The 113091-nt window shown below is 36.5% G+C and overlaps 3 protein-coding genes and 1 pseudogene across 3 annotated transcripts; 2 read left to right on the forward strand and 2 right to left on the reverse strand.

Moving 5' to 3' along the window:
* Positions 1 to 9549: 9549 nt before the first annotated feature.
* LOC113053211 (dnaJ homolog subfamily C member 3-like) lies at positions 9550 to 14997 on the forward strand. The gene is made up of 12 exons (XM_026218049.1): positions 9550 to 9763; positions 10323 to 10433; positions 10657 to 10781; positions 10895 to 10969; positions 11626 to 11778; positions 12239 to 12420; positions 12736 to 12855; positions 13372 to 13477; positions 13580 to 13700; positions 14014 to 14146; positions 14253 to 14401; positions 14508 to 14997. Exons 1-12 carry the CDS (start codon positions 9682 to 9684, stop codon positions 14663 to 14665), a joined length of 1515 nt encoding a protein of 504 aa, XP_026073834.1. The 5' UTR covers positions 9550 to 9681; the 3' UTR covers positions 14666 to 14997.
* An 82-nt stretch (positions 14998 to 15079) lies between these two features.
* On the reverse strand, positions 15080 to 40781 carry LOC113053816 (UDP-glucose:glycoprotein glucosyltransferase 2-like; annotated as a pseudogene).
* Positions 40782 to 43604: 2823 nt separating this feature from the next.
* Positions 43605 to 88669, forward strand: LOC113053752 (heparan-sulfate 6-O-sulfotransferase 3-B-like). Its single transcript, XM_026219024.1, has 2 exons — positions 43605 to 44515; positions 87793 to 88669. Exons 1-2 carry the CDS (start codon positions 43971 to 43973, stop codon positions 88505 to 88507), a joined length of 1260 nt encoding a protein of 419 aa, XP_026074809.1. The 5' UTR covers positions 43605 to 43970; the 3' UTR covers positions 88508 to 88669.
* Positions 88670 to 93938: 5269 nt separating this feature from the next.
* Positions 93939 to 95722, reverse strand: LOC113053753 (2-oxoglutarate receptor 1). Its single transcript, XM_026219025.1, has 2 exons — positions 95552 to 95722; positions 93939 to 95206 (listed from the first exon to the last, which is right to left on the reverse strand). Exons 1-2 carry the CDS (start codon positions 95567 to 95569, stop codon positions 94202 to 94204), a joined length of 1023 nt encoding a protein of 340 aa, XP_026074810.1. The 5' UTR covers positions 95570 to 95722; the 3' UTR covers positions 93939 to 94201.
* Between the last annotated feature and the right edge of the window lie 17369 nt (positions 95723 to 113091).

The raw sequence follows: 113091 nt of genomic DNA on the forward strand, positions 1-113091 counted from the left end.
CACACAGGATTCATAGATGCACACACATGATTCATAAATACACACACAGGATACACAAATGCGCACAAAATTTACAAATGCACACACAAAATTTAAAAAGCACAGAAATTTCACAAATGCATACAAAATTCAGAAATGCACACAAAATTCAGAAATACACACACAATTCAGAAATGCAAACAACATTTACAAATGCATTCAAGATTCACAAATGCACAGGACAAGATTCAGAAATGTATTTCTGATGCACACACACATATATCTTGATTTACAACCTGCTTGCGGTCTGTGAACTTCACTGCATTTGTGTGTGAATTTTGAGACTCCCCTGACTTGGCTCTACACACAAATGCATTTTTTTTTTAAACAGGGAATGATCAGCAACCAATCAGATATCTCCCTTCTTTTAGCGAATCACAAGAACGCACTCCATGTGGGGGATTGTTTACTTATAAGCCAATCACATGAATGCATTCACACAGCGCAATATGCCTGTAGTGTGACATATTATAGCCTACTTATTTATGAAATTGTATGAAAATACAGATGTTTAGATTACAATTCAGGTTTTTATTTTTTATTTTTTACAAAATATAAATTTTAAAATGTCTCAATACATATAGCCCAGTGACTGCAGAAAAAAAGTTAACCATGGATTCATAAATTTTCAAAAGGCAATTATTTCATTTTATTGAAATATTTTAATGAAAGTAAAAAAAGTTTTTTGAATATTTAAATATATCTAAATATTATTTTGGATGCAATATAGAAATCACTTTAATTATAATACTCTGTCCCTACATGAAAAGAGAGTCAGTGGTCCGCTGCAAGAGGAATGTGACTCCGGCTGCAAAAAGTGGGTCTCCAGTGTGCGGCTGCGTGAGGAAAGTGAGTCGTTCGCTGAGGAAAGTGAATTGATCACTGCGTGAGGAAAGTGAATCGTTCGCTGAGGAAAGTGAGTCGCTCGCTGCGTGAGGAAAGTGAGTCGTTCGCTGCGTGACTCGTGAGGAAAGTGAATCGTTCGATGAGGAAAGTGAGTCGTTCCCTGCGAGAGGAAAGTGATTCTCCGGCTGCAGAAAATGAGTCTCCTGCTGCGCAAAGTGGGTGTCCGGCTGCGCAAAGTGGGTCGCCGGCTGCGTGAGGTAAGTGAGTCGTTCGGTGAGGAAAGTGAGTCGTTCGCTGCGTGAGGAAAGTGAGTTGTTCGCTGACGAAAGTGAGTCGTTCGCTGATTGGCATATAAGTAAACAATCCCCCACGTTGGGTGCATTCTTGTGATTGGCTAAAACAAGGGAGATATCTGATTGGTTGCAGATTATTCCCGGTTTAAAAAAATGCATTTGTGTGTAGAGCCAAGTCAGGCCAGGGGAGTCTCAAAATTCACACACAAATGCAGTGAAGTTCACAGACCGCAAGCAGTTTGTAAATCAAGATATGTGTGTGTGTGTGTGCATCAGAAATCTTTTCTGAATCTTTTCCTGTGCATTTGTGAATCTTGAGTGCATTTGTAAATGTTGTTTGCATTTCTGAATTGTGTGTGTATTTCTGAATTGTGTGTGCATCTCTGAATTTTGTATGCATTTGTGAATCTTCTGTGCTTTTTAAATTGTGTGTGTTCATTTGTGAATTTTGTGTGCATTTGTGTATCATGTGTGTGTATTTATGAATTATGTGTGTGCATGTATGAATCCTGTGTGTGCATATGTGAATGTAGTGTGTGCATTTATCTTTATTGAGACTCTTTTGGCTCCATAGGATTATGCATTGAAACAGGTAATTTCATTTTAAGTTTTATTAATTTTATTAATATTTTATTTATTAATATTTTGAATCAGTTTTTATTTTTATATTTTTATTTTAATTTAGTCATCTTTTAGAAGTTGGAATAACATATTTTTGTAAGTTTGAAACAAGTTCTTCTCACTTGAAACAAGTTACAAAGGTTATTTGCACACAGAAAGTTTTCTCGTAGTTTCAAAACATTACATATGAACCACTGAAGTCAAATGGACGATGTTCTCACCTTTTTGGGTCATAAAACATTTAAGCCTTGCTGTCTATGCAAGGCCAGAAAGGGTCAAAAATATCTTAATTCATGTTCTGGAGATGAATGAAGGACTTATGGATTTGGAACGACATGAGGGTGAGTAATTAATGACAGAATTGTAATTTTTGGAGTCTATCTCAAGTCTGAGTCCGAGATCAAATATTTAGTAGCATTTGGACTTGGCCTGGATTCTGAGTGGAATGAGTTGATCTCGACAAGTCATAGATAATATATGACTTGACTTACTGGAGCTGAGGTAAATTTGCTGGTATCTCAACTCATTTCTATACAGGCTTCAGGCCTTTGAGGCTGATAAAGGTGGTATCATCAGTAATTACTCATATCATCAGAGCCCTACTTAAACATACTTTATTGCTTACATTTTGTAAACACAAAAACAAAACCAACAGTACTTGAAAAGTGGAAAATGAAATAATTAAAACATAATCAACAAGTTAGAAGAAATCATTTTTTTTATGTAGCCAGCAAATTTTGGCACACAGGCTTGCATCATGGCATAATGGCAAATGAAGACTGCAAATGAAGAATCTCATTTTAATGCAAACAAAGACAAGATTCAAACTTGCAACCAATCAGAGAGTTAGAACAAATCAGATGGTATGATATCCCTAATCACATGACACAACAAGAAATATTGTATAGTGTAACAGTGCCCACCCCCATATAGTGGCACTGGTTCTGGAAGTATTTTTTCCATTAAATTTTTCCTATAGGGTTTTTATTTTTTAAGTAGCCTATTTGTTAAATAGCTATAAGCCATTAACCATGCCAACCAGCTTACAGTACATGGTGAATCAGAAAGCAGGTTATGCGACTGGGAATGTTTTATTAAGTAAATAGATAAATTCAGCTTTTGGTTCCAAAAACGGAGGTAACTCTCAGGGTATGTAAGTAGCCATAAAAAACTTACTGCCTGAACATAACCTTTCTCTGTAATAGGAATATAGTTGTACTGTATATGTTATTTATAGGTAATATTATATTATTCTAAAATGAAAAAAAATATTGCACAACCATCAATTAGGTTGGCGATATGCAGTAATTATGTAAATTATTATTATTATGTAAACTAAAGATGAAGAAAAAAACAGCATGGAGTGCTTTTTCATAGCATCGGTTCCCAAGGTGTAAGGGAAACAGGTCAAATTAGCTCAAAGGGAATCATTTAAGATTTTAAATGGAATTTGAACAGAATCAATGTTTCACGGCTGATCACTGAGACGCCCTGCGATTCACTGAACGAGCCGTTTAACATCAAATCTGCGCTGGATATTAATATCCAAAGTATAGTGAAAACATATTAATTAGCACAGGAACAACATCGGCAGTTTAAGACATTAACTTGTAAGCACAAAACACAAGATACTTCTCTTTTCAATATGAATAAAGCTTTATTACCTAATCTAACACATAAGCACACAAACTCACATAATCACAAGTTGTAGGAAGAGAGAAAGTTAGGGAAGAATGAGTTTAAGAGAATGAAAATGTGAAATCCCAAGTTTAGAGCAATACGTGAAATAGTATAGACATGAACATCCATCAGTCACTTAATTAACCCTCGCATTGAGTTCCTCAATGAGGTTAAAATTATATTAGATACACCAGTTCAGCTCAGTCTGGAGGTAATTACTTGCATTGCCCATGTAAAGGGGGTTCCCTTTATTTTCATGGAAAAGGCAGTTTCCTGAGGTTGCTGATTGGGTAGAAGTTCAGTAGTCGTTGAAGTGACGTCTTGAGAAGCCTGTGATTGGGAGTTGTCAGAAAATGCGGAGTTGTTGGCTGGTTGTAGTTTTAGGCAGACATTGGAGGTAAGACTCTGAGACATGGCATTACAAAACTTAACTCAGAACACGAAACTCTTAACGGAAAAGAAAAGAAACTAAAGAAAAGAACAGAAGTAAAGTTTGACGAGACAAGGTGGTGTTTCTTCTCATCATGGCTAAGTAGCAGCAGGTGTGCAGGCCAAAGCACACTGGAACAGCGCTCAAAGAACGCAAAATGTAATGACAAAAAGCATGGCTAAGAGCAAAAGCTAAAAGCAAAAGCTAAGATTGTAATTTTGTCGGTGTCCTGAGTATTTAAACTGGCCTTTCGGCCACACCTCAAATGTTGTATTGACCAATTAGATATTATCTTTGCTCGTGGTGTTGCAATGTTTCTCCACCCCGTTTATAAATCATGGACATGATTCCTATAACAAGAATATGATACATTTGACAAATACTTGATTGTCAGAAAAGTTTCAAGCAAGAAGATTCAAACACACATACTAAACATGAATATGAATCCTTAAGCTATTCAAAAGTTATTAAAAAGACATACACAATAAGTGATTAGAAACATGATAGTCAAATGTGTGTTACATATATGTCATGGAGTTTAGCAATGGACTGATATTCGTTTATAAGTCTTTTTGAGTTCATTTTGGTGCACCTACATCTTTAAAAGTGCCATTCTTTGACATAAGGACGTTCTGTGGAGACCAGAGGTTAAAAGGTCCACTTAAAGGAATTTCAGTCTGGCTCTTTTCTTCTAGGTCGGGGGAAGTCAATCCAAAGATCTTGTGATCGTGATTGCCATCATTAACATGTGATGGTCATGCTGTGCATCTCTTTGACCATCAGTCTTGATTACTTGCCCAAATTTGACAATCTCTTTTACGAATTGGAATTGTCAATAATTGTTCTTTTGTTTCTTTTAGAAAGCTGTTCAAGCTGCTAGTTAGTGGAGTTTCTTCCGACTTGTGGCGCTAGGATTTGATTTACAACATCTTGTTGTTTTGAGCCTTTCTGTGGAATTCAGGTCCTCAAGTTTCAACCATGCTCCCGATCAAATCTTTAATTGTCTGATTCAGGTCTGATACCCTACAATGGTGACTCGTCAATTCATTGCTTTGTTGAGAATGTCTTGTGTGTTAACTCTAATGTCTAACTGAGTTGACTGAAGTAAGCCAGGTTTGGGTTAATCAACCGAGAGAGCTCAGGGTATATGTGATGGTAGGTTAACCTTGCTTTCTGGAATACACCCCAGTTTTTTTTTTTTGTAATGTTTCTCTTCCTTTTGATTCAGAACTCATTTCCTGTATTCAGTTCCTCTTTCCCTGCTTGCCAGAGTTCTTTCTTCTTCTCTTGAATTTTTGGGCAGATTGGCAAACCAACGTTAAAGGTGCAGGCTCCCCACCTAATGTTCTGGAGTGTGAAACATACACATTTCAGCTATAAACTGTTCAATTATGGTTGCCATTGTTCCCTTGGTTTGTCTCCATTTAACCTAAGTTAATCACCATAGCTACTAAGCACCCACACCTGTCCCTCGTCGACCACTGACAGGTGAAGTGAATAACACTGATCATTTCTTCATCATGGTACCTGTTAGTGGGTGGGATATATTAGGCACCTCCTAACATTTTGTCCTCAAAGTTGATGAGTTAGCAGCAGGAAAGTTGGGCAAGCATATGGATTTGAGTGAGTTTGAGAAGGGCCAAATAGTGATGGCTAGAAGACTTGGTCAGAGCATCTCCAAAACTGCAGTTCTTGTGGAGTGTTCCTGGTCTGCAGTGGTCAGTATCTATCAAAAGTGCTCCAAGGAAGGAACAGTGGTGAACTGGTGAAAGGGTCATGGGTGGCCAAGGCTCATTGATGCACGTGGGGAGCGAACACTGGCCTGTGTGGTCCAATCCAACAAACAAGCTATTGTAGATTAGATCGCTCAAGAAGTTAATGCTGGTTCTAATGGAAAGGTATCTGAATACAGAGTGCATTGCAGTTTGTTGTGTATGGGGCTGCATAGCCACAGACCAGTCAGAGAGCCAATTTTGACCCCTGTACACCGCTGTTTGATATTTTTATTAGCCAATATGAGTGTTTGTATTAGATGTTCTGGATTGTGGTGAACTGCAACAGTATAAAAGAGACCTCATTATGTTGTCAGCATCTCTCCTCATGAACAAGTATAATAAACAGTCAGCAAGTGGGCTGAGATACAAAAGACCATGACAAACTATATGAGCTTTAAAAGCAATAGGAGGTGGGGGATCCAAAAATACTAAACAAAAGCCTGTAATAGAGAAGGGTAGGAAAAGTAATGTATAGTTAAACAGCACAAGAGACAGACTGCCCATAATTAATTTCCGCTTATTAGAAGTAAACGATGTTGTGCGAGAGAGACTCCTCCAAGTACCAACAAAACACAGAATGATTACTGAGTAAGGGATAAAGCATGCTAGACATTGGGAAAACATGGTGAAAATGGCTTGATCTCTAATCTTCACAAAGGTCAAAGGCAGTAACCAGATGATAAAAGAAATAAAACATGACATTTTTACTGAATGGTGAGATCTGTACCAGTGAGGATGAGAAACTAAAATGTATCTTTCAATAGCAATAAATGCCATGAAAAACATGCCCACAATCAAACAATACTTATATGCACTCCAGAATGCAGCATTTTCTAATTTGGTTGTTAATACATTTATAAAACCAGTCTGTAACAGATCTGAAAGAATCAAATGAATCACATAAACTGAAGCAGCACGATGAGACTTGATGAGAAAACACAATGCAAACAGGGTTAAGCAGACAACTGGGATCTCAAAGAGGCTCAAAATCCAGATAAACACGGCTTCTGCATACTCTATTTTATTAGGAAAGCTCGACTTGTTGAACCCATCAGAGCCATTAATGTTGAATTGTGTCATTGTCTCACAAAGTCTTGGAGGTTAGGTCTGAAATAACAACAAACCTGAGGTTAGTTTACTGTTTAAAGATTTCTGTAACAAAAATCTCACATCAATCATTTCTGACTGTAACTGTGTAAATATATGTAATGTATTGGACTGTCCATGTAATGGGCTGTAATTAACGTATGATTTATGTGGGAATGTCCGTATTATGCAGAATTATTAGCATTAACAGTTGGCTAAACTCACTAGCTATAGCAGTATCCCACACACAGCAGCAGAAAGTGTCATAAAGTTAAGATAACAAACCTCAAAAAGTTACTCAGTATTAACTTGTATTAACTGAATTTTATAATAGCAATTTCCCACTCGCAATCTTTTTGTTGGTCTGAATATCAGCAAGGCTGTGTGAAATTTTTAAAATGTCATGCATTCGATCGAAGAACTGAATTTTTTTTTTTTAATTCTAGAAGAATTGTATTCTGGTTAATCATCAGTTTACCTATTCACAAATCAAGCAAATTTAGATAACCATGATTAAAAACTAAAAACCCTCAATCCATTTGTGTAAAGATCTATTTTAATACAGATTAGTTATCATAAAAAACAATAATAATGCAGAGCCAGTAATACAAAGCTAATAAAATGAACAGGACACTTCATGATCTTACCTGGAATGAGTTTGTTACTTGTTAGCTGATAATGGTACTTATATGCTGTTTGTGGTTATCGTATTTCTAAATGAACAAAGAACCAGTGTTTTTAAATGCACAATAATTGGGCCATATAATAACCAAAAGTCATAATTTCAAATGGAATGCATGCCATAAAATACATAACAATTTTGCACTAATAACCACTATTAACCATAACCATTTGTACTGATATGCACTAATCAATATAATTTTCTGTCTATGGATAGTTGAAAATATAACCGTACTCTACCAGATCAGTAAGAAACAAATGTATTGCATTAGCTATAGCGTCACGATGGGACTTAATGAGAAAACACATTGGAAACAGAGATTTTTTTTCTTTTCCAAATTCACAAAAAAGGCATTGTTCGTAGAAACTGTAACACATCAATATAGACACATAAGAAGACTTTCTCTTACCTACAATCTGACTGTAGATTCACACAGCAGATGTTGCTCATCAGCTGATAATGAGGTTCTGAAAAATTTGATATAGTAGTATAGTAGTTTGATATATTTGATTTAAATGACCTTCCGAGAAGCTCTTAATATTTTCCCTAAGGTGTTGAGCAAAAACCACATAGTGTTTTTGCTCAACCCCTCTGCAGTTATAATTCATTTTCCCCATTAACACCCTAAAAGCCTGCTAAAATGTCTTAAAAGCATGCAATTAATTTATTACATTGTGGTTGAACATTTCCAATCTCATTAGTCCATGTTTATTAGACACATTATGAATAAATAATGTTTAAAAATATATTTATAAGTATTTGTATGTTGTTATTGTGTGGTTAACTTACAGTGGACGTAATCTTTTAAATTGCAGTCTCTTTCTCACATTAAGATACTGTATGTGGAAAATTAGATAATTTTTAAGTCTCCTTTAAGGCCTCCTTGGAAGTTAAAACGGAGGTCTGATTGTGCTGCAAATACTCACAACACAACCAAATTCAGAAATGCCCTGTATACACACACAATGGAATGTTTAAAGGAACACTTTTTTTTGAAAATAGACAAATTTTTTTAATCTACCCTAGAGTTTAACAATTGAGTTTTAACATTTTCAAATCCATTCAGCCGATCTCTGGGTCTGGTGGTGGAACTTTTAGATGTAGCTTAGCATAGATCATTGAACTAAATAATTATATTGTAAATGTTTTTTGGTAAGCTCCATAAAGTTGGTTAAAATATTTCAACAATATGCTTTGATAAGCTCTTTAAAATGACCACAAACAATGCTAGTAATTAGTAATTAGTACAGCAAATAGTGGAATGTATAATGTATTATATATTATATTATAAAATGACAATCTTACCTGGAATTAGATCTTCTCACAGGACTGATGATGTTACTGATCACTAGATGAAGGTGTCTGTGAAATGTTCATGGTTATCATCCTTTTATAGCATGAATCACGTCACTTAAAAGGGAAAGTGGTTATTCAGTCAAGATAATGGAAAGCTACACTAAGCATGATGAGACTGATAAAACACTGTCATTAAATTTAATGGAAAATGTTTCAGCTTCAAACAAAAAAATCAATTTGACCAGTTATCACTGCAGCAATTCCATGCTTGCCTTTTGTGTGTTTAATTTGTATACGAGAAAAACAACAACACAAAATCTTTCTGATTTTCTTTACATTTTATTTGTTATTGTTTATTTATTTTTTTATAATTACTTCAAATGTTATTATTTTGAGTCTGGACAAAAAGCATATTTACATAACATCAACATAATCATTATGAAGAGTAGAAAAAAATATATAGGCTACTGGTATATATATATATATATATATATATATATATATATATATATATATATATATATATATATATATATATATATATATATATATATATATATATATATATATACATAATTAAGATTCATGCTGAGAATACATGCCTAAATGTATCATGTTACAGAACAACATCCTCTGAAAAAGTTGAAAAATACAGTTCTGTATTTAAAACTGTATCTACATAAAACGGTGCCCCCTCTAAATGCGTGCGCTCACTGTCGCGCAAGCGCAAATGGAACCAAAATAATGACGTCGTGGCTAGCCTCCGTTTAGGGCGCGTTGGGCGGGGTTTAGTGAAATATCAGCCAATCAGAGGGACCCACGACCAGTGGGCAAGATGTCCGATGGCCTGACAGCTACAGTATGCGAATGTCCATCGTGTCTACTGAAACTTCATACATTGAATCCGTGATTTGACGGAGGAAAGAAGTAAACATGGTTACCATAAGCCCAGTGGCACACAGAGTACTGAGCTACGTTCCCTTTTTACTAGTTTTGATCGATCTTCGATACGAAGGTAAGTGGTCAGGCAACGTTAACCAGGTTTGTAGTAAACTAACGTTATGTGTTCACTTTCATGAAAGCAAAGCAAAGGCAGTGAGAGATGAAATATCCTCGCTGTTTAGATGTTTAGTATGGAGAACTGTTATATTATTCCAGAAACACGCTGCTGAGGACCTAGCTATGTCAAGCATTTAAATCTTAATGATGATGATGATTATTATTATTATTATATTTTATTTGTGTTGTTGTTTTGTCTATAGTATGTTTTTTTTTCTATTGTAAGTTACTGCTCTAAAGGAATACTGTGATTCCACCGCGACATGTATGTTGTCACAAGTTGTCACTGTTTCACTTCACTAAAATGCTTACACCGTTAGTCTCCCTGACTCTGTTGTACTCTACTCGACTTTAGTGAACACGTTTGTAGCTACTAATAAACGTTTGAGGTTTAATGTCATTGCCATACTAACTGTACTCTACTGTCTACTACTGAAAACATGATGCAGGTACTGCATGTATATTTTATTGTACTGAGTGACTTCACACTTATTTGAATTTCACATGTATTGCAGGAGTTAATGGTGAGAAGCCTGGTGGTGTTGAGAATCATCTGGAGATGGGGAAGAAGCTTCTGGCCGCAGGACAGCTGGCAGATGCTCTCTCTCACTTCCACGCTGCTGTTGGTGAGTCCTCGATCTTTTTACATGAGAACTTTAATGAAATCTTGTGTGATATGTGTTCTTTTCCACAGAAAGCAGTTTTTATGCAAGTAGTATGTCTTGATTTAATTTTAATAAATAAATAATATATGTATACAAATATTAATATTATACATGATATCTTTGAAATATTTTATAAATATGTATACACACACACCACACACTTTTTTTTATTTTTTATTATCAGATGGTGACCCCAAAAATTACATGGCATACTATAGAAGAGCAACTGTGTACCTTGCTATGGGAAAGTCCAAATCTGCATTACCAGACCTCAGCAAAGTCATTGAACTTAAACCGGACTTCACATCGGTGGGTTCTCACAATCAGAATCATCTCACACTTTAAAATATTTACAATGTTTTACAATGATTTACCAAAACCTGTTAAGCAGAAGTGAACCAGTGTTTCTACTTAATCCATAGGCGAGGCTTCAGAGAGGAAACCTGCTGCTGAAACATGGCAAACTTGATGAAGCAGAAAGCGATTTCAAAAAAGTGGTGCGTAACATTTAATTAGCAATAGAGGTGCACCAATTGGACACAGGTTGTCAGATCAATATCTGACACCTTTAACTTGTATAATAACAACCTTTGAATTAAAACTTTTATATGTGTATATATACACTTTTATATACATGTATAATATGATCTTTTCTGTAATTTTTACAGTGTAGTCCATTTTGCTGTAGTTTATGGTTTAATATTTGTAAAACTACAGTAAAAGTGATTCTTTGAAAAAAAATCAAATGCAAACAAGGTCAGTATCTGTTGAACACAATGCTTAAATACAGTTTATTTGTATTGGCCTCAAGTTTTCTGATTAGTGCACACCTAAAAAAAAAAGCATGCCCACATATGTGCTGAGATGACATTCTTTGTTCATCTTTGAAAACTCTGAGCAAACGACAGTGCTTTTTATATCACATATTAATATTTAAATGGTATCACTTACATGAAACAATATTTAATGAATTCTCCTTGAAGGCTCCTCATACTTCTGCAGAGTATTCTTAGTTTGGTCAGTCAGTGGGGTATATTTTAAGTCTCAGTATCTCAAAGGCTTCATTTAACCTGCACACTTCAACTTTTCTGCTGTATTTACATTTGCTATCTCTTCGTTGTCTTAAGGATGACACAGATGTTTTGTCTTTCAGCTCAAGTCAAACCCAAGCAGCAGGGAAGAGCAGGAGGCACAGAGCCAGCTGAAGAAATCTGATGAGATTCAGAGACTTGTGGCTCAGGCACAGAGCGATTTCAAGCGCAGAGACCACGGCTCAGCCGCTTCGCACCTCGACATCATCATTGATGTGAGTTAACCAGAATCTGGGTTATTATTGTTAACTAAACCTAAAACTAAAACCAACAATTCTTATTTATAAGTCCATCTATCTATCTATTGGTCTGTCTGTGTCATCTTTAAGAGATAAAAATAACAGCTAATTTAAAAATAGAATCTTTTTCACAATATGAACAAAACTATAATAGTAGCACTAAAATAACTAAATACTAAAATAACACAATGCATCTCCCTTTATTAAATCAAAAGTTTGAACAGAGCTTAGAGGTTCCTGTTTACTGCAGGTGATCCGCCCTGGTTTTGTCCTGGTGCAGAAAAGGATTGTTAGCGCTCAGTAAAGAGCACTCTTTGTTCGGTAATGTCATGTCTGCGTTGTAGGACCAGAACAAATATCATGTGAACTGCATATAGTAAGGTATTATTTAAATCCAGTTTGTCAAGTCCTTTTGATTTGCTTGTCATCTTCTCAGACGTGTGTTTGGGATGCAGACTCCAGAGAGATGCGGGCAGAGTGTTTCATTCAGCTGGGTGAAATGGGCAAAGCCATCAGTGACCTCAAGGCCGCTTCAAAACTGAAAAGTGACAACACTCAGGCTTTCTACAAGCTCAGCACCATCTATTACAACTTGGGAGACCATGAGATGTCCCTCAGGTAAGACAATTATTAATGCAGTAAGTCTGGGAGTTTGGTGTTTATGTATGCTACAAAAGCATTCTAAGCCTACCGGTGTATTGCACAATATAGGCCTCAACTCTATACTGCCTATAGGTTTTAATAATAGTACGTAAAATTAAATGCAATATGCAAAGATACATTTACAAATAAGGTCCACACTATGCTGCATGTCCAAAGTGAGTGGCATCATGTTTTTTTTCTAGTCATTTTGAATTTCTGATAAACTTTTAGCAGCTGGATCCATGTGTGTGTGTGTTTTTTTTTTGTGTGTGTGTGTGTGTGTGTGTGCAGTGAGGTGAGGGAGTGTCTGAAGCTGGATCCGGATCATAAGCAGTGCTTTAGCCACTACAAACAAGTTAAGAAGCTCAACAAACAGATACACGCTGCCGAGGAACTGATCCAACAAGAGAAGTATGCTGTATTGTTGCTGTATTTTGTAAATGATAATAATAATAATTATTATAATGTATAACATGGTAAACAAAACATTTATAAAAATATAACATCTATTATAATTATAATAATACTATTGTGATATATACTATTACATACTGTTTAAACTACCATTCAGTTTGGGATCTGTAATAAAAAAAAAGAAAAAAAAAAGAACATCATTAGACTTTTATGTTCTGCATTTATGAAATATTATTACAATTTAAAATGACTAATTTCTATTTTCCTATATTTTAAAATGTAATTAATTCCTGTGATGGCAAAGATGAATTTTCAGCAATCATTTCAGTCACATGATCCTTCAGAAATCATTCTGATATGCAGATTTTTTTTTCAGGAATCTTTGATGAATAGACAGGGCAGATTAAAAGAACAGCATTTATTTGAAATAGGATATTCTTTACTGAATACAAGTATTTATTTAATTAAAAATGACTTATTTCAGACTAAATGACTGTTTTACTAAATCCACAGGTACAGCGATGCAGTTAGTAAATATGAGTCTGTTATGAAGACTGAACCAAATGTTCCTCAGTTCACACTAAATGCCAAAGAACGCATGTGCCACTGTTTGTCAAAGGTGAGACTGAGCTGCTTGACCACAAGGTGTCAACATCCACCAAAGCATACACTGCACCTGTGTTTAACTGATGTGAGTGAATGTTTTGGTCTTGTTCCTCAGGACCAACAACCTGCCAAAGCCATCTCAGTGTGCAGTGAAGTTCTGAAAGCAGACCCTCAGAATGTGAATGCTTTAAAAGACAGAGCAGAGGCCTACCTCCAGGATGACCAATATGAAGAAGGTAGAGATGGATACATGGAAACTTTTTTCGAAGTTGGACAATTGTAACGTTTTTTCTGTACATATATTTTAGTAAAAACTGAAAAAAAAAAAGTCTATAAAATATCCCCTTAATAATAAGACGCAGGCTAAGACACAGAATTGTAATTTCCTATGAAAGACCTTTGGGAAAAAGGTTTTGTTTTTCACGTTCAGCAGTACTTTTGTTCTATGCTGTTTTAAAGATGGAGCAAAATGGCTATTTTTAATGCTCTTTCCTCCTGATTGCTCTTGAAATGATGAAGTGGAGTGACAGAAATGTGTTCTTTTTGCAGCCATTAGGGACTTTGAGAGTGCTAAAGAACATAGCGAGAATGACCAGCAGATCAAGGAGGGCCTAGAAAGAGCACAGCGGCTCCTCAAACAGTCCCAGAAGAGAGATTACTACAAGATCCTGGGTGTAAAGAGGTTAGAAAACACAGACATCAACTCTCTATCATCTGTTCATCGATGCAGAGGCCCAATACTCATTTTAAAGTAAGCAAACACTCTTCTTTAACTGCTGTGGTTGCAGAACCGCCCAAAAGAAAGAGATCCTGAAAGCATACCGAAAGCTGGCGCAGCAGTGGCATCCAGACAATTTCCAGGATGCAGAAGAGAAGAAAAAGGCAGAGAAGAAGTTCATCGACATCGCTCAAGCCAAAGAAGTTCTGACCGACCCAGGTATATTTTAGTGCCGCATCTGGTTTAAGCCAGCAGTTTCACCCTGTTTGTTTGGTGAAGGTTCTGTGATAACTTAATTTGGTCCCGTTCTTCTGTTTGACTCCAGAGATGAGGAGTAAGTTTGACCAGGGCGAGGACCCCATGGATCCAGAGAGTCAGCAGGGTGGGGGACATCACCACCACTTCCACAGTGGCTGGGACAACTTCCAGGGATTCAATCCTTTTGGTTCTGGACCTTTTAATTTCAAATTCAATTTCAACTGAGGCCCGGCTGAGTAGACCTAGGGCCTGGAATCGGATGTGTGCTGGAGTCAGAACCTGGCACCTTCTGAACCCGCCCACAGGCACGGTTCTGACATGACAAGCGCCTTGAAACACACATCTCACGCTGTCGAGTGACCCCACCTGCTAACCATCTTCCTTTGAAGCAGCTGCTATACTTTCAGGGATCTTGCAGTCTGGAGCGCAAGACTGTTAGCAAAGTAACATCTGTTAACTCCTGAGAATAATATGTACATAGAAAACAATACTATTTTTCTATGAATCAAACAATGCTGTAAATAATGAAATAAAGAGATATGAATGCTTATTTAAACTAACAAGGACTTGTTGGTCTGTTTTTACTGAAACTCTATGACTGAAGAGCATAGAGTCATTTACATTAATCAAACTCTTAAAAAAAAAACAAGTTAACAAAGAAAGAATGAATTTAAAACACCCAGTATATCATGAACGACTTGAATCCCCTTTCAGAATAGAAAAATGACTATTCCTGATAAAATCCAAATATTTGAATATCAAGGCATAGAAAAAAAAATGTGTACATATTCATTGATGTTATAGAAATAAAACAGAGAATGTAAAAGATCTGTCTCAATAACTGGGATACAGATTTTTTTGAATGGATCTGCAGAGCTGACAACCTGACAGCAATGAACATTGGGATTTGATTTTCCCCTCATAATAGTCTACAATTGTATACTGTATGTTTTAGAGCTCTACTTGGTAGTGTTCAGTCTTTCAACATATCAACGCGATTTAAAAGTGAATTTATTAGTATCTGCAAACTCTGACAGTTAAAATATGACAACAGAATATTTACTGAAACTGTTACAAAAAAGGCCAGTATGAACATTTATAGTCTCCTCTGGAGGAATGTACACAATATTGACATGTGTGACTTTTATAAATATACACCAGAACCATTGCAAGTTCATAAACTGGCTAAAAATATCAGATAAGTAGCAGTAAAGTAGCAGCAACTGTGTTAGTCCCCATTGACAATCTTCATTGCTAAATGTACAAGTCAGGGAAGAACGCTAAGGACAAATAGTGGCTTTGACTTGAGAGACTGAATCCCAACAATAAACATTATGGCATTCAAGCTTCTATAAATTATTTTCTGGTCAATGGGCTGAACTTTTTTTCAGACTGTAACACTAGACAATTGATCCCCTATATAATGTTTGAGTAAAACAATTAAAAAACCCACACAACAGAGTAAGACTTTCACAGCTACATTTAGTATACATGAATGAGGCGAGAGTGCTGGATGGAATGCAGAGGTCAGCACTCTTCTGAGTCCAGCCTGTGCAGTGAGCTGCAGCCCTCACAGCCATCTCTAATGAGACGTTTCCATCTCCACCTCCCAGGAGCAGACGGCAGGGAGGACAAGGGTGTAAATGAGACTGCTATTTTTGTCATTCTATGTATGTGCATTAGTCATATGAAGAAATCTGGTTATGATCAGACTGCAGGCATTTCAAGCGGATTTCACCTCACATTTCATCTACTCAAGGTGCTCTTTTGTGAAATGAAACATATCGGTGCAGTTATAATCATTGCCAAATACATTATATGGGTTAATGCTGGAGGATATAAAATATCTCAAATCCAACATTTATCAGTAACACTGTGCAATAAGCTTTTGTTAATTAACTAAACGAACTGCATCTGTTAACATAAACTACTAGTGAATAATACTTATCATTTCTTAGTTCATGTTAATTTGTTTAATATGTTTGCTAATGCATTAACTCATTTTGACAAATGAGAAATTATTGTAAAACTTTTTAATCTGTCATAACTTCATTCATGGCAAGGTCACATTTACTGCTGTTTGACACAATTTCACTGGTGACTCCTGGTCATTTCAGTAGTAATCTATGTGGTCTGGAACATGACACAAATTCTTCATGAAGATTTCTCTTGTGTTTAGGTTGGTAACAAATTTACAAAATGACCAACAGAAAGCGGTTTAGGTTGAAAGTGAATTTTTTGCTCACAAAATTTCCCTGAAATGCATTTAATGTGACCGGAAACCATCACTCTTCTGTAATCGATTTGTGTACCATGCAAAAGTTTCTTGTTTTACCGTTAACAGCGTGGTGTGAATGCATAATGACCAGATCTATGGTCTTGGCTGTAGCTTTGGAACGGTCATCACACCAGGTCTCAAACCACAGCCACTCCTGAGGTAGGGACTTGATGGCTACTTGAAGGATCATATTGTTGGGAAGGTCCTGTTAGCAACAAACCCCATAGAGAACATCCTCCTCTAATGGTGAACGTGTGATGTCAAGCACATACTTGGTCCAGGTTGTACAGACTGTTGGGGTCTTGGCTTAAAGCTTGGTACTGGCCTCTGAGGTGGTTTCCAGCTGCGATCTTTCTGAATTTTTTTAGGTCCACTACATATAATGCACTGGAGAAAGAGGGACGCATTTATTCAATGTAACACATATCATCACAATGTGATATAACAACAGAATCCTCTCAAAACATTTTAAAACGTCACAGCAATCTATAATCCAGTGGTTCTCATTTCCAGTCCTGGAGACACACCTGATTCCGATAACCAGATTGTTGGAAGAGAGCTCCATGCATGAACTGTGTTCAGATTTACATGGTCCCTACACAGTGTTCATTGCTCCCTACTCCCTGAGCATGGAAACTCCGTTGAAGTTTACTTCATTTTGGAGCATTCATTCACAGATTTGCGCAACGCCAGAGCCTGCAATGTCTTCACACACAGATGCAACTTACTAGAGAAGTGTGAAGTGTGACATAACCTAAATAAATACAATTTAAATTCCTGTCTCACACACTTTATTGCCCTTAGAATGGAACATATACGCTCTCTTCGAAATGGATTATCCTGTGAAGTCCACTTCGCAGGGCACTTACGGTAATAAAACAAACCTCTAAAGTGATAAGAAATACATACATAATGTGTGGTGGGTTGCGAGGACTGGAATTTTAACCACTGCTATAATCTATCATGTGGTTAAATAGCAAACTGTTAAGTGATATTCTTAATTAATCAAATTTTTTTGTGATCTAACCTGATGAGGTATTTCCTTCGTCTAAGATGAGAAGCCCTGTAGCCAGTCTTCCAAAAATGGTAGCCTTCCATCTCTTTTCGGCTGTCATAGAAGGGGGCACCCTCTAGATCCAGATCTCTCAGCTTCTTGATATCTGCCCTGACAATCTAAATATGAAGTATTCACAGTTATATTTTGCAATTAGAAGATATCACTATTTGTTAATGTGCTAACATGATGAATTGCTAAAGAGAAGTGCCTGTGAAATCTCTTGGCTGCTATTAATAAAAAAAATGGCAAACTGTAAGACGTGTATTGTTAAATCAGATTCACAGGTTGGGAATGGATGCATATCAACATGCAAAAACATAAGCACACAATTTTTAGTTTGACTATTTCTTTTTATTCTGAGAAGCCACTCACTGAATTTAACATGAACTGAGCTCATGTTATTGCTAAATGCATACTCTTTTGCATACTATTTTTTACACATATATGCTCGTATTCTATTCAGAACCACAGTTTTCTCATGTGTAAGGTCACCTGATCAGCATCTACAAAGATGATCTTGTCCACAGCCAGGGGGAAAAGCACATCCAGGAAGAGGATCTTAAATCCCAAGATGATACGCTGCTTTTTGTCTGCTGGTGAAGCCAGCGAGGCCACTTATACTCGACCAGCTCATACTGGTAACCATAAGCCTTCGCCACGTGAGAGAGGGTGTCCTGTAGACACACACACACACACACACACACACACACACACATATATAAAGGGATAAACTACAGTAGACAGTATATCTATTAACACATTCATGGATCATTTCCCCCTCATTTTCATTGCTACGATTATGGAAAAACATTCATTTAATCCTTAATGCTGGAGCATGCATTGCAAAGACTTCTGTCCTGCTCAGGGTTTAATGTTTGTAAATGAAATTAAGGCAGATATAAATGTACAAGTATAGCAATTTTACAGCTGTACTGTATATATTTATATATATATACATATATATATATATTAGAGTTGTTCCGATTCCGATACTAGTATCGGAAATATCTCCGATACCACAACAAATTCTGGCATCGGCATCGGCGAGTACATGAACCCATATACCGATCCGATACCATTTTCTTAAAAAAGACCTAGTTATGACCGCAAGCTTTGCCTAACCGCTGCACGGTTCTTCTTCGCTGCTCAAAATGCATTGAAAACACAGGAAGTTGTGCTGTGTTGCCACAAGCAACCCCTGTTTAGAGCAGCGAAGAAGAAATGAAAACGCGTTAGCAGCCCTTATCTATATATGACTGGATCACTCATCACATTCTAAACTGCCAAAAGACAGTGAAGCCGCTACTATATTATAGATCAGTGGTTAGCAGTATGTCTCTGTAGTACCGGTAGTTACAGACTCTCGAGTATATTCAGTACCGGCAACTGCGTTCAGTCGCTTCCGTGTAAGTCAAAACGCAGGGCTCCAGACAGTAGCCGAATATATACTAGTGTCTGTGAATATTAAACTGCAAAATACTATTTAAATATTACTCCCGCAAAATCTACATCTCTGTGGGTGACTGGCACAGATGCGCGAGAGCTCGCTGTTTTGTAGTCTCTGCTGTGTGTCATGAGGACACGAACGCATAAACCGTCACTTCATGAGAATTTACCGTTTCATTTGAGAATACTGTCATATCATAAACACAGACACTCAAAGATCTTCATGGCAGCCCATTAAAATAAATGTTTGGTTTACATGAGTAAATTGACAATATATAAAGCTACTGTTGTAGCCTACAGTAATAATAATACGTCTCTATAATAATAATAATTATGCCTAGATGGTTGCTTGTTTTTTACTTGTTTTGTTGTAAAGAGATTATCTGATTAATAGATCTTTTTTTTATATTCCTAGACTTATTTGTTGCAGTTTTTTTATACAGTTATATTGTAAAACTTAAATACCTTTTTTAGTTTGCGGTGTTAGATTTTTGGCTGCATTTGAAGTTCTTTTTTGCATAAGAAAATAAATAATACTGTCAAATTCATGTTAGATAATAAAAATACTGTAATAAATACAGTAGTTCACCATGTATTTGTTCATGTTTTATTGAGGGATCTGTCTGAAGCACACCATAAAAAAATTCTAGCAATTTACACAGGGCTAGTAGTATATACAGCTGTATATACAGATATACACCCAGGTATCGGATCAGTACTCGGTATCGGCCGATACCCTGAGCCCAGGTATCGGAATCGGTATCGGGATGAGAAAAAGGGTATCGGAACATCTCTAATATATATATATATATATATATATATATATATATATATATATATATATATAATATTTCTTAATTTATTTTTGTAAATTTATAACTGTTATTTTATAATCATATTAATACAGAATTATAATATTTTTAGGCCAAATTGTGCAGCCTTGCAAACTAGTGTAAAGACAGCAAAAAAAAAAAAAAAAAAAAAAAAGCATTTTATTTTGCAATTGCAAGTTTTTTCAGAAAACTAGCAATTCGATATTTTACACAAATCGTGCAGGGTGTATAATTAAATTAAATATATATATATAAATCTGATGGCAAAAAATAAATAATCTTCTAATAATTGGTAGTAACAGGATAATTTGGAATATTTGTTGATTATGAAAGCTGAATTTTCAGCAGCCATTACTCCAGTCTTCGTGTCACATAAAGTTGAAAACAGTTGTGCTGCTTAATATTTTTTTGTGTGGAAACTGCAATACGCTATTTAAAGGATTCTTTTAAATAGTTCAAAATAACATTAATTTAAAATGAATTTAATTAAATGTATGCATTTAGCAGATGCTTTTATCCAAAGGGACTTACAGTGCATTTCAGGCTAACATTTCTTATCTTACATGTGTTCCCTGGGAATCAAACCCACAACCTTGCACTGCTAACACAATGCTCTACCACTTGAGCCACAGGAACATTTGAAATATATATATATATATATATATATATATATATATATATATATATATATATATATATATATATATATATATATATATATATATATATATATATATTGTGACGAGTCAGCTGCCTCCTCCCTGATTGTCACCGGCACTCCGTCCTAAATCGCCGCCCTTCACCAGGCTCCCGACTAGAGTGGGTGTGTGAGAGGAGGGGCGCTGGACGAGTCAGGGCTGGCGGCGTGTGATGGAGCACACCTGAAGGAAGTGGAGCCTCATTACCGCCGCTAGTTAAAAGCCCAACGCGCCTCTCCTCAGGAGACCGGTCTCTTCCCCGTGCATGCACGCTGGTGTCCTCGTGGGTCCAGGAAGGGTGCGTTGAGGGACTCCCGCGCCACAAGAGACGTGAGCAGCCGGACCCGCGATCCGGAGGAGAACCGCACCCGTTTACACGGCCGACGGGCCAGGATGCCGGGCCGTCCATCCCCTACCAGCGCCGCGGCCGACGAGAGAGATACGGCCACTAGAGGAAGCGGCCGCCCCTCGCGCCCCGGACCAAGGAGGGGAGCGCGTGCGGCCGCCGGACTCCGCCCCTTACCTGGACCCTTCCTCGATGAACACTGCCCGACCTACACAAACCCCGCAGCACGACGAGGACACCAGATTCCCTGTTATTTTGGACACCCCCCCCCCCCCCCCGGCCACTTTTATTCCCTGTGTTTTATGATTTCTGTTAACAAAAGCCTCTCCGAGGCCTGACGCCACGCCCACTGTGTCTGTCTTGTGCTCCTCCCGTGACTATATATATGTTTTTTTTACATTATGCACGTCTTTTCTGTCACTATCTACAATTCAATGCATACTCGTTAAATAAAATGTTTTTTTTTTAATGACCTCAAACTTTTCACTAAAGTTCAGCCCATTAGGTTGAGACAGCAAATTTATTCTATTTATTGTTGACTAAGCTTTCTCAGAGTTTGTGGATCTATTAAATGACTGACAGTATGTTATGCACTGAGAAGGTTCAGAGATTCCTGAAGATCTCAACCTCCATCATTACCACACATCAAAACCAAGTGCCATCTGCAGCTTTCCACAACCACCCTAGCCAAGATCTCACCTGCTGCCTCTGCAACGATATTCACATCAGAGCATTTTCTGAATAGTAAGCATCACATCTTTGGAACGTTTCCATACCCTGTTTCCAAGCAACATACCCCCCCCCCCCCCAAAAAAAAGGCAAGATGAGTTTTTTGTAATAATGTGGACGAAGGTGATGTAACACCGCTGAGAGAAGGTAGAATTTGGCAAACTATTTCTAAATGAGGAGAACAATATGTGTTAAAATCAAGCTGAGAGGAAACTCAATGAAAAAGATACAGTAAATCAGTCTACTAACTGAAATTCTGCTGTGTTAACTGATGCAAGAAAAAGTAAGAGAGAAAAATTGAGATCATGTTCCCTACCTTTTCTCCAAAGAGCTCCACACAGTTCTCAAAGACAGCAAAGAAAAAAGGAGACAGATCATAAAACGTAATATACAGAGCTGTTAAATAAGATGCAAACCAACTGCATTTTATATGCAAAATTAAAATTACACTACTGTTCAAAAGTCTGGGGTCAGTAAATAAAAAAAAAAAAAAAAATTAATACTTTTATCCATAAAGGACACATTAAATTGTTCAAAAGTGACATTTATATACTGTAAGAAAAGATTTATACTGTATTCTTTTGAAATTTCTATTCATCAAAGAATCCTGAAATGTATCACAGTTTTCACAAAGATCATGTGACAATGAATCCAGGAGTAAGAGTTGCTGAAATATTTCTTTGCCACGACAGGAATAAATAAAATTTTACATATTGTTATTATTATTATTTTACATTGTAATACTATTTCACAATATTACAGTTTTGACTTTGCTTTGAACAAATAAATGCAGGTTAGATGATTATAAGAGGTTTCTTACAAAAACGTGTAATAATTTTACAACCTTCTAGCTTTTGAACGGTAGTGTGTGTATTTACATCAAGACAAACACAGTCATAGACAGGCTTGACCAGGATCTGCAGATCTTTTTTTATCACACTGGTAATAGAGAGTCCATTATCAAACTATCCAAAAACTTATTTAAAAAATACTAAATAGAACAGGTATTTGTAGAACTCTGTAAATTATGGACTTTCACATTCTGTAGAAATCTGTAGCCAAAGATTCACTGCAGACCCAGCCACACGCAAAGATCTTGCAGTCAGTTATTCTGTGCCTGTGATGTTTTTAGAAATTTAGAAATTTTGTGTTGTGCCCCTCTAGCTTTTTAAGAAGTGATCTAAGATGTGATTAATGCTTCAATAATAAGACTCACCTGGTCATGGAATCCCACAGGCCTTTTGTTTCTGTTCCTTCACTTAGAAGATTCTCATTGAGTTTGTCAGGCTTTTTAATAATAACAAAAACAATGCAGAACAAGAATAGGAAGAGCAGCAACAAAAACAAAAGAAAAACAAACAAAAAAAGGACAAAAACAAGCTAAACAGATGTACATAACATTAACAATAACAAAATAAACAGAAAAAGAACAATAGGGACAAGGTAAACAGAAGAAAAACAAAAACAAGATGAAGATTCCATGCACAGTCGGTCCCCTTCCTAGGGTATATCGTGTCGTCTGAGGGAATGCGAATGGACCCTGACAAAGTAAAGGCTGTGATAGATTGTGATAGATTGGCCATCTCCAGATTCCCATAAGGCCCTACAGCGGAGTAAGGCCCTACAGTTGGGTCGTAATTACAGCCAACTAGCCTCACCTCTGACAGCCTTGACCTCTCCCAGTACTCCGTTCAGGTGGTCTGACGCAGCTGAGGCTGCGTTCACTAACCTCAAGAACCGCTTCGTTTCGGCTCCCATCCTTGTGGCCCCTGATCCCACATGGCAGTTCGTGGTGGAGGTCGACACATCAGAGGTGGGGGTAGGAGCAGTGTTGTCCCAACGTGCTGCTTCAGACGATAAGGTACACCCTTGCGCGTTCTTCTCACATCGATTATCTCCTGTCGAACGTAATTATGACATTGGCAATAGAGAGTTGTTGACGGTCAAATTAGCGTTGGAGGAGTGGTGCCACTGGTTAGAGGGTTCAGGGGTTCCCTTTATTGTTTGGACCGATCACAAGAATTTAGAATACATCAGAACTGCCAAAAGACTCAATTCCAGGCAGGCTCGGTGGGCACTTTTTTTCGGTCGTTTTGAATTTACCCTATTGTACCCGCCCGGGTTCCAAAAATGTCAAACCCGATTCTTTGTCACGTCTTTTTGATCCCTCCACCCGTCCCGTTACTCCCAAGTGTATTTTGCCTGAGAGATTAGTAGTCTCAGCACTCGTATGGGAGGTCGAGTCGAAGTTCAAGACGGCCTTAGAAGGGGTAATGCCTCCGTCCGGTTGCCCACCGAACCGCTTATTTGTGCCGGGGGAGTTAAGGTCCGAAGTTTTCCAGTGGGGTCATTGTTCCAACATGGCTTGTCACCCAGGGATAAGTAGAACTAATGGGTTGTTTAGACAACGATTCTGGTGGCCACGTATGGCTCGCGATGTCCGCGATTTTGTTTTGGCTTGTTCAGTTTGCGCCAGTGGTAAGTCATCTAACTGACCTCTTGATGGGCTTCTTCAACCGCTGTCTGTCCCTTCGAGACCCTGGTCCCATATCGCTCTAGATTGTGTTACCGCCCTCTCGCCCTCTAATGGCATGACAGTCGTTTTGACCGTTGTGGACCGGTTCTCGAAGGCGGCACATTTCATTCCCTTGCCCAAATTACAGACAGCCAAGGAGCGGTTACTGTTTTAGATCACATATTTCGGGCTTCATGGCCTCCCGGTAGACGTGGTTTCAGACAGGGAATCTCAGTAAAACTTAAAACTTTAAACTCGCTATTGTTTCCAGACTGTCATTTCACCAGCCGTCACAAATGCATGCACAGATAAAATCCATAGCTTGAAAGGATTTTAAATCACAGTGGCAACAAAATTTGCCAAATATACACTACTGTATTAATTACATACTAACTTATACTAATTTGGGGTCAGCAAGAATTTGTATTTATTTTTTTTAAATACATTTTTAGATGCATTAAAGTGACAGTATAATGTTAGTATAATGTTAATGTTATAATGTTACAAAATCTTTCCATTTCAAATAAATTCAGTTTTTATTTTTTTTATTTTTTATATTCATCAAAGAATCCTAAAAATAATAAAGATCATCCAGACTGCAAATCGATGAAAAAGTCTGGGCAAAAGTAAATTTATTCCAGTTTTTAGAATGATTTCTGAAAATAAAAAATGATCAAGAGGATCATATTACACTGAAGTATGGAGAATTGGCTGCTAAAAATTCAGCTTTGCCATGACAGGAATTAATTACAAATGTAATGTACAAATGTAAGACATGATATATATATATATATATATATATATATATATATATATGTGTGTATATATATATATATATATATATATATATATATATATATATATATATATATATATATATATATATATATATATATATATATATATATATATATATATATATATATGTAAGACATTTATTACAACTTAAAATAGCTTGTGTTTATTGTATTTTTGTTCAAATAAATGCAGTATCTGTATGCATAAAAGACATGTTCCTAAATAAAAAAATCATACTGATTATCAAACCTCTGAACAGTAGTATAGAAATGTAAACCTGTGATGAGAAACCACTGACGTTTGTCTCTGAAAGAGGTCCTCTGAGCGGCCCTCACGCAGCCTCAGGATCCAGGCGCCGGGGTTGGCCTTCAACTGGAAATAGTTCGCTTTTGTGTTCCACACAAGAAAATCATAGAGGTTTGGAACAACATGAAAGTGAGTAAATGATAAGAGAATTCTCATTTTGGGTCCATATGACTCTTATCAAACTAGTAAAATTCATATTACAATGTATTTTACATGCATTTGGAAAACGCCAAAAAAAAAATGGAGAAAAAAGTTAGACATGACAATGGTGTCATGCATGCAGAGGTTCCGGTCTCATCCCCACTCCCCAGTGTAAACTAAAGTCCTCTGGGAGGCTGACCTGTGGACAGGTCAAAACAGTGGCCCTCCAACAGCAGGTACTCAAGCTCATACTCTGCATTGACTACACCTCTGACCTGACAATAAAGTAGAAGACGACACATTTATCCATTCAAGTCCAATCCTTCAGATTCTGGCTGACCAGGACAAATCGACTAGTTACAAATAAAGTTGGTCACACTTAAGTTTAAGGACCAGTTCTGACTATTGCTTATTAGCATGCATATTACTAGCATATTGTCTATTTATTAGTACCTGTAAAGCACATTTTAATGCCTTATTCAGCATAACCATTTTTAAGTTAACAACTACCTTAACTTACTATTAATAAGCAGCAAATTAGGAGTTTATTGAGGCAAAAGTTGTAGTAAATAGTTAATTGTGAGAATTGGTCCCCAAAATTAAGAGTGACCGTAAAGTTTATTAGTGAAACGTGAACAAGACCATATGTATCATAAAGATTTATACATTTCAAAGCACTATTACAGCCAACGTGCAGTCTAGACAAAAAGAGTTCATGTGTGGAACTCTTTGCTTTGGTAAATATAGAAATACAGCATTTAGAGTTAGAATTCATACCTCTTGTAGGTGGATGTTATCTAGATCATACGGGCTCCTGACCGCCTCAACCATCCGGGTCTCTGGGGTGAGCATATTAAGAGTGAGCAGAGGGGATTCTGGGATTTCAGTGAAGCAGGCCATAGGGCCAGGGGAAAGGGAGTTGTTGTGAAAGAATGAAATATCCGGCTCCAAAACATTCTGTAATGCTGCCAGAAAGACAAAGGAACAGTATATGACATCAGTCTTATAAACTAAACTGCTGGTCTGCTGTAATTAGTGAATAGCTAGAAATCCCATGACAAAATATATTTTTTTTTACATTTACTTCTAATCCTGACTTTAACTGACTTTTTTTGGGGAAAACAAGTATGGTTAACTATTTTTTACTTTTTTTTTTAATTACTTTAAAATTTTATATTCATTACTGATTTTTCTGGAAAATGTTTAACAAATTCATAGCCATTAATTTCTGTTTATCTAACAGTACTCAAACAATTTCTTCAAATATTAACTTTTTAATATAGTTTATTTCCTGCAGGAACAACTTTTCTCATTGTTTCACATCAGTTTCTATAAAACGCAGGGTGTCTTACAGGGGCGATTCTAAGATTTTCATTTTAGGGGGGCTCAGCCCCCAATAAGGGTATGATTAAAAAAATTATATTTGACTATTAGGGTAGGGTTGTATACTACTAACCTTATTGCAATCCACTATTCCATTGTATTCCCTGTATTTCATATATGGGAGTAGGAGTACTGACTGAGCCATATACAACACTGTAAAAAAAACGAATACAGTTTTTTAGATGTGACCAGTCACTGGAAAATTTTGAATTGGGAATGTAGATTTTTACAATAAAGACTTCCTGATTCAGTATTAGGACATTCATGTTTATCCTTTGATGATACCACAGCTTGTTCTTATGAAATGTACGTGGAAATTGGCAGAAGATTAAAAAAACATAAGGGTTCAATGACTGCAATGAATCTTGGGAATACAGTGGTATTGTGTGTGTGAGGCTGTCTGTTCTATTCTCACCTGACTGTTGCTCATTTGCAGAACTACTCCCGCACGACAAAAAAATGTTGTATATCCATCTACAATGAAAAATAAATTATTATATTTTATTATTATTATTATTATTAATTTTTAGCTTTTTAGCCTTTATAATCAACAATACGGTTGGTTATACATCAAGTCAGCCCCTGGAAATTTATTTCATTTCAAATCATTTAACTAACCAGCTAATATTCATTAAGAATATAGACAAAACATGTATTAATGTAATTGTCTATTGGCAATATGTTTAATCTGTTCTATATTTATTTCTATTTATTAAAAATAACACCATTATCAATTTGCCACTTCTATAAATCAATTACTTTAAAAAAAAAAAAAAAAAAAAATCATAGATCCCTTTACTCTTACTCTAATATATGTATCATGATACACTAATGATTCATTATTACTTAATACAAAATCATATTTAATAATACAAAACAAAATAACTCCACATGATGTTTCTCTCTCTGTGACATTTAGTGCTTTCAGACAATGTGTGTCTTTAATCATTTCTGTGAATGGCTGCATAATGTAATGCCGAAATACACAATAATATGTTTTCAATTTTGAAAAGTAAATTAAAATAAATCATGATCGTTTTCTAAAGTATGTTTTCATGGTTAATCGCTTCATTTTTGTTGGAAGAAAAAACAACTGTCACACCGTGATAAAGGCTGAAGGTGAACGCAGCGAAGACGTATTGGTATTGGATGCGAGAACACACACACACACACACACGCACACACACACACACACACACACACACACACACACACACACACACACACACACACACACACACACACACACACACCTTGTACTCTCTGATGTTCGCTCTGCTCGGCGCCCCTGTGGATTGAAAAACGCGCTGAATCCGTGCAGACTCAGATAAGGGGAGGAGCCGGAACTTGATGCAGCTTGCCACCGTCTCAAATGAGTTTTTAAAGGGGACTGAAGCGATCACTAATTAATTAATCAAATAATTTTTTAGGGGGGCTGGGCATAAGTTTAGGGGGGCTGAAGCCCCCCTAAAAAGGGCCTAGCGACGCCCCTGGTGTCTTAAATCAGTGCAGATGTTTCTCACCACATATTTTTTTATATCTCAGCTATCAGAAGGGATAGTTCCCAGAAAATATCAAATTCGGAGATTGATGTCTATCAAGCTTCAAAAAGGAGCTTTTAACCTGGTGCATCAGACCTTAGTTTTAACAAAAAAGTTATTTTTCCATCATTCTGAATTCTGACTTCACGTGAATCTTTTTAATCTCTGAACATTGTTAAAAAAACAAAAAACACAACAAGGTGATATCTGCAGAACAGCACCAGCTGCTGTAAGAGAGTGTGTGTGTGTGTGTGTGTGTGTGTGTGTGTGTGTGTGTATGCATGCGTGTCCTGCGACACTCTCAGAGCTTCAGTTTAATTAAGCTTTTGTTCTCACCTCTTCAGGGGCATCTGGGACAGCTTGGCTTGACAGTTCATGAACACCTGCACTTTCATATTGATCAAGCACCTGAGCACACACAGAGGAGACAGCCTGGTTATTACCCACTCACACACTCAAAGACTACAGCATACAGTAGCGCTAACAACATCATGAGTTTGATTTAGGGAATGCATAAACTGATGAAATATATACTTTCAATGCAATGCAAGTCATTTTGCATAAAAAGCATTTGCCAAATTTATAAATACAAATGTAAAATCTAAAGAGATTAATCAATCTGAAAATGGGCGGGGCTTCGTAACTTAATTGGCTTAGGTCAATTAATCATGAATGTTTTTTCTTGTTACAGCAACTGCAGGGGCAGATTTACATTTGCAAGTCAGGTACTAATCAATGGAATGAACAGCTTTCAACCACCAATAATCAAAAAAACACATTGTGATTTGACAGCATCTTAATGGAAGTTTTAGCTTTCTGATCCATGAAGTGTCACTATTTTTCTTCATATAGGACACGGTTATTAGCTAGAAACACTCACTGTGCAACTGATATTAGTGTAGACAGATGGAGCCCACGCAATGTCTAATTGATTATATTAAAAGAGTATACACATACTCTCTCAGCTGAAAAACAGCACAAACAAGGCCTGAGAAACAATAAGCTCTTAGACATGACCAAAGTTGTACGTACAACTATGGTAATAAAGGAGCCAACTTCTGTGCATCTCTGGTGAGAGGATCCATGATGGCAACCACATCATAGAACACCTCATCTTTCCGCTGTGCCAACTGAAGAACTCTGTTAAAGACACATCTGGTCAGCTTAATACACCGGCACTGAAAGTGTTGAAAAACTGAAGTAGAGGCTTTTAAGTAACTGAAAACGCAAATGGACAATTAGCACAAGTAGCTGTGAATATGCGTAAATAAGGATAGGAGCTGATCATAGCCATGGAAACCCGGTTGGGTGTCAGGGGCTTATGTTTGGATATCCAGCTGACTTACACTTTCATTGAGTTAGCCGTCTTACCAATTTGGACAGAACTAGTGATTTAGTTTCTCAAAGGAACGATACATTCACAAAGCAGACATAATCATCACTTTCTATGATTTGTGTGGTTATAAAAGCAGAGAGAGGGTCTGGTGAAATATATTGAGGTGAAAGAAATGATTATCTTTTTAAAATACAGATACTCAGTTGAAATATTGCAAGGAAAATCAAACCTGTGTTTGTTCTTCAGAAATTGGACATCTTTTCTGACCTCTCCTTTAGGCGATGAAGTGAAGAGAGCGTTTACTTTCATGATTAAATCACTGGCCCTGTGAACAGTAATAACAGGTTTCAGTTTTCCTCTCATAAACAAACCATTTTACATCTACGCTCATATCGGCTTGGGGTGACAAGCAAAAAACACGTCATACTTTTGGGCATTCATGTTCATCAGCTTGATCTTGGATTTAATCTTTTGTGCTGAAGTGTGAAGTGTGATCTTCTCTAGCAGATGGAAATCTTCACACTGAACTCTTCTTCTTCAAACAAAAGGCTCAGGATCTAGTGAAGACATCAAACTCACTGTTAGTCAGAAGTGAAGTTTGGGGCATGTTGTCAACCATCAGAACCATGGGTCTAAAGTGTCATTGCATGTGTACCACTGTATTTGCACCCAGAACCCTTCAAACCCCCTTTATACACAAGATATAGAAAATCATTTATATGCATGTCCATGGCATTCCATTTTTAATGCTAATCAAAGACAGGATGTGTTTTTATTTTTTTTTTACCCTGAATCTAATCTTGATTTTTTTTTTTTAAATACTGAATATGAACCAGTTGTGCATTTCTTTCTAATTTTGTTTTGCATCGTTCGGCCAGTGGACCATGTCAATGTCAACACTGTTACTTTATATATATAAAGTAACATATATATATATATATATATATATATATATATATATGAAACCAGATGTATGTATATATTTATGTGTGTGTGTGTGTGTGTGTGTGTATATGAATCTTTAGTGCCACTGAAAAAAAAAGAAGGAATAATATTTTTTCTGAATACATTTCTTAATTCACACTATAGATATAGGGGGTGAAATCTTGTGTGACCTCAGGGGTGGACTCATTTGAACTAAGTCTAGTAAAAATGTGTACGGCTCATTAATGTGTTTCTCGATTACACTGCAATGAGGAAATAGTTGATCAATGAGTTATTGACAACTAAAGGGGTGTATTTGTGCAAGTGCAGTCATTGGAGTATTTTGAGGGGATTATTAAATTGGCTAGACCTCTGAAAAATGTGTCGCCATTGGTGACCGTGTAGCGCTAATCAATCATTAAACAGTTTCATTTATCAGACTTGTAATGAAAAAATGGCTTCAGTCCCGAAAACAAATCACGGGTGTATGAGCTGCACAGAGTCAGATTATTAGTGTTTCCTTTATTTGGCCAAAAGGAACAAAATGCTTATGTCAGCCCAACAGCTCTTCCCTGCCATTCAATAATCGAGCCATTACAGGTCCCAGACACAAGCTATCAGGGAACCAAGAGTCTCTCTCTCCAAACATTTTCAACTAATAAAACCCAGGAATGCTGGGTTAGATGGAACACTTTCTCTTATCTTACAAGTTATGATGGATATAAATAGAAGGAGCAGGACAATGAAATAACAAGAGGAGAGAAATAACCAAAAGAAAGCTCTCCATGTGTCTTACAGACTGATCAGTCTTTCTGAAAGTTGCAATACTCTGTCAGTAAACCCTAGATTCCAATTGCGTTTGTACCAGGTACAGAGCAGCCATTCCCAGAGATGTGTTTGTCTGTAAGTCTGAGTAAATAACATGTGGTTGAGTGGTTTTCAATGGATGTGGCGATGGGCTAAAGGCACACCATGGAAAAGAAGAGAGGCCCTGCTTGTGTCATTTTATGCTGATGACAGGAGGAAACTATAAAAGTTTTATTTGCTGTTGTGCTTTGGAAGACACAAGCCTTCTAGATGTAAGTGGGCAGACTGCAAGTGGGAGAACACAAGCTACTATATTTTAAGAAAACACATTAAATGCAAACAAAACGCCATAAAAAACAGTGCATTAAAATGATTTGAACATAATTAAATCCGGTTGAAACTACGTAAAATACCAAATTATAATTACAGCTAATGATGTACCATATATCTGTATCCTATTGGTTACTGCACAGTATTTAAGATGAAACATTTTACTTTAATCATTATATAACAGAATGGATATTGGATATGGATACTGGATATATATAATACGTTTATTAGCTTTTTCATATGGTCCAGAAGTTTAAGATCACTGGATCCCTAATCATAGTTGTATAAAACATTTTTGCTCCAAAACCTTGTCAGATCTTGAGGTCAATAATCTGCATCAATTTAATTCTATAATAATCTTGCAACCATAAACAGCCAACAAGGAATTAACAATCTGTATTTCTGTAATATACATTCTGGTCTTTCAAATCAGTACACAGACTGACAGGAGAGGAAGAAGACACATTTACAGCAACTTAAATCAAGTGACATAAATTAAAAGTAAAAAAAAAAAAAGCAGACAGACAGACAAGAACAGGTATGTTAAGATTAATCCAAGTCAAAATGCTGTACATACAATTCCACATTTCCCAGAAACAGTATTTCATACTCCACTGACCTGTTTAAGTAAGTGCTTAATCTTGGTGCCTTGTTTGAGGAGCTCAACATTTTCTTCTTTGAGGAGTTTTGGGGTGAAGACGAGTGTGTTCTTGCTGCTTTGGGTAAGTAGAGAAGCCCAGATGGCTCGGTACAGACCGCTGTTGTCCTCCGTGGGCTTTCCACTGGGATTATTGATCACCCGACACGACAGCTGGAGCTGCTGGATTTCTGCAAACAAACAATGTGGATCAGAGACTCTCTCAAACATGAGACCACAGCAAAGCGGTAACGTTAACCACAGTATGTGATTATGAATGCCTTCAATTATTTGGGTCAGTTTACATAATAAAATGAAACCCTGATCATCATATAGAGATTATGGGAGAAAGAATTGTGATATTAGTAATGTTACTTGTATGTTAAACAGCTATTCTGTACTTTGTTTATATATTAATTGGATCATTAACTTTGGATTTTGTTCATTAACCTAAAGTAGAAGAATGCTTTCAAAGATTAATTACTCTCAGATTAATTACTAAAATGCATGTGTGCCTCTGCTCTCTGAAGATGAGATTCCTGTGGATACAACTAATTGGAAATAAAAACTGCAGTAGTTTACCATATGTTTCATGGCATATCTGAGCAACTGCCTTCCAGGGGGCTGTTCAATATCTGTGATATACAACACTTCCTCTTCAACAGGAGAAGTAAAACATTATTCTTAAACATTACTTAAGAATAATGGTTTTTACAAAAACACAGTTTGGATAGGTTTAAAGCTAAGATGTCAACATGTAATACGTATTAAATTATTGAAAGTAACACATTAAACCGAAAATGTAATGTTAATTATGATTTAATACTAGCAGTGCATTGTCAAACACTTCATTGATAGCAGCTACTAAAAAACATAAAATATAAAACCCCCACAAAATATATATGAAAAAGACATGCCTCAACATCTCTAATGAAATACTTGTTCTCTTAGAGAAAACTGCCGTTTTGTCTCTGGAGTCCAAGTATGAGAACACAGTCGAGTCATCCCAGTCTTCAGCAACTCTTTATTCAATTATAACAGAAATTATTAAGGCAGTTAGTAAAGAACATTGTAAAGAACATTGATGAAATCATTTTGATGGAGATTGCAGAGATCACGTGATTGTTACAGTGACAATGATATGGTGAGATGACAGATTCATATTGGCACTGGTTTGGATCAGTTGGGGCCATTGTACCAGATGAATGTGTGATAAAAACCAATGAACCAATGAATGAAAAACAGTAAGAGATATGAAGCAAAATGTAAGGGTAGCATACCATAAAGGCAGCTCTCTGGAAGAAGTTAGTAGTTTCCATGATTTTCTGCGGACGAAGTCCGTATAGCCTTTTTTCTCTGTTATGTATCCACAGAGATAGTCTCCTTAACTTAACTTCTACCCTGTTAAATACCTTCATGTCACAAAAAAAGAAAAGAAAATCTCACTAAAATTAAATGAGTACATTAGTCTCTGTAGTCTCTGAAATATTGATTTGAGTTGAAATTATAGAGAAGTAAGAAAACATTAAGTGTTATAAAACTTGAAAAGCTATGTAATGAATTTAGTGTGACAATATCTGTAATACAGTTGAGTTTAGAAGTGAATATTTTTTAAGGCTCAAGTAAAATGTATTAAATTCTATTGAGGAGTGCACATCTCCTCCTGTACTGGGTCAAGAAACAGACCCTGCAAACAACAAAGAAAATAATTTTTCATTCTTTCCCAGATTAGAATAAGAATGAACAAATTCACACAAAATAGGCACAGCAGTTCTAAAAAAGGAGGACATCAGGGGATAAACATCCCTGCATAAACCTGCGCACACAGCTAGATTTCAGCTTAGACTATAATCAACTCACAGGCAAGTTGACTCACCAGGTTACAGAAGTTATGGCATATTTGTCGAATAACTCCAGGAAATGTTGCTCTGAGGAGCTCCTGGAGACTTGAGGGCCAATGACGATACATGGAGTCCTGCTCAATACCATTAACCATCTAGTAACCAGACAGCAACAGACATGTGTTAAATTGTGAAAGCCTTTATGTGAACAGTGAATATCCACTTTTTTTCTGCAGCTTGGGTTCCAGAAGAACATTTTAAATTTAAGTTCAACATTAGCCAAAATGAGATAAAATGAAATAAAATAAAATATGGGACCCGATGGGTTCGGTCGGGTTTGGGCTTAATTTATATCATCTTACGCGGGCTCGGGCCGGGCTCGGGCTTGCGCTCTGGTTTGCGAGGCGTTTCGATTAGTGCGAGAAACATGCAAAAATAGATGCTGAGTAGGTGTAACAGAGGCTTGCCTCTGGCGATTACGTTTTGGTTGCACAAAAAACTAAAGCAAAGTCTGAGGTGTGAAAAAGTTTTGACCATGTTTATAATGAGAATAATGAGTGAATAATGACGCACCATCAGTGAGCGCAGGAACACGCTGAAGACATCTACAGTGGATTCAATCATTTTCCTCCACAAAAACATGTAGGCTTAACCTAATCTCTGTGAGTAAAGGTTTTTCAAATTACAACTAAATATTCATTGAGTCTTAAAATGCATAATGTGGACAGAGTATTTACGCTAATGGTGGTATTATTTTTTTATTAAATGTCAGCTGCTAGTGGCGAAGCAAATCTGGCGGAGCCTTTATCTTAATTTCATTATTGCCAAATACCCATCTTAATTTAAAATGTATCTTAATTTAATTTGTTAAAAAATACTTGTTTTTATTAGTGCGTTGGTCTATTTATAGGCTAAATGAGCCTATGTCTATTTAGAGTGCTGAGATGTTAAGATGTCACAGAGGACTTATTTTTTTCTTTATTCCCATGTCCAACAGGTCTAGTCTATGTTAGTTATGAATAAATTATGTTAAAACATGTATAAATGACTCATTCTTGACAGAAGGCACATTTGAATAATGTCGGGCTGTAATTGGGTTCGAGCTTTTACAAAGCTGTCAGTCAAAATGTACTTGTCAGGCTCGGGTCCTGTCGGGCCTAACTTTTATGGCCCGATTACAGCTCTAGGATGGACCCCCATCAACTCACTCAACCTATGAAACGTAAAAACTCCGTCAGCTACACCATCACTTTATGAACTTCGCATCATTCAGTATGGACATGTTTTGCTGAAACATGATTTTTTTATTGGATTCATCATCTGAGACTCTCAAGACACTCCATACCCGTCAAACTGAGTACAGGCACATTTAATTTTCTACAAATAAATCTGAGAAATCTGGGCCCACATGGCTGTACTTGAAACTTTTTTAACAGCGATCATCAGAAAAGTTGTTGATAAAACCATACATTTTGAATGTCTTCTATTTCTTTCTTCATGTCTTGGTTTATGGCCACCCTTGTCAGTGATCTATGGGGACATTAAATCATCACAGTCAGTACTAGCTCTCGTCAACATCCCAGAACAGTCATAAAAACTCATTTTAATCTCAGAAAACCTGTTCCCTCTTAGACGCCATATCAGCTATGCTAACAAACTGTAAAGCACAGTAATTCTGACTCAGCATAATCTGAACACTCCACATAAAGCGGTCTTAAAGAGCAGTGGAGGAAAGTCACAGTCACACATTAAAAATGACCTAGACAGAACGCATATGCATGCATTCTTTGCTGTTATACATGCAAAAATGCATAGTGGAATATTTTACAACAATAACTGGTACAGATATTCCTGTTCACAATTTTCTTTGACATGTTTAACTTATTTTCCTTTAAATATTGGACTTAATAAGGATATCTTTCCTTTATTCTTTTGTAGTTCTGATGGAGAGTTGTAAGAAAGGCAATGATTTCTGTCTAGGATTCTCTCAGAGAAACCAAGACTGAATTTCAGAGTTTTTACCTGGCTCTGCTAGGGAAATTTTGGCTAAGGTCTTGCATCAGTTTGAGAGAATCAAACTTTGGCATAGTCATGATCCGAGATGCCACCTGGAAACTGAGGTCTATTGGGAAGACAGAGAAGGCATTTCAAAATCTTTTTTAAAAGAGCTAATAATCTATGAAGCATGCTTGCAATTAAATATTTAGTTAAAACAATTCATAATTCAAATAGAAATCAAAAATTGTGTAAATGGACTGCATTTAATAACTTCAACATTGCCACGCATTACTTAAACTCACAAAGATAATTTTGTAGAATCTATGGTTATTTTCTTCTATGTGATTACACTGAATGGGGAACAGGAGCTTTCAGGTTTCATGATGCAAAGGCATCATAGAAATATCAGACGTATTCAATAAGACTATTTTAAATCATACAACAGTTTTTTTATAAACATATCGAATTTTAAGTAATATATACAGAAAATGTGGACATCTGCCCTAGCTCTCCTTAATGCATTCATGTTAAAAGCAGCGATTACTGACTTGTGAATGAATCTGGATGACTGAGCTTCATTATTATAATTGCAATAATTAGGATACATTGTTATGGTATGAAAAACAGTGACTCCAAAAACAAAATTGTGTTCCAAGAAAGAAAGAAGAACATCACAGAGGTCTGGAACAACATCAGGAAAGTACAATATGTTTTCATTTTAAGGTGAGGCAATTAAGAAATTGATTTTTGATGAGAGAAAATATTACGACTGTGGTTGCCATATAGCTTGATTTATAAACTAGTCTACAGAGTCTGGATGGAAGATAAAAAATTCCACATCAAAGTTATTACCACATACAATTCCACAAAGTTATTACAAAATCAAATGACTGTTTCAATAACCATCATGATAACCACCATGAGAGCCCTTCACGTCAAGTAAAATAAATTGCTTCATTTATCTATGAGCACAAAACTAAAGCGGCTCTTATTTATCCAGGTCTCACATTGCAAAATTGAACTTGGCTGTGAACATGAGCATCTGTTCAGAAGTCTGAACAGGAATAGGACAGATCGCTGTAGCACACAAAGGGTACAAACTGCAACCTTTCCACTGCTTCCCAATTCATCAAGTGGACAGTTCTCTCCAGGAACCATGAGGATCGGTTTAATCTCACTCTGTGATGCAGCACAGAGTCCAGAACACTGTAAGAGTGGACCATCAATAACAGCAGCCTGCCCACCTTGGAGCTCCCACACTTTGAGAGGAGTCATGTCATTGGTGCTCTCCAAGTTCCTCCTGAAGCTCTGGCTAAGACTTTCTGGAGGTGGAAAAGGACACAGTGAGAAACATACAGTTATGTGCAAAAGACATCATTCATTTTGATCTACAGTATGGATTGATAAAGAAATTTTAAGAAAGAAAAACATTCAGAGTGCTTACTTTAATTTCCTAAACAAAAAAAAAAAAAAAAAAAAAAAAAACATTGGACTTCATTTTCATCCACTTATCAGTGGTGACTGATTTGGATTCTGTAAACATATTCAGACCAAGTCAGTTTAAATCCATTTGTTTCATTACCATTAGCTACTTCAGTTCACAGTCAATTCTTTTCTTCCAATAATTAGTTTCTGTACTACTAATTCTGTAGTTTAACTACTTTAAAAGTACTATACCATTCAAAAGTCTGGGATTTTTGGTAGCACTTTATTTTACAGTCCTGTTCCCCATGTACATACTATGTACTTAATATAGTAATTACAATAAATATGTAATAACTAGGTACTAACCCTGAACATACCCCTAAACCTAATCCTACCCCATGTAGTTACCTTGTATTACCAGAACTTTCTTAGATAAATACACTGAAAGTACACTATAAGTACATGTAAGTACACGTACTGTAAAATAAAGTGCAACCCAATTTTTTTTCAAAGCTGTATTTCAAAGCTGTCTTTATACTTACCAATGAATTCTCAGTGTTAACAGTTGTGCTGCTTAAAATTGTGAAAACTGTGATCTATCGAGTTATATATATATTTTTTGATTCTTTGATGAATTTCAAAAGAACAGCATTTACTGTATACGAAATACAAATATTTTCTAACAATGCAAAAGTCTTTATAGTCACTTATAAAAGCTGAATAAAAGAACATTGATTTCTTCCGAAAAATCGAATTGATCTTAAACATTTGAGGGGTAGTCTAGTTTAGCAATTAAATATAATTTAAAGCATATTTCCTAACACTGAATATTACAATAAAACTGTTTTTGGGTACAGTCATTTATTTCTTTAACACTTCTATTACACAAAAGGCAATCGGACATTGTATGATACCTTTAACTTGTGTGTCATCAACAGCTTTGCGCTCAGTGCTTTTAACTGCCAGTTCAACACCATATCCAGACAGCAGCACCTTTAAATTTTTCAGTTCCTGCGGTAAGAAATCAACGTGAATGACAACAAATATTTACTACATGGAACAGACTTTAATAAATTATTGAACTATAAAAAACATTAAATCTTAATGAAATTACACTGCTAATACTCTTAAACACAATGTTTCGTAACACATAGACGAGTTTGCCCTCCTGTGCCCGCTCTGACAGAACCTTATGAAAAGTGCTGAACTCCTTGGTGCCAATTTCAGCATAAAGAACAGCTACAGGCAGGTCTGTTTCATTGACTCCGGGGGTACTGGTGGTCAGACTTGTATAGGTAAGGTATTGACCTGCATAGGTCACAAAAAAATAAAATGCGAAACCAGTTGATTTTGACACAAAACCACGTATGGACAAAAATAGTCTTCAATAGCTTCTTCATATCCTTGGTGCTGCAGGCATTCTGACCATGAACAACCACAAAGGCAGCGCAGCCATGAGGGGAGGTTCATCTCTTGCTATCTATAGAAAAGGATAAAACCGTTGATAATACTGTCGATGAGGTAAACCAAAGATTTAAAAAGCTTCAGATTAAAAAAAAAATGAAAAAAAGATTGATGGTATACTCTAGGAAAACCAGAAGTGTCAAGCATTTGTTTTTGTAAACTGTAATTTATTTGATCAAAATTAGAGGGATAATACAAAATGCATGTTATTTTATTTGTAGTACTGACCTGAATAAGAAATTTCACACAAAATATAAGATATTTCACACAAAATATGTTTACATATAATCCACAAGAGAAAATAATAGTTGAAGTTATAAAAATGACCCCAATGCTGTGTTGTTACCTGGATGATCCACGGCTGTTTTTTTCTTCATGATAGTTATTTGTGAATCCCTTCCAGTATCTTATGCATATTTGAACCCTTTCCAGGAATGACTGAAAGATTTTGTGATCCATCTTTTCACACTGAGGACAACTGTGGGACTCATGCAACTATTACAACAGGTTCAAATGCTCACTGATGCTTCAGAAGGGAAAATTATGCGTTTGAACCCTATGTTATAGTTGTGTATGAGTCCCACAGTTGTCCTCGCTGTGAAAAGATGGATTTCAAAAACATAAGGCATTGCTGGAAAGGGTTCAAATACTGTTCAAATGCTGAAAAACCAAAGAATATGCAGGATTTTTCTTAAGAACAGCGGGCAGTTTAATAATCAAGCGCATGTAAACTTTTGATTTGGGTTATTTTGATAAATTCAACTATTATTTTCTCTTGAGAACGATATGACAACTTCAAATGCAAAAGCCTCTAAGTGCCGTCTGAAATTTTCTTCTAAAATTAGCATTTTTATCAGGCTCCTGTGGTTGGCTTCAGTAGTTTCACTTTATTGGCAATGAATAGGTAATTTATGTTGCCATTAAAGTGAAATAACTGAACATAAACACAGGAGCCTGATAGAAATGCTCGTTTTAGATTAAAGTTTCAGACGGCACTTAAGAGCCTTTTGGATTTGAAGTCTTCATATTGAAATGTCTTTTATGTGAGGTCAATACTAAATAAAAAAATAACATGCATTTTGTATCATTCCTAATTCACATTTTGCAGATCCTGCAACAGTGTATGTAAAATTTTGGCCACAACAGTGTTTGTGTGTCTGTGTGTTTCTCTATCTCTCTCTATACATATAACTAGATGGATAGATCAAAGTAAACAGAACAACTTGTTAACTAAGAAATGTTAACTAGCTGAAGCAGCTGTCCATTATATAAATTTTAACCTAAAGTTTTGACAAACTAATAATATATATATAGACGGTTATTTAGATACGAAGGGTAGCCAGTGAAATACTGAACAACAGGAGAATAATAACAACTCCAGCGCACCTTGTTTCCAGCGGGAGAGGGGTCATGGACCATTTGGCCTGAAGACTGGCGACGACTCCTTTAGATGCTGAGTGCACATGAAAGACACTCAGCAAGATCAGCACAAGAAAGATCACCCTCATGATCAGACACTACTAAAAGAATATAAAGATAGCACTATCATTATCACTTCTACAAATATTAAGAAATATCTAGGAATAACTGAATATTGTTGATCATTTGCATATTTTTATAAAATGGCTAGAAATGGCAAAAAAAAAATGTTACATCATAAAACCTCCTATTAATTGCTTTTTGCTTCAGAATTGTAATAATGTGTAAACTATGTAATGTTTAATTGTAATAATCACATTAATAAATAAAAATAAATAAATGCAATAATAAACACATTTTACCTGCAGATAGAATTTTGAAGTTGGTCTTTTTTTACTGGGATAGTATTTTATGTTTCACACAAAAATATTATTTTTAAATCACTGTCAGTTAACAGCAGGTTTCCATGGTAACATCATATCCCATATGTTGAGACAATACACCCCCTATTATAGGTTCAATGTTTGTTAAATTAAATATATCTTATTCCAGGACAATAACGTGGCAAAATAGGCAATAAAATGTCTTCCATAGGAAAGTAGATGACTTCCATATTCACTTGAGCAAAAGCCGGGAAATGTTCATTCTTTTTTTCATTTAAGTTATTGAGAAGTATTGGTTAAAGAAGGCAAGGCAACATTAAACTGTCCAGTAAAAAGCTGTTACAATGTAACGTTACGTGTCGATTATCTATTACATCATTGATAGTTCTTTGAGCATCACTGTCAGTTGCATACACTTTATGCAAATCAAATGAAACAGACTATGATTGTGATTGGTCATTCTAACGAATGAGGAAATATTAAGATAGGGAAAAGGGATCAAAGACGTGTAGCACAAATTGTTCAACCCCTATTAGCCCTTCTTTTAGGAGCAATAACAACATATTATTCAGCAGAAATAAACCCCTACCTGACTCTGTGATATAGACTATGAATATGTTTTTAAAACAAACCTAAATCATCGGACGCTGAGCCGCTGTATCACCCGGTGTCACAGGATGCCGCCATTGAGGGGTCCTGCAACTTTATTCCCTCCACAAACGTGAAAGCGATACATTGTTTCCGCTTTGGTAAAAAGCTTCAACATTTTAGTGACTTGTAGGCCGAGTATTTGAAATAAAGTTTAGCTTATTAATGGCAGAGAAATATCTTACAGAATTAACATATTTTAGAAGTTAGGAGTACGGTGTTCAGCATTCGATAACGAGTCAGTCTGTTCATCTTCAGTTCTCTCTTCACAGCAGTTCAGTCAGTGTACTGTTTGAGTGAATGAATTACTCCGGGATATTGGTTTGTTTGAACTCAGAGGGAGTGTCAGCAATGTTAAAAAAGTTAACAGCTTAAGTCATTTGTGGATTAATGCGTATTGGAGACGCGAACCGTTTAAAATGATTCAGTTCGATTTGGTGAACTGCAAAAGATCCGGTTACATCGGATGATTCGATCGCGAACCGGATATCACAAACTGCTTTGTTTTGAACTCTCACAACAGACACAGAAGAGAAGACAATGCTGAATAAAGTTGTAGTTTTTGCTATTTTTGGACCAAAATTTATTTTTGATGCTTCAAAAAATTCTTACTGACCCTTTGGAGTCACATGGACTACTTTGATGATGATCTTCTTACCTTTCTAACCATGGACAGTATACCGTACACACAGTTTCAATAGAGGGACTGAGAGCTCTCGGACTAAATCTAAAATATCTTAAACTGTGTTCAGAAGACAAACAGAGATCTCACGGATTTGGAACAACATGAGGGTGAGTTATTAATGACATAATTTTGCTATTTGGGTGAACTAACCCTTTAAGTAGGAATAAAATCTTAATAATATTTTTGAGAGGTTTATTATGTTTATATTATACATTTTTTATTTTTTTTTATACAATATGCAATTTGGAGTTGCTGATAATAGTGAAATAGACATTTAGGCTACATATAGGCTATGTGTACATTATTGAATTAATGAGTTTATTTAATATTGTTAACATATTGAAGAGATTGTGACTGATATTTTAGATATTTCAGATTTGTATGTTAAATTACTCCATAGGGTATTTAACATTTTATTGCATTAGAATTAATTACTAGGCTAATTGAATTAAAGCTTTTATATTCCTGTAAAATAATTCGTTCAGAGAAAGAGCTATCTAGGGTAAAATATACAGAGCACTTACCATGCAGCTCGCACTCTGGTCGCACTCAAAGGGGGCGCTGCATGGAGAAGAGTGAATATGGACCGAATGATAGAGACATAGCTGGCAAAAGCTGAAGTAGGCTAAATGGATAAACTCACATGTAATATAGAAACCGCCTATTGCATCACTCGTGAGTCGTTTCCAAGAAAAGAAGAAAAAAAAATGTCTACAAATTAAACAAATAAAGTATGAAATATTACATTAGTCTGCAAAGATCTAAAATCTAATTTGACAGTTACAGACTTACATGAGAAGTGTATTGCCTGGTAGCCTACTAATAAACTTCACAAATTAAATGCGACAATATATGGCTAGTCTGAGGTCGAACATAAAACGAGCAGCATGAAATCGTTTGTGGAAAAAAAAATCTAAACGAAATTCCTATTATAGGTTTGGCTCCAAAAACATGTTATTATTAGTATTTTCCACAAAGTCATATTGAACAAAGATTGCACAGTGCAAAGAACTGTGAAGAAAATAATAGCACACACAGCGAATTCTCTCAGTAGTGGCAACTCTTTATTGCAAATTCTAGCAGAGCACTGGACTGGGACCAGGTGCAGATCAAATTGTTTGCGTGCTACGAAAGAGCTCGTGCTATACCGGTGTCTCACTGACATCATTCGCATCATCCCGCTGATGCGTGTCGCGCGGTGGATGGAGAACAGTCTCCGCAAAATAAAACAGACCAACGAGGCACTTCAAACCCTTTCATCTGCACACAGGCAGCAGACGTCAGTGTTTTGTAGACTTATTCTTTGTATTACCACGATGTTTGGTTACTGAACAGAATTTGGTTATGCAGAACTGTATTTTGTTTGGTATCTTGCACTTTTTTTTTACAACTTTGTGAAAGAGCACGTTTGATGCGAATCCTTGGATGTCACACTTTTTTACCATATCAACATGTGGCATGGGTTTTTTGGGCTGGATCCCACACGAACGTCCTGGAAGAAGATTTGGAGAGGAGATCATGATGATTCACACTAACTGCATGAAGAATTTCCTTGTGTTAAAATGAATGATAAACCCAATAAATGGATTTTCATCCCGATTTTAGCCATTCTTTTTGTTATGATTGGGTACCAGTATATTTGTCCGGCAGGCGGTCAGGTTTGCCATTTCAGGACAGGAGACAAACTCGTTAGGATCGGTCCCCCACCCATTCCAGACCCGACCACCGATGACCTGTACCTGGAGCAGGACCCGGAGGAAGACAGCCCACCTAAATGTGCGTCCAAATTCAATTTCACAGAGCGCGATCTGACACGCGATGTCGATTTCAACATCAAGGGAGATGACGTGATTGTGTTTCTGCATATTCAGAAGACAGGCGGGACCACATTTGGCAGGCACTTGGTCAGGAATATTCGCTTGGAGCAGCCGTGCGACTGCAAAGCGGGACAGAAGAAATGCACGTGCCACCGGCCGGGAAAGCAGGAGTCCTGGCTCTTCTCGAGGTTCTCCACGGGTTGGAGTTGCGGTTTGCACGCAGACTGGACTGAACTGACCAACTGCGTGCCTGTGATTATGGACAAAATGAAGTCTCCAAAGCGCAAGAGGTAACGCGCCTCCCTCTCTCTCGTAAACTAATTCGGAGAATTCATTTGCCGCTCTGTTGATTCTAATGAAGGTAATGATGAAGTGTAAAATGCAGTCTGAGGGTGTTTTCACAAGAGTCCATTCAGACCCCTTTAAGCACAGCAAAATTGCTTTCACACTCTTAGAAAAGATGGCTCTGATCTCATTAATAATAACACAAATGATGCATCACAATCATCAGACTATACTGTTTAAAAAAAGGGAATATAAAAAAATCATACACTATTTTTTACTTAGAAATTGCTAGTAAATTTCAAAAAGAAACGGCATTAGTTCATTAAATTAAACTTGTCATTTTGACTTGAAGGGACGAATCGTTTTTCATATTTTTGTAAAAGGTACTACAATAATCTTCATTAACAACTTAGAAAAAAATATAAAGTGTAGGCTACTGTAGTACTATATTAAATCATAATTCTTCACTTTAACCGCCACTAAGCAATGTAGTGAGGATAGAGTGCACTAGAACCTCTTTAGTCCTAATAAGTGAAACCAGTTTTGTTTACACTCACAGTGTCCCTGTACTTGAAAAGTAGAATCAGGCATCCATTTTGTCCATTTTGTACATAGTCCTTTTTTACTTCTACGATTATAGTTATTATCAGTGTGAAAATATATATTTTAAGTTTTATGTTCATGATTCACTCAGACATCCTTCAGGTATCTCAGTCCAGGTCGATTGGATGGGGTCTGAGTTCATTTGGAGCATTCAGATACAAGCTAATCGATGCTAATTCGTGCCAACCACTTTTGCACCCCTGAAACAAAGCACTTAAAGTTTAACTTAAAAGTAATATATTTCATCTGCCACATTGATATGTTGCTATTTCTGGACCAGTTGACACTCCATCCTGTGATGTGGAATGTAGTGTCTCCAAAAGAGATCTGTACTTTATGAATTCTGTGCCTTTACTAAATCAAAGTTCCTTTTATTCCAGTCTCCGAGTCATCTACTATGCCATTACTCCTATCTGTAAGTTTTTTTTTTTTTTTTTACTGTTTATAAGGTATTTTAGTTCATCATTAGTCTTTTCTACCTGTAAAGATAAATCTATTTCACATACTATTTTAAATAGTTATATTTACCCTGTCAGAAAACACAGTTATAATTGGGGTTTTCGTTGCCTGTGGCCTCTGTGTCACTCTGTGATATTATTAATGTGACAGTGATATTATTAACTTATCACCCTATGGTTTATGGCAAACACATTAAAATGCACAACAAAGAGATAACCTGTCAAAATGCCCGAATGTCAAGCCCTAAATGATATTTTCTACAGTATCTGTGACCACAGCTTTCTTTCTCAGATTCTATGTTCCCAAAAATGACTGAGAGCCTGTGTTGTAATGGACTTTAAATGAGGTATCATAAAGCCTAGCTGAGCCGTCAAGCATTCCCATCTATAAATCTGATAGTGCCAGTCTGGACAAGCGAGCCATTAAAAAGTTGTTTTAGTTGTTTACTAAATGATGGCTTAGTATGGCAGAAATATGCAGATTTTTTATAAGTGCCAGCAAATAAAAGACATGTGTTTTTAGTGCCTGCAAATGCTGTTCTCATAAATACTGTAGCATATAAATTAGCTTTGTCTTCATCCTCGGCTACTTGCTGATCTAATGTTAGTCCATGAATTATGTTTGACACATCTGGAAAACTCACTGACCACTCATTTTAATGTTCAGTTAATAAGTTGCTCAGCCTGCATATTTATTTTTATATTTATAATTTGATGTAATGAAAGAAGATATTAATACTGAATAATACTGAATGTGAGGAACAGCTGTAAAAAAGGCATGTTGCCTTTAAGGAAGTTTCAGAGAGGAAACATTTATCGGGTGAAGAGAAATTCACACATGTACCCCAAAACTGCAAGACCACAGTTATATGATTCATCGCTGCAGAATCTGCCGGCTCATTCTGGAAGTTCGCAGCCTGTATGCGACAGAGAACCGAAGCCTAAATGAAACATAAATCCATCTTTCGCTCTCTCTGTGCTTTCAAAATGCTGCTTCGCATTGCTTCTCTAAAGATACACCAGGAGACGCAAATAAATCTCTTTTGCTCTCTGAACTGCATGTGGTGACTGTATGAAAATCTCATCTTTATACCCAGCTCTGTTTATTTCTGTTAAGATGGATCACTCTGTGCATGGAGGAGGCTTTTCACAGACATATGATTCTCATTTATTTCCTGTGTTTAAAGGTCACTTGAAATTTACAGCACTCACAGTATTTCATAATCTAATAATGCAGATTAGTGGAGTAGCACAAAAGGACTGTGTGATCTTTTTTCCATTGTGAGCAATGAGCATGAGAGAGGATTCTCAGGTATGGTTTGGCCTTTTTATCCTGGCACAGAATAGTGCGGGCACATCGCAGGACCTGAAAAGGTCAGCCATGTCACAGCAGATCAACAGACACAGATTCGAATGGAAGGGAGAGAGGCTTCTCTTCTTGTGTCTCTCATTCTGGGTTGTTTGTCTTCTTCTATAGTCATGCATTTCTCTTGCAGGTCAAAACTGTCAAAACAAATCAATAGTTAGAGAATCTTGCTAAGCAAGTTTAAAACAAAATTGACCACTTTTTAATGCATATTTCTGGTCTTATTGTAAACGATGCATTGTTGCAAGTTTTCCAAATAATATGTAATGTCTACTTTTAAAGTGTAAATCAAATCACATGAATAAAATCAAGTCACACACATCCAAAGTGCACACACAGACTGTGAACACACACACACACTGTGAACACACACCCGGAGCAGTGGGCAGCCATTTTTGCTGCGGCGCCCAGGGAGCAGTTGGGGGGCACCCCAACTCAAGGGCACCTAAATCGTGGTATTGCCGGCCCGAGACTCGAACCCACAACCCTAGCTAGGGTCAGGAGTCAAACTCTCTAACCACTAGGCCACAACTTTCCCTCCATTGTATACCCATAGGCATCACATCAAGGTAAATTATGTTGTTCAGATGATAAAACCCCCTGATTTGGAAAAAACCCTGACTCATTCTTTTCACCTTCCTTTCTCATTCCTTTATAGCTCTGCCTCTCTTCAGGACCTCTCTCTGCCTCTTTTTATTTTAGCACTAATTAAATTTGCCAAGTCCCCTGGCATTATAACCAAAATGGAGTTTCTGGGCAGTCACAAATGTGCAATCTGCTGAAATGAGATGCAATTAACTAAGCCAACTGCACACGGGTTCTGAGATTAAAGCACCTTTGCACGTTTACAGAAACAGTCTCTTAGTTTGCAGTTAAAAACAAAAAACACCAAGACAGCTAGTCCATAATTAGGAACACAAAAGCATTAAAACAGTGTTCTGTTTTTCATAGTGTTGTTGCTTACTTGAATAAAGGCTAAAAGGCATTTTACAAAGTTTCAGTGCACATTATGGAGAGAGAAGCTGCATTTTGGCATTTTGCGATTCCTTATGTAAGATCCTTAGATATGATGACCCAGTGTATTGCAATTTTTGTCCATTTTATTGGTCACCAGGCAAAACCATAATTTAAGTTTATTTGAAAAGTAAAAGAATATAATTCATGTCTGTAGAAGAATTTTGCACTATTTAGAATTAGCTTCCTTTCAATTCATGAATGCGAATTTAAATTGAATTGGAAGTCACATACATTGAATTAATTAAATATGATGAAACTTTTTTTTTTTTTTAACTAAATTTGTCCACTGCATGTGGTGAAACACAGTCACATTATCTATTAACACATCAACTCATCAATATTAAAACCTGAATGTGTGTTAAGTTTTAAGTGAGTGAAGTGACATACAGCCAAGTATAGTGACCTATACTCAGAATTTGTGCTCTACTTTTAACCCATCCAAGTGAACACACCCACACACAGAGCAGTGAACACACACACACACACCGTGAACACACACCCGGAGCAGTGGGCAGCCATTTCTGCTGCGGCGCCCGGGGAGTAGTTGGGGGTTTGCTGCCTTGCTCAAGGGCACCTAAGTCGAGGTATTGCCAGCCCAAGACTCGAACCCACAACCCTAGGGTTTGGAGTCAAACTCTCGAACTCTCTCAAACTTTCTAATCACTAGGCCACGACTTCCCACTTCCCACAAATTTTCATGGTTTCTAGGGTTAGGGTTTTCACATGAATGTAATGAGACCTAGAAAAATCTCCTGTTGTTCTTACGGAAGGCCAAACATTCAGTCCTCCAAACAGCCAAGGTCCTCTGTTCCCCCTCAACAATTAGAGTTCAAATAGATTCACAAGCTCCTCATTTCCCAGACAATCACAGTAATGAGTAACCTGCAGCTGCACTAATGGGCCATTATTACTCACACGCAGAAAGGGATGACATCCTCTTGGCACAATAACACTCCTTGCACGATATTTTATTAATTATAGTCAACACAGAGACACACAATTACTGTCAGTTTCTGCATGGGCACAGATCAACACCACCACCCATTTTTCCCAAAGAGGTAAAGCGCTTTTTCTTGTCACCTTTTAAATTCTTCTTCCTGTTCATCCTTGTATGTTCCACACATCACTGCGCTTGTTAGATGGCTGCTGTTGTCATGTTCAGATCCTTTCAGCTAGGTCTGTCAGCCCTACAGGTTCTTTGTGAGCATGCATGAGGCTGCGGGAAGTAGATTTTTTTGGATTTACAGCCTGGAGGGGACTTGCTCGAGCATTGTGCATCCTCATTGGTATGGGACGTTTATTAGGTGCAGGGCTGAGCATGCCCTTGTGGGTTAGACGCAGCAGGGTCCGGAGATTGCTTTCACGTGTCATTAATCCAGGTCACCATATTCTCTGGAGCAAAAGCTGTAATCCATTTGCTGTGATAATTATGTGCTAACAAGAAAGAGAATGTTGGTGCTTCTTTTGAGTCAACTGCTTCTGTTTGAGTCGGGGTGAGGCCAGGCATGTTTAAGTGGTTTTGCTTATAAAAACAGGGTGGGCAAAAGTGTTGTGTATGAAGACTTCATGTCAATTTGCCAACAGAAAATACCTACAAAGGTTTTATACACAATACTTCTAAAGCATTGATTAACATGATTTTTAATTTAAACCTTTATCATTATTAAAATGCAAAGTTTATATCTTTTATTCTTTTTTGGTACATGAGCTAACACAATTAACAAATAACAGTTACATTTTTATTATATATAATGCATTTACTAATGTTAACTAAAGGAAGTTTATTGTAAAGCATTGACTCAGTCTGAGACAACGTGGCTTCACAAATGATCCCATAAAGTGTCTCTGTCAGTTTACGTTCAAAGGACAGTAATCATCGAGGACTAAAGAAATGTGCACAGCTACAAATATGTAAAAAAACAGTATCTTCTAGCCCAATGTTTAGGTGTTTCTTTCAACACAGGCTGCATATGTTTAGTGGATCAAACACTGTATATTGTACCTATGCCAATATGATGTTTCAAACATACTTGGCTCAGAAGTTTCCAATCTACAGAATAAATCCATCACCCGCAGGTGGTCTGGTTTTCAGTTGGGATATCCAATATATCATTTTATAAAGAAATGACTGAAGGATATTAATTTCTTTATTTTTACATTTTCAAATGGACAATATTATATCCTTATGTGGTAAAAATAACATTTTGGAAGGGACTAATAGAAGCTGATGAATCAGCGTATGCCACTTTAATATTTTCATATATATACTTTTTAATTAAATGATTTAATATAAAGTTATAGTGAAATAAGACATTATTATTATCATTATTATTATTATCTTTAATAAATAACATCCATTTGGAAAATTATCAGCTTTTCATTAGGTGGACCACAGTTAAAACAATGTGACATTCGAAACAGCATTTAGTCACAATGCTTTTCCTATATTTGTGAAAAAACAATGCAGACTTTTCCATATTTAAGTACAGTCAAATGCATGCTAAAATTCAGACCAACTGCACCACTCTGATTGTGATATAGCTTTCAAGTTCAATAACAAAGAACTTGATATATAGAGGACACAAGTTTGTTCTACCAGCAAAAAATAACTAAACCATATTGCAAACCAAATCTCCAAGCAACACTGGTGCTTATATTTGTGCATAAATGAGGTGCAGGTGTGGCAAGAAAATTGGCTGCTGAATGAGGTGCAGGTGTGGCAAGGTGATTGTGATGCAGAGACTCATGGGAGATGTAGTTTGGGTGTGGTGCAACAGTATGAGAGGTGCTAGTGTCCAAGTGATGATATGGTGACATCCGGTGGTTAATGGGTGGAATGGTCCTGAGTGGAGTGCCCTCTATTGAAGTTCGTGGGCACTCCAGCTAATGATCGTGACAACACGTCTGTCTTAATGGGCAGCGTAAATTTATTCTCGGTTATATTTACTGGATCTCCATCTACAGACCAAGATGGATCAAGGAAAGAGCCAGGTTTTGAGCACATGTTTTTATACTGGCTCAACAGTTCATCTCAAACGAAAACTTAAATGAGAAATCAATGTAAATGTGGTGGCGCATTGGCAACCTTCATAATCATTTCTTTTGACAACTTTTTTGACCCAGTTTGGGTCATATTTGTTTGATTTAGATTGGCTTTATGAAAGTGAATTTATAAATGTTTTGTTCTCATAATTACCATAGCAGTAGTTGGAGTTTCATTACAGGCTTTTCTCAGAATCAGGCTATGCACAGTGGTGTTAAACATAGAGACATTCATTTGATAACAGATGAGTCACACATAGAGATGACACCTGCTGGGAATCACATCTATTTACTTCTGAACCCTTTGGGATATAGACTATATGTATATTTTTACTGTGGAGAACAGACAGTCTTCAGTTACTGTTGTCTGTGTTAGAAGACCATGAAGCCTACAATACTCCACAAGTAATTACTGAGCTGCACTTCTCAGGTTGGTCATAGTTATACGGATCCATAAAAAATCTTTCAGATTTTAAAAAAACGTTTATGTTTCTGCTACAGATTACCACTGACAATTATTTTTGATGTTCCTTGTGTGTGTATGTTTTAAAGAACATGAATTGCTTACAGTAATGCACTTACAGTACAACGGAAGTCTTTGGGGCAAGGATTTCAACGATCCAAAAGCAGAAATGAATATCTTGCATTTTTCTTTTTATTAAAATTGCTTATATTAAATCCTCAACAAAACTTGATAACAAAGTTATGAAGATGATTTCTTTTATTTATTTTTTAGTGGTGGAACTGCTGTTCTAGGCAGATAAACTTCTGGTTTTGTGTTACCAGCATAATTTATGTGGGTGGATTTTTTTTTGCACTGTGTAAACAGTCCGTTTCTGTTGTCTTTGCGAGTTAAAATGATTTCCTGTTTTAAAAAGTGGCTTTTTTGAAGCCAGAAGATTTCACAGAGCTGTCTAGTTATTAGATTCCGAGTCTATTTCTGGGATCTACCAGAATTGCTTACAAGTATTTGAAATAAGATCTCTGTGAGATATTTCTAGTAATAGAGCAGACATGGAAAATAACTAGTACTTGGTCAGTGATGATTTTTAATGTTAGAGGAAACATTTTTCATTCAAACCTGTCACACAATAATACCTCATTTTGAATGGTAATCATGTCTATGTCTTATTTTTATCGTCTTTTGTTTTGGAAGTAAGCCAGCGCAGTGAAAATTTAGTGTTGCAGATGTCAGTGTTGCTGCAAACAGGGATTTACTCCCCTTTCACAACTTTCCTGAAGCACTATTTATTTGACAGATTGACAGATCAAACCTTGACAGGGAATATGCCAGCTCAGAGGCTTTCTGTGTGTTATTTTTCAACTGTGATCAGTCAGCCCTGACCAAAGGTATCTGTAAAGTAAGTCACAACAAGCATGATTCATCACTACCACGTGGTAAAATGTCATATTTCCTCATTTGGCATGGTCCTGCTGACAGGTAAATGATGTGAAGAGTGGGCAGGCAACGACAGGGATGGGGTAAAAATAGAGTCACATTCATAACACCTAATCTGAAGACCTAAATCTGACCCACCTGTACTGTTCAGAACCTCTGACAATTCTGCTGTGCCTTACAGGCTAAGGGTGAAAAAACTGCAGCCCCAAAAGATATGAACTAGTGAAATGCTGTTTAGTTGAACACTATTATAGCCTATATGTTGAAGCTACTTTGAAACAAAATAAGAATATTTTGCAAAAGTTCCCTGAGGAAATTATATTGCTCACAGAAAACCTAATTTTCCCTGAATTTTCTTTCTCCTAGTGTTTTTGATTTCACACAAAGTGGAATGGACACGGACAAATACAAATAATTAAATTTTTTAATTTTCAGTACAATTGTTTAAATGTATTATTATTTTTCTTTTTAATATGTACTACAATATGTGAAATAGCTTATATAGACATATTTTCCAATATAACAGATTAATTGAAATATTGTTTGGTGTTAGGTGTTTTGAGTATATTTACTACTAGTAGTAGCAATAGTGGTGGTAATAATACTAAATTGAATTGCAAGAAGCAGTTGGTCATGTGATCTCTGCATGCCATCATGCTCAATATGATCTCATCTTCCTGCTGGCTAAGAAAAAAGAAAAAGGCAAACACCCAAAATGAAAAACTATCTTAAAGTTTTCTGATTGGCTAAACATCAGTCCCTGTCACAGACACAGGTGCGATTTCTCAAGCTTATTTCTGTGATTTTGTATGGTAGGGCCATTTTATCACAATATTTAGTGATAGATTTCTAGAAGAATATGAGAATCAAAAGCTTTGGCGAAACTCTCCATCTGCTTTCTGAAATATGAGAAATTAAAGATGTGGTCCTTTTCTTCCTGTGCATCACATCTTGCAGCTTTGTTACTTGAATATGGGACCATCAGTGTTGTTGTAAAAGGTCTTTTTTTGTGTGTTTGGATATTTCCATGATGATCCTTGAGTGGTTTTGAATGCTGAGTGCTTGAGAACAGGGTATGATCTCAGTGAGCAGACTGCCATTCAGATTGTGTCTTTAATTTGCATGTTTATAAATAGGCAATTCTATGTGACACAGCTTATATTTGCATGACCATTTGATATGTTTGCCTGAACTAAGCACAGCACTTCTTAAAATGCATCTGATTTGTATCTTTGATTTTTTGTCAGTTCATTGATAGTGTGATCAAAGAAGTCCACAAACTTTCATGTGCAACCTGTAGTTTCCTTACTTGAAAAATTTATAATTTTAGGAAAGGTATTTTTTTATGTATTGTTGCAACTGTTTGACACATCAGCACTCATGTGATAGTATTACTCTTAAAAAAGTTGTTTTGTTGTACATTGCGTGGGTAGTACTAACAATAATGAGTTATTTAATGTTTACTTTATATAGCGCTTCAGTATGGAAGCATATGGGTAGCATTATTCAATTTGGGATGTAATATGCAAAATGACAATGCAATATGTAAAATGGCAATGCATTTCTGTATTTACATTTACATTTTCCAATACATTTGTGCAACGTTTGGTGCAAAATGAAAATGAAAATTAAATTACATAATTTTCATTTGCCATTTACTACACCAGTTTTAAAATGTAAAATGAATATTAATTTTAACGCTTTATAAGTTGCAAAATGAAAATGAAAATGTATTACAGAAATGATTAGATCTAACATGTTAAAGCAAAAACTGTGGCAAAATGATCATTTAAATGCTATTTTTCTTAATTGCATTAACACTCACAGTCAAGACACTTACGATTGCATTTTCATTCGGTGTCCCGCAATGAATGTAGCAAAACTCAATGTGCACATTGAAAATGCATTCCGAGCCGATCACGTGTCCCCGCCCTCGCGCCACGTCAATCATTGTGTGAAGGCGGGGCTTGTAGAAGGTCAGAGACTCAAATCTCAAGAAGAGGATTCAATCAAGTGAGACAACATGGACAAGACAGTTGGTCCGTGTATGTTTTGATCATTTCGGTTTATGGCTTCAATATTTCATTCGGACTTGTGGGCGGAGCGGAAATGCTGCTTTCATCTGATTGGTCGAATCGGATCGGTTTTCATCTGACAGCCTTCAGCTCGGTCTTGTCATTCTTTCAGGCAAAATAAAGAGTCAGTGCGAGTGAAGCACTGTAATGTCTGAAACCACGCTCACTGTTAATTAGCATAATATTTGAATCAGATGTAGCTGGGCACATAATTCGTGCTGCTGAGACCTGCAAATTAGTTCTAGGTTGTAGTATTGTATGAATATTGTCCCACTGATAAATACAGTGCAAATAGTTCTGTCCCTTTGGATAACAGTGAAGTGGAAATTAAAATCAATAATAGACTGAACAGTTCCATGTCTGTAACATTTACCACTCTCAATCTTTTAAGTCATAAGGCACTAGGTATGTGTGTGTGTGTGACATTAATAAATAATTGTAAAAATGAATATAGTTACATTTCTAAATAAAAATAGTAAAATTAGCTCTATGCTGCTCAGTGCTCCTGTAGCCTACCCCAGAGCGCCCTCTCGCGGCTGTAGACGGTAATGTTTTCTCTTGGTCTTGAATAAATGTGACATATAGTCCAGTGCGACTTATATATGTTTTTTTTCCTCGTCATGACGTATTTTTGGACTGATGCAACTTATACCGAAAAATACAGTTAACATTATTATTATTATTTATTATGAGAGTAATTGACACAGACTAGAACTTTAATGTTTCACCCAATTCAGCTCATATCTTTAGACTCGTCCGACTCGTGTTGCTTGTATAACTGGCCAGACTTACCTTCCCAAAAAATCCTATTTAATTTTATTTCATAAATTTAACTATATTTATTTCCACTTTACTGTTATCCAAAGGGACAGAACTATTTGCACTGTTTTTATCAGTGGGACAATATTCATACAATACTACAACCTAGAAATAATTTGCAGGTCTCAGCAGCACGAATTATGTGCCCAGCTATATCTGATTCAAATATTATGCTAATTAACAGTGAGTGTAGTTTCAGACATTTCAGCTGAAGGCTGTCAGATGAAAACCGATCCGATTCGACCAATCAGATGAAAGCAGCGTTTCAGCTCCGCCCACAAGTCCGAATGAAATATTGAAGCCATAAACCGAAATGATCAAAACATACACGGACCAACTGTCTTGTCCATGTTGTCTCACTTGATTGAATCTTCTTCTTGAGACTTGAGTCTCTGACCGTCTGTAAGCCCCGCCTTGTTCACACAATGATTGACGTGGCGCGAGGGCGGGGACACGTGATCGGCTCGGAATGCATTTTCAATGTGCACATTGAGTTTTGCTACATTCATTGCGGGACACCGAATGAAAATGCAATCGTAAGTGTCTTGACTGTGAGTGTTAATGCAATTAAGAAAAATAGCATTTAAATGATCATTTTGCCACAGTTTTTGCTTTAACATGTTAGACATATCTAATCATTTCTGTAATACATTTTCATTTTAATTTTGCAACTTATAAAGCGTTAAAATTAATATTCATTTTACATATTAAAACTGGTGTAGTAAATGGCAAATGAAAATTATGTAATTTAATTTTCATTTTCATTTTGCACCAAACGTTGCACAAATGTATTGGAAAATGTAAATGTAAATACAGAAATGCATTGCCATTTTACATATTGCATTGTCATTTTGCATATTACATCCCAAATTGAATAATGCTACCCATATGCTTCCATACTTCAGACAGTGCTCAAGTCTTTTTATCAAAACATAAACAAATGTACATCTAAAAAACATGAACCCATGAATTCCAGATTGATAGAATAGATCATTTATGCAATCCGGTGGTCCAGACAGAATGAGTTTGAGCAGAAAAATATAAGTCCAGTCAAACAAACAAACAAACAGAAAAAAAGTAACTCCCCGGTCCAGGTGTGTGTGGAAGGCTTCCTTGTTTGTTTGCCATGCTGCTCTTCTTATAGTGCTCCAGCTTCCTGTCAGGTGACTGATAACCTGACAGGCCAACTATACTGTTCTTAAACACACACACACACACACACACACACTAAAATCATTAAGAGGCATAAAATGGACCTAAGAACATGTAAAATAATTAAAAATCTATAATACATAAAATCACTTTTATAAATAGAGTGGCTAAAACCTGTCCCTTGTGTGACAGTGTCATAAGCTCACAATGTTTGGACAGTGGTTGAAATAAAATGTTCATATAAAGATAATAAGATTGAGAAGTTTTCAGTGTTGAGAAGAGATGATGATGAACCATAATGCTAATTGCTCCCGAATAGAGGGAAAAAGTAAGAGACTTACATTATCAATAGCAATACTTCTGCTCATGGTATCATGGGATCTATTTACTTTTATCTCTGTAAAATAATAATTAGTGGGAATGTTTTCTTTAAAAAATAAACATAGCTTTTTCATCATTTTTATTTTTGGAGTTGTTTTGATCCCCCCTCCCTTATATCAAGGCTACATTCTGTATGCCCTCAATTGGGAGCTTCAAATGTTTGCTTAAAATGATGAGTTTGATTACAATATAAGACTATTTAATAATGATATAATGACAATATTGGAGATTTGGCTGACTATACCACTAATAGACTGAGACCTGCCACCCACATGTGGTATCAGTTTTTTTTTTGAAGAAAATGTGAGTGGTTTGTGGGTGGTTGTTACGGCGCTTGGTTGATGATGCCTTTTTGGTTGTCACAAATTTGTTGGGGGTAAAGACTGAAACCTGACTGGGATATTGACTTCTGACTCTTAAGGCCCGTTCACATCAAGAATGATTACTAATAAATATAACAATAAAGATATAGTTCTAAATATCTTTCTCAGTATTAAAGAACAGCAAAATCCATACCACATCTATAACTATAAAGGCACAGAGAAACAATATCATTGAAATTGCTTTCAGAACATTTTTTCCCAGCTGATGATCGATAAAAATATTGATAGCCAATCAGAATCCATACTGCTATCACGAGATGGAGAATGTAAAGCTAATATAGTTATCTTTATAGGTATTTGTATGGTTATCGTTCTTGGTGTGAACGGGCTAAAGGAAAATAGAAGGAAACTAAAATATTATCATAATATTTTTGTCATCTTTTTGGTGTCTGTGACAAAATGAAAACTGTTTTGAAACAATCTGTGTTCTATAAATTAGTTTAGAAATAAATGTGATGACTAATGCAGTAAACAGACATTGAGATGTGTGTCAGTCAACTGTTAAATTATGTTATGTTGACACAGACGTATGAATGGTGCACTTTTATTGTAGTACCTTAATAGTGATCACTTTAGTATATGAGATAAATTAAACCAATCAGAGCAGCAAACAGTATACCGTATGTACCATACCTTATTGAACATTTCAGAGGAGGAATTCAGCTTCCTGCATTTTTATGGACGATACAGTACTGTGGACCTTTATGTAATTATCACAATAAAAAGGGTAGTCTAATGTACAGACTTTCAACCTGAAAAAATTATGTTTTTTTTTGTTTTGTTTGTCTGTACTTCTCAGCGGGGCAGTGTCAATGCCTAGGGAACAGAGGTTAAAGGTCACTTCCCTGCTGTGTGGTCAGTCATGTGAAATGTGTTTAGTTTTTAATTGTGTGATGAATTCATTCTTTAGCACAGCAGGCATGCATGGATTTGTTGTTGGGCTCAAATATAGGTAGTTAATCTTTGCATGTACTGTATTCATTAAAGACTGCACTAGATGGCCACCCACATTGATGACTATAGGAGGTTCAAAATCCAGCTGCTTTATAGCATGAAAATAGAGAAGCCCTGCAAACTGTGTTCTTTTATCATAATCATAATAATGTAGACATCAGACAGAAAAAAATATCGACTTACTGACAAACTTGTAAATGATAGTAGGTCTTTAATTTAATGTGAAATGTTTGAGTTCATATTGGTATCTTTGACTTTTATTTAGCATTTTGGCACATTTTAACACAACGTGTCATTATTGCAAAAAAAAAAAAAAAAAAAAAATCTCCCTTTAATCTCGTCTAAAATAAATGCTTGACATCTTATTAAATATGTTTTTTTTAATATGCCTATGTGCCTATGTTAAGTCATACATTTTTTGATGGATATTAAAATATAAGATATGTTGGCAGACAGTTTCTCTGGGCTTTGAATTTAATAATAAAAAAAACATTCTTCACATTTAAAATAAAGTAAAGGAGTTAGTTTTCTCCTCTGTTGTCTGTTCTTCTACCCACATTGACATTTTTTTTCATCCACATTGGCATTGCAATATGGTTCCTGTGGGTTTTGAAACTCAAAATGAAAATAGACAGATGCTTGTTTATACATGACTTTGATAAATGGTTTCTCGCTCCACATAAAGAAGCATGCAGAGGAGGGAGACAGTGTGTTTAATTACTGTGCGGCACTTGCAATCACAGCAATAAACCTGTCCAGCGCTCCTGTTTAATGGAGGCAGATCAAAGTTAAAGCTGTCCAGTGTCCAGCAAGGCTTTCATCCCCTCTTCTAATGCAATTCATCTGGGAAATGTCAGAAATAGCAGCTTTACAGAAAGTCATGATGTTAATTTTTAGTCTATAATAATTTAATATCTTAATGCGTAATAGTCACATTTAGCAGATTAGAGATGGGTGATAAATGACAATATAGTTTACATGTTGCGAGTGCAACGATACAAGTTTGCCTATATATCAACCTACACGAGTATACTGTAAATATGCAGATAAAGTTGAACATTATATATAAAGAATTGGGCAATTATATAGTTACATTTTGTGACAAAAAAGCAAGCATTTGTGATTTGTTATATTTGCATTCATAAGTGTTGAGATGGAATCTGAGAAATGTGTTCTATCACGAGTGATGCTTTTATTTAGGGTGATGGTCAATTTTATTCATGAAATGATGATAGATCTCAAGATCATTTTTAGTGGTTATATGATGTTAGATCATCTCATATTCACACTTTTTGCATATCAAGCTAAAATTATATTAAATCTGGAATGTTAGTCCATGGCTGGGCCATAATGCTGTACAAAACATGTACTGTGATGTAGCACTGATATGTAAAAAAAAAAAAAAGTTGCACTGGTGTAGCAGCAAACATTTGGATTTGTTGTGCACTGGGTTGTTGAATGAAGGGCAATGCTGAGTTCAAGTCTCGGCGAGAACGACTTGATGAGACAGAGGAAAAAATCAATACTCTCCGTGTGGATGGTTTGTAACAGGGCCTCCCTGAGTGGTGTCTGTCACACTGTGCACTCAGAGGAAGTGCTGACCAAGAGGTGTCAGACCACAGCAGGCAGAGAAGATACAATGACAGCACTAGATTCTTCAGGGCCACAGACAGGGATCAACTTGATTTAGATGCATTTTCTTTGCAAATCCAGCTCTTGCTGTCCTGGTAGAGAGATTTAAAGTAATTATTTTCAGATTATACACAAGCAGCTAGAAAATTAGGTTACTTCTTATTGGATGCATATTCAGATATACACCAAAATTTCATCTCCCTCTTGTTTGGCCTAAAGCTAAGCAGGATTCATTTGTACTCCGTTTTCTCACAGCCTTGGTATTACTGCTGCAGCCAAGAGCTGTCAACGATAATGAAGCTACCAATATAGATGTTTCTGTCACTCTTGATTAAGTTTCATATCATGCTCAGAGTAATTGCCTTAATTAGCTATTGAGCAGTTTTCAGGGTTAATGGGACAACAGGTTGGTATCGAATGTAATGTAGTTCTGGAAGCTAATGATTTTTCATCTTCTTGAAATGATTTGATTAACAGTAGAGAGAAACAGATCTCCCTAGTTTGTTATTACAGAATCAATTTCATGGCTGGATGAGCGTTCTCTTAACACTGTTGTTTGTATCTTCAATGGTCTTCTTTCTTAATTGGTAATAGTTTTCACCGTTCTGTAGTTTGTTTCTAGAAGACAGACAGCTTAGCCCATTAAAAAAAAAAAAAAAACAACTTTTGTAGAATTTTCGGTAACACTTTAGAATAATGGTCCATTAATGTTAGTTAGCTACTTTAGTTTACATGATCTAAGCAAGAACAATCCTTCTACAGCATTTATTAATATGAGTAGATGTTAATTTCAACATTTACTAATGCATTATTTAAATCAAAAGTTGTGCTTGTTAACATTAGTTAATGCACTGTGTTTAAGCATGAACTAACAATGAATAACTGTATTTTCATTAACTAACATTAACAAAGATGAATAAATACAGTAATAAATGAATTGTTAATTTTTTGTTCATGTTAATTAATGAATTAACTCACATTAACTAATGGACCATTATTCTAAAGTTTTGCAGAATATTCTTTTAGATACAGTGGCTCTCTGGAGATATACTGTATTTGAGGAGCAGGACACAGAGGATAATTATGCAGAGATTATTCTGCAAAGTAAAGGCAAATTAATGGTTATGAAATTGTACTAGTCTAAAAAACTGATGGGAAATTGTAAAATTTCTTTAGTGAAATATATATCTGGCTGATCAACATTATCAAATGCATATGTTTTATGCTATTGGAACATTAAACGTGAGATTTCATCTTTCCTTAGTCTTGCCTGTCAAGATCATTAGTACCTCATTAGAGAGACTTTTTTGATTTTTCAGAAGTCATCTCAACAAACTCCACTGTCACTCTTGTGCATCACAAGAAGTCTTTCCTTTCCACTCGAGTGTTTGATGAAGTTTTAATGGCTTCTTTGACCACAGCCTCGCCATAAACACCTTATTTTCAAGCTCATATGTCTGTCTATTCTCTCCTACATTAATATTAAGAATCGGCCTTCACAGGCACTGAAAATGCAATTTACTCTTTAATCTTGTGTGCAGAGGGGGAAAATGATTATAAAACAATATGAGAATATATAATAATGAGAATATATGACTAACAAATAAAAGCATAAATAAATAGATTCAACATAATTAAAGCATTTCAAAACGAAGATGTGAGTGTGAATACCTCTCTATACAGTGTTAGAGATGAAAATGGATTATGATAATTGTTGGAAGATTACAATTTTATAAACAAAGATATATATATATATACATACAGTATACTGTATATAAGCAAAATTTTGCATTACTCATTACTATGGTGGCAGGACCGAAAAACTTGGCATGGAACAGAAAGCTTTGTTTGTCACGTCTTACCTATATTTAAAGTGGCTTGATAAGTGGAAGAGAAGAGAAGCAATGATTCATTCTCTCCCCTTATGAACTCCAGAGTGTATGATATAATTTACTGATTTTTTAAACACTACAGCAAAGGATATTACCAGCACTAGGTCATCAACTTCTGCAGGAGTGATCTTCACTCTCTTTTCACATCTGATAGGTGTAACACAGCTAGACAAGCAGGGACTCGTAGGTAAGTTCACTTTAACATTTTGTCATGAGAGAGATGCTGTTGCTCTCGTCTGCGTTTCCGACAGCTTGTGAAAACGAACATGGAGCCCATTGTTAAGTCCTAGCTGTGTTGAGGAACAGGCTTGTGGAGGGTTGTCCAGTTTCTCCAATTGTATGGCCTGTCATCTGCCAATGTACATCAGATCTGTCATCTCGGGCCAAACAAGCGGTCTAAATCTGGGTTCTGGATACATGAGTGATGAGTGTAAGTAATGAACGACCTCACTCGTTCGTCGACGTTTCGTCTGGAGCTCAATTGAGCAGATGCACCAAACGCTGCAGGATCCGTCCGTGTCCATCTGGTGTGATGGATCACTTACACTTGGCATGTTAATACGGCTCAGAAAGAAACCTTTAAAATTTAAAGATTAAAAACACAAAGCTAAAATTCAACTTTTGGAGACAAAGTCTCCAGTTTCCAAAATTAGCTTTTATTGAATCTATATTAGGTTTATTGTGCACTTGTTTGAATTTTTACAGGAATCAGATTATGTTCCTAATGACAAGCTCGCCATCTGTTGATCTCGATGGTTGAAAGTGTTGCTAAAACGGTTTTATAAAATTAAAGTGGATCAAGTTTGAAATTCACTGAATAAAATTCACCAATTTTGTGTGCAACTATTATGGAGTGTGTCGCATTTGTAAAACTCTTCCTAATACATTTGTGGGTATGTTTGCGCTGTTAACTGGTTGAGTAGTAATAGTAATGGGTCACTCATGAACATATGCTTATTTAGATCAATTATTTAAAGGACTCACATTGGAGTAAAGGGTTGTCTCAGAGAATGATTCATTCATTGTTTTTGTGATCACACATGCACAACGTCCTTTCTTTCATGATCGAAATGGAGGCGAACTAATTAATTGATTAGTTTGTTGATTGGATTTTGTACATGAAACAGATGGTAAGGGTAGGTAAGGGTAAGGGTAGCTGTGATATTTTGCTTTGGCTGATCGTCTGGAAGTTATGTTTCCAGATCAGGGAGGTCAACCGCAGACTTCAGAACTATGTTGATTAAATAAATAATAAATCAGCCCAGGTGCCAGTTAGTAATAATGACTTTGCAGAGAATTTCTTCAGTTTCTATGGTTACAGTTTCCTATTGGATTCATCCAGTCATGTTTGTCCTGAGGAGAACGTTTTTCATAATCATGATCAAGACTGCTGGTGAATCGATTGTCTGATGCTGTGGTTATTGTGATTACATTTCATGCACCTTGATTGTCTAATAGCTTTATGGATTGATTGATCAACAAATTGGCTGACTGAAGCCGTTGATTGTTCTGGTCCATGTTCACCTAGGTTCATTTTAGCGGTTCTGCGGTATAACCTCTAATGTGACTGGAGGACTATCGATTGTGGTCCTGCTCAAGATGTTTTATAGATTGTTGGATTAAATTCCTCACTGGTATTGATTATGGTTTTTGAGGGCAGCAATGACACAAAATTTCTGGAGGGCATCATCAGAGGGACTGAGCATGGATCAATTCGATACAAGATATTACGTTTCAAATCAATTACCAGAACATTTGAGGGAAGTAATCAAATTAAACGATTAACATCAGAGACAGGTCACCCGTTTTACATTTACATCTACATCTACATTTAATCATTTAGCAGACACTTTTATCCAAAGTAACTTACAAATGAGAAGAATAGAAGCAATCAGACCAACAAGAGAACAACAACAGTATTCAAGTGCCATGACAAGTCTCAGTTATTCTAGTACAGAAAACGTAGCCAGGTTTTTTTGTAGGTTAGGTTTTAGATTGCATTTGTGGAAAAGTCAAATTTCGGGCCACATGTTTTCTGCAATTACACACTGATCAAAATCATACCAGGCAGGAGCTGGAGAATAAATGTCACAGAGACTATAAAATGAAAATAAATAAATATATGAAGGAACCAGAGATGCAGGGTACAGCTGAAAATAGGAAAATATGTCAGTGGTGGTATTGTTGTCCTGTTGACTGTTAGCTGAGATGGTTTTTGTGTAATGAGGTAAGGAGGGACCATCACTGTAGGCTCTCGGCTTCCCACACACAAATCTCTCATGAGAATCAAGCTGTGGCACTTCATGTGGCGGAAATGGAAGCGCATGGCAGATGCACAGACAGCGGTGTTATTCCCATTTCAGATGACAGGTATTTTACCCTGACATTGTGATCTGTGAAGTATTGTGTGCATGTGGCAACATTTTTGTTTTTTTGTTTTATATGGGATCTACTTGTGTGAGCATGCATGTGAAACATGGTGTCTAGTATACAGAGTTTATCAGTGTATTTCTTACATTCTTGATGGTGTGTTAGTGTGTGAGTTTGTGTTCGGGCTGCGGTCCAGCTCTGCAGGGCTGTGGAATCATCCAGGTCTCCAGCAAGCATCAGGATTATCTCCTGCACACAGGAGAGGGGATCGGCGTCACAGCGCTCTTCACTGCCCAAGGCCATCAAACCTTACTAGCACGCAGCACACCGTCCTCTGTCATCATATTACACTAATACAGAGATGAGCTGCAAATTATGTATATTTATACATACTGCGTTCACACTTATGCATTTGATCTTACGCAGAATATGCTTTTTAATTTATAACTATTATAATGAAATGATTATATTAAGTAATTACATTTACATTATTACATTTAATATTTATTTAAAGGAATAGATCACCCAACAAAACAGTAATTTACAAGTAATCCGCGCAACTGCAGTCCATCGATTAATGTATTGTGAAGAAACAAATCCATCTTTAAGGCATTAGAACTTCAAAGCTTTGCTTCTGGCTAAGATACAAGTCCACGATTCATAATAATACTAAAGTTCTTCCTGTGAAAAAGTCCATCCTCTTTTGTCCACTCACATCAAAATCCACTGACATGTTTGTTTAGAAGGGTTTTGGACTGTTTTAGCTTTTGAATGGTGTTTGATCTGGGCATATTTCTCTCCCGATTCAGACGAGACATCTTTATGCTTGTGGATTATTGTGATGTGTTTGTGATGTCATCAATAGTCTAATTGGAACAGAGTAATTAAAATGTGAGGTGGCTAGAGTTAAGCATAAAAAAATACAGCATTAATTACAGCATTACTGCTAGAGTTAAGGACTCAAACTTTGACAACTATTAAAACTGATCTTTGAAATATGAAGAGGACTGAAAATGATAACTAAATTTCTAGAAGCATTTATTGAAATTTACTATAAATCTCTACAGTAGTAGTCAGCCATCAGAGAACCGATTTCATCTGAAATAAATCTGGCAGTTGAAATAGATCGTATGAAATTGGACATGTCAGTACCATTTCCAGAGCACAAAATATTTCATGACACCCTCGTAAAATCCACAGCTCCTAAATCAATGACACCAGATGAGGAAGGTGTTTCATTATTCACAAGAAAACGGTGTCACTTATTATTTACACATCTGTGACATGCAACAGACACTGAATATTCTGACACAATCTTAATTGGGATGTGGAAATATTTGGGGAGGGTTATTTGTTATTTGTGAAATCCTAGTCTCTCACACATATAGGAAAGTGAGTTCTAGATTTTGCGAGGGAAGTAGGGAGAATTGTAGAGCACTAATCCAGTTTTTGTGACAGAGAATGAAAACGAATGTTCAGCTTCAGTCCTGGTAATCCCTTGAAATAACAAGCTTATGTACCAGAGCTTCCATAATTTTATCTGGAATCTTTCATACCGTGGCATTAGAATGACATCACAGCTGGACCAGTAATTCACGCACAAGCAAATCAATAGACAGATGAGTCGTATTAATATGTAAAAGAGGGCTGTTACAGTGTTACAAAATATTTTGATTTCAAATGAATGCTGTTCTTTGAACTTTATAGTCATCGAATAATCCTGTGATTTTGTAGAAGATCAAAGTTTCTACAAAAATATAAAACAGTTTTTGATATTCATAATAAGAAATGTTTCTTAAGCACCAAATCAGCATATTAGACAGATTTTTGAAAGATCATGTGACACGGAAGACTGGCAGCTTTGCCATCACAGGAATAAATTACAAAAATAAATGACATTTTAAAATGTATTTAAATAGAAACAGTTATTTTAAATTGTAATATTTCCCAATATTAATACTTTACTGTATTTTTGGTAAATGCAGCGTGAAAAGGTGAACACTTTTTTTTTTTATTAAGTGCTACTAATTTGTATAAAGTTAAACTCTGTTTAGTTTACATTGAAGACATTTTACAGTCTGTTTTTGCATCAGGGATTTAATGACTGGCTCGCTGAATAAAATTGACGGTGCACTGAAATTGTGCCAGGGAAAATAAACTCATTTGAGGTTACAAGAATTGTTATTAGGTCTGCTGAAGCTCTGCAGTAATCCCTCTATTAATAAAGTTTTAATTATACTTGACAGCTGAATTGAGTATATACATTGTTCCTTGTAGGAGGTTTTGTTTACTGAATCACAAGATTCATCCCCAGAGCCTTCATTTAACAAAATACTTTGCTAAATAAAGGTGCACTCAGTAATGTTTTACTAATTAAAAAAGTTTTCTAGATAAAAAAGTTATTGTGAAAAATCTCAAAATAATGTGCTTAGTTTAATTCTGTGAGTGCCCCCTGGTTATCTTAAAAATGTCTTGTCCTGGTTAATATCCCGGTTAAATAAAAAAAATGGTTATTGTAGATTTGGCAGTTTTATCACTATATATATCATTTTATGTATATATAAGCAAATAAAAAGAAAACTTGACAAGTTGCTCCCACAAAACATTCATTTGTGCAGCTCATTTGGTAGAGTTACTGGATTGGTGCAGTGGTGATAAACAACAAGCTCTCCTATAGGAACAGATTACAATAGCTTAGTCAAGAGACTAAGGACAGGAAAATAATACAAAAGCCAATAAGGCAAACAGCAGTCAGAGTGCTACAGTTCAGTAGAAAGACAGGAGGTTAAAGAAGCGCTCTGCAGCATGGATGCTCTGTGGTAATTAGGCTCGGAGGAGTCAGATCCAGTCTGGCTCAAGGACACAGCCGAGCAGCACAGACATCATTTCCTCCTGCATGCTGCCACTAAAAGTTCTGCTCACTGATGAGAGGACAGTGAGAGAGACACGTGTTCATTTTAGGAGCTGTTTGATGACATGTTTCTGGCTTCGCGACGGGGTCAGAAATGAAGGGAGGCTTTAAAAAAGCAACAACAACAAAAAAAGCACTGACAATGAAAAAAGTTGTAATTGCAGAAATGACTATGTGGTGAACACACACAATTTTTTTAAAATATAAATATACATAAATATACATATATGTAAACATATGTAATTTTCTCTGGAATCAGTTGCAGAATTCATTATGTCTGAACTTTGTCCTTATAGATTTATTTTTATATTTTGATGAAAAAAACAAACAAACAAACAAACAAAAAGAGAATATGTGAAATAGTTTACTATTTATAATAACTGTTTTGTTGTTGTCGTTTTTTTCATTTTAAAGTGTAATTTATTCCTGTGATGGTAAAGCTGAATTTTCAGCAGCCGTTACTCCAGGGTCACATGATCCTTCAGAAATTATCTTTACAAAAATGTATTATCATTAGTAATATAAATTGCTGTGGATTCTGATATTCAAATAGTTGTATCTCAGCCCAAACATTGTCCTATCCTAACAAACCATATATTAATGGAAAGATTATTTATTCCGTTTACAGATGACCCTTATGGCTTGTTTTGTGGTTCAGGGTCACATTTTTGCATGGTAATGTATGTACATAATCCATCCACTTTGTTGTAAACGCAAGAAATATCCATTAGTAAAACGGAGAAAGAAAGGTTTAAAAATTATTCATTTCATTTTGCATCATACGTACCTGAGACTGTCTTTGAATATACCTCCTGCTCATCCTTCCTCAGTTAAAAGAAAGACAACTTACTATTTTTTTTATTGTATTTATGAGACAAGGCTTTCTCATCCAATCTCTTGGAAAAAAAAATTCTGTGTTCATCCTGTCAACCAGGATGAAACTGCTGTCCACGGGAAGCTTATGCTCAAGATTCTTTGGTGAAAACCTTTTATTAAAACCTGATATTCTATAAATAATTCAAAATTGCTTCAGGGGTTTCTGCTTTTCCCTAAAACCCTCTGTTGATCTTTTAAAGCTGAAGATAATTATCTGAGAATTATATATATATATATATATATATATATATATATATATATATATATATATATATATATATATATATATATATATATATATATATATATATATGAAATATCTGACTTTGATTGCAGACTTTGGCATCTTTACAATTGATCATATCTCAACCATGTTAATCCATAATGTTAGGTGTAATGTACTACAATACAGTGTGTAAATTGGAACAACACTTCAGCAGGGTGGCCATAGAAGTGTTCAGCCATTTAAAGAGTAGTTTTCTTATTTTAATTCAGCCATACAGATGCAGATCTTCATTCAGAGAGCAAACAGCAAGGGTCAGCCCGGGCACATCAGAGTGCACCAAAGAGAATGTCATCGAACACCTTGAAGCCGCCTTCATTAGTCACAATCAGATTCTTGGCCCTTCTCATGGTTTTTGTATTCTGTGCAGTTAGGGCAACAAGCTCGCAGGGACAAATCACTTATCCCTGATTCCCAACAGCTCCACACAACATCAATAACGGCAGTGTTTAACATAGCCTTGCTCTCATTATCAGTGACTTACATTGTGGGCCACAATCTAGACTCTGTCTGTGAGAGAACATTTCACATGTTCGAGGTGTTTTGTAATTTACTCATGCAGGGACGTGAGTTTTGTTGTCAAAAACTTATATTTTTTAGTGTTTCCAAAAAATGTGTTTAGTTGTTTGTAGTTTAAACACCGAAACATCCTCTTAAGAATTCCCAAATCCATTTGTCCTGTTGTCAGAAGTATCCTCACATGAATATACAGTAATGAAACCGTGATTATGAGTTTAACTGAAAAAAGCTTAAACCAATCTAAGGTGGTTTTATAAATGGTTTAAGATGATCATCCTGATCGTCCGACAGTTGTTCAGTTTTGCCTGGCTGGGAGACCAGCTAACTAAGGCTGGTTTAAGCTGTGATTTTCAGCAGAAGGATTTTTTTTTTTTTTTTTTTTACAATACCTAAAATAGTAATAGTAATAATTAACCAAAAATAGACCTTTGTCAATAGAATAATTCAATTAATGTAAAATGAGCAAAAAGCTTATATAATATTAGATATACAGTAAATTTAGATAGTAGTTATGACAGAGCTAACTATAAAAGTTACAAAAAACAGCACTGGCCAATCAGGATGACATGAAATTGTTGCATTCGTCTTGAATTTTGTGCTGTTAGGGGCATCAGTTTTCTCAGGTTATCTGTGTTTAGTTTGGAGAGCATCTTTCATACCCCTGAAGTTATGTTCTGATAATTAGTGCCCAGTGATAGAGGCTCTGCTGATGGTAATGTTTTGTGTCAGATTTTCTAATAAAATTATCTTTAGTTTTGCTCGACTGTTTGTGCCTCACATTTTAGTAATGCAAGTAACTACCTGTTTAATTCTAAGGGTCAGAAAGAGGGGGGTTACTGTCATGAACACTAAATGATGAAAAGAGAAGATTAGATTATACCATTTTTGCTTGAGGCTTCCTTCTGGGAAGGGCTTACAATTCAATTTTTTTTTTGGATTAGATAGTTTGTTGAAGAATATAAATATGTGATTATCAGATGTGAAGAGTAATCAAAAATATCCCCACGAGCACTAAAGGCTTTATGCAACAGAAGTGTATTAAAATTAATCTAGCTTCAGGAATTAGTCTCTAGCCAAATGTATTTCAGGTAAAATGATGTAACTGTAAACATACAAATGTATGTAAGTGGATTTATATCTGGACATCCTTAATAAAAGTAATCATTAATACGTTTTGACTTTCTCAGAATGTAAAGACTCAAAGACTGTTAAGTAAATCAAAGTGACAATAAAATGTAAACGGGTAAACTTGCATAATAAAAATCTTAATTTACATGACCATGTTGAAAACTCGAGTTGTTTTGAAGTTTAAGTAGTTTGTTTGTTAAAAGAAGTAGTTTATTAAATCTGGTCATTTAATTGAAGTGTCCAAATAAATAGATTTACTAGAATGAATTATTTTAGTACTGAGAGAGGACAATTTTGGATGACCAACGAGTGAATCATTGACCAGAATTAATCAGATTCTTCAGTTCTGAGATTGCTGGTTTGGTGAGAACCATTCAAGCACTGGACTGCATCTCAAAATACAGGAACTGAAATAAATTATTTTAGGCGAAATTGGGTTTAAAGCTCAATTACTGCACACTGTGTGTTCCCTCAGATCAGACATCATCTCAGCATTCCTTTAACAATGAGAATAAATACTATAAGATCACAGGTGTAAAGATGTTTGTTCATGTCTTTACTCTGTTTTAGTGGCTTTATTCTGAAGGTGGGTGACTGTTTTTTTCTGACACTGTCCTTCTTAAAACCTTAGAGAGAACAGGTTTAGCCCTGTGATTTATCTCATGCACAAATGTCACATCCTTGTGCAAGTTCCAAAAAACCCAATGGTGACAGCCAAAAATCTGCAGGAAATATAAGAACACTGAACTGAGTTCATTAGATGTTACCTTGGAGAAACGCTATGAAAAGATATTGCTGTGTTTATCATGTTTCAAAAACAATAAATACAAATAAACAGCAAATTGTGTAGCTGGTGGTGAAGAGAGCATGAAGAAAATTTGATAGCATGGTTGCTTGCTTGCTCTCGAATAGCATGCTTATCCTAAAATAATGGGTGGCTGGGTTTTCCGTAAACTGAAACTCCAGTAAAAAGTTGGTGATCATGACATGGAATTTTATTTATTTAAATAAGTAAATCTGAAAAATGATCCAATCTTTTACTCAAAATCTGTAATCTTAAATCTGTAAATGTATTATTTGTTAAATAAGATTACCTATTTATTATTAAGACTTATGTGATCAGATTGTTTAACGTTCCATATTTTATAATGAATACGTTTTTAAGCTACCCAGATATACAGTATATACAATATGTTAAATATAGGTTAACACACTCTAATTACAATTAGTAACTATTTAATATTTTGGTGAATTTATGAATTTGCATGCATTTTCTCTAATCTCATTTGTATGTTTTCTTACAATCTACAGTACATATGATCCACTGCTAGATCTTCATGCTATATCAAGTCATACAAATTCATACAAATACAAACAGATTTGTCCCCAATTTGGAAAAACTTTTTTCACTTTTTTCTGTTTCATGCATGCTGTGCTTTTAAATATTGCATGCACCTTCACACACACTTCCCCCCCCTTTCCATTTTAAGACGTCCCCAGATTTTCAGATTTATCCAACTACTGAGGAATCCCAAACTGTAACTGTAAAGCTGCACACACACACACACACACACAACCCTCCCAGTCGGTGGGGTGGAGATTAGCTCCTTTGAAGCGCTCTGCTGTTCCACAGATTTGCCAGGAAACAGAGATACGAGGCTGAGCCGCAGATCTCAGATTAAACCTCTTTTATCCTTTTATTCTCTCTCTGTGTGTACCAATCTGGACTGGTGGTTTGATAACACAAAAAAGGCTGTAAGCAAAGATATTGATTCTCGCACTGATGGAGCGCTTCTAATACAATACATGCAAGTACTTGACTTGTGGTGATGCTGAGTGAAGCTAAACTGAATCAGAGGAAGTGTCTGCTGCTCTGTGAAATGTGCACCATAAATTTTCCTTCCTTGACCTCAATGGGCCAAAATGACCAGTGAGGTAATTACATTCACGTTCCCGCAGAACAAATTATGGCTTTGAAACATCATTAAAAGACCCAGTGAAATAAAAAATGCAGTTCTGTGGCTGTTAGTCAATGTCTGTTAGCTTTGAGGCCATCTACAGTTTATGAAGCTATCTATATATTTTTTTTAGATAAACACATTGTGACGAGTCAGCTGCCTCCTCCCTGATTGTCACCGGCACCCCGTCCTAAATCGCCGCCCTTCACCAGGCTCCCGACTGGAGTGGGTGTGTGAGAGGAGGGGCGTTGGACGAGTCAGGGCTGGCGGCATGTGATGGGGCACACCTGATGTGAATGGAGCCTCATCCCCGCCACTGTTTAAAAGCCCAACGCGCCTCTCCTCGGGAGACCGGTCTCTTCCCCGTGCAGGCACACTGGTGTGCTCGTGGGTCCAGGAAGGGTGCGTTGAGGGACTCCTGCGCCACCAAGACGTGAGCTGCCGGACCCGCGATCCGGATGGGAACCGCACCCGTATACACGGCCGACGGGCCAGGATGCCGGGCCAGGATGCCAGGCCAGGATGCCGGGCCGTCCATCCCCTACCAGCGCCGCGGCCAACGAGAGAGACGCGGCCGCTAGGAGAAGCCGCTGCCCCTCGCGCCCCGGACCAAGGAGGGGAGCGCGTGCGGCAGCCGGACTCCGCCCCTTGCTTGGACCCTTCCTCGATGAACACTGCCCGACCTACACAAACCCCGCAGCACGACGAGGACACCAGATTCCCTGTTATTTTGGACACTTTCCCCCTTTGGCCACTTTTATTCCCGGTTATTTTATGATTTCTGTTAATAAAAGCCTCGCCGAGGCCTGACGCCACGCCCACTGTGTCTGTCTTGTGCTACTCCCGTGACACTGGTGGAGAATGCGGGCAAGGCGGAGCCTATACAGCGCAGTTGGGAAACGTCTGGTGACGTCACTCCTTCTCGCTTGCAAACGTTCGTGAGAACCCAGACTGGGACGGAGGAAAACTGGGGACAGCCTCCCAGCCACACAAGGGGTAAGTGACTTTTCCATTGTCATTTTACCCTGTGGTTGGTTGAGGCTGTCACTAAAACCCGGTTTCTCTGTCCCTGTTCCGGCGCGCTGCAAGAGGGAGGACCGCCCGGAGAGGAATCCCCGCCCACTCCGACCGTTTGGAGTCTGGTTGAGGAAGGTAGCACTCCCGTGTGGGTGGCGCTCTGGGGACGGGGATGTCGCTTGGGAGGGGGAATGTGACGAGTCAGCTGCCTCCTCCCTGATTGTCACCGGCACCCCGTCCTAAATCGCCGCCCTTCACCAGGCTCCCGACTGGAGTGGGTGTGTGAGAGGAGGGGCGTTGGACGAGTCAGGGCTGGCGGCATGTGATGGGGCACACCTGATGTGAATGGAGCCTCATCCCCGCCGCTGTTTAAAAGCCCAACGCGCCTCTCCTCGGGAGACCGGTCTCTTCCCTGTGCAGGCACACTGGTGTCATCGTGGGTTCAGGAAGGGTGCGTTGAGGGACTCCCGCGCCACCAAGACGTGAGCTGCCGGACCCGCGATCCGGATGGGAACCGCACCCGTATACACGGCCGACGGGCCAGGATGCCGGGCCGTCCATCCCCTACCAGCGCCGCGGCCAACGAGAGAGACGCGGCCGCTAGGTGAAGCCGCCGCCCCTCACGCCCCGGACCAAGGAGGGGAGCGCGTGCGGCCGCCGGACTCCGCCCCTTGCCTGGACCCTTCCTCGAACAACACTTGCCCGACCTACACAAACCCCGCAGCACGACGAGGACACCAGATTCCCTGTTATTTTGGACACTTTCCCCCTTTGGCCACTTTTATTCCCGGTTATTTTATGATTTCTGTTAATAAAAGCCTCTCCGAGGCCTGACGCCACGCCCACTGTGTCTGTCTTGTTCTCCTCCCGTGACACACATTTAAAACAGAGTCATCTTTTCTGGTGAAATGTGCAAGTATTAGTTGTGATTTAAGGCAATAAACATGTCTCGTACATTAGGAAAGACAAAAACTTATTTAATTTGGGAGGTGGTTGGATTCAAGAATAAAGTATTGAAAGCCAAATAGTACAGTAACTAGAAAGCATTGTAAAATAATGCATTTGAACAATTTGCAAATAATATTTTTATTTAAAAATATGCAGACAATCACTCTTGATCATATTGTGTAATAAGCCTAAAATGGGACTTTAATGTTTCTTGTCTCGTCACATTCAGTAGCGAAATAAATTGAATGAATTAGGAAAATGATGATGACTATTCAATTCAAAATGGTGAAATTTGACTGAAAAGTTAAGTACATGCATATCACTGTCATTTAATATTTCTGTCATAAAACGGTTATCAAATATTAAATATTTAGCTACTTATTACCTTATTACCCTTCATTCACTGTTTCATTAATAAAACCGAAGCATCTCACGGTAATTGATGTCCGGATTCTGTGAACCGTAAATCTGCTGCCTTTGATTTGATTGGCCATCTCAATCATCTTGATGTTGATGAGTGCTGTTAGTTCTCTGAGGCAGACCAGTTTAGAAATGTAACTTTTTAAACTTGCTGTCGTGCTAATAGCATGGAAAGCAGAGCGTAAAGGAGTGTAGAAGAGCAGAATCAAGAATACTGCATATCACTTATTTGATGGACAGTTATTGCGGGACTTAAGGTGGTTACTGCCCTGCTGTGATTGCATTAGATTATGTTTCTTTATTAAAGTAATAATGCATCATTAAGTCTGATATTTCAGATTCATTTGTTTAACTTGAAACAGTTTGTAGTTATTTAAAACATATTCTAAAGTAGAATATTACACAGTATTGACAAAAATGGCAGGTTTTACATTAATGGCAGATAGAAGTAGGATTTATCGGCCTATACCAAAAAAAAGATTATTTTCCAGTTGCTTTGAATACAGAGATTAAGTCTCTAAAAACTGATTGGTGAAGTGCAGGTGTTGAGAGCCTGTAGAACCGACAGTATGTCAACACCATGTAGTGAGTGCTTTTCTGTGTTTCACACAATAGCAGACTTGTCATTTTCTCTCAAAGGGAACATGTACAGTATGTATAGCATGTACTGCAGGCTTTCAGTCTTATGTTTTTCTGGTCTCCTCAGATCTAGAGCACACAAACTTGCATTACTGTTTTTACCTATTGACTCACATGCAGTTTATTTAAAATACACTTTCAAGCCCCCACCCCACCCCCCAAAAAATGTGTTCCATCAAGAAAACTGTTTTCATCCATATGAAGAAAATTAGCAGGGTCCCAAACAACATTGATCAGGCCCTATTGACTATTTATTGTATGGACAAGAAAAAGATATTTTTTCATAATATTGGCTTGTTTTCCACAGAAGAAAGGTTTAGGACAACATGAGATTGAGTAAATATTGACAAAATTTTGACTTTTGTGCAAACTATTTCTGTAAATATGATTTAATGCTGAATAAGCCAAATAACAGACTTTTAACCCTGCTGGAAAATTAATTTGGTCAGCCAACTGGTCTAGTGTCTAAAAAACAGCAAGCCAGAACAGACCAGCTAAGAATAGCAAGCTTAGACTGAATTAGGTGGAGGGTTTTTTTTCAGCAGGGAAAGAGTACCTGATTCAACAGTGATGCGGTAGTCGTGGTGCACCTGGGTCGGAGGGTAAGCTTTTCTTGCTGCACTGCAACTGCCATCGAGTGGCATTTTCTGCATGCGCACAATGTCAACTACTCCTAATGGCAGCTTCCTGACAAGTAAATGAAGGGCTGCTCATTCCTCTGGTTTCCTCCCAGGTGACATGCCGTCCCCATTCCGTCACTATCAAAGAGACAGAAGGAGTTTCAGAGAGTCTGGAAAACGGTCAATTATGGTCTGCCAGAGGGAGTACAGGCACCTTTAGGGAATGATATCCGTTACAAATAATGCATGTTTCCATGCTCTTGCTCCATTCTGTCGAGAGCGACAATGGGAGAAGATTGCAAAGTAGCAGAAAGGAGCGCATTACAATTTTATAGTGTAAGACTACAGAGGAGAAAACGATGAGCTTATGTTTGGTACATTTGTATCCAAAATTCAGTCGATCTACATGTGTCAGCTTTTTATATTCATGTGGCTTGTGACGTGATTGAAGATGCAGAGATCTATAGATGTTGCATTCTACTTAAAAGAAAACCTTGTTAAAATGGTAATGGACTGCATTTATATAGCGCTTTCAACAGAACCCATTTCCATCCAAAGCGCTTTACAGGGTGCCTCACATTCACCCATTCACACACCGACTGCGGTGTCAGCCATTCAAGGCGCCATCCAGCTCATCGGGAGCAGCTGGGGTTAGGTGTCTTGCTCAAGGACACCTCAACACTTGGTAAGGTGAAGCTGTGGATTAAACCACCAACCTTCCAGTTCGTAGACATCCTACTTGAACCACTGCCGCCCCAACTCGGTTTGCCATTTAAGCTTAAATGATAAAAGTATTAAACTTATAATTACATTAAACAAAACATGTTCATGTAAGCAGTGAAACATTAAAGACTGAGGTGTTTCAGCATTATTTTGCAGATGGCTTATTACATTCGGTTTCCATTTTAAACTGCTATAAAGAGGAATAGAATGAGTAGGAATAAAACTCCTTCAGTGAGCTTGAAGTTTAATAGCAAAATGTAAGTATCTTTTGGTTGTTAAATATCATCCAATATTTTTTTCAAGACATTTATGAGAATTTAATGGAAGGGAATGTGTTATATGTGTTATAAACAATTTCCTGGTAACTGAGAAAAGTAGACAGCCTGATAAAACATTTCAAATAAACACAAAAATGATTTATTTAAATAAATGCTGCTTAATATTTGTGTAGAGACTTTGACGTATTTATTTCAGGATTTCAGGAAAAAACTAATTAGAAGGTTAAAAATAACAGAATTTATTTAAACAGAAATCTTTTATAACATTATAAATGTCTTTACTGACACTTTTGATAAAAGTAAATAAAAGTATTATTTTCTTTAAATAAACTGGCATCTTACTAACCCCAAACTTTTGAATGCTAGTGCATATGTCACTTAATTACTGCAAAACAGTCAAACTGGACAGAATCTCTCAGTGCTTACAATAGACTATAATGATATGCTAATTCAAATGCTTTAAAGAAGAACCATTTTGTCAGGATTTCTGATCAACATTCATCTGAAACCATTAATTGGAGCTTTTAGGTGACATTAAAATACAAACATTATTGTGTAGGGGAAAGAATGCTGTCATTTCTCTTTTTTACAAACTTGATTCCAAAAAAGTTGTGACACTGTACAAATTGTGAGTAAAAGAGGAATGGAATAATTTACAAATCTCATAAACTTATATTTTATTCACAATAGAATATAGATAAGATATCAAATGTTGAAAGTCAGGCATTTTCTCTGGGCCAAGGCTCATTTTAAATGGACTGTGGAAAACTGTTCTGTGGTTAGACAAATCAAAATTTGAAGTTCTTTTTGGAAAACTGGGATGCCATGTCATCCGGACTAAAGAGGACAAGGAAACCCAAGTTGTTATCAGCGCTCAGGTCAGAAGCCTGCATCTCTGATGGTATGGGGTTGCATGAGTGTGTGTGGCATGGGCAGCTTACACATCTGGAAAGGCACCATCAATGCTGAAAGGTATATCCAAGTTCTAGAACAACACATGCTCCCATCCAGACGTTGTCTCTTTCAGGGAAGACCTTGGATTTTCCAACATGACAATGCCCAGACCACATACTGCATCAATTACAACATCATAGCTGCATAGGAGAAGGATCCGGGTACTGAAATGGCCAGCCTGCAGTCCAGCTCTTCCACCCATAGAAAACATTTGGCACATCATAAAGAGGAAGATGTGACAGAGAAGACTTAAGACAGTTGAGCAACTAGAAGCCTGTATTCGACAAGAATTGGACAACATTCCTATTCCTAAACTTGAAGGACTTGTCTCCTCAGTCCCCAGACGTTTGCAGACTGTTATAAAAATAAGAGGGGATGCCACGCAGTGGTAAACATGGCCATGTCCAAACTTTTTTGAGATGTGTTGATGCCATGAATTTAAAATCAACTTCTTTTTCCCTTAAAATGATAAATTTTCTCAGTTTAAACATTTTATTTGTCATCTATGTTGTATTCTGAATAGAATATAGAAATCTGAAACTTTCACATCATTGCATTCTCACATATCTGTGTTACTAAAAGAGCACTAATGATATTCAGACTGAGGACTGTGAATGTTATTTCTGCTGTTAGGGCAGCATCTCTATTATAATGTCACTGTAGAATGTGAAATCTTAAGTGCAGTGACTTATTTAATATGCATTACTTTGCCTTTTCCTCTTGTAGCCATCATCCTCATCCTTAAAAGTCTAAAAATCATTTTCATGTCTATTCTGCATTATTGTGGTGCATGTTATGATAAAAATGTCTCTTATATTCTTTTATAAAAAATAAAAACTCTTACTCTGCTTCTTAAATTATTTTCCTTTTTGGCTGATGTCATCTATCCCCTTCAACTACCTCATATAACTTTATATGAGTCAGTCATTTTTTTTTTTTTTTTGCTGTTGCTTATTTTGTTTCACATGGAAATATGTCACATGAAATTCAAATGGGATGCAATTGCCATGTCATGTTGATTCTTTCTTGTCTGCCCTCATTTGCCTCATACTTTTTTCTTCAGCATTTGAACTTCAGTACTGAGTATAGATGGTTATGCAGTTTCTGGCCCTGAGGGATAGAGTGCTAGGAAACTGTTTTGGAATTACAGCTGCCATTTGGCCTGAGGATCCGCTCAGATTTACAGAATAAAAAACTTTTGACTACTTAACACAACATTTAGAAGAACAATGAATCTCCAACATCCCTAAACCATTTAACCAAGACAAAACACAAAGATAGTAGAAAAAAAGACCTTTAAATTCGAAGGGGTGGACAGAACTGACAAAATGGAGACACATTTTGTCACATAACGACAAAACATTTATTTTCTAGCTACTTTGTCTTCATATGCAACACTTTAATTACTGATAAAAATCTGAGCTAAATTTTTTTCCTATTGCAAATCACTTTTAGTTTAACTTCTGTTATTAGCCTCTGTTCTTCTCCTCTTCTCACAGCACTGAAAGATCCTCCTTATCCACAGGTTTATCTCCCACTATGATGTTGGTCCAATATAATTTCACAGAGAATATCCCTGTGCTGAGACAAAATGTCATATCTGATACCAATAATTAAGGCAAAAGAATAGGACACGGGGACAGTGACGAAATATGTGATAGACGGTTGCCGAACAGAGGAAGAGAGATAAAAAGCAGAGAAGGGAGTTCAGATTTGAGTGAAATACAACCAAATCAGAGGCGTGATTAATCAAGCAACCTTCAGAGGAAAGGTCTGAGGTTTCGCGGGAGAACTGATGGCTGCGAGACACAGGAAGAAAACTGAATGAGGAAAGGGCAGAAGTCAATAGAGGTGCTGAGTGCATTCTCAGCCTCAATCATAATGCTGTCACTGTGCACTGTAAATACATCAGCTTCCCTGGGCGACTGAAGAGACACGTCACCCTAACCCAAAATCTTAAGTGAAGTCTGAATTGCTCCGCATGTGTCAGTTGCCTTTGTCCATAGAAAATGGGCTTAAAAATCTTTGGGCTATCTGTGTTTTGAGGGTTTGAATGAATATTTTGTGAATACTTTCATATTGTGAATATATGTTTTAAATATGTATTTTTCAAGCTGGAAATGTATTTAGTATAATATATATATATATATATATATATATATATATATATATATATATATATATATATATATATATATATATATATTATACTACATATTATACTTTATAAAATAAAATAATAATAATATATATATATATATATATATATATATATATATATATATATATATATATATATATATATATATATATATATATATGTTTTTTATTTTATTTTATTTTTTACAAAATGTACTTCGGATACAACAAAATTACCATTACCAAGGTCAAGATTTTGATTAGTGGGGAAGCTTTAGCATCTGACAAATTAATATAATTAATAGATGTAAAGTCAAAGGTTATACAGTACCATACAATTTAGAGTTTTTTTTAATACTATACTAACATTTCTAACAGTTTCCAAACTAATAAAGTTATACATGAAGTGAAGTGAAGTGAAGTGACATTCAGCCAAGTATTGTGACCCATACTCAGAATTTGTGCTCTGCATTTAACCCATCCGAAATGCACACACACAGAGCAGTGAACACACACACACACACTGTGAGCACACACCCGGAGCAGTGGGCAGCCATTTATGCTGCGGCGCCCAGGGAGCAGTTGGGGGTTCGATGCCTTGCTCAAGGGCACCTAAGTCGTCGTATTGAAGGTGGAGAGAGAGCTGATAATACATGTTATCAGAGTTGGGGAAAGTTACTTTAAAAAGTAATGCATTACAATATTGCGTTACTCCCTGAAAAAGTAACTAATTATGTTACTTAGTTACTTTCAGAGTTGGGTTTAACGTGTTACACAGAAACGTGTTACTGTAATCTAATTTATTTTCCTGGTAGCAGTAAAATAATGCGTTACATTTTAAATTCATGTAATTTGATTACAGTTTATTTTGTCAATTAAATTACATTACTTTTAAGTTAAAAATGCAGTGTTAAAAATTATGAACTAAACAAAAATTGCATTTTGCGGGTCAGTATGCCCTTTAATAAATCACCTGACAATTTAAACTAAAATGAAGGCGAGTCCTACAACATTTAGATGCAATGAAAGGTCGTATTTCAGTTCATAGAAATCATATTTCAAAATGTTGCACTCGACATATTTTAGTCTGGCAGTAAAGTTTGGGAAAAGTTCAACAAGTGAATGTATACAAGTTTATATCATGGTAAAGTGAAAAGTGCCGTGACATTCAGCCAAGTATGGTGACCCATACTCAGAATTTGTGCTCTGCTTTTAACCTATCCAAAGTGCACACACACACAGCAGTGAACACACACACTGAACGGTGGGCAGCCATTTATGCTGTGGCGCTTGGGTAGCAGTTTGGGGTTTGGTGTCTTGCTCAAGGGCTCCTAAGTTATGGTATTGCCAGCCCAAGATTCAAACCCACAGCCCTAGGGTTAGAAGTCAATCTCTCTAACCACTAGGCCACGACTTCCCCTAATGAATAAACCTCAGGCTGAAGGAAAAGTAAATTCATGTCTGAACAGTAGAATACAGTAGAAGAAGCTTCAGCACTCTTCAGCAATAAAAAACAAACAAACAAACAAACAAAAAACAATGAAACACAATTGTTAGTTTATTTAAAGTCATTTTTGCATTTAAGTATGGTTGAGCTGGATCATCAAAGGTCAGTAGCAAATACACTCGTTAATAAAATGGGATTAGATACATTTGTGTTATTTAACATGTAATTATTACAGGTGTGTGTCCTATTCTGAGTTTGCATTTCACTGTTTTAATTAATTATGATAAATACAAATTCTTTTTTTTTTGTGCGAGTGGGATGAATTAAGGCACATTCACATTTTTTCTAGAACTACAGTGATATCATGTTCACACAGCACACACAACACCGCTGTACTTCCAATTTCTCCCAATATGGGGACAGGAGACTTGTCATTCAATAAATGGGAACACAAAGTAACTAGCGTTACTTTTTTGAAAAAGTAACTCAGATATTTTCTTGTAAAATAAAAAGTAATGTGTTACTTTACTAGTTACTTGAAAATGTAATCTGATTACATAACTCAAGTTACTTGTAATGTGTTACCCCCTACACTGCATGTTATACTCTAATGTCTGAGTGTGGCATTTAAAACTGCATATGTTTATACAAAATATTTAAATTCACACCCAAGGTGTAATGGCTTGTCTGCTAGCTGTGGCTGTATTACCACCTTGTGTGCGCATTAATTTTCAAAGTGAAAATGGCCAGATCTTTGGTGGGATGTCTTTAAAGCCTCCCAATAGTATATACTGTAGGCCCTACAGGAGTTTGTGTGTGTGATTTTGTGTTCTGCTGATGTTCATATGTGTGTGTGAGTGTGAATGTGTGAACTTCACAGCATCTGATACAGCAAGGTGTGAGATATGAAAAGACACATATGAGTTGGTGAGAAGATTTTACTGCAGAAAAAAAAGATACTGTGGAGATGAATAAAAGAGCCATAACAGCTACAAAAAGTAAGAAGCTACAAAATGGCTCTTATAAGGAGTTTTACAGCAAATCGTTTTTTTTTTCTTCTATTTTTAGCTGATTTCTCCACAGAAGGCCACTTAAACAGTCACAACACTTCAAGCAATAGACAAAATATTCTGGGATTTTTCAAGATCTTTTCTTACTAGTAAGCCTTCGGCAAGTCAAAAGAGAGAGTTAAACCTTCTATTAGTAGCAAGCATATAGTTTGGTTACATGTATTAATCTCATTGGTAGCATGTAATTGAACAGACAATAGAAGAGTGCTATTGTGCCATTGTAGCAAATTACAGGGTATTACAACCCACGGGTCAGAAACTGACATGCAGTAGCTAGAGAATGGAGAGCTCTGTCTGGACTGTTTCAGTTAACATGATGCTATTTGAAAGTGCCTTTATGTTCCTGTTTGGTGCTGTGCCTTACTGAAAGTAGTTGAGTAGCAGAATAGAAGAATTTGGCTCAGAGGTTGGTCTTTCTTAACTCATGAAATTTAATGGAGTTATCTGTTAATTACGATACGTGAACATACATAACAAAGCAGAAGATGCAAGTCAAATGCTCCAGGAATAGTTCAACCCCCCCCCCCCCCCAAAAAAAAAAGAAATTTATCAATACACCACTTGCTCACTAATAGATTTTATGCAGTGAATGGGTGCTGTCAGAATGAGAGACAAAACAGCTGATTAAACATCACAATTATCCACAAGTAATCCACACGACTCCAGTCCATCATGGAACATCTCTAAAGCAAAAAGCTGTGTGTTTGATGTATTCATCAGCTGTTTGGATACTGCAGAGGATCCATTAGTGAGCAAATGTTTTGCTAAATTTCTCAAAATCTCAAACTCATCTGCATCTTGGATGACCTGAAAATGAATACATTTTAAACAGATTTCCATTTTGGGTGAATTTCCTTTCATCTAAGAACTTTATAGAGACAACTGGGATATTTAACGTGATTTTTTATTTCCACATTACACAAGGATCAACTTTGATTTAAAAATAATGTGCCTAGTATTAGCAGATCCTCAGAGGAGTCCAAGAATCACTTATTAATGCGCTGTGACATTTAATTTCTCTGGTTTCACCTGTTTTCACGCTTCCTGTAGTTACTGCACTCTGTGAAATCTGCCATGCTGAGCTGTGTTTGGCGTATTGCCTCTAGTCGTTGACAGCTGAGTGTTATTGAGACACATTGTTCCACTCCACGATCGCTCTCCCTGGGTTTGAAGAGCTTCACTGGGCTTCGGATTTCAGAAATTTGGTAAACCTCAAGTAATCTCTAAACACATTTGCCTTGGTCTACTTTAGATGAACACTGGAGTTATTTTTGCTTGTTTGCTGCAAACTTTCCTTAAAGTAGTAGTTCAGTCGAAACAGAACAACCTCACACTAATTAAGTTTTTTTTTTCCAGAAAAGATGTTTTCATATTTTTACATTTACATATGCTACTGGTTAAAAAATAAATTCATTTAAATAATACTTTTATTCAGCAAGGATACATTAAACAGTTCAAATGCGAAAGTAGTTTTCTGTTTCAAATAAATGCTGTTCTTTTGATCTTTCTAACTATCAAAAAATGCACAACCCTATTTCATTGATGATAAGAAATGTTATTTGATCAGCAAATCAGCAATAGAATGATTAAGAAATATATATATATGCATAAACTTTTACTTTTAATATTTTAACTGTAATACAATGACATCATAAGTGCTACTATAATCTAATTTTTTTTTCTGCGAAGTAAATATCTGTCTTTATGTTTATTGGAAGAGAGCCTTTTGTAAGTGACCATCATATTTGGAGCTCATTGGCATTAAAAAGTTTGGAAACCCCTGAATTCATTTGTTCCTGTTACTGTAAGCCAAGAGAGGCAGACAGTATATTCTAAGACATTTCCCAGTTATTCAGTAACACTTTGTGGGCAGAAATGTGTGCTTCGTGGAACAGTTGTGGGCTATGACTCAAATAAGTATCATCGAGCAGAGAGAAATGAGCACAGCTCACCACAATTGCACCTGGGTTTTTCTTGGCTGAGGTAAGGGATGAGCTGGAGCCGTTTGAGGCTAATATACTTTGACACTGATGGCGCTCACCATGACCCTTTTGCAGTCGGCTTGTTCTGACACCACTTCCTGCATGTGATTTGTGTCCCTGGGACAGGCTAATGAGAGAGTGTCTGCACTCCACCCACTCTGAAAGACGAGCCGGATACAGCTGCTGCATGCAGGGCTCTAATCACACCCTACAGCCTGACACCCCTCTCTATACACGTGTGTGCGTGTGTGTGTGTTAAACCTTGATACGTCTCCCCTCCCACACAACATCATCGTCATGTAATGCTAGCTACTGATTTTCCACTGACACAGTTACAAATATGAGCATCACTTTTCTATATATACTTCCTCAGCGGAGTCTTCGTAGTTTCATTTATTCCCACTTAGATATTTTGAAGTACTGTATAAATATTTTAGAATACTTTCTCAGATTAAAGACTACTACAAATGAGGACAGAATGGGACAGAAGGAGTGTCTTAGAAAATACATATTTTTCAAAACTCAGATGAAGTCAAAATAGATTTTTAAAATTGATTTAATCAGGTTTAACCTTTTAAAATTACTGAATTAGATACTGACATATAGCTCTGAAAATAACAGCTCATTCAAATAGTATTAATGAACAAATACTATAATAGTATTAAAATAAAACTGTGCTAAATCCTGCAAATCATGGACTGAATGGCATAAACTACTGTAGTATTAAAGCTACACTGTAAACTTTTTTATTACAAAATAACCAAATGTTATTAAACCATGTTTACTTTATCCATAATACACTTTGATAAGTGTATGATAATGATTAATAGTTAAGAGTGGTAAGGATGTTTGTTTGTTTTAAAAAAAAATGCATTCATACACCAATTTGCCCAAGTATGTCATACCCATAAGCAGAAAAAGGTCAGATATGGTCTTATTATTGGCATACCAAGGTCTGCAACTCTGCCATTTTATTTTTTATTATTTGCTAACTTTATGGGACTGCCTTAAAAAAAGCTTTGCTCCAAACAGATCAGCGTTTACAAGCAAGAAGGGAAAATGAGAGTCTGTAATAAAACCGAAATCAACATTGGCTTGGCTTTTATGAGGTGGTGAGACGTATGATTAAAAAGGTTTTAAAAGTGGTCTTTTTTCTTAGTTAACAAGAAAACATTTCATTGAACTTATAGATGGCCATGCCTTCATTATATAACATTTCACTTTATCAGAGTGCATTCATGTCAAATGTTAATTAATTGTAATGTAAACTTTTGTTACATGATTTATTGCTTGGTGCTAGTTTTCAATCCGCTACAGACCACTCTTCAGAGGTGCTATACAATCAAAGCCCTTGAAAGCTTCAGGAGTCGGAGAAGGTGAGAGGCGCCTGTCCTCTCTTGGGGAACATCAGAACTGCCTCATTCACTATTCTTCTCAGCACAGAGGTAGTCGCCACCTGCTTCAGTCCTCCATCGGACCATGACTGTGCCTGGTTCCTCTCTCTTCATTAACACATCGGCCTGCTGCTAATAACACTTTGGTGGCATCTGTTCCCTCACGTGTTTTTCAAATGTAACCGCAAAAGATAACAGTTGTGATGTACAAGGGTTGACAATCTAATTGACTGTGAATGTAGATCTATGACTGTTCTTAACAGCGTCAGATACAGCTGTAATTTCTGATAATACTGTAGATACCATTACAAAATTTTACGTATTGTTTCTTAATGCATTTTCCTGTTATATTCTAAAAATTTAATTGACTCATTCAGCGAGTCATTACAAATTAAATGTTGTGATAACCTTTAATCAAAATGCCACAAAATTGTCCATGTGGGCTATTGGATTTAAAGTAGGCATCATTTTATTTCATTTCGATTTGCATTGGCTCCCTTCTGGTACGTACTGTAACACCCACTTTTCACCATTCAGTCCTTTCTCACAATCCATTTTTGTCCTGTTTGATATTCTGTTTCACTCGGAAATACACTTACCTACTGTAAAAGACATGAAGCCCAGCACATGCCATGCAGGGTAAAAACACCTGTATTGTGAATGAATGTGTCCCTCTCATGTCGAGTGCAGGTCTCTCTGGTTGGAAACCGGAAATTCTGTTTTAGCTAATAAAAATAGATTTATAGTGCTATGCTATGCAAGCAGGATATGTTATTAACTTGCTAGGCTGACTGAAAAAAAAAAAAATATTTTTTAATTTCATAAAATGGCATAAGTAGCGCACTAAAAAGATACACTGTTTTTGCTTTTGCGTTTTAAGTAATTTTTTTCAGTATGTCACTATTTATCCTCCATGCTGCAATGCTAAGGACGGATTAATTGAAACATGCCCTTCTGTGGCTGTCCTCCAGCTAACAAGGACTGAGAAGATGGTCTCTCTCTGTGAGAGATGCAGTCGTGTGTAAAAAGAATATATTCTGTTTTGCAGCTCCTCTGTGCTGAAAGTGCTAGTGGATTACACTGTATGACTGAAATGTTGAGGTTAGATGACAGGTTGATAGGTTTATCAGGGTTATCACAGATTTTTATGAGAAAGAATAACATGAAGCATTGCAGAACAGAGCTGTTCAGTCATTATTCTAATTCACTTACCAGAAAGGCTAATTCTCCATGGTTTCCCTCGCCTAACCTGATTTTACCAAGTGAGACATGTTCCTGGGACAACATCGTTGTTGACCCTGGAACAACATTGTGATTAACCAATCAGATTTGAAGAACCAGTTTATAGATTTTGTGAAGTTTATGCTTAAAATCAGTGTTTGGTGCTTGTACATCAGTGACATTCATCTATCATTTCCTCTGATTTTAGGGATTACTCATGGTTAAGGTTAGGTTTAGGTGTAGGGATATGGTTAAGAATATATTTTTGGAGTAAAATGTTGTTCCAGGGTCAACAAAATATGTTGACCTAGGAACACATCGGACTTGGCAAAATCAGGACGTGCGTTTCCCTCTAGGATTTCCTGTGGGTTTTTAGAGAAGGGTTTTTTTTTTATGTTGACACTATTCTGGTTTACAGTTATGAGTAAAATAAGGTCTGTGGTTGACATTACTTGATTCTTTTGTTTTAGTTCTACAACATAATTGCTAACAAGTTGCTATTCAATGACTTAAAACACCACAAGGATGTGAGTTTACATGCTTGACAAATTGTAGTTGAGCAGTGTTAGTGTTTTTGTTGCATTTGATCATTTAGTAAACACCATTCTGCATATTTTTGCTCACGATTCAATTAAGACCTGTGATACTGTGACCTGTGTTACTGACACTTTAATGTTTTGCTATATAACATGAATTGTCAATTAATTTGCTTACAAGATGCTATATAATGACTTTAGACATCACACAGAGGTGAGTGTACATGCTTGACAAATTGTAGATTAGAAACATTTGCAAAAAAATAATTCACGTTTAGTCATTTAGCAAACTAATTTTACCATGTTTTACTCACATTTGGTTCTATAATGTTAATTACTATTTAAATACAAATAAGGTGCTATATAAGGACTTTGAACACCACAACGATATGATTTTATATGCTTGATAAATTGTATTTTAGCAATGTATTAGGAAAGTTCGTTTTTGCTTAACAGTTACTCATTTAGAAGACACATTTGACCATGTTTACCTGCATTCTTCAGATTATTGCTCACAATCTCTACTCATAAAACAGTTTTATGAGTAAACTAAGGCTTGTGGTTAACATTACTTGAAGAAACTTTCATGTTTTGTTCTACAGTGTGAAACACAAACTATGTAGCTAGAGAGAAAGTAAAAAGATAATTTGAAGTACCTTTGTGATTATCATTTCAGGAACTTCTACTATATCACCATGCTGCGAGATCCTGTGTCACGTTACCTGAGTGAATGGAAGCACGTGCAGCGTGGTGCCACCTGGAAGACTTCCCTTCACATGTGTGACGGCCGCTCGCCCACACAGGATGAGCTGCCCACCTGTTATAACGGAGATGACTGGTCAGGGGTCTCCCTGCACGAGTTCACGGACTGCCCTTCAAACCTGGCCAACAACCGGCAGGTGCGCATGCTGGCCGATCTCAGCCTGGTGGGCTGCTACAACCTCTCCACCATGAACGAGAGCGAACGCAACCCCATTCTCCTGGCCAGTGCCATGAGTAACTTGAAGAACATGGCCTTCTACGGCCTGACAGAGTTCCAGCGCAAGACACAGTACCTGTTCGAGCGCACTTTCCGTCTGCAGTTCATTTCCGCCTTCATGCAGATCAACAGCACGCGTGCCGCAAATGTGGAGCTGCATGACGACATGCGCAGACGCATTGAGCAACTGAATTTCCTGGATATGCAGTTGTATGATTTTGCCAAGGAGCTTTTCCTGCAGAGATACCAGTTTATTCGTCAGCGTGAGCGGCAGGAGGAGAGATTGAAGAGGCGTGAAGAGAGACGCTGGCTCAGGGAGCACCGAGTCAACCAGAGCAGACAGTCCAGTGTGGGAAACCAGTCTCAGGTCACCACAACTGAGGACTATTCCAGCCAAGTGGTCCACTGGTGATTCCTCTTGGAAACATGCACTAGGATACAGTGAAATATAATAGCTCACCAGAGGAAGAGAAGGTCTTAAGTTCTTTCTTTTAGTTTAGCACTATAATAATAAGTTTAATAAGTTAAAATAATAAGAAACTCCAATAAGTTTCTTTTATCATGGGGCCTGTTCCACTGCAAAAAAAAAACATTGCCCTGAGCAGTATTTTTTACTTATTTTTTTGGGAAAATAAATACATAAATAAAATTACCTGAAAAGCAAAAAAAAAAAAAAAAAAAAAAAACAGTCCTATATCTAATGGTACGCTTAAAAAACAAACAAACAAAATATTTGAATATAAAATACTGTTAAAAAGTTTGGGGTCAGTACTTTTTTATGGTTTTGAAAGAAAGCTTTAAGCTTGCCTATGGTAAATATTCTCTGAGGAGTGTTAATATTTTTATTTTGAACAAAACATATTAAACTTTGTATTTTATCATTGTGCATGGTACAAGTACAAAGCCAGTCACATGCAGCAACTTTTAGCATTTATACATACAAGTTCTTATTTAGCTCTCAGATTTTTCTTTTTCTGAATTGTTTCAATGGTTTAAATGGTTTTACTGTAAAACATGAAAAAAAAAAACACTGATTAAGGACATTTATTATTATTATTATTTATATTTTTGTTTTGTTTTTTTGCAGTGTTGTTTATTCAAGATTTCTTCTGATTCCTTTGCAATGAAATTGAGACTATGATGTAGATATAGACTGCAAATCAATTGCTGAAAAAGGAGGATCTGTGTTCAATTGCCATGCAACCTCCAACATCTTTGTGAAGGAACAACAAACCCTACACCACAGAGATATATAAAGGTACAGCACTTTCAATGTTAAAGGGTTATTTCAACCGAGAATGAAAATTCATCCATTGTCTACTCACCCTCGAAGCATCCTAGGTGTATGCAACTTTCCTCTTTCAGAATAATTCAATCAAAGTTATATTAAATATTGTCCTTGCTCTTCCAAGCCTTTCAATGGGGGTAAGTGGGTGTTTGTTGTCAACAGTTCAGAAGACGTGAAATAAAGTGCATGCATCTGTAATAAAATGTCCCTCAAACGGCTCCGAGGATGCTTCGAGGGTGAGAAGAAGATGGACAAATTTTCATTCTCAGGTGAACTAACCCTTTAAAGGGTGTACACTCAAGATGTGTTCTTGCATTCAGAAACAGACAGTGAATGGAATAAAATTCTGACATTTCTTTTTATACTCAGGCCTGTGGCCAGTAAAGATCTCAGTAGACACTCTATCAGAGCTCTCTCTGTCTTTAAAAGAAGCAAACTTAGAGCATTGAGACGGTCTGTACTGAGAATCTCTACAATCTGTAGTAGTAGTAGTTTCTCAATGATATGTTGTAAGATTCAGGGCTAGCAGACGCCGGCACAACAAGAGCCTCTTCTGTGACATACAGTAGTAGCAGAGAAATGTTACAGTTACTACTGCTAGCACTAAAAGATATTTAAAATTATTTTTATTTTTTGTCGAGTTTGATTTATTGTACTTGCACAAGAAGAACATTTAATTTTTTTATTGTTATTATAAAAAAACAGTGTTCGTCATGATTTAAAAATGCTAAATGTATGAAAGAAAAAAAAAAATGACACATCCAGCTCACAAAGCCATAACTTAGTAATTATGTGGAATTAAGTGGACATTTACTGAATGGTTTCAAAACTGAGATTGTGTAATAAATGGAACACTTTAATTTTTCACTTAAAACAATGCTCCTGACTTGAGAGATGATGCAAATAAGGAATGCAAAAAAAAAAAAGTTAAAAATAGCACAGCTGGAATGTGAAAACAATTGAAGCTTGTATGCCGCCTAAAGGTGAAAGAAAATTCACAAGAACAAAAAAGCAAAAGAAAAAAAAAAAAAAAAAAAGAGAAGAAAAGAAAAAAGATTGTACACAGTTAACAATAGGTCAGTTGCCTGTATCAATAGTTCACATTTGACCTGGAATGGAGCATGAAAAATACTACAGGAATATTTGTACACAGGATGAATCCTGTATGAACTGCACTATGCAGCAAGAGAGAAGTGTGTTTGTTTCAGGAAGACTGAATGAATGGGTGAGTATTTGTTTCATCCACATTGCTGTTTCACATATTTCTGTAGTCCTCACTAAAACTTTTACTGTCTGGGAGAATTTTTCTGAAGCTAGAACTTCCAGGTCAAAGGTAAGTGCTTGTGGATTTTTTTTTACATCCTTAAATCACTGGCAGGTTAAAAGAAAGCCTTTTCTGGTCTGTGCTTTGTGGCACCTATTAAAAACTTGATTCTCGTATTCTTAGGCAAATGAATAACACATATAAACACTGCTCATATCAATCACATCCAAACTAAATTTAGGATCATGGGTTATCATTTATCCCTAAAATAAATAAAAAATCGGTATTGCTCATCATGGTTATGGAGAACATGGGAATGCTAAAGAAATTTATGATTTTAGACCAAAAATGACTATTGAAGTTTACGGTTTTGTTTTGTTTGTATATGTTGTTCCATATGTTGTTAACTTGAATATGTGCTGCTATTTGTGTGTGTGTGTGTGTGTGTTTTATTATTGTAATTATTATTTGTGACCCTGGGCCATAAAACCAGTCTTAAGTGACAATTTTTCGAAATTGATATTTATACATTATCTGAAAGCTGAATAAATAAGCTTTCCGTTGATCTATGCGTATTAGGCAATATTTGGCTGAGATACAACTATTTGAAAATCTGGAATCTGAGGGTGCAAAAAAAAAAAAAAAAAAAAAAAATCCACATACTGAGAAAATCGCCTCTGATGATTTCCAAATTAAGTTCTTAGCAATGCATATTACTAATCAAAAATTACGTTTTTATATATTTACGGAAGATAAATTTACAAAATATCTTCATGGAACATGATTTACCTAATATCCTAATGATTTTTGTCATAAAACAAAAATCTATAATTTTTTACCCATACAGTGTTTTTTTGGCTATTGCTAAAAATATTCCCAAGCAGCTTAAGACCAGGGTCCAGGGTCACATCTGAGCCTTTATTGTGTGAGGCCAGAAGACCTGAGATTATGTACCAATGCAAGTTTGTGAGTATCTCTCTCTCTGTGTGTATGTGAGTGATCTGAAATGAATAAAAGTGTTGCAATGTGTTTTAATTGCTTTGTTCACTAAAGTGCAATATGATATTAAAAACAACCCCTTATGGGAAATGCAGATGTTAATAAGTATGTAATTTTTGCTGTTTTGTCTTGTTTGATAAATACACTTAAAATGTAGTCTTAAAGTGATGCTCAAATATGATGTATTTCTCTAAATATTTTAATTATATTGAACCAGGGGGTGAAGCATTAAGTTTTTGTGACTCAACCACTAGAGGGCGGAGAAACTCCACCGATGTTTTTAATGTTCCCTATTCTTTACACAGGGTTGTGTAAAGAATGCATTCTGCATTGATTGCTCATAACATGTGAACAAATAACTGAATAATTGTATTTAAATAGCTTTACAGTCTATTGGAGTATTTACCTTAAAAAGTTATAGACCTAAACAAATTGCGCTTCTGGCATGTTTAAAATAAGATGAAGATGCCAGAAAAATCAGTTTTATTCTGTACAATAGTGGTCCCCACTTCCTATTCACCTCCTTTATAAGACTTTATAAGACTTAATAAGACAGACTGCAACGGTTTGTGTTATTGAGTGTTCTACTGAAGAAACAAAGTCACCTACATTTGGATGCCCTGGAGGTAAGCAGATAAATATAATTTTTTTTTGGGTGAGCTATCCCTTTAGTTATCCCTAAGTTAATCATGGTGACAAATACACAGGTGATTTTGTGGTATTTTTAAAATAGAGCTGGTAACTGAAAAACTCAAAACTGAAAAACATTACTTGGTGCACCTTTACAAAAAAGTTGGAGTGACCTGCTAGAGAAAGGTCATTAGGAATCAAATTTTAAGAACACTTGAAATAGCCTTTTCATTAAAAGTTTTTAATGTCTTTGTTACTCACGTGTGAGGAGGAAAAATCGGAGTAAAAAAGGCACCAAACTTTGTTTTTTTGTGATTGTTATTGTTGTTATGCCTACAACAATGTCAATAATTAACCTGCAATATTAACAGATGAACTTTGCCACTGTTGTTTCTGTGCAAGTTTTTTTAACCATCACCATATGCACATGGAAGACAACAGAGCTGTCAGTTGGCTAATCAGGCTCGCATTTCTAATATTTATATGTCATTTTTGTTTTATGGGTAAAGTCAGTGTTAAAATTCACATTTCATTTTACAACATAAGGTAAAGACATAGATGGGAATTTCGAATATGAATCCAAACTACAAGAGGGAAACTTGTCTGACTGTCCAGTTTGTGCTTGATTGGACAATCTCTTTTAGCACCTTGCTGGCAATTTAAGTTTAAATCACAGTTTCAAAATTCCTGTTTGAGATTTTATTTTAATCATCAACGAAAAACAGTATTCTAATACTATTATACTAATCTCTTCAAAAAATATTTCCAAAGTAGAAGCATAAGTCCAAACATGGTAATACCTTTGCATGCCTAAGATAGTGGAGGGGATTTTGATTCTCTTGATCTCAGTGACTCAAATGCTTTGAAAAAGATTCAGTCAATGGCACTAAGTGAAGGTTGCATGTGAGTGGGTACAAGAGAGTGTAAGTACCTAAAAATGAATAATTGAGTCAACACAGTTGATATGATGAACTGAACAAACAACATTGATCAGCAGATGCTTGTGTACAAAGGATGAGCTTTGTTCATTTCCACACCAATTGTTCTTTTGTGTACGAAGTCTTCTGCCTTTTAAAAGCTCATTTAAGGTTTTGACAGTCCTTACAGACATTACAATGGAGCAACACATCTTAACATCAGACAGCAATGTTCATTGTTGATGATTGCTTTAAACTGACTGAATTGAAGGAATGTCAGGCTGCTTATAATATTTCCTTACTGTAATGTAATAACCTATCTAATGTCTACTGTAGTACTTCTGGGATTGAAATTGCTCCCCATAAATACCAGTGTGTTTCCTTGTCTGTAAAGATTATTAGTCATCCAGGTAATCGAAGGATGTCTTGTTTTGTGTGGCCACTCATCCGTGGAGTGGTGGAGAATATGATTTCCCAAGAGTGGATGAAATCTCACGGATGAGTGGAGAATCTTTTTAAATGAATAGAAAAACGTCTTACCCAAATGACAAAGAATTAATTTCTGGAATTAAGTGTTTCAAGCAAAACATACCCAAATATTTTTGTACCTTTAAATAGATTTTTTTTTCCTTTTTCTTGGGGTCTGTTATGTATATATCTACACATTTTTATAATTTAGATATTTATTTAACAGTTCATATGTAACAATTTCATCGTTTTTATATGTTATTTATTAATTGTATTATATATTTTCATTAAAAATGTTCATAATATTTACAGTAAAAGATAAAACAGAAGTCGTACAGTAGTTCAAATTCTATTATCCACTATTTTATATTTTGAAGAAGTCTTTGTAAAATGAGACCAGTATTAATATCCATATTTACACAATGTTTGGGGTCAGCAAGATTTTTTCTTTTAAAAAGAAAGCATAAAAAGCACAAGACTTACAAGACATAGTACATACACAGTATGCACACACTTCATAATATATAGACACTTAATGTATCAGATCTTCAGAAGGTCTGTTTTTGACATGTTTGGAGAGTGGATTACAGATATTGTGCTGCTCGTGCGCTCCCTCCCGTGCACAAAGCTCCAGAAAGCCTGTTGAAACTTGTCCCCTGCCAATGTATAAAGTGCTAGGTTAAAGAAAGTGTTGAGGCCAGCCAGGGGTCGTGTCAATATGTAGGCTGCATGGATGCCTCTCCTCTGAATGCATGACACTTCAGTTCTGCGCAGGCTATCCACCCTCAGTAAACGCATGATATGATATGGCAAGAAGCACAGCACAAACACGACCAGAATCAGAATGGAAAGCATGCGAACTCTGGAACGACTCGGACTGTGTCTGGATACGCTGCTGCCCAGAGAGCCTGCAATGTGTGTGTAATTCCAGCACACCACCAGCAATGGCAACACATATCCAAACACTGTGAGTATCCAACCATACCACCACACCACCTGTGGATCATTACTGGCGAAATCAAGGCATTTTGTCAAGTTGTCCTTCTGTTGCACTGTTATCATCCCCAGCATCGGGCCAATTTCCACCAGGGAAATGGCCCAGACTGCCAGACAAGCCAAAGTGCCCCATCTTTTCCTCCGAATCTCAGCAGCCTTCAGCGGGTACACCACTGCAATGTAACGGAAGATGCTAAGGCAGGTTAGGAAGAGGATACTGCCATAGAGGTTGTAGTAGAAGCAGAAGCGAATGAAACGGCACATGAACTCTCCAGAGACCCAGTTTCTGGTTATGTAAAACTGGATCAGCACAGGTAAACTCAACGCATACAGCAGATCAGCTACTGCCAGATTCACCATTATAATGCTGCTGCTCTTCCAGGGCCTTAGTTTTGCCAGGTAAATTACGATTGCCAGTAAGTTTCCCATAAGTCCAACAACAGAAATGATGCTGTACATCACTGGCAGATAATATGTTTTTACGTAATCGTCAATAGGAAGACAGTCAGTTGAATTCTTTTCCAGACCCGCCATTGCTTTCTGTTGCTTCTAAAAACAAATACAAAAAAAAAACTTAAATATTTTACACTGAAAATTGCAGAAACTTAGAATAATAGATGTAGCCTTATATATATATATATATATATATATATATATATATATATATATATATATATATATATATATATATTATTGGCCTTTTTCAGGATGTGAATTTCATCAAGACACAAAAACAGTAATATGCCGAACAGAAAGACAAGCTTGTGCCATCTAGGTATTTAGTACCAAATTACCATTTTAAAATAATTCCATAGTAAATGCCCAAATAAACAGTTCGTATTATTGTTGTTATTATTATTCAACAAAAGGCATTTTACATTCATTTTCACTCACCAAGTGTTGTTGATCCATCACTTTCTCCTTTGAGTATGTATGTATGTATTATCGTGGCTCCATACGGTCATCACTAGAGAGATTCAGTGATGTGTGGTTGTCTATCAGGTGTCATCTGTGTTTTTGTATTGTCTGATTTCGCTCCCTAGATACACACGCATGTGGGGTGAGTCACTTTCTTCAACACAGAAGGTAGTATTATGCCTTGAGTTACTATTTAACATTTCCTGTAACTTCCCGATACACTCACATTTCCTCAAACACATCATGAGAATTTATAAGTCTTTATAGCCCACACAGTGTACTGGGAGTGGAAGGTCTGAGATGAATCGTTTGACACTCATAAAACTGCAGTTCTCAACATTGTTTCAAGCAGACCCACCTGCATGTGCAAAGCTTGTGTGGAAATAATTAGCCAAGTTTACAGTATGTTTGTCTGTTAAACTGAGTTATCAGATACACATGAGCACATGTATTGTTAAAGCACCTAGAAGTTTATGTTTTTATAGATTGAACCAGGAAGTTCTTTAACACACCTTATGGTATGAGGAAACAGCCAGAATGTCTTAAACGTTTGTTTATTGTGGGTGAAATCAGTGTGCTCACCCAGCTAAAGGTTCCTCTTCACAAATATCTGTTGATTAAGAGTAAGTGAGACACAAGGCCCATTTGAATAAATGAAAAAGTAGTCACAAGTTTTGGTAAGAATTTTAAAAATGCTTTTAAAATAAGTCTTTTCAAGTCAAGTCACCTTTATTTCTATAGTGCCTTATACAGTACTGAGTATGTCAAAGCAGCTTTACAGTCTCAAACAGGAAAAAAGTTTGCCAATAATGCAAGAAGACAATAACAAAGAGTCATTTTTCCAGTTTAAGTCAGTTCATTAATGATTCAGTGATGTCATCATCCAGTTCAGCTCTCTTCCAATAGTGTCTGTGTAATCAGTCAAGCGTCCCCAACTAAGCAAGCATTTTATGCTTACTGACTGCATTTAAAAAATGAATCGTGAAATAATCAAAAATACAGCAACAAAGCAGTTGAATTGTGAAAAATTACTACAATTTAAAATAAATGTTTTCTTTTTGAATATACCTTAGAATGCAATTTACTGTATTCCTTAGATATTACACCAGTCTTCTGTGTCACAATATCCTGCAGAAAATCATTCTAATATAAAGAGTCAATGTTAAACTCTGTAAGTGTAATTTAACCTGAATAAGCTCTCATGTGCTGTTTATCTTTTCAGTAGATGATAATACTAAACACATATTGCTCAAAAACAGACCAACAACACGTTTTTGTGCACAGCTCACTAATCGTGCGTTACCACTAGATGGCGAGCAGTATTGAGTTTGTAAAAAATACCCAGTTGCTAGTATTTTGTATTTTAAAACATCATAAAATAAAATACAGGAAAGCATTAATAAATAATAAAATACATAAATCAATAAATCCTACCCTATTTTATAAGTTATGGATGAACCAGTGAAATAAACTCCAGTGATCTTAATAATTCTGATTACTAAAAACATAGTAAATCCAATTCCTAGATAACTGTTATTCCCATCACATGATCATTCACCTAGAACCACCTGATCTGACAGTCAGACAGTTTGTGCCCAATACATGGAGAAAAGTTGACTTAAAACAATAATTTACATTGTGTTCATAATTAAATTAATTACATAATTCAGTGTACAGTATATATACCCACACACATACTCTTACTCATAAGACAGACACTTTTATCCAAAGCAACGTACACGGCATTTAAATGTACATTTTGTCAGGGGTGTGTGTTCAAGGTGTGTGTGTTCAACACTCACTGCTGTGTGTGTGCACTTGGATGGGTTAAATGCAAAGCAAATATTTTGAGCATGCTTACACATATCACATCCTCAACTTTTCTTTCCCCTGGAATCGAACTGGTGACAAAAACTCTTAACTTAACTTTGAATTTATTTTGGACTTTTTTCACAGACTTTGCCATCTTGGTAACTTTAAGTGCAGTTTGAGATATTAATAAGTGAATCTCTAGAGGAGACGCATGTGAGAGTCTTTTTCTCAGAAGAAAAATGTGAGCAGCAACAGACTTAATCAAAAGCTTCCATTTGCTCTCTGTTATAATCTCATTGCTATTGGAGAAACAATGAAATGTTAACTCATTTGTGATTTTTATTTCTTATGGAAGTCAAGCACCAAGATGAAAGAAAGAGCCATTTCATTTCAGACAGTGATGTTTTATTCCAGAACACACTGAAAAAGAGAGCATTCACTTCTTTGATCTGCGGCCTTGTAAGACTGGTCCCTATCTTGCAAGAAAATCTAGCAAAGGATTTACTTCATTTTCAGCGGCTACATTGACTGGACTGGTGTCAGCTTTTCTGAAAGGACAGACACTTCATTAGTGGCAGTTGCTGTGCGGTTGATATGATGTCAGATTTAGCGTGTTTTTCTGTTTAGCTACTCTGTGTCCACTCTCTCCAGACAAAAGCTGGAGTGTGTGAGCAAAGTATCTGAAAAAATTTAAGTGTGATGTTCATGTCAGATTATCAGATCACTGAGATGCACTCCAATGGGTCATTACCAAGACTAGAATATAAATTAAAGATGCAATTAAATTAAAGTAAGAGCTAATTATTTTTTATTCTGAACAAATTCAACCTAATTATTTTCATATTTTTATATGTCTGTATTTTGTTTATGCTTAAATTACAGTATTGAAATTACCAATTTTTGTTTTAAATTTGTATTTTTTAGCTTTTGTTTCTTTTGTCTGCAAAAGATAGGATTGATTTGTGTGCAGATTCATCTAAAATTCCTTCTACAACATCTTGAGTAAACTCTTAAAAAATAAGCTGGTGTTTATTGCTGCATTTACTTTTATAAAAAAAAAAAAAAAAAAAAAAAAACACTTCAAAGTATTCAATTCTATTTTATTTATTTATTTTTTGTTTGTTATAAATTTTTCCCTTTTCTCTCCTTTTGGAGTGTGCATGTGCATTAATAAGCCTTTGTGATAGGACTCTGGGAATATCATTTGCACCTTCTCTTCAACTGTGTGACAGCTGTGAACACAGCACATGTGGAAGCGCACGCTGTTTTTAATCAATTACTAAGTATACCACATGTGCAACAACGTTATTTGAGCACCTGTCGTGAGCCTGGCTTTGAGACGCAATGTTTTAGGGCACAGTATTGTTAGAAATTTCTTCCCTAATTATGACACATTTAGTTTATAATAAACACATTTACAATTTAACAGATACACATATTTAAAACCTATAGTCTATCTCTTCCAGGAAAACAGATGAAAATATGGCACGTATTCAGGAACTGTCTCAAGTGCTGCTCCAAGGAAAAGTGACTCCTGATGTAAAGCCAATCATTTTAAAGTTTTTGTTTTTGTCCTTTGAAAAACAATAATATCTAACATTCTAAACTAATAATGAGAATGTGTGTATCATGATGCTGTATTATTCTGCTTGTTAAAAATTTAAAATGCAGTAGAACATACAATTTAAGGCAATGGATTTTTTTTTTTTTCCATAATTAAACACCATGTTGTCAAAGTTGATATTCTGGCTTTATATATGGTCAGACACTTGCATTCATCATTATATTATTCAGTTATTGCTAAAATCAAGCTCAAGTTGAGTTACGAGGTTTCTACACTGGCTATATTTTTGTGTCATTAGAATTACATCAAATTACATTTGCATCAACTTATAAACATAGAGTTTATTAAACTATGTGGCCACTCAGTTGTTTTCTGTCATTTCTGTCAAATCTCATTTTATAAAAGATGAAGTGCTATGCACAGGCTATTTAAGTCAATTAAACCATAATATTTTCCCACTCTATTTCACATTTATTCTATTTCTGTTATTATTAAACAACTCTGGCTTCAAATATCAGCTTCCCTATTTTTTTGTATTCCACCAACTATTTCCTTAAGGTTCTTTTCCATTTTGATATTTCTGAGAATAAGGAGTTAGATGATGCCTTAAACTTTATTTATATGATGGGTAAATACCATATCCACAAATCTAGATACCTTAAAATTAAACCCAGCTGCTAAATATTTGCTTCTGACCTACATTTATTATTGTCATAACTTCAAAAAATCTTCTCTAATAAAAAAGCTCTGAAGAATGTTTTTTAAGTAAATTGGCATTTATTTTTTTCTCTTCTGTGTATTCCCCAATATGTTCTATGCTCTTTATTCTGTATTTATTTCCCTTTTGTTTTGAATTATATTTCTGGGCAAGACAAACACAGACAGAGCAAAACAAAACACAGGTCACAAATGAGAAGAACAAAAATAAGGATTTGTCAAAAAAAAATTGGGTGGATTTCAGTTTAAGCCAACAGGAGACTGGTTTTCGTTTGCTAAAGAAAGGAAACTTTGCTTCCTGTGGTCCTGTAAACAAAAGGTTTTTGCCGGAGCCGTGTGGAGCACTTTTATGATGGATGTGATTTTTTTGGACTTATACTAGAAAATAACGCCCATTCACTGACATTATTAAGCTTGGAAGAGCCAGGACACTTTTTTAATATACTGTAACTCAGATTGCATTAGTCTGAAAGAAGAAAGTCACATCAAAACTTATGCAGAGGGTCATATGTTTAGGTTTAGTAATTTCACTTTAATGGCAATGAAAAGGATATCATTCGGTGGAATGCCTTTTTTTTTAAAGTGTCAAATTTTCATTGGAGCCTGATAAAATTGCTCATGTGAAAGGAAAATTTCAGACAGACTTAAAGGTTTTTGCATCTGAAGTCTTCATACTCCTAGGATGGCTTGAGGGTGAGTAAATTATGGGGTCATTTTCATCTTAGGGAGAACTATCCCATTAAGGCTGGAATACACTACATGATTTACAGTTAAGTCAGTGCATGTTGCTTAAAGTCAGAGTCAGTCTGCAAATTTGAGGTGGGATTCATCTTACGGCATCTCACAACTCTGACTGACATTCAATTACGTCAAGGCTGTAATGTGATTATTTCCCCAATAAGTAACATAGACCTTCTCATCTCCCTATAGTAAGACAATCTCTGTCAAGAAGCGGGAAGGCTTGGAATTGGATACCAAAGTTGCTTTGGTTTTTCTTGATAGGTGAGTTACATTGACTTTTAGGTCTGAACATCTGTTGTGTAGTAGTGTATTCCAGCCTAGTCTTAAATACCACTCAGATAAGCACTGTTAGAGATATTGAGAGTTTAGTGGAGGAGGAACCAAAAAAGATCTGAGAGCTCTGACCTGGCAACTCTCATTGTTCATGCAAGATCATTAATTTACATAAGCAAACACATTTGCATTATTTGTTACCAATAGTAAAATGATTTATAATATTGTTTCTCAGATGAATATGATGAAAATATAATCAAATGTACTGTAATAAGGACAAAAATGTTGACACATTATTCACGCATTTAAAAAAAATATTCAAGAACAGAACATCACGGATGTTTTAAGCCATTCATTGCTGAGCTGTGATTTGTGCTTATAGTTTTGTTTGCTTGTGATGCCATACTCAGTGATGCCCTTGCAGCCATGCTTAAAAAACATCTTAAAGCATCTTAAGCTTGTTTGCTGGTCTTAGTTTATTTTCTGAGTTGGTTATACTGGTCTGTGGGCTGATTGGAAAAGGTTTGGTCTCTTTTAAAACTGATCAGACTGGAAGGAAGCTGGCTGTCCAAGTAAAAAGGCAAGGCTGGTTTAAATGTTTGTTTTCTTCTAGCTGGATGAAAAGTAAATAAATAAATAAATAAATAATAAAAGCAGGTGCTTCTGTCGGAAAAGATAAAGATGCTTTGTTGTTGTGCTTTTTGGGTTTTCTAAGTTTAAAAAGTTACTTTTTTGTCTAATTTTTTAAATAAAATAAATTAGCCATGTCAAATAACATTTCCATTGGAGAAATTCACAGTACGTGATTTAAATGTTGGCATATATGTTTAATTTGATGTAAATGTGTTTGGGGAAATGGCTCTCAATTTTTGGCATCCTAAAAGCTTTCCTTCCAACAGAAAAACACATTTTTATTAGTAATTATTCAACATAGAGCTTTTAAACGACCACACATGGACACTCTCAGTGACTGGACTCTCTGATTTGTTTGATTAAGACACGAAGGTCCAAGGGCAGAAAGCCTTTTTTTTTTTGGCACCATTAGCTTAAAGAGCATAATGATAAGGATTGGATGCAGTGCTTACAAAAGAACAACTCCACACCCTTGTTCTAGAGCCGAGGCCTGCAGATGATTATCATCATCACAGCTCTATGCTAATAGCAGGAGCACAAGACCAATGCAAAGCAACAAGCACAAAGGAGAGGAGAGAGAGATAAGGCAGCTCCTTCACCAACAAACAACTTCTCGCACATGCGATTAATGGAGTGTTGCTACAGCAACTGAGGTAACGCAGTGTTGCTTGCAATTATCTTGCAGTCAGGAGGAAAGTTTGAATTAAACTAGGTATTTAAAGGACCGGGCTTGTGTTATTGCTTAGAATGCTGATGCATAATGAGGTTTAGAAGTTTTAAATTACCTGTAGGAGGTTCTTTGGTGATGCTTCTGGCTTTTTGTTCTCAGTATGTTTACCATTCTAAGGGCTTCTACAACCTTTACATTGTAGTGTGCTGTTCTGTTAATATTATAAGAATAATAGCTTTGATGAGAGCTGATGCCTGTTAAATTACAGTATTGCCAAAGTTTCTGTTCAGTGATTGAGCTGTCCATTGGTGACACTGACACTATAATTGCTGTGGAAGTTTAACATGCCCCTGTGGTAATTGTTGTAATTGTGATTATCAAGTCAAATCTGCAGTATACATTTTTTACATTAAAAATAATCTTTGTTCAATGGCATGGGAAAATCTGTTAAATAATAAGTGCCTAATCTCTACTAACTGTACCAGCTGTTGTGAAAATTTGATATGAATGAAAGTATATATATACCGTATATATAAGCAATTTATATATTACTGAATTAAGCACATTTAGGTCAACTGTCAAAACATTTAACATTGTACATGATTCAACAAATTATATTTATAGAAAATTATATTTCATAGAAAAACTTCTATGAAATTAAAGGTGCTGTAGGAAACTTTTTTTTTTTTTTTTTTACATATTTATTAAACCTGTCATTATGTCCTTACAGTAGAATATGAGACAGATAATCTGTGAAAAAAATCAAGCTCCTCTGGTTCCTCCCAGTGCTCCTATTGCCATTTGCAGAAACTCCATCGCTCCCGGTAAAAAATAACCAATCAGAGCTGTGGTCCGTAACTTTGTTTGTGTTCAAAATGTAGACAAATGTATATAATAAGCGAGTACACCATGAATCCATTTTCCAAACCGTGTTTTTGGCTTGTCCTGAATCACTAGGGTGCACCTATAATAAGTGTTTATATTCTGACTATTTTAGATTGCTTCGGGGATACCGCAGCGGAGTAACCCAGTACCTTTGTGATTCTTCATAGACATAAACAGAGAGAAGTAGTTCCGGCTACGATGTTCTTCCGCAAGATGCAAGCAGTTCTGTTTATTAACCGCTAGAGCGTCAAAAGTTCCCTACCGCAGCTTTAATATAATAATAATGAAATTAATAAATAAAATAGTTAAATACTGAATGCTTTAGTAATGTACTTTCTTTTAAGCTGTGAAAGATGGAAAAGGTGTTCTGATTCAGTTCATGCTTTATAATTTTTTTTATTTTTGGGCCTGGAAGCAAATTAACATCAGGCAGCTGAATAAAATGCAATAGGGAAAAAAATACTAAAGAAAAGAGTAATTATTTAGAGGCTGATAAAAGTGTCTGAATTATTGTATTAATAAGATGGGATGATAAACTGCCCACATATAATAGTTTTAAAGGTCATGGTACTATTTTCTTCAGGACACATGCAGTTAATACAAAGGAGCTTATGTAACTGATCCTTAAATGATTTTCCTTATTATACTCTCATTGTCAGTCTAAACGGATGGCATATAATTTTTGTCATCAAGAACACAACATGTTTGTTAGATCAAGTGTATTTTAAGCTTAGTAAAAGTTCAGAATGGTCCATGGTGATGATTTCACTGTTACGCCCATATGAAAAACGAAACATGTAAATATTCATCAGACTAATGCTAGTGCTTACAATGAATTTTAACTAGTGAAAAAACTAAATGATTCATAACTTATGCCTTTCAGTTAATTCATGCACAATTTGCATGCACAAATTCTGCTCTTTGTGCAAGTGTGAATATTTAGTACAATGCAAAACGTTATGTATGAAGCATATGTATGAAGGTCAGTATGTATGAACGACTGGTTGTGTTTTACTTCCAGGATTGTGAAGTATACAGAGAAGAATTTGGAATTTTTTAGTTGAAAATATCACTCAATGGATGTTGAGTGACAGGAATAGAAATGTAATACATTTTAATTAATCGCAGAACAAAACGGACAAGTATCAACTGTGTGATTTTTAAAGTTTCTGTTTGGTAAGCTGCTTGATGTTTGCTCGATTTTACAAACATTGGGGAAAATCAGAGCATTCTGGAATATTACATCTTATTTTCATTTATTTGTTTTAAGGTTGTGCTCTTCCCCCATGGTCCATAAAATGAGATATATTTTATTAAAACTATGTACAAGATTTATAATTAAACACAAGTTTCTGTAGGTGGCATTTCAAACAATGATTATTAATATTTAACGTTCATGAGAAAATTAACTGTATTCTAGACTTTTTTTCATGAATTTCTGCAAATTCCATCCTTTTTAACTCTACTTCCTAAAATTAAATATGCATACATTACATCCAGTGGTTCAATAACTTCACTAACTGAATTGGAAATTAGAACACATTCTTGGAGCTTGTGAACAAAGCATGGCATAAGTTGCATTTTTTGAGAGCTCAGGCAGAAATGTAATTTTCAGGTTCAATCTAAAGGCATAATATATTAATTTCGTTATGGAATATCAAGTTATTAAAAAAGGGCAAAGTTTCAACGGCGACATCGTCAAACTCCATTATGGCATCAAACTACTATTGACTATACTGTTGTCATGTTGTAAGACAACATCTGTATTGCAAACTGTGCTGCTGTTATTGTTGTTCCCTGTCAAGGGAACTTCGAACTGCGTCCTCTGAAGGGACACTATGGCGAACACCTCGTCGTGACCCATGTCTGAAGCATACTTTGAAAAACGCCAACGTGTTGGCCGATGACAGCCTTTAACGTCGTTACCGGCGCGACTATAAATACGCGCCCGTAGGACCCGTCACTTATCTTCTTCGTCTCCATTGACTGTTTTGTTTGAAGTGTGCATCTGAGAAACGACCAGAACGGTAAGAGCGATCTATTATAGCTATCATGGCATCCACTAGCAAGGCGTTTAAACAGTGTGTGCATCCATGTCAGCGTTATTTGACACCTGATGACACACACAGTCTTTACGTCTCTTGTTTGGGCGAAGAGCACGCGCGCGATGTCCTTGAGGGGGCAATCTGCGCGCACTGCGAGCGTTTTTCTGTGAAAAAGCTCCGCTCTCATTTGTCATCTGGATCTCGCGGCTCAGGACCCGCCGTTGCTGAGGCACGGAGGAGAATGAGCTCGTGGGGATCACAGGTGGATCTCGCTGAGGAGTGTAGAGAGCCTGGCTGATCGTCAGAACTGGCACAGCACTGCAGGGAATTTCATGGATATCCGGCCAGGTCACCCTGAGGGGCCGCTTGGCGCATCCGGGGAGGTGGTAGTTACGGAGTCCTTCTGTATGTACTGCCTCAGGTGATGCTCCCCTCGCTTGAGGGTTGGAGCTCGCCTCTCCCGTGCGATCCAGCACATCTGCGATGCTTAGGAACCTTTCTGTACACACGCTAAGCCTGTGTACTGTCTCAAAACCACATGGTGGTCAGTGTGCACGTGAACACTTTGCTCACTGTCTCAAATCCACGTAAGTGGTAAGTGTGCATGCAAGGCTCTGCGCACTTTTTAAAATCCTGTACGGTAAGGTTTACGCGCTCCCCTTCGTTCCGTTTCTTAAGATGATTAGCCCCGAGGTTCCCTGGGCTTTGTTCAACCAGTGTGTATTTGTTATAGAACCCAAGCATCGCTTCCCTCAACATGAGGGGCTGTGTGGACTCCCGCATATTGTGGTTTTTTCAGATAGTAGGCTTCACCAGGTCTCTCTGAAAGCGAGCTCCCATATACTGTGGTTGTCAGGTAGTATGCCTCACCAGGCCTCCCTGGAGATTTAGCTCCCACATGCTGTGCGTTTCCACTAAAAAAACAAGCTCCCACGGTTTGTGGTTGTCAGGTAGTAGGCCTCACTAGGCCGCCCTGGAGTCGAGTTCCATATTACCTTCCACTGAGGTGGTTATCTGGTAACAGGTAGTAGGCCTCTCTAGGCCTCTCTGTAGGTGAACTCCCACATATTGTGGTTATCAGATAGTAGGCTTCACAGGTCTCTCTGAAGGTGAGCTCCCACATACAGTGGTTGTCAGGTCACTTTTCTGTACACACGCTAAGCCTGTGTATTTTCTCAAATCCACATGGTGGTAAGTGTGCACGCAAGGCTCTGCGCACTTTCTAAAATACCGTATGGTAATGGTTACGTGCTGCGCTTCGTTCCCTTTCTTAAGATGATTAGCCCCGGGGTTCCTTGGGCTTCATCCAACCAGTGTGTATTTGTTATACACCTCAAGCACCGCCCCTCAACATGGGGGGCTGTGTGGGCAATTCTCACGGTAGTTTAGCAGCGCTCCCCTTTTCAAAAAGGGTCGCCTAGGAGCATGCTGCTCGGAGCTCGGAGTCCTCCTCTCATGGGAGACTGAATTCTCGGTTTTTTCATCAGAGCGCTCCAGTACTACATACTGTTTTGAGACGCACTGTGAGAGCAGACATCCTGCTGAGGCAGGGGCTGAGGCTCGGGGAATGGCGCCTTCGCACCAAGGTGTTGAAGCAGAGTTAGAGAGGTTGGCCAGACCTGGGTGGATCAGTTTTGCAGCTCAAGAGAGCATCGCACTGTCCCCTCTGGCTTCCTCTGACTCATCCAGCTCCATTGGGGCTGGACGCCATGGTACAGGCATGGCCGAGGCTTCATCTGTACGTTCCGTCCTCCAATTGCTCTGCTCCTGGGCCATTCCATCTACGAGCTGCTCTATCAGAGTGCCACGAGAGCCCCTCCTTTGTGACAGGCAAGACTTGGTAATAAACAGTGCTAAGTTCTTAGCCGTATCCCTTTAAAGGAATCTTTCGTGATTCCAAGCCTTCAGCTCTACCCCGGGCCGAGGCCCTTCAGGTAAGTTGGGTATGTAGCTTAGGCCTTTGATCATGAGGGATAATGTCATGGACAGCCGTCGAACCGTCCCAGGGGCGACTCCCGGTGAAATGGTGGAGTTGGTACTTAGCGTTTGCCATGATTCTGGCCTGCACTCCCCTCAGCATGGCGGCGTGGGTATACTGTTCCCCATAGTGTCCCTTCAGAGGACGCAGTTCGAAGTTCCCTTGACAGGGAACGTCTCAGGTTACGAATGTAACCATAGTTCCCTGAGAGGGAACGAGACACTGCGTCCTCTAGCTCCCTGCCATGCTTCGGACGCAAGCTTCACGAAGAAGATAAGTGACGGGTCCTACGGGCGCGTATTTATAGTCGCGCCGGTAACGACGTCAAAGGCTGTCGCCGGCCAACACGTTGGCGTTTTTCAAAGTATGCTTCAGACACGGGTCACGACGAGGTGTTCCCCATAGTGTCCCTTCAGAGGACGCAGTGTCTCGTTCCATCTCAGGGAACCATGGTTACATTCGTAACCTGAGACGTTTTAGTGTACACATAACAACACAATGTCATTACCATAGGAACCAATGCAGATATTCAGTAAAACTACAGAGTGCTACGGGACACACAAATCAGATTTGAACAGTTGCGATACACAGTGTGGACAGCCAGTCATCTAGATCTGATTCCAATAGGATATTCACAATAATCGTATTTGCACTGAGAGTCTGAACAAGGCTGACAAGTGAATGCTAACATCAAATGCATGGAGGCAGGTCTGTCGTCACGGTTAGATGAAGTTGTAAACAAAGTTGACCAAACATGAAAATCAAGTTAAATTCATGGAGGAAAGATTTGAAGATATAGAGGGAAGGTTTAGACCAGTTTACAGGCAGTGGAGATTTAACACTCAATGACAGCACATTTATCAAATTTATAAAAGATGAATTATAGCTCTGCCTAGATACAAATGCTACCCCAGAGATATCTCAGTAATATTGTTGTGATTGTGGTAAAGCCTATCTGAGAGGGCATATAATTGCAATTACAAAATAAATAAAACAAAGTGGGGGGGGGGGGCTTAAACGTAGAAAGCAACAATTAGAAAATACCATTATGAAATTAGAGCAACAACTTAAACAGGTCCCAAATACTGCAATATTTACTGAACTGAAAATATAGCCTAAGTTTCTCTCAATTAACAGATTCCATGAGAGCTGAATTAGAGAAACCATCGCTATAGAAAAGATTTGGGAAGCAATTTCAAAACTTAAAAGAATATCAAAAACCCAGGGCCAGACAGCTATTCAAATGAATTTTATAAAACATTTGTTTTTTAAGGGGTCATATGATGCCTTTTTAAAGATCATTATTTGGTGTAACAGAAAATGTTTACATGCTTTAATGTTCAAAAAAACACATTATTTTTCAAATACTGTACATTATTGTAGGTCCTCTATGACCCAACTTTCTCAAATGCGTCTTTCTACAAAGTCCCTCCTTCTGACAAGCGCAGTCTGCTCTGATTGGCCAGCTGATCAAGTGCATTGTGATTGGCTGATCCCTGCAAGCACTCGTAGGAAATGTAACATCCCTTTCCATAATCGTGAGCTTCATCTTTCAAAATAATTGTAAAGACAGTTAATAATGTCCTTAGTTTTCCCATCACTTCAAGCCCGATAGGGGAACAGAGTAAAGTGACAGACACATTGATGTGCTTGCATTACACAAGCCATGGACGGTAAAGAAAATTGACTCCAATCTCTTACACATGCGCACACACATGTTACGTGCAAAACTCTGCATTTGAACAGTCAATAGCAAATACTTAAACTAATAACAAAACATACTTAATGTAGCTGATTCAGAAGCATCAGATTGTCGTAGCAAAGTCAGAATTACCTCCTCTCTTAAGTACACGAAATGGTCATCCATAAACTGCGTTGCTGTTTTGTTTTCAGAACAGGTTGTATTCAACCTGGTTGTATGCTGGTTGTATTCAAATATCTCTTTGAATTTGACACTTTAGTTTTTGCAACTTTAACAGATCTTCATTATGCACCAAGAGCATTTAACACTCAAAAAAATTTTAATCGCATGATATGACCCCTTTAAAAAACGTTTAAAAAACTATTTTGGAAAAGGTAGAAATGTGCATAGGATTTTGTACATATTTATTCATATTTCAAGGACATGCTATTTCCAAATTCATATCTACAGAACAAGTTTTTTTCATCATTCCCCTATCCTGCTTTTCACAGCTTTTGCCCTTTCTTGGCTAGTTACAAAAATATGGATGTATATGCTATGATCAGGCTTCTTTTCAGTAGGTGTGTCGGGGAAGGGAAAAGAATCATGAAGTCTTTGAAAAGTTGAGATCAGTCAGATTTCTTTCATCGTGATGTGTAGCTGCTTTGATTGACAGTTACCTGCTTCGCTGATCTGAAAGTACAGTCACTTGCTTTCTACTGAAAACACCAATGTGTAGGATTGCATGAGAGAGACAGAAAGAAATGTTTTTTTTTTAATTTACTTATTTTCTTATTTATTTATTTATTTATTTTCGCACAGCATTTTGGAACGATAAGCAAGAAGAAATAAACATCTCTATCATTTAATGATAACTGCAGTCCAGCTGCATTGTAGCATTTGATTGTATTTGTATGTTTGGGTTAGACGTAACCTCTTATAACCAGACTTTTGTCGGCATGAAGGTTGGTCTAGATTTCAAATGATTCCAAGAGCATCAACACTGACAGTGATTCGATCATTTCAGATCACCAGGTTACTGCACTGTAATTCACTATATATATTCCTACTGCAAGAAACCCTAACATTATTGGAAGATGAATGATCATCAATGAATGAATCAAACTCACCCAACATGCTAAAAGTTTGTTACATTCAACATGCATTTTTATTAAATCGTTGTATGTGGGCCGAGCCCGATCAAATGGAACAATAAAACGGATCACAGCCACACTATTTCTGTGCCTTTCCCACACCAGACTCTCTCCGTTGGTCAACTGCTGCTCCTTTACATATGTTTTTTTTTAGAAGACATGAGTAACTAACTGCTGCTACGAATGATTTCCGATTTCTTTGTCATTACTAATTGCTGAACACCACTTTAGACAGGAAGTTTCTATCTGACATGTTAAGTTACCAACCACAATTTGATTTGTTTGTATTTGAATTTTAAATAAGAAATGGTTGACATCACAATAATAGATTCGCATAAACTCAGTAATTACAATTATCACAGCAAGAGTCAAATATTTGCAAATAATTGTCCTCGTCTGTCTTCTGTTGCAAAGAAAACACAGAAAGAATGAACAGAATTGTGTCTACTTGGTAATCAGAGTTAATGTGCAGAAATCAAAGAGAATATCTAGTTTAATTGCAGCAAAAAGCATTTCAAAGAATTTGCTGCCATAAACCTGGAAAATTTGGCCCAAACAATTTCCTCAAATCAACTCTTCGCAATAACCTTCCTCATGCACTTCCTCCTCCTCCATTGTTGTTGTGGCATTGTTGTTAAATAAAAAGACAGACAGTATTACCTATCAGAGCAGAAGAATGATAAACATCATCCTCTATGTACAGTACATTAAATGTTACAGCTTCCACTCAGAGAATCTTGGAGTTATTTTGAAGTTTCATTCCCTTTCTTTTGAATACAAATGAGCATAAATGTCAGCACAATTATACAATGGGACCCAGTGCGCATAGGAACGTTGAGTGTTTACAGGAACTGCTTGGTTTAACAGAAGTCACAAAACTGTTTGTGGTAAGTAGAACAAGGCTGACATTTTAGTGAAGCAGCACTTGAGGCTCACCAATTATAAAGCAGGAGTTTTCCAGAAATGCTTTGAAGAAATCAAGCAACACTAGAATGTAATATATATTTATAGTGCATATATAATATTTAACAATATGTAATTGAGTTTTACATTAACAGTACAAATGTCCAAAAGTGTTTCATCACGTAAAGAATCATGTTTGTTTTGTAAACGCGCACGCACACACACACACACACATCTATCTTTCTAACTTTTATTTTTCTTCTTGCCAAATATCTTCTTACATGTGCTTTGCTTAATTCAGCCAAATGCCTTTTATGTTACATTTTATTTTTTCATCTAAGAATAATTTTCTTTGCTAAAGGCAAAAAGAAGAGTTTCATGGAATAAGTAAACAATTACGCCTTCTAAAAGACTGCATGAAAGAAAACAGATCCTACATAAGTTGCAGAAGTAGTGCAGGATAATGAAGAGCATAGCCTATTTATGATTAAAATAACTCACGTTGCAGAGTGTTGCTGGGAATGCTCCCAGTCATATTTTATGGGAAAATGTCAATGCAGAAAAAAAACTTGGTTAAACGTGCAAGCATGCTGAAGCTGAATTTGGAGTATAGTTTAGCATTGAATAACTTAAGGATTTGTGTTATGTGAACACAATTGAAATGCTTTTTTACTCTGTACGTCCTCTGGTCAATCTCTAGATAAGGTAGAAAAAAGCACAATAAAAGTTGAGAAATCAAATGCAAATGCATCATATACTGTTTCAAACATCTGACAAAAGAGCAGAGAGCAGCAAAACTATCAAATAACAGGTCTATCTAATAAATTATCTAAGCATCTGTGATGAGAACAAACATGAGAGTGTATAACAGACTCTATATAATTGGTTTTCTGCCATAGATATCTATAGTGCCATAGCCTGTGGAAAGCATTCTAATTAGGCTAAGAATGATTACATTAAATATTAATGACTACCTTCCCCCTTCCCCCTTCTTAGTTTTAGCTAATTGTAAGCCACAACACATTTTCAACCCATTCTCACTTTCAAGGCATCAGAACCTGAAGCATTATCTAATATCCTTAATATCACAATTAAAGGAATAATTCACCCTAAAATGTTTGCTTTTTTGTGTGAAATAAAATATGTATACTAAATAAAAAAAGTAATTGATAAAGAAATAATTTAACATAAAATTATCACTTAGGACCATTTAATGCATGCATTGAATTTTACTCTATAAAGATCTTGAAAAATTGTTTAATCTGACTGTTTGTAATTTTCTACACATTTTAAAGGAGTTTGTCTGGAGCTTCTGAGTTGAAATCAAATTTCTGTCTTAACCTTAGGAGGTCAGAGGAGAAGAGAACCAATTATTCCAACAAAGACAGAAAACTGGCCCTCATCATTGAAGGTTATGTGTAAATTAGAAATGTGTTCCTGTCATGGTTAAAAGTAACAGCAATAACATCTGGAGATGAAACACAATCAATCTCATCCATTTTTTTAGAATGAAATGGAAACACTCCCCTGCAGTTTACCATTTAGCAGGGATTGCAGATTTGTAAGCATCTAGAAGCTTTGCGCACTGCTGTGAAGACCTTTTCAACACGTCTGACATATCTGACAAATGTAGTCATATTTACATGAGTTTGCCAGCAAGATCAAATTTTCTTATATATTTAGTTATATATTTAATTATTTATTTGTTTATTTTTTGGATGTGGAAAGAGATAATCAGTGTTCCAGGTGTAAGTGATTACTATTATAATTAGAAAGTTATTAAAAATGCCAAAGAAGAAATGTATCAGCATAGCTAATTCAACTGTCTGTCTTTAATAATAACCTTCTTTAATAATAATAAAAAAAAAACATTGTGTTCGTTGAATGCTTTCCTCATAGATCATTCACAACAAAGAATGAACAAACTTTTAAGAGACAGATAATGAAAGTCATAAGAAGCAGATCATGAGAGAGAGAGAGAGAAAGAGAGAGAGAGAGAGAGAGAAAGAAAGAGAGAGAGAGAGAGAGAGAGAGAGAGAGAGAGAGAGAGAGAGACCTAAAGAGTCAGTGAAAATAGTGAATAGTGCAGAGTTTTTAATTGGGTTTTAAAAGCACAGATGAAGGAGTCAGAATTCAACATATCAGTCTTGAGCATGACCGGCATTTCTGTTGAATGATTTGAAAAAATATTTTTGTTGACATGTTTACATTTAATTTTAGTGTTTGGCTTGAGGGTGTGACTTTTAATCACATCACTTATGTACATATATCATCATGCAGCAATGTAATTAATTACAATGATAGTACACATAAAATGAAAGATGAGGAAGTTTATCCGTTTTTTTTTTTTTTTTTTTTTTGTGTGTGTGTGTTTTTTTGGACTTGGTCTGGGCTCTATTAACATTGAATGTTTAAAATGTCTATATCAATCTCTCTTATCCGTTTATGTTTCTAAATGGT

The sequence above is a fragment of the Carassius auratus genome, chromosome 34, assembly GCF_003368295.1.
Source record: "Carassius auratus strain Wakin chromosome 34, ASM336829v1, whole genome shotgun sequence".
In the NCBI taxonomy this organism is placed as follows: Eukaryota; Metazoa; Chordata; class Actinopteri; order Cypriniformes; family Cyprinidae; genus Carassius; species Carassius auratus.

Coding starts and splice junctions, on each gene's coding strand:
- LOC113053752 (XM_026219024.1), top strand. CDS start 43,971: ATGAATGATAAACCCAATAAATGGATTTTCATCCCGATTTTAGCCATT. Junction 44,516..87,792: donor AAGTCTCCAAAGCGCAAGAG/GTAACGCGCCTC, acceptor TTATCATTTCAG/GAACTTCTACTATATCACCA.
- LOC113053211 (XM_026218049.1), top strand. CDS start 9,682: ATGGTTACCATAAGCCCAGTGGCACACAGAGTACTGAGCTACGTTCCC. Junction 10,970..11,625: donor AAAGCGATTTCAAAAAAGTG/GTGCGTAACATT, acceptor TTTGTCTTTCAG/CTCAAGTCAAACCCAAGCAG. Junction 13,478..13,579: donor TGTGCCACTGTTTGTCAAAG/GTGAGACTGAGC, acceptor CTTGTTCCTCAG/GACCAACAACCTGCCAAAGC.